Consider the following 115,673-nt stretch of genomic DNA (forward strand, 5'->3'; position numbering starts at 1 on the left):
TTGTATATAGGAAAACATATATTTACATGCGAGCAATAAACACGCTGGCCGTAAAATTGCGTTCATTAAATAAAACCCAGATATTACGGAAAATTCTAATTACAAAAATTCTCAGCCATAAAAACCTGACCAATCGATCTTTGAGAAAACTCAATCAAAACAAATCCCAATTATAAATCTTTGTTTGTTCATATTTTAGAAACATCAGATCTGATGTATCGACAATTTATGGCACATTTATTGCAAGTATTATTGCAAAAAAAATAAATCATTACCCGTCATAACCGCGCAGGAAAATTTTTGTTATGCCCGCCAATGGAAATCCTATTGACGAATGGCTTATTTGTCAGTTCAGCAAGTGCTTAAAGACAACAAAACATCCCGCCAAACAAAAACACAACAAAAATTGTTTTAAAATAATATACAAATGCTCGCTGTTGAGCTGCTTACTCGTCCATATGTAAAATTGGAAACGTGTGTGATAATTATAGGCATTCAAAGCTATATACATATAGTATGTATACATATGTATACCACGAGTAGGTATGGTGGTATAAGAGTAGGCTAAAATGAATGATGCCGACGTGTGTGGCATTATTGATGTGTATAGCGCGCCTAGTGGTTCCAAAATGCAGAGAAAGGCGAAGATATGAGAGTGTTGGTTATTACTGGATTTGGAGACCTTATTAGGTTTTACCAACATTTATCGATGAATTACTCCTTTACATTATGGCATTTGTATAAAATTTGGATTTATGAAGGTAGTTCTCCATTTTGTTAAGAATTGCAGTGTAGAGATAGAATCCACAATATTTCGTTGTGCATGCATACAATAAGGAAAAAGTACAGCCGAAATACTGCAGGCTAAATACAATTTAGAATGCATACATCCTTATAATTCATTAAGCGACTTCAGCGGCTTTGAAATATTTTTTGACTTATTTAAGCGCCGGTAAAGTTGATTGAAATTCCCAGACATATTTTTCATAAAGATGCAAATTTTGTGATGAATATCAGCAAGTAACAAAGACTACTATGTCAAATTCCTTACTACAAAGCAGCCGTGAATATCGATTGAAATATTATCTAGCAAGTGCAACATCCTGACAAATCTAATAAAAGTGTATTATGTGTCATCAGGGAATATAAAAATATTTTCCCATGCAAATGGAATTGAATTCAAAAACATCAACAAAGAATAGAAAGGGCACACTTAAATCAAATTTGTGAAACGCTCGCGCTCTTCCTCCACCTTCATATCACAGCAGACAGTGCTGCCATCTGTTTTACATTGCCATTCTGTGTTGTTATTGTTGTGCCATGCTGTGCACATGGCGTGGAAAAGCGCCGTATTGAAAGCTTTTCGTATTGCTGTATCGCTTGCATTGCAAACAAAATCAGCTGTGCGGAGAGCTTTACAAATGCGCAGTTCAACATACATACATATGTACATATATAAGCAAACGTTTTACTTTGTAGTTTGCATGAGCGAGAGTGTGTGTGTGTAATGTGAGTTTCAATGTAGAAATCATGTGTACGTGAGCGCCATAATGATGCAGCAGCAAACAATAACGACAACAAAGCCCAGCTGTGTGTTGTAAAATTACTGAGAGCTTCGAAATTTGTGCGCTCTCCGTCACTCTCACTCTCTTGCCTACCCTTTTCGTTTTCGCTTATTGCGCACCTCCTAATAGAAGAACCCGAAGGGTAAAATATTAATATTAGATTTGTGCAAAAGTATGTAACAGGCAAATGGCATGTACATGCATATGTGCATATTCGTGATCAGCATGAGGAGACCAACGATCCAGCAAGATGCGACCATCCGCGACGATCGCCAAATTTGATATGAAGACTCTAATATTCCGCCAGTACAAACACCATTCCAAAGCTAGCTGTAACAAACATTTTTGGTATACATACATATGTACATATTTTTGTAATAATGAATAAAATACTTTATCATTTTTAATTATTTTATTTTTATTGCTTAAATTTCATCCGAATCCGAAATGCAACAACAGCGAGAGTTTGCTTTGCGTACAGAGTATTTCACTGTCGTGAACAGTTACAAATATTTGACAAGCAATTTAAATAAAGATACTAAAATGATTAAAAAAAAAGTCCCACTTGCTCAATAAAAACCCCTACTAGGGTTTTTCAGTTCGTGCCCGCCCGTCGCCATGGGTTACACTTAGCGAGTACCTACTGTGCCATGACCGATGACTTCATAACTGGTTTTCCCTACGAAACTGCGCAAGCTAACGGTGGCGTATTCAGCTACCTGTACATTAAATTTAAATGCTGGGCGCCTTTCCTTTTTTATTTTCTACGCAGGTATTTCAGGTTTATTTATGTATTTCAAATGTTATGCTAGGGTCGGTGCCAAGTGGCAAGGTCATTGCAGCTTGTTGCTGTAACACACATACAACTTTTGTACAATATTTTATTATACGTCTAATATTCTATTTTAAAATGTGCCAGAAACCTCAAAAAACGAAAGCAACATGTATGCTTCTCACAGTTTTAGCTTTAACATTTCGTAATGATTACACTTATTTTTGGCTGCAAGGTCGCTTAATGGTGGCAAGTGCCGTTAACATTACAACCAGCGCCCGAATACTGAGAAATTCAGCTTTATCTGAGCATTATATGAATGTGTTTACTAAGTGAAAAAATAAAACAAACAATTAGATTCATTATTAAGCCAAATTTGGCATTGGGTTTTAAAAAAAATAAATATGTAAAAATGTTGAATTTTTCAGCAGATAACAACCACAAAACTATTATTTTATGTTCAAATATTAAGCAATCTATGTGCGAAACGTCAGCTAAGTAGCCTAAAAAATCAGTAGAAAGAACAAAATTGACTTAGTCTGGCCTTTTCTAAATTTTCAGATAAGTTCTTATCTGATTGCACTTAGTGCAAAATAAATGTCAATAGTCATAAACACATTAGATCAGATGAGAACTTATCGATAAGTGTAGTGCGCGTTACAAAAAAAAAAAAACAGCAAACAGAAAAATAAAATAAAACAAAGCGCCCAATTTCAGCAAAAGATTGCATCCGCTCCTGTGCGCATGACGGCGACCTACACTTAAAAGCACGCGCGCACATACACAGACACACACCGAGAGACACACGACACAGAGGCAGACAGCTAAAGCACCAGCCAGCGGACAACCAAACAGGCCAGAATCGGAATATACACACACTGCGAGTTCTCAGTGTTTAGTTGAGCGTTTGGTTACGTTGCGAGCGGACGAAACGTGTGGCACGGAGTTCAACAATCAACAACAACCACCAGCACCACCAACAACAGCACCATCGCGGGCAGCTGGAAAATAAAGAAACGAAGCAGCACAACAAAAACGCTAAACAATAATAACAAAGCAGAAAAGTGTGCGCACTGCTGACCAGTGCAAGAAAAGCTAAGCTTTTGGCCTGGCTTTTGTTTTTGTTCCGACGAGTTCGCAAACGCCATTGACGTCCGAATTATTACCACACTCCACTCTATCGACACACAAGCGACGCATTTGTGTTTTGTTTTTTATTTCATTTCTTTGTTCGAGCAGACACCACAATGATGATTTGATTTCAACTGAACAGCAATAAAATATCGGCAGCGAGAAAAAAGTTAATTTAGTGCGCAATTACAACAGCAACAATAATAACAACGACGGAAACGAGTTAGAGGCAGTTTTTGAACGCGACTTCAACTAAATGCAACTGCGCAAAACAACGAACAAATAGAAGCAACGACAACAAAGGTAGAGAACTACAAAATTGCATCACTCTGCTGTAAAATTTACATAGCTACCGTGCAAGCAACAACAAGCACTTGAAAAGTTTAGCTATAGTTGTTGGAAAATAGCGAAAACTATGTAAAAATTTCCAAGCAAACAACACACAAAAATCAATACGCATAGTGTGAGGGAAGGGAAATCGAGAGAGAGAGAGAGAGAAGTGAAGGCTGCTGCAGCAACAACAGACTTGCAACAACAACTGCAACGGCAACTGGCAAAGCTTCAGAACAACAACACAAAGTGGCCCTGTTAGAAGCTTAAGGCGAGCAGCGTCAGCGTCAACGTCAACGTCAACGCAGAGGAGGCAGCAGCGAAGTACAAAGCAAAACAAGGCGCAGGAAAAACAATTAAGAATTACCAATTAAACTAATTCCGGGACAAGATGCCCTCATTGCTGGAGGCGCTGGAGCGCAAATATTTTGCGGAATGCGAATTCGAGAATGCCAACGAACCGGAGCTGCACAAACGTGATGATTTGCCCAACGATTTTACGGTGACAAAATGTGGGGGTCGGATGGAGTTTTCCATTTTCATACCGCGTCTCTCCCCGCTCACAAGCGTTCCGGAGCTGCTGGTGCTAAATGACTGCGACATTGACTGTGCCGGCGATTTCGATAGCATTCGCGAGAAGTGCCAACGCGTGCGTGAGCTGGACTTGGCGCAAAACAAGCTCAAGGATTGGCAGGAAGTCTTTCACATGCTGCGACACATGCCGCGCATCGAGTTTCTCAACTTGAGCAAGAACCAGCTGATGAGTCCGCTGAGCACACTGCACGAGGCGCCGACGGTGAATCTCAAGAATCTGGTGTTAAATGGAACGTATCTGGACTGGATGTGCATCGATGTGCTGCTCCAGAACTTGCCAGTGTTGCAGGAACTGCATTTAAGTCTCAACAACTACAGAGCGGTGCTCATCGATACCGCTCAAGAAGTGGAGCTACAACAGCAAAAACAAGCAGACAATGAATCCGCCACCGCCAGCCACAGCGACTGCCAGATCATACACGATGGTGACACGGAAGTAGAGGAAGATAGTGTCAGTGGCTGTGGGGAATGTCAGGCGGCCCGTAAATACACAAAAGCACATCCCACGCTCAAAACGCTGCACTTCACCGGCAATCCCATCGAGCAATGGCAGGAAATCTGTCGCCTGGGCCGCCTCTTTCCCGCCTTGGAGAGCCTAGTATTGGCGGACTGTCCTATCAAGTCGCTGAAGGATGAAGCGGAACCTTCCACAATGTCCAACGACTCGTCAACCGCGTCCACGGAGTCGCACAAATATTTCCCCAGCTTAAAGCTGCTCAACCTCAGTTCGGCGAAGATGAACAGTTGGGCAGACATCGACGAGCTGGCCAAGTACAGTCAGCTGCAGAATCTGCGCGTCAAGCATTGGCCACTCTGGGAGAGTCTCGAGTGCACGGAGCACGAGCGTCGACAGCTGCTAATTGCCCGTCTTCCCAATGTAGCCATGCTCAATGGTGGCGGTCTGATCAGCAGCGATGAGCGCATCGATGCGGAACGGGCCTTCATCCGCTACTATATGGACAAGCCAGAGAACGAGAGACCAGCGCGTTACGCCGAATTGCTGGCAGTGCACGGCAGACTCGATCCGCTGGTCAACGTTAATCTGAAGCCGGACAAACGTGTCAAGGTCGTCTTCACCTATAACGATGTCAGCGAGAGTCGCTTCGTGGACATTTATCTGACAGTTAACGATCTGAAGGCAAAGCTTGAAAAGCTGATCAATTTGCCGCCTAATAAGATGCGCTTATTTTATTTGGATCAGGACTACAAGGAGTTCGGACCCGAGGAGATGCGCTACCCCAATAAGCAGCTCTATAGTTATAATATACAATCTGGTGACGAGATCATTATTGATGCCAAGAAATAGGGGCTGGCGTTAGCCAGGAGCGGAGGGGCTGGTGCTGCTAATAACTTGTGATTTTGTATTATACAAATACAGATACGTATAATAAACATATACATACACATACACATACATGCTATGCAAAATCCTAATATTAAATATATACATATATTTTTATTATTTACTGTACATACACCTAAAAACAAAGCCAACAACAGAAAGCGTGCATTAAACATAAATTACACATAGTTTATGCAATACTTATATACAATATATTTTAATTACTGAATAACCTAAGCCGCAACACAGACTAAAATCCATGCAGTTTATTTAAATTAAATAAATTTTAATGAATAATTTACAAAAATTACGTTTGTTTTACTGGTGGAAAAATGGCAACAATTCATTAACGACGCACTAACTACCTATTTCGCAATTGTGATTTCGAAAGTAGACCATGTCGTCGTGTTCCAGCGATAAGATATGATATATTCGTAGTTCTATCAGCAAAGTGAGTCAACAAGAGTAAACTGTCTTCTCATTGAAAAGCTCAGAAGAAATATTTAAATGTTTTGGATGGTGCATTTTTCACTTCGTAGTATTTAAGTACAAATAGAATCACTTATCTATTAAAATCCATTTCTAAAAAAAACAATTATTTGTAGTGTTAATGTTTCAAAACGTGATTCCCTTTGCGAAGGAATAATGTTTTTTTTAGCTTCATGTTTAATTTAAATTTTAAAATGAAAATCCGGGGTTTCAATAGTTGGAGACATTGTTTTCGATTAGTTAGCCCCCCTAATCTATCGACATCACAAAAGCTTTTTTGAGATGATGCACAACGATGTAGAAACATAATTTTATATACACTATTAATTTTACCTTGTCCCCGAAGAATTATGCTGTTTTATGAAATCGTTCAGATTTTTTAGCACATACATAAAAAAAAATTATTTGTAGACCACTTGTTATATTCAGATAAGAAGCCCTAAAGCAATTTATTTGGGTGTCAAACATAAACGGCCGACCCTTAGGTCACATATCCATGCCACGGGCTCCCAGTGTAGACAAAAAAGGCCCGAATGAATTGTATGTTATTCAGCAAATACAGAGGTAAGGTACGAGGTATGGAATACCCTTTTACTCTTTGGATACAGGGTATAAATAAATTATTCCAAAATATAAATTTTGTATATAAACTAATTAACACAACATTTTAAAGTGAACCTACATTTGAATTAAACAATTTTTTTTTGACAATTCTATCACATATTTCTACGTGTTCCACATGTTCTACGGTTGTCTTCAAGACCAGTTAAATCTAAAGATAAACTAAACATATAATAAATTATACGAAAATATAAATTGACCTTTTAGACGCCTCAAAGCCTCGAATTTTTTTGCCATGATTATCAGCCATTTATTGACTATTTCACTATACTATATTTTGTGAAATATTTCTAATGACTTAAATAATTTATAATTGAAAATTTGTCATACACAGTATTCAGAAAACAAATGATGTCTTGATACGTTTACTTATTTGTATCAGTCGAAAAAGCTGTCAATATTTGGATTAAAATGAAAATTAACGTTGGGTCCAAATTCAGTAGAATTTATGGTTGGCCTAACAGCCAAAATATTAAATAAATCTGTATTAGCAAGACTATAGGAAAATTACACCTTCTGCACAGCAATGCAATTCATCTCCAGAAAGCATGCATATATTCAAAGGAATAAAAACAAATTTAAGTTATGCCGCTACTTACTCAATATAAATATAACATAACGAATATTGTTTACGTAAATTTCTCTCCATCTATGTATCTCACGACTACATATCCTGTTTCATTTTTGATTATTTGTACAAACTCGTTCATTTATTGTAATAGCTTCAGATCCTGGTATTCATAGCTATTCAAACCCTGTTAGCTGTAGGTTTTCATTTTAAGCTAGCATGAAATAAATAAATAATAAAATAAAAGCAAATAATCCTTTTAAACTCCAACTAAAGGCGAATTTAGCTGTTTACTTTTACATACATGTAAAGTGGCATCCTTGTGCCATTATCATCAGTTGGCACCCCCGATCAGGCGAAGGTGTAATTAAGAAGAAGTCGTGGGATAGTCGTTTTTCAACAGTCGTAAGCAGCAGTCGTGGCATTCAGTCGTCAGTAGTAAAGTTGTACAGCAGTCACTAAAGTTGGTCAGAAGTTGCAAAAGTCGGCGTCTAAACATATTTTTAAGTCTTATGTTATTATATAATACTATTCTTATTGTTTGTCAAATACTCGATATACTTTATTAAACGATTTATAAACCTAATAAATCTTACATGGGGGCTCAACCGTGTCGAGCAGCCGGACAAATATTCAGAACAGTTCAAAGTTTTTAAGTGAAGCATTCATAAAAAATGATTCTTACATAAGGGCTCAGCCGCATAAATTTTCATACGCAGTCAGTTGAAATAATACATCTAAAAGTTGCAGTGCTTAAAAATGATACGCTCAAGCAGAAAAAATAAAAATGGCGCACCAAGCAAGAAAAATCTGTTGCCGGTGGCGCGCATGGAAAATGGAAAGACATCACAAAGTGTAGACGATCTCGATCTAACGTTTGAAATGGTAGAGGAAAGCAGAGCAGTGGTAAATGATGAACAAAGTGTAAATCATACGTGCGAAAAAGAGATAAATATATACAAGTGCGAACAAGGCACAACGGCAGGAATAAAAGAAAAAGGTGCGAACGTCGAACTACATGATAATTGCGCAGTTGAAAATACCGAGAAAAGAATGTATTCTGAGGAGACACACACATGTATACAAAACCACGATTTGTCAATTTTAATTAAAATGCTGAGTGAAAAGAACGATTCTAACCCAAACAAGAACAGTGTGTCGGTGGAAAGCTTTGCAAAAGTAGTCCCTGATTTCGATGGCATAGCTATACCAGTTAAGCAGTGGGTAAATAATTTCGACGAAAACGCCGAGGCATACGAATTAAGTGAAAAACAAAAGTATGTGAATGCAAGAAATAAAATGGTTGGCACGGCCAAATTATTTGTGGAAACTATTACTGTATCAAATTATGAAATGTTATGTGCAGCCTTAATAGAAGAATTTGATAAACAGCTGAGCAGTGCCGAAGTACATAAAATGTTGCAAAAGCGGAAAAAGCGTGTGTCGGAAAATTTTCATGATTATGTGCTCCAGATGCGAAAAATAGCATCACTTGGACAAGTTGAAGATCAGTCGGTTATAAATTATATAGTTGATGGCTTAGACGTGCGTGACGATCTAAAATTTCCGTTGTACAGTGCGCCCACGTACAAAGAACTTCGAAGTCGGTATGAGCTTACTGAATTAGTGGCAAAGAGCAGTTCGTATAACAAACGTCGCGAAAACGTTGATAAAGTAGGAGACAAACAACAACAACAGCAGCATTGCTACAATTGCGGTTCAACAGAACATAAGCGGGCAGAATGTAAACGAGAAACAAAATGTTTTAAGTGTAACGGTGTCGGTCACATAGCGAAGCAGTGCGTGGCAAGCAAACAAAGCGTTAACATTGTATTAAAGGAAAATCGCGTTAAAGAAATAAAAATCGGGAAAGCAGTTGTATCGTGTTTGATTGACACTGGCGCGGATGTTTCACTTATGCGAAAACAAAAATATGAAAACATTTTCGGTGACCAAAAGTTGCAAAAGAATTTTACTAAACTGTTTGGCTTAGGCAATATTGCCACTGTCGTGTTGGGTGAATTTACAGAAACAGTTGAGGTCGATGGTTTTGTGACAAATCATACATTTCTTGTTGTACCAGATGCAAGTCTAAAAGTTGAAATAATTGTTGGCTATGACTTTTTACAGAAGTTTACTGTCACACTAAATTCCAATGGTTACACGTTCGTACAGGCGCAAACAAAAGCTGATGATGAGCAGTCTGAGTTGAATGTTTTTAACGTGGTAAGTCCAGCAAGCGAGATCGATTTAAATGTTGAATCCCAGTATGCCGAACCAGTCAAACAAATGATCGCCAATTACAAGCCGGTGGACAATGCAGTAGAATGCCCAATAAAAATGACCATCATACCGAATGTTCCAAGCATCGCTTTTCGCGAAAGTCCAAGCCGATTGTCTACAACAGAACGTGAATTTGTACGAAAACAGGTGGATGAATGGCTTCACTGTGGCATTATCAGAGAGTCGTCGTCAAACGTTGCAAGCAAGGTGGTGTTGGCCAAAAAGAAAGATAGGACCTACCGATTATGTGTGGACTATCGTAAGCTGAATACCCTCGTACTTAAGGATAGGTTCCCAGTACCAGTTGTCGAAGAAGTACTCGAGAAGATGCAAAATGCGAAATATTTTACTGTTATGGATTTGCGAAATGGCTTTTTTCATGTGCAGGTAGAGGAGCAAAGTCGAAAGTATACAGCGTTTGTTACCAAGGAAGGGTTGTATGAATTTAATAGGGCACCCTTTGGATTTTGCAACTCCCCAGCAGTGTTCGTACGATACGTTAATTACATATTTCAAACATTGATTAACAAAGGCATAATGGAGATGTATGTTGACGACATAGTTATTTTCGGAGATTCAGCTGGTCAATGTTTGGAAAATATGCGAATTGTACTGAAGCAGGCAGAAATGTATGGGCTTGATATAAAATGGGCCAAGTGTCAGTTCTTAAAGAAGAAAATAAATTTTCTGGGTCATGAAGTAGAAAACGGACGTGTTTGGCCAGGTCAAGAAAAGGTAAAAGCTGTGAAGAATTTTCCTCTTCCCAAAAACATACGGGGAGTACAGGCCTTTCTTGGACTAACGGGGTATTTTCGAAAGTTCGTTAAAGATTATGCATTACTAGCCAGACCGTTGACACAATTGTTGAGAAAAGAAGCCGAATTCAAAATTGAAGGGTTACATGTACAGGCGATAGAACAATTAAAGAATGCTTTGACGAATGAACCAGTATTGAAGATATTTATGCAGAATGCGGCAACACAGTTACATGTTGATGCGTCAAAAGATGGGTTTGGTGCTACTCTTCTCCAGCAGCATGATGGCAAGTGGCATCCTATTCTGTACTGGAGTAAAAAAACGACACCTCAAGAAGAAAAGTTGCATAGCTATTTTTTGGAAGTGAAAGCAGCATATTTAGCAACAAAAAAGCTACGACATTATTTAATGGGCATTGAATTTGTTCTCGTTACTGATTGCGCAGCGTTTAAGATGACATCAACGAAAAAAGAAATTCCCAGAGAAGTAGTGCAGTGGTTAATGTATCTGCAAGATTTTACGTATACCATAGAACATCGCGCTGGTATAAGGATGAAGCATGTCGACAGCCTCAGTCGATTCCCAGTCATGATCGTAAGCACAGAAGTTCAGGCACAATTTTTAAAGGCCCAACGCAAAGATGAAACCTTAGTTGCAGTTGCAGAAATTTTAAAACTGAAACCATACGCAAACTACAAGGTCAGAAATCAGCTGATTTATAAACAAGTAGATGGTATTGATTTGCTAGCCGTACCGAAATGCATGGAAAAAGAAGTTATCAGGAATGCTCATAACTTTGGTCATATGGGTGTGAAGAAAACCATGCATCACATTCAGCAGGACTATTTTATAGCACACTTAGAGAAAAAAGTTGTGGAATTTATCGCGAATTGCATTGAGTGTATAACACATAACAGAAAGCTGGGTAAACAAGATGATTTTTTGCATTGTATCGACAAAGAAGATCAGCCGCTGAGTACACTCCATGTAGATCATTTGGGATCATTGGACCTGACTGCAAAGAAGTACAAATACATATTCGCTGCTGTTGACGGGTTTTCAAAATACACATGGTTGTATCCAACAAAGTCTACCGATGCGCAAGAAGTTGTTAAACATATCAGCTCGTGGGTAGCTATCTTTGGGAATCCACGGCGTATTATCAGCGACAAAGGAGCAGCATTTATATCGAAGCAGTTTAAAGATTTTTGTGAGGAACACAAAATAGAGCACATCGAGACTACTACAGGGATCCCAAGAGGAAATGGGCAGATAGAGAGAGTCAACCGAGTTATTCTGTCTGTTTTGTCAAAAATGTCTGCAGCCGAGCCGTCAAAATGGTATAAATATACATCACAGGTGCAACGATCTATTAATACACATGTCCACTCATCTACGAAGTACACTCCGTTTGAAATTATGTTCGGCGTCAAAATGCGTAATGAATCTGATCTGGAAGTGGTGAAAATTCTTCAGGACGAGCTACTGGAAGGCTTGCAGGATGAACGCAACCAAATCAGAGCTGATGCCAGAGTACAGATTGAAAAAGCTCAAAGTTGCTACAAGAAGAATTTTGACAAAAAGCGACGTAAGCATAGTGGTTACCAATTAGCAGACTTAGTAGCCATTAAAGTAACACAGTTTGTAAATGGTAAAAAGCTGGCTCCGAAATATATCGGGCCATACGAGGTTACCAAAATAAAACGTAATGGAAGGTTCGACGTGAAGAAAGTTGCAGAGTTCCAGGGTCCGAATCAGACTTCAACTTGTACTGATTCTATGAAACTGTGGCGTTACATGGGTCAAGACGAAGACGATGAAGCTGGAGAATCATCTGAGACAGATGATGAGCAGGATGGCCGAGTGTAAAGTGGCATCCTTGTGCCATTATCATCAGTTGGCACCCCCGATCAGGCGAAGGTGTAATTAAGAAGAAGTCGTGGGATAGTCGTTTTTCAACAGTCGTAAGCAGCAGTCGTGGCATTCAGTCGTCAGTAGTAAAGTTGTACAGCAGTCACTAAAGTTGGTCAGAAGTTGCAAAAGTCGGCGTCTAAACATATTTTTAAGTCTTATGTTATTATATAATACTATTCTTATTGTTTGTCAAATACTCGATATACTTTATTAAACGATTTATAAACCTAATAAATCTTACATACATATATCTAATTTTTTGTAAATATTTTAAGTTTTCCGTTAGCGTTTTCTTCACACTAAAAACTTGTTGAAAGTCTATAATAAAAATTGCGGCAGTGGCAAACCTAAAAATGTACTACAATCTAAGACCTTCCCTATTCATATCTTTCGATTTCAATTTACGTTATGCTGTTGGAAAATTTTCCGATTAGGAATCACGCCCCACAATAAAGTCCCAATTTTCGAAACAAACCCTTGTTTACTCCACCCGCCCCGATCATCGCATAAAGAGTTCAGCTAATGACGTCTATAAGTCCCGAACCACGTTCTGTAAATGTCGGGCTCGTAGCGCTCGTGACAAAACTAAGGAGCTGACGTCGCCGCCCACGCTCGGACACGATCTGAGTAAGTGCGAAAATAACGGAGAATTGGCTAATAACCAAAACAGTTGATAATGTTGTTAAGCCAGTGCGCGAATTTTATGACTCGTCGTCAGTGGTGACGATGTGTACTAAAAGATCACAGCAAAATAAAATAAAATGAAATAAAATAAATTGTCTATGTAGGTAGGTAGACCATAAAAATGCAAGGTGTGTAGAAAAATTGTTTATGTAGTTAATTAATAAAATTTACACATAGGTTTTGAATGTCTCGCTAGAAGGTTTTAACCATACACCTCGCACAATTGCCAATTGAGTTGGGAATGGAGCGGCAAGCGTGCTAGACGCTTTTTTGGAAGTTAAAAGTGATTTTGAATTGGAATTGTGTAGCAAGTGACTTTCTCAAATTAGTTAAATAACTACGAATATTGTAAATGGGATAACATATAAGATGGATCCCGATAATGATATTTATGCATTTTACGATATAAGAGGGTACAAAGGGTATGCTCTATTACTTAAATTATTTAAATTCATTGTGTATTTTATTTTAATATAATATTGTATGTGATTTGTGTGCCCCAATTACAGGAAATGTAGTATCAATAGACAAAAATCGGAACGTATTCTGCTACCGCGAATGTCACTCCTAGGGAAGCCCCTGAACTACAATCGCGGCACACGCCGCGATGTCCGCTATAGGCGACTTCAGAGTCGCCTCTACAACTTCTTGGAGCGACCCCGCGGCCTGCATGCAATATTCTATCATGTGATGGTGTAAGTGTGATTGTCTCTTATGCCATTATCCTTTTTAGATCGATTACAAATCATCGCCTCGTCCATGTATTGCAGGTTCCTTATGGTGTTTACATGTCTCGCACTGAGCGTGTTCTCCACCATTAAGGAATACGAAGAGGATGCGGTGTACATATTGTTTAGAATGGAAATTTTAGTTGTGATTTGGTTTACCCTAGAATTCGCGGCACGACTATGGTCATCCGGATGCCGCTCTCGCTACCAGGGCTGCCTGGGGCGTATGAAGTTTGTAAAACGACCATTTTGTATTATAGGTAAGCATTTACGTAAATAAATAAGTACGGTTTTTGATATTGGCAATAATACCTGTCCACCATATTATGCCAATACCAACAATAGTGCAATTCATCGAATTTTGAGCAGACCTTACATAACAGGAAATACACATGCATTTTGCAGATATTGTCACAATTTTAGCATCAATTGTAGTATTAGGTATGGGCACATCTGGCCAGGTCTTTGCCACAAGCGCTCTGAGGGGCCTGCGCTTCTTTCAGATCCTGCGCATGGTCCGCATGGATCGGCGAGGTGGAACCTGGAAATTGCTCGGAAGTGTCGTATACGCACATAGACAGGTATGTACTTTTCTCATCGCTACACTATAAAAAAAACTATTTTTTTTTTACATTAGAACATCATAATTCCCATCATTGAACAGATTTACCGTTCTATATACAAGTATTATTGAACGCGGAACTATAATGTTCCTGTAGGAACCTTCTCAAAATTTAAAAAAAAACCCATTTAAGCCGCAAAAACTCCAGTTGTGGTCAACTTATTTAAATTCTGAAAGTTTATTTAAATTCGAAATTAAATTAAATTTAAATTAAGCTGAGACACTACTTGGTCTGCCGTCGTGGTGATAATCACTGAAACTTGAACTTGAGACACTTCAAATGTTATTAAATAATTTAATTAAAATTTGTATGTATTGTATTGTTAAGTTTTTGAAAAGCATGTACTACAAGTGTATGCGGTTTTAAGTTATAACTTGAAAGAGAGGAAGGTGTGAAGTGTCCTCATTTCTATAAATAGTCAATTCTTATATGTTCGTAATGGCACATTCCCAAAAAGAGCCATGAGTATACTTTAAAGTCTGAACGCCAAAAAAGCTATAGGCAAATGTGTTTGTTTAGGATCAGACTAACAAAATAAAACACACCGACATCTTCGTCTGTCCATCCCTCCGTCCGTGTAAACACCAGCAACTTTTGAACGATAAGGCACGTGGGAAGTTATTTACTTTTATTTTTTGAAAAGCATGTTTTTAGTTTTTAAGCTAGAATTAGTATCATATGTAGGTTTCTCAGTCGTCCACTAATAAGTCAATAGTTTGGAGCTAATAATGTTTCTAATTTCGACAGACAGTTTGCAATATTAAGTAGTTAAAGAATTTTAATTATTTAATTTAATTAATTTTAGAATTTTGTTTTTTATTGGCAATAAGGTGTGAAGTATGGCTCATATTATTTTGTTTTAAAGAATATTTCCAATTTTTTTTTGGAACTCTTCTCTTTGCACCACAGGAGCTCATAACAACAATGTACATAGGATTTTTAGGTCTCATATTTGCGTCATTCCTCGTTTACATGTGGGAGAAGGATGTGAACGATAAATTCAGCAACTTCGCCCAGGCACTGTGGTGGGGCGTGGTAAGTTGGGGGCAGAGTCAAGGCCTACTTGCAACCGCTTGACATTTCAATTATTCAATGCCGCCATTGCAGATTACTCTCTGTACCGTCGGCTATGGCGATATGGTGCCCATCACTTGGCAAGGGAAACTGATTGCATCGTGCTGCGCACTATTGGGCATTTCATTCTTTGCACTGCCAGCGGTAAGTGGAGCGCACACTTCCACATCCTGTCGCACAGACGCTTAACGTTTCCGCTCTCTGCACCTGGTATGCACCCCGACAAATATTTCAGGGCATTCTGGGCAGCGGTTTTGCTTTGAAGGTGCAGCAGCAGCAGCGTCAGAAGCACATGATTCGTCGACGCCAGCCGGCGGCAACGCTGATTCAGGCCGTTTGGCGTTGCTATGCCTCCGATGAGCATTCGGTGTCGATAGCCACATGGAAAATACATCAAGTAGCGCTGCCAAGTCCGCCAGCCTCGTAAGTACACAGAATTCTGCATTGACAGTAGAGTTGTGCGGTCCAGTTCCATTCGTGTGGACCACTTCTAGTTATCTAAGCTCGGATACCATTTCGAAACCGGTTCAATATTTCCATTCATATAGTTCAATTTCAAAAACAATTTTTTTCAAGTGAAATAAAAGTAGTAACATATACAGGCCTGTTCCAAATTGACGAACATATTTATGTAAAAAATGCAAACGCTCAAACTATATTCCCCCAAAAATTGTTCACTCTGTTAGATCAATTAATGGAACATTTGAAATCACATCAATAGGTCATTCTTAGATACGTTCTTAAATTAAATTTTGCGGACATCAAACGATATTGAAAAGGGTTTTTTCACACTTCCTCATTTAACCAAATTTTTGAAGTTGAAAATATTTGTTAATATTTGTTGATCTGCAATCAATAAATCAATTCATTGAGACTGAATTTTGTTCAAATTATAGAAATAATAAACCACTTCCCACATCCTATGTATGGAAATTTCAAGTCTTCTAACTCGAATTATGTAATATTTAACATATAACTGAAACGAATACGAACGTGCTGAATTGGTTTTAAAATAAGCAAATGCTTATCAAAGTTTGCTCACCTACTTATTTACAAGTATTGCCTACCACTTGTTAGTTGTTAGAATTGAATGTTGAACTGTGTGAACTAAAATGTTGAAAATGGAAAACCGGCCAACTAATTCGCGAATTGAATCGACACAGCTCTTGTGGACAGTACAGAGTTGTGAGAAATGTTGTACCATACTTATCTGATGTTGGCGACTTGCAAGTGCAATGCAATGCTGTATAATATGTAGATAAATAGTAATAAGTTACACGAATGCGTTATAATAAGGGGAACGGGCTGTAGATTCCATGAGCAGCGGCACTCGATGGGAAGCGCAGAGAGATGCTTCACAAACAAACAGACCTACAAACACCAAACACCAACACAAACAAATACACAAACTCACACTATAGAATCACCACAGTTAAATAATTTTATTTTTGTTGGACACACAAAGTGCATGGGTACTACATAAATAGAATACATAACAGTTAGTACCTACATAGACATATGATTGATATGGGCCCCCGCCCCCTCCTATTTGTCTACTTTTCAATTAACACACTTTAAGTTCCAGCTAAAGTTAATTTATTTATTAACATTTGATTTCATTTCTTTCATACATATTACATAAATGAAATACATTTAATTTTTGAACCATTTTCAGTTCAGAAAACTGGGAGCGATTATTAAAAAACATTACTGAATATAGGTAAACGTGAAAGAATATTCTTAATCGCAACGATTTTCAAGTCAGCATAATGCAATTATTCAGTCATTCAGCAGTCATTCATTTCTTATTAAATAGTACTATATATTGTTTTCGTTTTTCTGTTCGTTCTAATAATTCAACGGGGCTATGCATACATACATATGTATGTACATACATATTTATGTAAGCAGAGGTCCCCAACGCACACACTCGCCACCTACATACATAAATGCCTTTTACATACATACATATATATGTATAAATATATGTATATAATCGTATTTAAATTTCAGCTTGCGCACAAACACTCCTCGATGATATTTTTATTTGCTATATTTCCAAGATCACCAAAAACATTGACAAATCAGAACAACAAGCAAAATAAGTAAATCGTAAATAAATTGTGCTAAATTCTCTATCTTCTTTTTCGCTATGAAAACTTACCTCCAAATCATTAATAATGTACTATGACTAAACAAATTAATCAATTTGATTGAATTGATATTCCTTGTGCTGCGCGGCAATCAAAAATATTATGCATTCAATATGTTTTTAAATGTGCATTAACATGTGAGTTCAGATTGCTTTTATTCAATCCTCCTTATTTTCTTCTAACACTTCAAGTACTTTTTCTCTAATTTCGCACAATCCAACCCAAATGATCTATAATGGCTGGCCAAAAGCAAATGGCAAAGCTTTCAGCACACACACACACACACATGCGCACACTCACACTTATGCACTCACGCACACACACATTTTTATATAAATGATACTGCATGTGGGTTGCAACATCTGTAGTTAAAAAGTAATTGGTTATGTTATTGTTATGCCAAGCCCGCACTTGCCGCACTCACTATAAACAATTGATAGCTATGGGACGTCCATACTTACAAATACACACACACACACACACACACCAACACACCCATCCAACACACTATGCACTTGATACCAATTCAATTCGTATACGCTGTGAGCTCGTATTTCCCACCCACCGACCCACCTCTATTTTTGTCTCTCCCACCATTTACTGCTCGGCCCGATAATAATTGCTACAGTTGCCAGAGTAGAGAGTACAAATATTTGATTGCGCAAACATTTGGACCATATTCTATTCCGCAGGCGCGCCTCCTCCAGCTTTAAGCACAACACATCCTTCGTGGCACGTCTGCCGACAATAAGGCGCCACAAGAGCCAGACCATTCAGACGCCCGGCGATGGGTCGGTGGCCAAGCCCCCGGGCTCCTCGCGGGCCTCCACACGCTACGCCCGCCAAACCATTCGGGATATGAACGCATCGGCCGAGAACTTGGGTGAGTTGCAAGATAGAGACATATATGTACATACATACATATATATCCAAGAATATACATTACTATTCACATATTTATATATATATATACTCGTTTATATACCTATCTGTACTCGTACGTTTACAATTCTGTTGATGCTGACGAATATAAGCATTATAATGATGTTCAGCATTCTTTCAGTTGTGAAGTTACTTCTTTACTATTTCTGTTTGCACACCTCACGCCCACAGCCACACACACACACACTCACACACACACATATACACACGTACACACTCTAGCATACTCGTACTGTATGGAAAGTTCACAAAAGAATCGCAACATGCGTGGCAATAAAACACAAATGTAATTCTGTATAGTATGAAGTACACGTATATGGAGAAGACAACTTGTCTACTCTGCATCTCAATCTATGCATGCACACACACATTCACACACACACACACACACAGACGCCCACCCACACACACACATGTGTTTCTATATTCTAACCTTTTTTCTTGACTATGCAAATAAAAATATTGGTTTTTTGCTTCTGCGCTGCGTGTATCGTTCGAAATAAAACATCCAACACAACAATCGCAAAATGAACATTCCTCCTCCAAATGAAAACGAAATCAAAAACAATTCATGTCATCTGCACATGCATTCCATAAAAACGTTATATATAGTATGTATCTGTATATTTTATGTGGCAGGGCAGTACAACTTAAATGTAAACCAAGTTTCGAACAATTTAGTACTTTGTTACCTTTCTTTCGGAAGCCCTCGATTTGCATGCAAGTTTTTTATAACCCACTTGAATATTCATTTCTCCGATCTCATCCATTCAAATATTCTAAAATGGTTGCCTCCTTTGAAAACCTTGTAGAAACTTCTTCATTTAGTAGATTATACAAGTAGATTACTTCATAATTTCTGTCACTGACATAAACCCTCATTTTCCATCAACTGGGCGCAACCTAAAACACTTGTTCAAATGCAAAATGATGTCAACTTCTACACGGAGCTTGATATTATGGCATACATGGGAAAATGGATCAAGTTCAGATTCTTAATACTTTTGAGCATATGTATTCATAACTAGACAATTCCCTCAATCTGCCCCCCAAGCCACCCAGACAATGTTGCAAACATCTTACGACATAGCATTATTTAACTATTCTATTTTCAACATTTTTCTGGACTGCCTTATACATAATTATTAATAAAAACAACATAATGCTACAAGTTCCGCTTTCAAATTACATAATGCCTTTGGCTTTAAGAATAAAAAATGGGAAATTAAATTTAATCACATTGCTTCCAGGTCCTTAAAAGAATACTATGGTAGATTTTTTAAATTGTAGTATTTTGTTTAAAACTAAGCCAAAAAATTAATGTTGAAGAAATTAGAAGAATAAAATATCTGTCTGTCCGTCTGTATGAGCGCCCGGATCTCTGGAAGTATAAGAGCTGGAATAACCGAACTTGCTATTCAGATTTTCCTAAGCCCGCTGCACCAGCCTACTATACTCCTCTTTCGTAAGTCTCGTAGCTTTTGGAAAAAGAGTGTATTTTAGAGTTGAGCTCAGTGGATTTATTTTGTTTTCGATTAAAAAGCAATAATTGATATTTTGTGGTTGGTTTTTTTTTTTTTTTGTATTTCGGTACAATCTATAGTTTTGGATATTTTATCCATTGTGATGCTCGTAAAATATATTATTTAAACCCTTATTCATATGAACAAGATATGCACCTTAACGTGTCATTCATTCATTCTTACAATCCTTCGCTGCATTCGTTACACCTTGTTTCTGATCTATATTGTAGTTAAATTAGTGTTCGATTAACGTTAACCTTTAAAAGGTCTTTAAAGTTTACCAATATCCAAAGAAAACAAAATGTTGAATGAATGAATGAACTTAATACCGTAACCTAAATAGCTATGTAACACTTTTGTGATATCTTGGTGTGTTCTTTAATCCAATCAGTTATGTACGACCCATAGACTACCGAGTCTTATTTGATTATTGATTGGCACAAATGCAACAAACGACAACAAAAAACAAAAACAAAAAAAAAACAAAAGAAAAATATGAAAAATTTTACAAAACGAAACTTTAACATCTGGTCTGACATTTTCAGAGGTAGTACAAAATGGCAAATCCTTGAATCCAAGTTTTAGCGAAGATTCAGTTGCTGAAACAACTTGTTTAAAAAATATTAAAAATTCAGACGGTAAGTCTAAAAGGTCTCCTGCCCAGAATACATAACTTATACATACGTATATGCATACAAATAACTACATATATATTTACAAATTGATAATCCAAATTATTGAGTGTTGTGTAAATGTTGTGGTTGCATTTTAATTGGTTTACTTTAATGTTGTTGTTGTTGTTACCCTAATAACCTGAATTTGATTTGGTATGAATCAAATAGGAGAAAGCATATAGTTAAGGTTCTGCCAAGGGGATACTTTTAATATCGGGGGAACGGGGACAGTATCGACATAGCCAGCCACCCAAAGCCACCCAAACCACCAAGCGACTGAACTAATTTCTAACGTGGTCAATCTTGCACTTAGCGACCTCACAACCGCCGTCAATCAAACTGGGAAACTGCGTTGTGCACAGCAACAGCGCCGGTTCGTTGGCCAATTTTCCCAGGGAAATGGCCGAATCATCCGACAGTCAACATCACCAGCAGGAGCAGCAACAGCAACCGCCATCCAAGGCTGCCACACCTGGCCATGTAAGCTTGAAAACCCTCACCATACCCGTGGTGCTATGTGGCTTTTTGCAAGGTGACTTCTTTGGCTCGACCTTCTCGCTGCGTAATCCGCGAGTGGCAGACGCAAGCATCGATGTGGAGGCAGCAGCATCTGCCAGCACTGAGCTCGGGAATATAACCATCAGCGGTGGCAGCAACAACAAAAAGAGCGACAGTCCTGTAAGCAACCGCACAGGTCGCTTTTTTGCCGCCGCCTCGCACTTCCTCGAAACAGGATTCATGCATGGCGAAGGCCATGGACCGGGGGCCAATATGGGCAATGCGGCCGACACCAAAGCACACGGCGCATTTTTTGTGGCAAGTGCGTGCTAGTTGCTTACATATGACTGACATTTGAAGGTCAAAGTTTATCACACCCCTCCAGTGCTCGTCAACGTCCAGCTAGGGCACCTGGCTATATCACATTCTAGCGGACTGGTGCTAATTGAATTTGCTTGCATCCACAGCATGCACACAAAAGCCACACAAAACATTTCCACAAGAACACACATATACGCATGCACTCAGAGAAAACCGAGGTAATAACACACGACAGTTTTTTATTTTGCATTCCACACACTTGTCTCATTCGAAAATCCGAGCAGTTTCTGAATTCGCTCGAACCTAAATCAAAATTATTTCTATTTTTTAAAGATATTCTTTTTTTCCAAATTCGTAGTTTCTTTGTGTGTGGTTTCTCCACACTAATCAATCAATTTAAGAAGGCAACAAGAGATTTTAAAATTAGATAAAAATAGCTAAGTTCAAGAAGTTAATCAATCCAGGACAACTCCTAAAATGGTGTCAATATTCATCAAATTTGGTTTCGATGAAAACTTTTACGTTCCATTCTTAAATGTTTATCAAATTCGTACTCCTTTCATTAAACACTAAACATTTCCAATATATTGCGGCCACCAATCTAAATCGTTGTTGATTTATGAAAACTGAACAACATATAAAATTGTTCAAATATTTGCTTCCCAAGTTCAAATCTTTCAGCCCTAAATATGCTTGGACTTAGTTTTGCTGCTATTCAGATATTTTTCCCTGAAGAAGTAAGACATTTAGTTTCATCTGTAAAGAATACATTCCCTGACTTTGGAATCATTCAAAGTCTTCTATGATATCTTAACTTGAACAATTCAATGTTAATTTTTTTCGTCTATCAAATTTTCAATTCGTTCTTACATCGACAAAATATTTAAACGTAATTGCATCGTAAGATGTAATATTTTTTAAAACATTTAACAATAAATATTACGAATATCAGGGATAAAATAGTACAGCAATCCAATTTTGTTAATTTTGTTTTGTTAAGGATATATTTTCTTTATTTCCCATCAAACGTACGCCGATTTTCTCTGAGTGTAACCCTATTACGTTGTCGCTTGGCACTGCAATTGCAATGAAGCGTGACTGCCCCAAAAAAATATTGCAAGTGACCCCTCCAATTAAGAGCGGTGCTAGAAACTCGTGCGAGCTGTAGAGTGAGGAATTCGTGCATTGTGTAAATAGGTTTAGATACATATAAGTATAGTATATAGTACATATCTGCTTGTTACTCTTTCTAGTACTTTTATGACATTCCGTTTGACTTGCTAGATGATTGCGAATAAAAATACATATCAAATACGATGCTTGAGCTTGCCTAGGCCCCAGAGGCAACAACTACTTGTACACCTTCGCCTACCACAAACACAGACACGCCCACACCCACACCCACACCCACACACAGTCCACACCTACATAAACGCTTTATGAAATGCTTTCTATGCCTAATGACCTGTGCTGTGTATGAGTTGCCTTTTGACTATGTACTAACTAAATAAATACATGCTACTAGGATAAACATAAGAGCCAAACAATTACTAAACTATCTGTTCAACTGTATCTGTATGTATATATATATAGTATTTATGAATATTGTATGAACGTAACTATTGTGCCACAATAACCCCAATCAACGACCTAAGCAAGCAAAGCCAAGACCAACTAATACAAAAAGACAATACTTTCTCCTTCTAACAAAAATTACCCACAGATGAGGATGAAGAGCCCCGCTGCACGCAGCTGACCAATCGACATAAGACAGCCATTCGATTTATACGAAAGGTAAGACCGAATGTCACTACATAAATTAAAATATAATAAATGCAAAATATGTCACCACAAAATATGCCAAAACTGACACTAAATCTGACGCTAGCACTATTTTTGAAACATTCTCATCAAATTTAAAATATTTGGATAGGATAATAGAAATGCAGCTTAAGGTCTACAAAAAAAAACTTGTTTTTAAAATCTTGACATTACTCAGCAATTCCTTTCCAGTACTAGCACATCTGAAAGTGTAGAATATATTTCGTTCAAAAAAAAAAAATAAGCTGACGCTTTTGTCTGACTTTGATGAAAATATTAGAAACCACTAATATACCATTGACTGTGCAAAAAGGTTTTACACTTTAAAAATGTTCAATATGAAATAGTTGTATGTTCGATATTAATAAATTATTGCCATTCAAAAGCTCTTCAAACTTCAATCTCTTTATCATATCTTTATCAACAATCTCTTTTTAGCTAAAATATTTTGTGGCTCGACGCAAGTTCAAGGAGGCCCTGAAGCCCTACGATGTCAAGGATGTCATGGAGCAGTATGCGGCCGGCCATGTGGATTTACTAGGTCGCGTCAAGATGCTCCATTTGCGGTACGCATTAACAAATTCCTTTAATTTCGGTATCCAAATTCAACTCGTCCATTTACAGCTTGGACCAAATATTGGGAAAACAAGGCTCCAAGGCAAAGGATGTGTATGCATCGAAAATAAGCTTAGCCTCGCGTGTCGTAAAAGTGGAGCGTCAGGTAAAGCTGCAAATTGTATACATACTGTGGAAGTCTAGATTGGAGTTTGTTGTTTAATTTTAGGTGGCGGACATTGAGGAAAAACTTGATGTACTAATCAAAGCCTATATGGAGGATCGTGATAGATTTTTAGCGCTTCCACTACCAAGCAAGCCCAAAATACATTCCATTAGTCCTATACACAGTCACTCACACAATCAGGCCATGATTGATGTATGGAAACGGACAGCAACGCTAAGTGTGCATCCGGAACAGGTGACAATAACCCAGGCAACATCCACGGACAACGATGTCGCATTGACATCGACGCAGACAACAGCAACCACAACAGATGCGATAGCCACGCAAACCACTATGCCTTACACACAGCATAGTTCGACCAATACGAAGGTAATTGCTAAAAGCCATTGCCATGGCTTCACATAGACCCTTACCCTTACACAGCAACAAAGGAAATATCAATCGACCCCAACCTTCTTGTATTTAACTATTTTGTAAAAAGTAGAATTGTAATTTTGTCACTGTTTCAGTCTTCCGTGCTTAACTCATATCAGCTTGTGTCTGAGAAGCAGCAGCAGCACAACGATGTTTTTATGACTGAATTAGAGAATAGAACCAAGAAACGTGTTACTTTAAGGTACGCCTGCCTTTCATTTCTAAGCCCATGTAGCCATCTCTGATTACTTTTTTGCGCAGTCTACACAGATCCACTTCGGAGCCATACAGCAAACATGAGCAGCGCATAACCATCCCAGAAGTGGGAGCTCGCTCTTTGGACACAGGCGCTAAGCCCAAGCCGCCAGATAGCTCAAGTAAGCAGACGATTCAGAGATAAATATGACCATATAACATTAAGTATAATCCATATGAACAACACAGTTATACTGATTGATGAGTACGAAGACTTTGAAGAGGAAGATCTTAATTGTGAAGGGGAGATAGAGCCTTTTCCTTCGTGGGAAATCGATAGCGATGTTGGCGCTGATGTGGACGTCGATGCCGATATTGATGCAGATGCTGACTGTGATGAGTCCACTGAGGACACGGCGTTGTTGCAGTGTGCCACACGCACCGCCATTGTCATAACACCAATTAGCCCAGTAAGATACACATATATAGATACATGTATACATATATGTATATTCATTCAGTACTAACCATTCTTGCTTACAGGTAAGCTCAGCACATAATCTACAAAGTTTAAATGACCAAACAACAACGCTTAACAAATCAAATTTGCTTCCACCAGACTCTGGTTAGATATTCGCAACTTAATTAGCTTAATTATGAAATACATAATTGTTATGTATGCGTGTATGTATGGAAATCAAATATGTCACTATGCGACAGTTTTGTGTTCAAATTATGAGTAGCGACTACTTTAATAAATCATTGAATAATTATAGCATATGCCCTGCAACATTCTTCATCGTTTTACTTAAGAGATAACGCGAAATATTGAATTTAATGTTTAATGAAATAATGTTTTTTAAATCATCTTCAAAAGTTCAATCCGCGATGTTCAAGTAATGCCGTCAATAATTAAAGTGGCACATCTGTTTTAAAATACTCGTAGAACTATATACATTCATCTATGTATATAGTACATAAATAAATGGTACATTTTAGAGCTTTAAAAATTGTTAATTACCCTCAACACTGACCTTAAACTCCTTACCATCTGTGGAGTTGCTCTGACCCTCTATGCCTATAAACTCAATGCTTGTGTCGTCGATTTTAAAACAACGTCGCTTTGCCGGTTGCTCCTCATCTTGTTGTTCTTCTGCCTCTACCTCATCCTCACTAAAGATGATTTCGTCCGTCAGCAATATGGTGCTGTGATGAACCTTTCGCACATGAATATTCAATTGCTGCATGCTTGAAAACGACTTGGTGCAGCCCTTCTCGAAGTAGTCTCGACACACATGGCCAATGCCGTGCACACGTTGTATGTGCGCATTGAGACCCTGCCGGCGACCGAAGCATTTATTACATATTTCGCATTGAAACGAGAACTTCTTCAGATGCTGACCCTGCACATGCACATCCAATGAGGCTTTATTTCTTGTGGTGAAGTTACACAAATCACATCTGAAGGACTGGGTGTGCAGCTGTGAGAAAAGAAAATAAAAATGACATTAAAGAGGCATTATAGAAAACTTATAAATTTTAATTTACTAAATGCAACGAATTTATACTATATACTTTCTTCCATAAAATATTGCTTTAACTTTGAGCGTTAAAAAGGTAAGAAAATTCATACCTTTTCGTGTGCATCCCGTTCGCTCTTGTGATAGAAACCCTTTTCGCATTTGCCACAATTATAGCGCTTATTCTTTGAGTGAACGACGTTGAAATGGGTATCATAATTGCGACGATTCTTGACTACTTTATAGCAAACTGGACACTCAATCGACTGATGCCAATACTCAACATGCTTCTGGAGTGCCTCAGCGTCTTTGTAGGATGAACTGCACTGATCGCAAGTAACATTATCTAAATAAAAAATAGTATGTGGGAAGTTACTAAATCTGTTCATCTGCTGTTAGCCGTTTACTTACTATTGTTATGACTGCGCGCCACATGGACGGCCAAAGACATTTTGGTACGAAAATCCTTCTTGCAGAATTGGCACGTTAAATTCAATTTAGTGCTTTTTGATTCGGCAGTCTCAGCTGGAGAATTGGAAGCCGGGGAATCGTGTCTACCACCGAAGTGCGTGCGCCGCTTGTGTGTGTACAAGGAGTTCCAATTTATATACGAAACGAGACAGTCCTGCACAACAATCATATATAAGCGGCATGTTCAAGTACATACTCTAGTATTAATGTTTCACCTTATAGTTGCACATGTAGTAAAGAGAAATATCTAGTTTTCGATGTGCCACGTCGTTGGCGGATGCCTGTGCCAGACGCAAATGATGACGGTAGAGTTTAATGTCTGAGAACTCCTTATAGCAGGGCTGGCACCAGTAAAGACCATCCTTATGGATGCCCGTGTCGCGATGATTTTTCAATTCTCCCTTCGTTCTAAAATACGACATGCAATACTCGCACACAAAGGCGCTGCGAAGCATCACCGAAAGCACTTCAGCCCCATAGCAGCGACCGCCATCCTCGTTTTCAGAGTGGGCCTGCGGAAAGACAGCAAAAGATATTTCGAATACTACGGAATAAAGTGGCTACGTTTACTTACCAGCATCTTCTCTTGATTTTCACTCAGCAAACCACATTTGCTGCATACATGAAGCAGCCGCTCAATAATCAAATGCGTCTTCACGTGCAGATTAAGTGACACCTCAGAGGCGAACTCTTTTGGGCACAAGTCACATGTGACAAGCTCGCCATGTGAGGTTCGCTGCAAATAAAAAAAAAAAAAAAAAACGACTGCATAAGGTTTCATTTGGAAAAGGGTTTAGAAGCAATTACCATGTGACCGGTGAGACGACCGCGCGTATCAAAGCAGAGGGAGCATTCGGAGCACGGGAATGTGCCCACATTGGCGTGCGCACTCCTATGTTCGTCAAAGTTGGTCTGATCGCAGAACGTGCGATCGCATAAGTCGCAGAACAGCGTACCCTCCGGCTCGTGGGCATAGTGTAAATGACGAAAGAGCTCCTCCAGATTGTAATCGACACTGTTGCATATAAAGCAGGCTCTGGGTCTGTGCTTCTCCATGTGAAATTGCTTGTGGAACGAGTATCTGAAAAGATCTGTCATTAGATAAGATTTTCAATCTAAACGGAAAAGGAACTCACCGCTTCCATGACGGAAACTCCTGGTTACATAATTTGCAGTACAAACGTAAGCCACGTCGCTTTTTAAAGATGTGAGCGCACGAGTGCTTATTGTAGGTAATAAAATTCGAAAAAGTCATTTTGCACTCCGGACAACTGCCATAAATCTGAAGGCTGTAAAAATAATAATTGTGGTATATACCAATGCTGTGCTCAATGGCTACCAACATACTCATGAAGGGGTGCGTGCCGCAACACTAGATGCTTGGCCAAACGCCTATGTCCCTTTAGGGAGTCTTCACAGTCGCTAATTGGACATTGGTAGATATCCGGTTTCTTTTTGTGCTGCTTCTGCATGTGCGCCAACAGACGATCAAAAGTGCTAAACTTAAGTCGACAGTGACGACACTCTGTGGACCAATCAAAGAACAAATTTTCGAACTCGGTCTTGACTACCGTCTCCAAATACTCGTACAAGTCGCCAACATTATCAGCTGAAAAGGAAGCTCCAGTTATTACTTTATGAGTTGTGCGCGGTTCCATTACTTACATTTCTTTATAGGCACCAGGTCCATCGGATCCAGTTTATCGTCATCGGCTGTATCATTACCCGATTGCGAAGCGTTTATAAACTCCTCATCATCGTCCAACAGTTCCATGGATTGCATCGCCAACTTGTCCATCTCGTTATACGAAATTTCAGCGCCCAGCACAATTTTGGATTCGTCTATGGTCTGCGACGTTTCCGAATCCGACGTGATTTCAGTTGCAACATCATCAGCGGGTCTCAGCTCCTCATCGGACAAAATGTTCTGCATTAGAGCATTGATCTCCTCCTGCTCCGAAGTTTTCTTTTTCTTTCCAACTATTTTCACTACTGGCTTGATTTTGTTCGCTACTGGCATAAACTCTCCTGATGCGGGCTTAATTTCAGCTGCGCCAACTGGATTGCTTTTCTGTGTTGCGGACACAGACTGTTTGTTGGCCGACCGTAAAGTGCGACCAGCCGCTGACACCGATGGGGCTTCCACATGGACCACTGGCCTGCTCGAACTGGCAGCTTTAGGTTTGGGCAGAATCGCAATCTTCGCCTTCGGCTTCCCTGGCTCTTGTGGCTTTGGCACAATCGTAAGCTTCTTCTTTTGTGATTCTCCTGAACTATTCTTTTCACCTTCATTTCGTTCCTTTTCGAGTTCAGCAATATCAAAAAATTTAATCAGAGTGTTAACGCAAACCTCGCATAGGAATTGGGATGCATTTGTTTTCTGCTTCACTTCAAACTGGAAATGATTAAAGAGTAATGTCGACAAGCCGATTTCAATGCCCACTTCATCAAATATGTCCTGGTATCGGAATTTCGGATTACTGGTTCTGCAGTACAAACAATTAGGCTTTGGCGACGCCGACATTTTGCTTTTGGGTTGTGTCACAATTCAAGCCAAGCTGGAGCTGACAGATACGAAGATCTCAAGTTATGAGGTGAGCGAAAAGCTAAATTTCGTTTTAATTTTGCTTTCAAAAGAAGAATTTATATCTGCTTGCTTTTGTTGGGAATGCAAGTGTCACGATTTTCACTAAAATGCTGTACAGAGACGGAACCGGAATCGAACCGCTCTGAACTAGTAAGGGAGTTGCCACCCCACGGCGGACTGACATAAAGCTACCAGCTATGTGTAAATAGGCGCGCTCACAGATGTCAATTCAAATGGCAACATTGAAATATGTATTGCATTTTATTTATTTTTAAGTATTTTGTAAAAAAAAAAAATATTAATGCTATAAAAAACAATTTAAAAGTGCATTTCTTTTGAAAAAAATTACAGTTTTACGAATACCAATTATTTCCACTGCTAAAATTCATATAATTTAAACGTTCAGTAATATTAAGGTTGCTGGCTTGACCTAGCTGTTGACCTTTTTTAGAAGAGCAAAGTAACTATATGAGGAGTTTACAATCTGAAAAATTAAAAGTTAAGACCATTATTATTATAAGTAATTGATATGGATCTTCATCACCCTTACAGACGTAAAAGCAGCCAAACTAAAGCTATATGTAGGATTTATGGTGCGCACATGCAAAGGTGAATCGAAACGCATCATCATCAGGAGGCAGAGTTTACGATTAGATTGGTTCCACGACTGCCAGTTGGACTTATAAATGGCGTGTTTTAATCGAGCGCTCTCCAAAGTTACTTCGTTGGCTGCATAACAAATCATGAATATTTGCTGCAGCATCACCATTTGATATATGCAGGTCTTGATCATATTGGCCGTGCCATCCGATTTGGTTGACATGTCGTAGAAATTGCAAATCAATACCAAGACTGAGCAAAAAATCTGCACTGAACCGGCAGGTTTAACGAACCCTTCCACCAATTCCTTCAGCTCTAATATGCGCTCGAAATAAATAGCGCAGGATCGCAACTGTTGAGCAATGACTCGATTGCTCATCGGGACACCCCATCCCAGTTTCTCCAAACGCGTAGCCAGCATCTTCAATTGTGCCTGAACATACAACAATAGGGCGACGGATATCGAATCGTAGGATATGTTGATGTAACAGCTCAGCGTAACGGCCACGTACTGAAATAAATACATGGCCAAATAGCACTGAGGGATGCTTACGTCACAAGGCTCATACATGGACAACGGCAACTCCGCGCGGTCCACGACCATTTGGGTCAAGAGCACAAAGTGTACAGCCACCAGAGAAAGTGCTCCATAGCCAACACTAATTGTACGTACTGTTCGCTCCACCAAGTAAAAAGATTCCATTTCCGCCTTGGACGCAGGTTGAAAAGCTTCCTCGTGCATCATTCTCACAAGACGCGCATGTTTGTCATTATTTACCCTGACGGTAAGGAACTTCGCCAGACAGCTCAGCTCGGTCGCGAATATAAAGAATATCTTTATAATCTCATGCAGTGCCCCAATATTGCCCAGAAAGCGTATTGAAAAAAACGTTAACAGCAGACAGAGTCCCGCTAACATGACCCAAAACCGTATCCTGTAAAGGCGACGCTCCTGGGGCGTAACCAAATCAGGTAATCGCCAAATGGCCAAGAACTTAAAATACCTGACCTGGTACTTGTAAAAACGCTCCGTTGCTTCCTGATGCAATGATCGCTCCATATCTAAAATTTGTTGTGTTTGAATATGGGCTCTTTTATATCAATTGATTCATGGGGTCCGTACGGGTGCCCGTAATGAGGCTAATTATGAAAATTGTGCACCTTATGCAGTGCGAAAAATAGCGCCTCACTTACCGAACTGAACAATGCCACATCGATGAATCGGTTTGCATTCATTGTCCTAATCCGTATTGGATTCTCCAGACGCAACATAAATAACAGCAAAAGCTTTCGATTCGACTTATTCCAACCTACTCAGTTGGATTTGTAAAGTTCGTGTTTCAGCTCCGCACTGCGTTGCGAAATCTCGCCGGCGTAGTAGCACAGTATAAAGATTTGCATAAGCATACAACACTGATAGGTAAAGAACTTAACAAACACCACATAGTCATCAGAAAGCTACAATGTATGTGTGTATTTATGAAGAAGAATGGAGTGAAAACAAAATAATTCAAATGAGAAGTAATGCAAAAAACATATATGTATGGCACTTACGTAAAGACATAAGCTTATATAGGGATAGAGTTGATGCACCAGGAAAAACAACACAACTGAATTCTAGCTCTTATACTCTCTAAGATCCTTGCGTTCGTGCATACAGACGGATGGACCGACATGGATATCGAGTCGTCTTATCATAACGACCACGAATCTATATGTTCTGTGTGTGCATAAATATGTGTATATATATACAAGTATATGCGCTAAGCTATAGAAATATCGTAATTAAAATCATTCAAAAATAATTATGCTTGCCCCTTCTGTTAAAAAAAGCAGTTTAAGGAGATGAACAAACTTAACGCTGCTCTTTGTGGGCGTAGTATTGGAGTGAAATTTGTTCGCTAGTAACCTTTCATAGAATTGAATGAAATTTGAAACTAAAGTAGGTAATTGTATATAAATGACATGGTTGGTTTATGTAGTTTTCAAAATATGGACAGTATTGACGAAATTTTATAAAGAGTGTAGAGGGGTAAAAATAAAAAAAATAAAACAAACTCGTGTTGCCTGGATATAAGTAGAGTGTACATACAAGTTTGGTAAATATATGCTCAACCGCGTCCGAAATCCAGGCGTTCATCCAGGAAGACGGACAGGCGGCCAGACGGACTTGGCTCTATCGACTCGTCTCGTTTATTTGATTAAAAATGTTTATACTTTACAACTATAGGTTGAAGATGTTTCATCTTGCCTGTAAAATACTTTGCACAAGCCCAACATATCCTTTTTAACCTACGGGTGCAATCTATAAAATGCACTCACTCTAGACATCTAAGGTATAGGAATCTGACGTGTTTTTTAATATTATGATAAATTCTAAATAATATATCGAATTCGAAGTATTTCGTTACTTTGGCGATAAGAACAAGTACTGAGCAAAATATTTGCGCAGATATGGGTTTGTAGAGTAGGCGCTCCACATTGGCAGCCAGCTCAACAATCCTCATGTAATAGAGTATGCAACTGATGAGTTCCTGCTGTACCAATTGATCCTGTTTTTGATCTCCAAGTTGCAGTTCTTTCAGCTCCTCCTGATGACGTCCAATGCTGTTCAAGCGCAAAGCCAACATGTCCAACTGGCATTTGACAAAAATGAAGAGCGAAGAGCAGAGCGAGAAAACAGCCGAGCGACAAGGCCACACACTGATAGCAATACAGAGGTCCTGAGGACTATAGGTGGCCAGGGGCAGCTGGGTGTTATCGATCAAATACTGGGTCAGGAGCAGGGCATTCAGCGCTGTAAAATATATGCCAGCATAGTAGTTGCGCATCTTTCGACTGAACCCACGGGCCTCCGCAAAGAAGGTTTGTTCATGGATGTTCATGGGCAGAAAATGTCTCGAGTGAAAGCTCTGAAAGAGTCCCAGCATCTCTTTATTGTTAAACTTATTGACCAAAACTTTGAAGGTATAGGCAATACTAGTGGCCAGCACGACAAAGACACTAATCATCTCATCCAACTAGTTGATATTTATGACTAACTTAAGCAGCAAGCTCAGATTAAATCCCATAATCCAAAAACCGAAAATGTGCCAGAAATTAATGGGATCAAGGCGTTTCCGCTGCGGCCACACTGAGTAAAATCTGAGGATCTTATGTTGTCCCTCGTAGAAAACATTCACGGAATGGTCCAAGTCCAACGTTGCCTGCATGTTCCAAAGCAAAGTGGAAACTGTTTAAGGTTATAGTAAATCTTTACGCTTTTAAATTCTGTTTCCATTGTATAATCAATTAAAAGCTCGTTAGGACTTGCTTGCAACCACTGGCCAAATTGCTATATATACTAAGTATATACACGTACAAATCTTTCAATAACAGAAAACTAGTTTTACGATACGTACGATAACTATGTTTCATTAAAGCAATATATACTTATGTATGTATATTCTCTATAATCAGTACAATAAAAAGTATTGTTGAGTATACTAATTCTAAAATAAATCAATAAAAACAAAATCTTCCTTAAACGAAATCTAAATTAAAAATAAATTACTATACCAAGCACTTCATTTGTTTACAGATTCAGTCTTTGATCTTCTAGAAGCAGGAATAGGTTTTTGTAGCAGTGTATCCAAGTTTAAGCAACTTAGGCTTGTTACATAAATATTCTAAATAATTCAAGCAGCAATTATGGCGGATAATTTATTGCGTATTTGAAATCAACGTCGATAATACGAGTAATTACTGAAAAATTAATGCAAATGCTAAAAATGTGGCATGTAATGGTATTAGAATCCAAAGTTCTTGGGATCACAGAAAGGTGAAACCATCCTGGGGTGTATTTAACAAGGTCATGTGGCAGCGAAATAAAGGAGCAGCTGGCCGTTCCCGTTCAAAGACATTGTTGTAGGTAAGGAAAGCATTCGGCAGCTTTAAGACCTGGCCTACTGCAACTTCCAGCTTCACTATTGGATAGAAAGCAATTTTGGTCGGTGGCTTTGACCTACCTTTCGCTTGTGGCTAAGGTGTCCGAAATAGGTCTCTGGGACACACATATTTTTGTTATAAGCCACTATATTGCAATATTTTTTGAATTTATTTTTCTACCAATATTTGTAAACATCTTCTCTGTTGCTTATAGCAAAAATTCCCCTATAAGTACCGTTAATTTTTAACGCTATGACTAACAATAGCCTGCAGCATCATCAGGTAGAAATAAATAGCTGAGACAAATAACAAAAAATAGTTATTCTAAAATAAAAAGAAAAAATATGAGCTAATTCACAGTATTAAGCTGCCTTCCATCGGCATAAATCTTTTTTGACAGAACCCCCCAAAAGTAATCCGTTGGATTTAGATCTGCGCTTTTTGAAAAATCCGATGAGGTTCGATGAATAGAAATTGAGAAATAAAAGAAAACATCAGCTCGTCCCAAAGTCGTCGTGGACTTAATCTAACGATTGGCACACATAAATAATTTCACACCATGAGTACACCTCCACCAAAATTTGTTGCCTTTCGGGCTTCCTTAGGTCATCTAAAGTTTTAATAATAGAATTGCTTACAATCTGGGCCATCCACTTATACTGCCAATATTTCCATGACTATTTGCGGACATATGTGTACCCTTTACATAAGTTTGAATCCCAAAAAAGAGAAAATTCGTGCACAAAGTTTCATTTATATTTATGCAAATTTTTTAAAAATATATATTGAATTATTCTACATATAAGTTAAGTCGGGGCACCCGACAATTTGAAAGTGCATTTTATTTAACGAATACCAATTATGTCTTTCCATGATCCATATAATTTAAACGTTGATTAATATCATTAGTTCTGGCTTAATCTAGCTGTTGACCTTTTTGAGAAGTGCAAAGTAACTATATGATGAGTTCACAATCTGAAAAATGAAAATAACAACATAATTTTAAAAATGTAGAGGAATTTACCCCATCAAAATAGACAACTAAAACGAATATTTGCTTCAGCATGGTATACATATATATAGTATATACGTACTAAGTATATATACAGATCTGAACTGTATTGACCGTCTTAAAAGAATCGGCTGATATGTACAGCAGACAACATGACCTTCACTTACCGAACTGAACAATGCCACATCGATGAATCGGTTTGCATTCATTGTCCTAATCCGTATTGGATTCTCCAGACGCAACATAAACAACAGCATTAGCTTTCGATTGGACTTGTTCCAGCCCACCCAGTTGGACTTGTAAAGCTCGTGTTTCAACTCCAAACTGCGCTGCGAAATCTCGCCGGCATAGTAGCACAGTATAAAGATTTGCAAAAGCATGCAGCACTGATAGGTTAAGAACTTAGCAAACACCAAATAGTTATCAGAGAGCTAAAAGCAAATAGAATTGTTTATAAAAATAAAATCAAAATGCGATCACTACATAAATGAACTATTTTTTATGAAACAAACTATTATCTTTAGTTTGCAGATCATCGTGTTTTTTCAAATGGTCCCAAAGTCCTGAGTTGGAAGTATTTTGTTCTAATAAGGTACTAACCAAAGACAAGGCATAGAAGTTGGCGATAAGAACAAGTACTGAGCAAAATATTTGCGCAGATATGGGTTTGTAGAGTAGGCGCTCCATTTTGGCAGCCAGCTCAACAATCCTCATGTAATAGAGTATGCAACTGATGAGTTCCTGCTGTACCAATTGATCCTGTTTTTGATCTCCCCGTTGCAGTTCTTTCAGCTCCTCCTGATGACGTCCAATGCTGTTCAAGCGCAGAGCCAACATGTCCAACTGGCATTTGACAAAAATGAAGAGCGAAGAGCAGAGGGAATCGAAGGATATGTTGACAAAGCAACTGAGCGACAAGGCCACACACTGATAGCAATACATGGCATAGTATCCGGATCTCTTGCTCACATCCAGAGGACTATAGGTGGCCAGGGGCAGCTGGGTGTTATCGATCAAATACTGGGTCAGGAGCAGGGCATTCAGCGCTGTAAAAGATATGCCAGCATAGTAGTTGCGCATCTTTCGACTGAACCCACGGGCCTCCGAAAAGAAGGTTTGTTCATGGATGTTCATGGGCAGAAAGTGTCTCGAGTGACAGCTCCCAAAGAGTTCCAGCATCTCTTTATTGTTCAACTTGATGGCCAACACCTTGAAGGTGTAGGCAATACAAGTGGCCAGCACGACAAAGACACGAATCATCTCATCCAACTGGTTGATATTTATGACTAACTTAAGCAGCAAGCTCAGATTAAATCCCATAATCCAAAAACCGAAAATGTGCCAGAAATTAATGCGATGAAGAATGCGAGCAAGGCGTTTCCGCTGCGGCCACACTGAGTAAAAGCCAAGTGTCTTACGTTGTCCTTCGAAGAAAGCATCCACGGAGTGGCCAAAATCCGAAGATGGCTGCATTTTCCAAGCAAAGTAGCAACTGTTTGTGGCTAGAGGCAATCTTCACGCTTTTAAATCCTGTCCATACATTGTATAACCAATTAAAAGCTCGTTAGGACTTTTATTGCTCTTAGATTACAGGCCAATTAGGGGTTTCTTATTTTAAAAATTCAAATACAAATAAACAAGCACTAACTATCACTGACCCTGAAAAATCAATTCCAAACTGAATAATAATAGAAGCCCATAGAATATTCACTTATGAAATAAAGGGAGTCATGAGTTTTCTCTCGGAGTATTCGTGCTTTAGCTTAAACTATTTTAGGCTTTTGAACGGCACCACAAATTAATTAAATAAGTATAATTCAATATACTAATAAAATCAAGCATCTATTATGACTGAAAATTTATAGTGTTGTTTAATCAATATTAATGCAAATGCTGAAAATCGGACAAGTATTGGTATTATAATCCGAAGCTCTCGGGATCACAGCAAAAGGTGAATCCATCCTGGGGTGTATTTGGCAATCTCGTGGGACATTCTACGCAACTGCAAAATGAAGGAGCAGCTGGCCGTTCCCGTTCAAAGATGTTGTTGTAGGTCAGGAAGGCATGGATAGGTTTCCCATTGGCAGCTTTAACTACTTTGTAGGTCCACTCAGGCACTGGAATTTTGTTGCCAGCTAAACAGGCATTGCACGCCTCGTTTGCTTCGTTCGTCAGCTGAAGAACATTTATGCCACCGGTCCTTATACGAAAGCAACTTGTGTTCGGAATCTGACTGCGCACCCAACGCTCTATTTTCTCCCAATTCCCATCGTTAATGCTCTTGAACTGCAGCACAACGTTGAGATAACGAAAGGTGCTGGCCATTTGGTCGAGAAATAGGAAGTCGGCCGACGCGACCAGATGCCCTCGGTTTATAACCAGCGCACGGGCGGGTATATAGGACTGGCTATTGCCAAAAATGCAGTTAAATGATTCATAAATATTGTGCTTCGCATAGGAAGCTGCTTCAGCGGGCGTGAAGAGACCATCAGTCTGAAAATCCGTAAAGGGACGTTTTGCAACTATAGTAAATAAATAAGACGTTTTGGAATGCGTAAACAAATTGGTATTTGATATTTTCACTCACAGAAGGACTTATAGTAGACATCGCTTTCCGAATACAACACGCGCCCATTCTTGGCATCGAAGCAGGAGCGATAAAGTTCCAGCATCCTGTTGCCAATGACATAACCAACGGCGTACATTGACGCCTTGCAGGAATTGTCGCTGATTTGCTTCACAACAGGATTCATGGGATTGCTGCAGCTCAGAGGCAGTGGCAATGAGAACTGATCATTATTCTGGCAAGTAGACTCCAATACATCGGTCTCCGAACAGAATGCAAAAAGAGTAACCCCTCGGGGCACAAACTCAGAACGCTGCAGTTGATAGACGCCAGTTGAGTCGGAATAAATAAATATTCGGTTGGAGCCCTCCACCATGTGGCGATAAAATTGACAATCGCCATGCAGACCATGCACTTCAGATGGATATAAATTATATGTACAGAAGCTTGGAATCGCGCTCAGCTTACCCAACAAAAGTAGTACCAACCAAGCCACCAAGAGCAAACGGTTCATTGTGCCCCAAATACATACGAGTATGCTTTGATGCTTATACCATTCGGGATTCTGAACAATATGTGACTTAAAACTTATCAGCAAATTGACGTTTGCACAGAGAACAACTAAGAAAAAAATTACAGGAAAGTGGCCATCCCAGTGACCAGGGCTGTCACCAGCTCGATTTAAATGGGGGAAGAAAAACCACACCACACCATATACAAACATTTTTTGACAGTCCACTCTTGATAACAATTTATTGGTTTTATCACATATATATGTTCATGTGTGTATGTGTGTATGTATATAAAACAATATATGGTTGGTTGTTAGCGAAACCCTCAGACATTTGTTGGTCAATGTCTATTGTGTGGTACTGTACTTTTTTTTAGTTTTTCATTCTACTTCAAACGACTTTTCATAATAAATCTGTGTGCCTATAATAATGTGCGAATACAAAATAAGTTGATATTTGTTGTTTGAGATAAAATTATTTGAATAAAACTTAAAATAAATCAAATATGATTGAAAAACGAAACAGAACATAAATGCGTTTGGGGGGGAGCCCCGATCTGATCAGTGGAAAAGTAAATGAGAAGCAAATAAAAAGTGTTACATATAAAAACTGAAAACAAAACTACTATGTTGTTATTCATTAAATGTTTAATTGTGGATTAAAGCTGCTCATCAAGTTGTTGTTGCTTGCGTAAAACTGCTCCGCGAAATCTCATACAAATTGAAACGTATATAGAAATTGTATGCTTTGTCGAATAGGATATGTGTTAGCAAGTAAATCTCTCAGCTTGGCGTAAAAATAGTTTGTTATTCATGAAATTGCACAATATTTATAAAATGTGTACTTATTTTCAAATATTAATTTCTTTTTTATGCTGTGCGTCATTGATAATAGTAATCGATGCGAGAAAATGAACTATTTTTGCTCCGAAACTGTGCAGCAATATTTAAAAAAATTGATGTTCCTTTTTCAATTATTTTCCTGCTTATTTATCAATTTCAGAATTACTTTCCCGCCTTGTGCGTCCATCGCATACAAGCTGCTATCCCTAACCTCATTGTTGAGTACCTCATCGGTGATGGTTACATGAACGCCGCCTGGACCAGATAAGTAGACACAACACTTGTTCACTTCGCTGAAGATGTTGGAACCGCTTCCCGAATATTTTGAATGCATGCCCCAATTGTTGAACACCGTTGATCCATTCTCCAGCACGCCGCCATTGCTGACGGTCTTTGACATAAACTCGTAGAATCCGGGAAGTTTGTACAGTTTCTGTTGGAGCTCCTTTGCCGTGTTCGACAGCAAATAGATGGCATTGTAGCTACAACCATCCAGACTCACGTAAAGGGTCAGACGGGGTGCAATCGTTCTGTGTGGGGGAAATCGGTTTTTATTATTAATTTGAAATTGTGCCAAAACAAGTTCAAAGATGTTTTTACTCACTTAGCGCGCAAAATATTAAACATGCGTATGCCGTCGGCAAGACCGCAAATTTGTACCAGGTCCTCCTTGGACATGCTAATTATAGCCGATAAAGAGAACAGCATCGGGGAGTCGAAAAAGAGAAAGAGCATGATGTTCATATTTATTTATTTAATACACCTAAGTATGTAAGTTTTTTATATAAACTGCACCCCACATCCCTCTCAATAATTAAACTGAACGCATGTACGGCATTTTAAGATTGCCCAAAAAGACAGACCACTACAGTATGTAACAGTCAGCCGCCTCCTTTACACCAATGAAGGGAAAGAATTTTTAGATTTGGACGCCTTAGTTGAACGACTTTGTGCTAATAATAGAATCTACAGTTTTAATAATGCATGTAGATGTGCATTTCGATGGGACAAGTCTGCATGCAAAGTCTGGTGTCCCTATTTGTCATGGCTGAAAAGATATCGATGTTCATACAGACGAACACACGGATGGCCATGGTATAAGTAGCTCTTCTGTCTGCTCTTCACAGGACACAAAAATGTTATCAAAATTCAAATTTTTAATGATTTTTTTTCTTTCGTAGAATCTAGAACTTTAAAGAGAAGAGATGTAACACTTACCGCAAAATATCGGCACCAGAGAACTGCGAAAATGTTGTAAGATAGGCAGTCAAACGATTCTGGGTCAGCCATTGTGTCACTTGAGCGGGTGTTGAGTCCGGCATTATGTTTACATTCTGTCAATATAAAAATAATAAAGTCGTGTATTCAATTTAATACACGAGGTGCCAACACAAAGGCACATACATAATCATCAATATCCGCCGGCACATGTTGTGGCGACACCATGTTGGTCGCATCCATTAGTTTCAAAGTTGGCGAATTAGTTGATGTCACCGAATTAATTGCTATCGGGCTGCTGCTATTCGCTGGAGATGCGCTGGCAAAGGGCAACATGCCATCATATTTCGGTATATGCACTGGCGAATTAGGCCAGATTTTCATACTGCAAGAAGAGAAACGACGAAGAAAGGAATATGTAATTGTTAGTTATAAGTCAAGCTAATTTTCACTTCATGAAGCCGTACAAATTCTATGCAGCAGTTTACTGAGATATCTGTTGCGACAACGACAAGCGTGATCCTTCAGATACAAGCGCATGTTCACAAATGCAAAATGAAACTGTCTCTAGATGACGGTGGAAGCCAAGCGAGCAAGAAGCAAAAAGAAAAACAAACAACAACTAAGTCTGTATGCGTGTGCCTGTCTGTCCGTCCGTCCCTCCATCTGTCTGTCGATGAGCAGGTTAAACAACGGGCCCGCTCCCAGTTGGCTCTGTTGGAGGCTGATCAACAATAACATCGCGTCTCACATATGTATATACATATACTATATACATATATTCAGATACATACAAATATATATATCCATATATATGTATGTATGCTTGAACTCGTATATGTAGCGACAAGTGTATGTGTTAGGGCACCTGTGTTTATATTTGCTAATAATATTGAGATACGCTTAATTGCTGCCTTTTTGTTTATATCGAATAGTTGTACCACCAGTTTTTACTTTTTCTGCAATAGCAAGCACTTTGCTTGATCCGGTTCAGTTGAACTATAGTATTATATATGTAGATCGCGTTATCCCCTTTACAATTGTTTTTCTTTTCAATTACCCTCACCAAAGACTGTTAAATGCTTAACTGCTTAAATATAAACTTTAACCAATCACTTAAACAACGATAATAAATTAAATACCGGAATCAAAGAAATATAAATAATCGGAAAACTTATATTAGGCTTTATAAACAGATCATTAGCAAAAAATAGGAGTGCGCATTACTTGGGACCGAAAAATATGAGTTGTCGTTCCCTTTGAATGGTATTTATTACAAGACTAATAGATTTATTTATTGCACAAAAATCCCCGATCCGTCTGTAATGAATATGTAAATGTGTATTTCATTAATCGAATAAATGTAGGCGTTTCATAAGTTGTTGTGTCTGGGAAACCGGTTACAATAAAAATACCATCGCTATTTGTTTAGAAATCGAGCCTGTAGCATATAATGTTATGCACGGATGAGTGTATACTTGTATAAAAATCTGGAATAACTTTGTGAACACACATGTATAAGGGTCGGCCGGATAATCTGTAAATACTTGGGCGCTCTTCTGGTGTAGTGAAAGCTCTTGCTATACTTCAAAGAGAACTATCTGATCAATCAGATACGCACATATACGAGTATGCGTATGTAGTTTCTGCTCACTAGAGAGCGAGCTATAATAACCTGTTTTCTTCTCCAACATCCACAATGTGGTCACTCAGTGGCGGTCGATTGTGTCGCTCATGTTTTGAAACTAATATTACATTTTTTTTTATTTTTTTAAATTTTAAATTTGTGCAGAAGTGGAAAATGCGAGCGAAAAGCTTTAACGGAAAAATGTCTATTAGTACATATGAATTTGATTGAACTTGCGTTATAGTTTTGTCAGCTATTGATGACGCATGTGATATATAGTATAGGATGTATCTAAATATCTACGAAAATAGATATAAATTTTGTTCTTGTTGTTATACAAGATCTTCGTAGCAATAAAGAACATCTCTAAATCGTGGCATCTAAAACTAGACAACAGCGCAATTTTTGTAGAGAAATGAATCCATATTTCAAAATATGCTTTTAAGTAATAAGTAATGCCAACAGTTATTACTGCCTATAAATCGTAAGTCCGTGCTGTAACTCACACGGAACATTCACACAGTCTTAGAGTCTCGCTGAAAAAATCTTTTAAAAACGTGCTGAGTAAATTTTGAAATGCGCAATTTATCTGAGTCGATGTGATATACACGTGCACCTAATGGGATTGCTTGGTCATAAAGACGTTATATAAATAAATACATACATACATAAGTGTGGATGTATTTTGGATATTGCTGTGATTTGAGGCTTATCAACAAAATAATTGCATTTAATTAGGCATCCAAATGCAGCTGACGTAAGATGCACGTATAACGACATTCGCAATCAATTGTTAGTTACAAAATAAATATACTTGTACATAAATAAACTCACTACTCGGGACTGTATGAGCCAGTGGCAGTTGGCGCTATCAAATCCAACGATATATCATTCATAATTGTGCACTCGTAGCTGGGCTGAAATTTCTCTTGTTCGGATTGTGGACGCTTTTGAATTTTTTCTCGATCTTGTTTGTGCTTACGATCTGCGCCTTTGAGTTTAAAAACCTGTAAAGATGCAAGAAGATATTCACATAAATATCCATAGTTTAAAATGAAGGACGCGTTCACACTTAAAGGCTACAGATGCAATAAGTCATAATTAAAATGGGCTCCTGAAAAAAATTATCTACATCAAAAAATCTTAATCTAACCAATAAAAACTTGTAGAAATAGAAACAAGTATTTACATAATTATTTAGAGTGAACAAGCATTAAAGCAAAGACTACTAATAAACATAATTCAAAAAAATAAATAAATAAATAAATAACATGTAATCATCACATTTATAATAAAAATAAATAATTACCCTCTTAATTTAAATTGTTTTCTATTTTAATTATAAATTCTTAAATACTCATAATTGGTATCTTTTAGTCTAAGAGGCGTCAAAACTTCTAAGCACAGGTTTATTTTCTTTATGTATGGCAGAATTTGAAGAGCACTAATTATAGATTATATTAAGGAATCGGTAATTATGTGAAGATGGATATTTAAGTCTTGAATGTGAAGTCTTAAAAATACACCATAAAACCAATTTCTAAAATTGTGGACTTTGTCAGCAGAGATGGCATACGGAGTGTCCACTGTTTGCAAATGGCAAACTAGTTCTAGTTGCACTTGTCGTTTACACTTACCTTAATCTGGCAGGCAGCTGCATGTACGGCCAGTTTGCCGTTGAGTGCGCCCAGGGTTGTCGAAGTATTCGAACTGGCTGTAGAACTGTTGGCATTATCGTTCGGGGTGCCGCTCGGTGATGGGACCAAAGCGTTGTTAATGCCACTGCCGCTGCTGTTGCCGCTGGTTATGTTACTAGTATTGTTAGTATTTTCTATATAAGTTTCAATTTGTAGTCGAAATGGTACACCCTTTTCTCCACCGTGCTTCTTTGGTGTAAATTCGGTTGAAATGCAGTTGACCTTGATATAGACACCGACCTCCTTCAATGGATCCCAAAATATTTCGACAGTGTTCAGCGAGTTTGAGTTAAGGGGCTGCGAAACGTGGCACAACCCGTACGAGAGCGGAACATCCACCTCAATGATGCGTTCGCCAGGTCGGGATGCTTGCCATTGTTGCATCTGTTCGCGCTCCATAAACTGCAGCCGACGCTCGTGGAAACATATCTTGATGACACTCTGCGAAAGGATGGTAAACTGGTCAACGCTCCTGTCCTATTTGCATGGCAACCATGTGCTTGGTTTTAAAGATACTTTAGTTGAGAATTGATTCTGCTCATTCTGTTCCTCAAGCTGTTTTGCCTACGCCGAATTAAGTTTAATTGGGGCATATTAAAATCAATTAACATAGCACTCATACAAATGCATGTACATATGTTATAGAAGCAGCAATCGTTATATGCTGCTGGCTATGCCGCCGACGCCAAATTGTTTGGCGACAGCGCGACAAATAACGACAGCATGCAATCATGCCGAACAAATACTGTTACAGTCTTAATAAATAAAAAAAAAAAAACAGCAAGAACTACATACAGCAATAACGACAACTCAGTCAATTTAAACAACATTTTTGCAAATTAGTTTGAACTCAACGGAAGCCAAATGCTCCAAGCCCTCAAACGCACGAGTCAGCAAACAACAATGAGATCCTCAATTCGCCAGAGAAAAGAGGCAGAAAGAGGGAGAATATAAATCTTGAAGCAGACATTTATGATTGCATGTAGACTCGCAAATCAAACATTTCGCGACATTTCACTCACCTTCAAAATCTTATCGCGATAGAAAGATAGATCGCCGATCTTCTTCAATTTTATCTCATAGCTTTGACCCTGATTCAAATAGGTCAAAGTCTCCTCATTATTCTTCGTAGCAATGGATGTTGCCGCAGCCAAAATATATTGAAACCTGAAAAATTAAACCGAAATAATATATACTACATACATGTATATAAATAATATATTCATAAAAAGATATATAAGCTGGTATCATATATAAGCTTTAGACATTCGAACAAAAAAGTTATACGATTCTTAAAACGATTGTTTCTACGTAAGCTAGATATGATCAAATATTTTAGCAGCCATCCTACACAGATATATATATATATATATATATATATATATATATATATATATATATATATATATATATATATATATATATATATATATATATATAAACATATATACATAAGAGTGATTAGAACATACGGACTATTGAAAAGAGCGTTATATCTGTATCGATCCGTTAATAGACCGCATGAAATTTCTTATATATTAATTACCAATAATATAGGATAATATATATATAATATATATCTATTTGTATAACAAGTATTCCTGTCAATTCTGAAATCGTACTCACTTATGGTCTTCGGAGTGCACTGCTGTGCTGCCTGCCGAACTGGGCTCTATTTTGGCCGCCTCGACAACATTCAGCTGTATTGGACCGGCGTGTGCTGTAGGATTAATAAAATGTTACAAAATTTACATCATCAATTTTCCAAAACCATTCTATTCATCGAAATCGAAACAGAGATTATCATCTGATAAATAAAAAAAAATAATAGACTATTCATATCTATAGCGTAGGTCAACCAAATAAATGAATTAATCACCTAATGGTTTTTGATGTCATTATTTCGCGTTTCATTCTACCTAAAATCACAGCTTTGCACACCCCCTCACTTACCCGCCTGATTGTAGGCCGCGCTACCAACGAGATTTCCGCTCGAGTTATCGCCAGACGGTGCATTGCCATTTCCATTGGCATTAGCATTGGTGTTCAATTCAAAATCCGGAGCGGCGGGCGAACCTTGTGGGGAGCCACAGCCGCAGGTGAGGCCAGTGTTCAACTCATGCTTGTTTTTGTTGCCACTGCCACCAGCGATCGTAGACGCGTCCAAGTCTTGCGAAGAGTGCTGCGGGGAGTTATTCGAATCGCTGCCGAGTGGTGATTTTTCGAGTTTGTTGCCGCTGATCAGGGGAATCTTTGTGTGGGGCTTCAGGTGATCGATTTGCGGCTCCTGCTTTAGTGCCGTCAGGCTCGGGGAGAAGGATAGAAAATTGTCACTGCATTCGCATGCAGATCGGCAAAGTTAGTTATAACGCCTAGTCATCACATGGAATCGGCACTCACTTGTTCAAATACGAGTTGCTATTGAAATCGGCATTTAAATCAAATCCTATATCATCGCTCCAACTGCTGCGACCTGAAAGTAAATCATTGTCCACAATTAGACCAAAACGAATGTCGCATTTAACCTTATCGGTGTTCCAAGATAGACATATGTATACATATCTTTGACGTCAAATAGTGCCGCCAAGTGACGCCAATACCAATCTATCAGCGATTGATCTATAAATTTCAAATACTTAAATGTACAAATATTCTACTTTAAAAATAATGTACTCTGGCAATAAACTATTGTGTAGCAGTTTTGATTTGTGAAGGATTTTAGGAAAGTTTGCATCTATCGTATTGCGCTGAGAAGCTGACAATCGACAAAAAAGGGTTCCCCAAGCAACTTTTGCACTATCTAAGGATATATATGTAGAGTTTGCGATAAACATAAAGTTTCGTGTCCATAACTGGTATGTTGATCGCTTGGGTACTGTCACGCCTCCTTCTAACTCTCTGATCAGACATGCAAATTGTTTGCACTCTAATTTGTCGAATTTCACAAGTATGTGATAAGTGCCACATTTATTAATTAAAACCAATAAGAATTATATACTAAAATATAGTTTCCTTCTACTAAAAACATCTCTATAATTTGCTATAAAATGTCTAGTGGTAAAATACCTCAAATTTGTATGCATATTGTTCGTAAGTCTGACCGTATATTCCAATCATTTTTACACGGAAATTTTATTTTATTTTGTAGACACTTAATTGTTGTAGCAATTTACTTTAATTTGTTGCTTTGCAAATGCAAAGCCGAAACGCGCTTAAACACAATTGGGAATAAAAATCAATGGGAAGCCATGGAATTTGAGGGTGAGTCTATATCCAACAGCAACTAACTAGTATATGTACATACGTATAGTATGTAAGCACGTTTTGCCAAAATAGAACAAAAACAATGCTCGAGAACGTCAGAAAATATTACATAATATGAGAAAATTAAAAGACATAAAAGCTTTAGTAGTTAGTGTACCAAATCGTTGTTTTTGGAGGCTCCAAAGAGTGTTCATGAAGTCCATGAGGTGTTTTTCACCAGCAGAAGATAATAATAATTTATAAGCTGCTACTTCCCGGACAGACTGTACGCTTTTTGGGAACTAGTTTTATGAAACACTGCACTACCCCATTGCCACTAATTTTAATGTATATACTACAATATGTACTATATGTAACATGTGTCCAAGTATCATTAGCCTGGGTACGAAAAAACCGCAATTAGGTTTTTTTTAAATTAAATTTCCACTCGTGAAGTGACAAACGCAGATTTCAATTGTTGGTTGTAGCTGGAAATCAGCTACTAGAACGAAAACACAAACTATTTTGTCTTATCTGCACCCATTTGTCGTGTTGATTTTGTATGCCGTGATAAGCTAGTCCGAGCCACCCAAGAGAAGGTAAATAGGAACGACTAAAAAGGGGGGAATAAGCATTCAGTTTTGGCCGAGAACGTGCAAATTTTGCAGATAAGTATGAAAGTATGAATGTGCCTAGATTATCGGCTATTTCTATTGCTATAGTCGAGTGTAATTAGAGCTATTGAAGTTTGGGTTTGCGTGATCTCAGTGCAAATCAAAATCATATCGATAATATCTAAACGAAGCGTTTAAACTTTAAAGCCATTGTCACAACAAAATGGTCATGAATGGAAAGCTATATGAATGCTTTTCTGGATGACAGCTGTCGCTTAAATATTAAAGAAAAGCTCATATTCATTAATGATTCTAATATTAGATTGTTTAGAGACAGGGGCATGTCTGAACGGAAAAACACCGAGTATATTAGAACTATAAGACTATCTCTCACACAAATTCTATTGAAGTGCAGTTTGTTCTACTCATCAAGTGAATTGTTAATTAGCACAACCACGCCTTACACATATGTGCTAAATTAATTAAAAAAGGTCATTTGTTGCTTAAAATATAGTCGTGAAATAGAAATAAAAATGAAATATTTAACGAATTTTATGGAGCCATCACAAAAAGATATTAACACACTGTTGAAAGTCCAAATATGTATTCTCTTCAGATTCATTTCTCTACTCATTCTGCATCGATCAGCTCAAAAACTAAAGCCAAACGGGAAAAATAGGTGTAGAACATCGATTTCTACAAAAATAAGTAGCTACTGACGTATCTTTTGTCGTCATTTTAATTTTAACTAAATGTTCATGTTTAAATAAAAATATTTAAAAATATTTTTGTATTTGGAAACACAGTTGGATGGATTGATAAGTAGAATGCTTGAGTATTCACGCAAATCGCTCAATATCGTACTACTATATTATACAGCGGGTATATGCCAATAGACTACTGGGTAGCCCATTGTCAAATGTGCCTAACAATTCCCTATTCCCTTTTATAATTATCAGTTTTTTTTTTTTAAGACCAGAAACGTGCGCGACTCGAACGTACAAACATACATATTTGAACAGAGAAAACCTGTTTTTATTTTTGTTAATTTGTTAAAATAACGAGTGTTAAGGTGTCTTGAGACTTCCAAGTGAAGTAGAACGAATGAACATTGTCTGTCCCGTTGATTGAAGAATTCCAAGACACAACAACAATATGTCTCTGAAAACAACTTGAAACTAAAAGCATAACGCGTCGCGGTTTTCTGTCTGGATGAGTGATGATTATTGCGCATGTACTGCTGCGAACAAGCCCAGATTATGTAATCAATATCAATAAACCAAAAAAGAAACCTTAAGTGCTTGTAAACTGATTATAAGGCTAACATACGCCCAGTCTGCTGCCTTTAAACATTAACGGTTTCATTAATTAAGCATTTAATAATGAGCCGACCTTAAAACGTTTTCGAAAAAGTTTCATAAATACAATGTCCCCAGCTATCGTAATAAAATTCACAACAAAATTGATAATTGTGGCTGTTGTGCTCGAAAGATAAGAAATTCCTTTAATTGGCACAAAGCACTTCCATATTTTATGTGCCCCGCATTCGTGATGGCGGACTTGAAAATGAGCAAAACGTCATTCATTTCATATCCACTTGTTTGTATTATTTAAATTCGTGATCAATTTGGCTGATATATCTTTCTTCTTGGTTACGAATTCCTCATTTTTGCGATCTTTTCAATGAAGGGATTTTAAAACGTTATCAGAACGAATGGTTGAATACAATACATTTATCTACTTGTATTATCTTTTATATTTGTCACTAATTTTATCTGAAAAACAAAAATTACCCTACCTGAGTGTTTTTCCCGCTTATGTTTATCTTTCTCCTGATGTGCCACTTTGTTGGGTAACGGTATTTCGTCGTTTTGCGATGTCGGTGAGTTTTCACTTTGACCAATATCTAACGAGTCCCAATCCATTCGTCTCTTGCGTGATCCACTGTTTGAATAAATCGTTTGTACGTCGATAATTTGTGGTCCTGGAGATTCCTTCGATTGTACGTCTATATGGGAATTGAAAATAAAAATCAATATACATTGGCTGTAGTGATATGCAGACGCATGAAGGCTACTTTTTGTTTGTGTAAATCTTTATGGTGAAATGTGCCCTTACCTGTCCAGGATTCCTCAGAGTTCGGTGGCGAGTCTACAAAGTTAATAACTTGCTCATAATCGGATCCAATATGCTGATGATGATAGCCACTGATAAAATGACGACTCTGGATCTGCAAAGGCATTATATTTAAGTTACTCCTAGGTTTTTGAAAAAATAAAGCACTTTCTTTTAAAACATCATGCCAACAACTTAGCCGAATGTACTCTTTAAAATATCCAATTACTATTAATACAAATATCAATAAAAGTATATGTTTAAATTTGAATTTATTTTGAACTGTAGTGGGATTCAATCGACATTTGAAGCAAGTGCCACATAATATGAGTATTCACATGTAATTTACATGTAATAATAATTCGATTTCTGTTTAAACCTTGTTTTTGATTGATTCAACAACGTCGAGTCTGCTTTTTAATTAAAATGTCTAGCCACTCGACGAGGCTGTGGCCGCACGGGATTATCACTTGAGTCAGCTAGAATGCTACTGGGGTCCTAAACCTTGCTGATAATGTTCTACCTATCTGTGCACAGTTCTTTATCGCCTATGAGAGTGTGCGTTTGCAGCTATATGGAAATGTGCTATTCGAACAAAATTGTCGGAACGAAATTCTGGAAACTCAGTCTCTTTTGATAATTATGTTATGTAGATAATCAGCTGTGTAGATATTTGGCGTGACATACTTGTATGAAATATGAAGAGTTTCTACAAATCCGATTGTTGGTTTTAAAAATCTTACAGTTGTATAATCGATAGTAAGTACACATGTGTATATATATATATATATACAACAACATGCTTGAACTTATTTGTTTACGCGATTATAAAACGAGTTCTATATATGTATATGTATGTATATTATATGTATGTATTTGATTTCATTGCGTTCTGAAAAGTTAAGTAACCACAAGTGCGCTTAAATGTGATGTGTGATGCCCTTTGTAAATTCAATACGTTTTTCTACTAACTAAAGAAAAACGAGGTACTTAGTAGCAACTAACTTTCCGCAACAATTGAAGCTCGATAGTTACTAGTAAGGCCCTGACGTAGACTTATTTACCTGTTCATTTGTTTTTTACTGTCTGGAAATACTTTAAATTTCATTTGCATGTAGTATGTGAGAAGGCAGATATCATAAGAAGTAATTGCAGATATAGGCGCATATTTACACACGAGCCAGTGCTATGGGATCAAATATCTAACTATAATTACACATACTTATTGAATAATGCTATTCACGTTCATTGCTCACATCGAAAACCACAGTTGTGTAAATAAATGAATCATTAAAAACATTTCACCGCTTGCTAACAACTTTTTCTTGCGTTTAGTGTAATAAGTTTATGATTAAACTTATTTGCCTGTCTGTCCCGCTCTCTATTTAGGGTTTAGTTTCCGTTACACATTAGCTCTGAAATATAGTATCCTTGTCGACGTGGCTAAATACTTTCTTAATTTCGCTTTTTAAAGGCACAACGGATTTTTTCGATTTGTGATTGCCGATTGATGATTAGCCTCTGGTGAACGGTCATAATTACTGAGTGGTAATAATATTGAATTTTTTAAATCATTTCTATCTAAATCAAACCCATAAGGGAAAGTGTATGCTTAGTTTCTTACCTGATTAATGTTATCACCGTTGGTCTGATGTGTTTGAATGTTGTTGTTGCTATTCTGATTATTGTGGATATTATTATTATTCTGATATTGGTTTTGACTTCGATTTAAATTTGTAGTGTATTCCATTTGGCCGATATCGTTGAAAATGTTTAAATCAAATTTCGTTAATGGCCGTGCCGAATCTTGCAGTAATTGTGTTTGTTCTTGCAAACTAACTTCTTGTTGTTGTTGCAACGAATATTGAGGATCAAAAATGCTTTGCAAATCCAAGAGACCGGAACTTTGCGATATAATCGAAAGCGCCATTCGTTACAATAAATTTAATGCACTTTATATTTGTCCGAGCACAGAAACGGAGCTTTTTCTTGAAATATTATAGTTATTGGATGGTCGTTCATTAACCACAATTACCGAATTATACACGTTATTAGAAACACGGTGTTTTAGGGCGCAACCACTGAGCTTTCGCGTGCTATTTTGGCAAGTCTTCGCAGTGTGGCCCCCACAAAAGGCGACTCGTTTTGGTTAGAATTTAATTTTTGTCGTACACCAAACAAAAATGCAACAAAATAAAGGTTGGAATAGAGTTGTTTGGGTTGGAATAGTATTTGTTTTAGTTTTTATATAGTTTAGGTCAACATTTTTGTTGAGGTTAGGTTGAGGGATAATGTTAAAAATGAGTAACACTAGTTCATTTTAGCACAGCATAACAGCATATATGTAAGTATATTTTGCACTTTACCAAGTTTTTCTAACAACCAAATAATATCTATGGCTTTGATTAAATCTTTAACTATTTAACAGTATTTGTGTGGAAAATTCGTTTTTGCGTTTTCGGTATAGTCAATTAAAAGAGTACAAAAAACGAATTATATAGCTTCTTGATCCCAGTGGTTTCACGCTGACGATGGCTTCGAAGTAAAGTGTTTTCGATTTTTAACAGCATTTTGTTCCTCAGATACATAAAGCTCGATTGATATTCATTTGACATGCGTTGCAGCCGTATTTCGGATTTCTCCATTTATTGCAAAGTTTGATAACTGTTTTCAGCAGAATTGGTTATACCGTTTCGGTTTATATATATATAAATATATATATTTTTTATTGTTTTTTATTTTTTGTTGGGGTTGGGCCACTGTCAGATTCCTGCTGGCATTCTAAACAGCATGTGCTGACTTTTGAGTTGATTGTAAAATTTCTGACACCGGCTGATGATGAGTTGCTTTTGTTTAGAGTTTATGAAGAAAGGCACTTGGTGATTTTTGATTGTTATTTTGTTAAAGCAATGTCAGATTTCAGACATTATTATAAGCAGCGCTTCTGTGGATTTATTAAGTCCGATTGAATTTCTTCACAAAATATTTTTGATGGAACAATTAGTTTTCTTCTCCTTTACGGACACGGTCAGATAACAGTGGATTTAAAACTTCAGATTTCGATGTCGATATTGTCGACATTGACATAATATTGGAAAATCTGGTACGTATTGTTATTTTTCACGGCAATATTTATGGCTTGCTATCCGCAGACAACTAGTCCCGAAGCGTTTCGAAATTAATCTGTTTGGCACTGAGTTGGTAAAGTCTCGGCGAACTGAACGTTTTGCCGTTTCGAGTTTAATCGCAGCTCATATACGATGTAGTATGTGTTCCGACATACATATATTCATGCATACTATACATATGTACACATGTATGTGTTTATAATAGCCGCCGACTCTGTTTATGGGGCTACGCTTTGTTGTTTGACTTCGTATTTGTGCAAAAATTGATAAAGGTCTAAAAGCGCTTCTCAGTGTATGGGTGTCTAGCGATATGTGCTGGAGCTGAACTGTCTGTATCTTAGTGTCGGGGTGTTATATATCACTGCAAGTTTCTTTGATTAACAAATTATTAGAGCCTTTCTGCACTTACACACGCACGCACAGTTTTAGATTTTTTAATTTTTATGAAACACAATCGTGTCTGCGACGTAACGAGTTTTTTTTATTTTAGGCTTTTTCAAAGCTCTTGTGCTAATTACACAAATTATTCAAATTCATTAAGCAAATTAACAATAAATTCAGTTTGTTTTAACTTTTCAATGTGGTCTGTTATTTGCACTATTTACGACTTCAATGCGTGTAATTTATTTATTCAAGTGTTTCATATATTTAACACAATCTTTGGGCGATTGGTTTGAAGAGAATTTAAAACACCACCAGGTGAGCCAATTCTTTAGATCGATTGATCAAAAAAAAATTTCTTATGTTTGTAATTTCCAAACTTCCGCTAAAGGAGCACTTTTAATCCGACGAAGCGAGGCTTCGAAAAGCCCAAATAGACGAGCATCTTGTGCGCAAGAACCTTGGTCGAGCGGCAACCAACACGGACACGAGGTTAAAATATCAATGAGTTGTGAGAATTTTTGCCGTTAGCGGGAAACTACAGATACAGTTTCGAAATTAACGAGCCACCGACGACAACGACAACAACAACGAGTAAATAATAATGGCAGCCGACAACGGCAACGACTACGAGTACTTTCGATTACGGAGGCGGTAACAGCGACGACGGGGAAATGTCCACTGAACGCTGAATACTGCTGGACTGCTGATTGTTGATCAACTTGATTGTTGTGGATGCTGCGCTGCGACGCTTCTGCTCTGCTCTGCGTTCGTATCTCTAATTGATTGTGCCAACAATAGGAGCTTGATGCTGGGTTCTGTTGTTGTTTTCGTTATGCATATAATATGTATGCGTGTGTGTATGTAAGTTCTGCTTGACTGCACTTGTTGCGTTATTGTTGTTGCTTTTCTCAACTACAGTCTCAGCTGTTTGTGTGCATGTTCTCTTATCTGTTTGTTTTTTTTTTACTTTATTTTGAATACCGTGCGTCTCTCACTTTACGCGTTGTTGTTATCAATGCGCTCTACGAGTATTTCACTTCAACACTAGTGTGTTCTCACTCCCACGCACGTGTTGCGCACTTGACTTTTACGTTTCACTGTGAATGTCGCACAACAATAACAAATTCTTTTTCTGCCAAGGGAAAATTTTCCTCAATTTTTGTGTCGCGTTATATTTGCAATTGAATTGAATTCAATTCAATTCAATAAATGTGTTTTGTTTTGTATATTTATATATGACAGGCGTTCGGCTGTAGAAACACTAATGCCCACGCTGTCGCCGCTTTGAAGATTTCAATTGCTATTTTTTAAATGTATTTTTTGTTACGCGCCTCGATGACGTACTTTTGGCACGCACGTAATTAAACGAAGGAAAAAAGTTAAAGACTCAAAATCCTCTACAACGATAGCCGCAAATGTCTTTCTTTTCTAGATTGGCGTGGCCGCTCATTAAACTTTTGAAATTTGATAAACAAAAGTGCCGACGTGTTGTTGATGATGTTGTTTTTTTTGCTAGGCTGATATGTTGACCGTTTAAATAGATTGTTGTTTAGGTTTTAAACACCCGCGAGAACCCACTTGTGTGTTTTAGTCGATGGAACCAAACGTACTGATTTGGGGAGCAAACGTCATATGGAAATATAACGCGACCATGCCAGCTGACGCTTGGACTCTCTCACCGTTTTATACTAAAGAGATGGCGCTCTTTACTTGTACAAACCAGCACATACACATACATACATACATACATACACATATCTATACATGTATGTAAGTAGTTGGGATGCAATAAAAAGATTAATATTATTATTAAATGCCACGATCTTTTGGGTAAATCTCTAAATACACTAATTTAATTGTTTATTTGGACAAAAAATATAGGCCAGCGACATATTTAGGTAAATCTGTTCAATAATCAATAATTTGAACAAAAACCGACAAACCGACCTACCAAAAATATACGAATTCCTAAAAAGAATGTTACTAAATTACAATAATAGTTAAGATCCCGCAACTGAACTTTAATTGTTTCAGATTTTATCTAACTGCTTTTTACTGATACATTATGGTAATACTGCAGTTTGAATTTTCTCAGTTCCTACTCACACTAACATGTGGTCAGAGATTTCCCCGGAGATAGTTATTATATACTTATTATAATTAGAAAGATAGAAGGATGAAAATTCTGTTTAGAATAGATAACTCATTATATTCCGAACAAAACACCCGAAAACAATTGTGCAAATCGAAATTCTTGTAGCTTGAAGTGCTTTTGAAAGTTACATTTTTTGAATCACACCTCAAACATAAAAATTTATGAAAATATGAAGTATAAGATATTTTATATGTATAGACGGGCAGACAGAGAAATAGATAAATACGTACTTTGTGGGCTCTATCACGCCTCCTGTGTGTTACATACTTGTATATTTTCACTAAACTAATATACTGTTTGCGTACTACAGGGTAATACAATAAACTATGGAATAGTTGTTGCTGTTGACTTCTAGTCGCAGCGCTTAAGAGCAATAATATTAATAATGACTAAATAAGAGTCTGCCGCTGCACCTGTGCGATGGTTGTGAGCGCAAGCGTGGGAGCATTGACGTTGTCGCCGCTGCTCAGAGCGGAACAACGAATTCTACATACTTATAAAAATATTAATACTTATAAACATACGCATATATACTATGTACAAGTATGTATGTAAGTCTATACTACATATGTATGTATCATAAAATACAATTTCTTTAGGCCAATTGCTGGGTGAACTGGGTTCTTTAGATTTGGTCAGTGTGGCAAAGAAGGAGCGACGCTTTTCACATCGACAAATGGCATCGGTGAAGGCTGTTTGGGACACGCTCCAAAGCGTAGAGGGTTTGAAACGCTGCCTCTATGAAAATTCATTCTTTGATTCCCTCATAAAAAATGTGTGCCAATTAATGTCGCCTGAAAATACATTTTACATACACACGTACATACTTAGTACATACATAAGTATATGCATGTGCATACATACACATATGTACATATATATATGTATATAAAACACACATTGAAGTGCCAAATTCTCTTTTTATGCATTCAAGAAATTTACATTATTTATAACCTGATTTCAATTTTTTAAACATTGTTCATTCATTAAATGCGGATTGAACATATCTTATTGCAAAAAAGAGTTATTTGAAAAAGTAGACAAAATATCGAGCAGATTATATTCTCAATTCACAAATTTTTTCTTAAGGTTAGTTTTGTAAGTCATGTGGAATGGTTTCAATTGAAACAAATGCTCGCGAATTAAATACATATTTCTCAATTGTTTGTAAATTGCCATCAATAATTGGCAAGGTTTAAAGTGAAATTAATTAATTGTATACAAGGAAAGTCAAAGACGCAATATATTCGCCATTGTTCGCATTGTTCGCCGTAAATGGTCCAAATAATTATTTTCAAAATAACAGAACTGTTTAACGCCTTAACTGTTAGTTGTTGTTTCTTTTAATGGTGACATCAACAGCTTCTGGGTCTCCAATTAGCGTATTAATTGTTGTTGTCGTCTAAATTCTCTTTTGTAGTTGCTAATTTTTTATTGTTAGCAAGTTCATTTTATATCCATTGATCCGTTTATTAGTTATCAAAAAACACAACCGTTCAAAAAATGCGTGCACGTGTTGATACGAGAGTGAATGAAATTTTAAAAAAGGTGTAAATTTTGAGGCTTATGCCGAAAACAAGTAAAGAGGCAGGTAGAGCTCATCGGAGCAATAGGCCAGTGAACAAATTCATACACGTGTGAATGCTATTCATGTTAATTATAAAACTGTGACGATGTTTACATAATATTGTAATGGGTCAAGACCTATTAGTATTAGCATTTTATACTGTATTTGGCAATATTTTTTATATTTAAATTCAAAAGCTGTACGCGCTCAAACGTCTTTCAACACTGCTGACGCTGCCAGACTGCTGTTTTTCCAAGCGATAACATATCGATAGCAATGATGTTTGCATTTATATTCCCAAACAAAACACAAACGCAGCAATTTGGATTGCAATAAATATAATGGACTTGTCGCCCATTAATCAGATAGAGGATCGAAAACCTATATTGACAGCTGACGGCCTTGCGCAAACATCAAATTCGCCTTTCGAGCCCACCACTGTCTCACAGGAGACGCAAACATCGAACGGCATAGGCGGCAGTCATTTGACAGTAGAACAGCTCGACATCGAAATATTGCCCATCATATACGACATAGTGCGCTGGTATGTGTGTACGTGGGTGTCTGTCCGGCAGTCTTAATTCTTCGGTTGGCAAATACATTATTTTTCGAGCAGTGACAATATATATTTGGCTTACATGCATACATGTTTTTCGTCAACTGATTTTGCGCAATATAAAATATTTTTTTCGACTACTTATATAACCATTTTTTTTAAACCACAGCATCGAAAAGGACCCGCTCGAGAACTCGGTAAAGCTACGTGAATCTCAGGACTGTAACCATAAGGTAGCCATTAAAGGTTCTTTTGTCATTTCGATATATTATATATGCCATTTAAAACTTTTATGCAGATCTTTGAGCTGCAGAAACGCTTGGAGTCGGCGCGGGAGCAGATCAAACAGCTCCCCGGCATTGACTACAACAAGGAGGAGCAACTGCAGCGTCTCGAGCTGCTGCGCAATCAACTGAAGCTAAAGCAGCAGCTTATACGGAAGTATAGGAATAAAGAGTTCTAACATCCAGCCACCCCGTCAACACCAACATGATCCTACGATTACTGATGCGCTATTTGGCCAATAACGAGCAGCTGATTCAGCGAATGGCAGATAGTTACCCAATGAGACGGGCCGCCCAGTTAGTCGTATCCTTGATGTATCGCACGAAAAGCATAGCGCGGGAACAGGGCGTGCACGAGATGACACCGGAGCGATTCAAGTAAGTAACTACATCATCGTTTTACGTAAAAATTTCAAAGACATTTTTTTCACTTTTACAGAGCTTTCATGAATCTATTTAAGAACAACGTGCGGCAGGAGATCGAGGGTTTGAAGAAAGAAATCAAAAACAAAAAGGGCAACTGAATGAACATTTTGTAAATAAATAGCTCACTAAATTTTAGTAAATTATGCACACTCCATAGAGTTTACATTATTTGATTAGCTTATCAATAAACACTTCAAAATTTTCGCATGTATTCACGCAAAGTTAATTTCTCTTTTGAAAATGATTTAAGATTTAATGGTCTATACTAACTTATTTGCTTAGCCAAAAGAATTCGCAGAAATGCTCTTTGCAAGCTATAATTCAAGGAATTATTGGAATATTTATAATCTGTCCGCTCACCGATCATCAAATTCTCTTTTCACTATTATTGGGATTTTTTAGTCTTCAAAAATACTATTATAAGAGATGTATTGAAATGCAACATTTCCACCTCCCAAGATCAGTTTTAGCGAAACAACAGTTTCTTTTTTTTAAATTAATAAGTTTCTTAAACGTGTTCTTTAATAAAGAATTTCCATACTTCAAAAATATGTAATAACGCAATAGCTTAGCATAAATAGAATTTTGTGTTTATGTCTATAAACTAGAAAAAAGAAAGCAAAAAAAAAAGCAACACAAAATTGGTAGTGCAGTTAAAACAATTGAAATTCGTTTTGGTATTTTTTCCATTAAATGTCATTTGTTTGTACAACTCATTAAGTATATGGGGGACGAAATACGAAACAGTTTATTATCAAACATTTTACACGAATTATCGGATCAATTATGGTTTCAAATTTTCCGGTTGATTTTGTCTGTTCGAAAGTTTTGTTGTAGCAAAATAGATGAGTTTACCGACCTTGGCCTATAACTAGAAAAATAAAACGAGCAATTTACAAACGTAGGACGCCCTTAGATCTTAGCTATGAAAATTTTAGATACATACATATGTATCTTTAGATATTTAGAAATTTTGAATGCAACTACTTTTATAGGAGGCCTGAAAATCGTGATTTATTCAGAATATTAGTAATGCAAGAAATGGTTTGAGCATTTAATTGAGAAGTCCAGATGAAGCTACTCAGAATTGGGATTGGTGATTTAGTGGACATACATCACGATTCCTATTCACGATTTACAGGCTACGTATAAATGTGGTTCAAGATATTGTTGATGCTGTGTTTTACACATTAGTTTTGCGGTTGTTGGACTGACGCAGCACTGACGATGGCATTGGCTTCGGGCGGAGTGGCAGCAGTCGCTCCATTGCTTGGTTGCTGGCTGCAGGAGGCAGAAGAGCTGGAAGCAGCATGTTGGGCCCGATTGTTGCGCTTGCGTTTGCCGCCGCGTCGACTGCCCTCACGCTTCTCTCCGTTCTGCTGCGCCGCGCCATCCTCGCCAGCATCACCCTTGTGGCTGCAGCCTTGACCACTTGCATTTCCTCGATGCTGATTGTTGCTACCATTGCTACCGCCGTTCTGGCCACGCGACTGCATCTTTGCTGGCTTGGGGCGATAGGGCGAGGCTGCCGCATTGGGCATTGGACGTAGTATGTTTCCCACCGCCTTAGTGCGTCCTTCGCGAAAGACGAGACGCTGGCCGGCACGTATATATTCTGGCTGCTTGATAAAGCGGAACTTAACGTGCGCTTTGTCACCTGTGCGCAGACAATCACGCGACATATGGATGATGGAGGCTGTCTGTCTGATGCTGCCGCAGTGCACCATGGCCTGGTAGCGGGCTGAGATCGTTGTGGGATGATGCAGCACTAGGATTTCGCCCTCAAACTCCCAGCAGGCTTGCGGTTTAAGATCCGGCGATACCATCACCATGCCTTTTCGCAAGTAGGTGCGCTTAACCTTTTTGAGCGCAAAGCTGGCGGTTTGGCCACAACGCACGCGTGCTACATTCATGCGTTTGCGATGAATGCTTTTCACTGTGATGGGTATGAAGGCGCCTATTGGGTCCGGGCCAAGCATAAGCGTATCGTTCAGCTTAATGGTGCCCTGCAGGCAGGTGCCTGAGACGACTGTTCCAACGCCAGGTACGGAATAGACATCGTCTATTTGAAATTCAGCCGGCAGGTTCTCGGAGCCGGCCATGCGTGTGCTCAGCAGATTAAGGAACATTTTCAAGAGCTCCAGATTATTGCCCGTCACATTCGACACCTGGAAGATGGGACAAAGGCGTTCCGACACAAAGTTCGTGGCGCTAAGCACGACATCGTCATAGGAACGCACAACGACGGGCACTTTTCGACACCCCTGGGATTTAAGCATTCTAAAAAGCAACCTCATGTTGTCCTGCAACACATTTGGCGGACACATATCAATTTTGGTGACGACTACAAAAACGGGCACAGCCAGAGCCAACGCAAGGCCTAAGTGCTCCTTGGTCATACCCACAATGCCTGCATTGGCGCCAATCTGTAATGGAGTTGAAGAAATAAGTGGACTAGCTCTAAGAGATTGGGATGAAGTCATACCATCAACATGCCGAAATCCGGTGCATGACCCGTCATGCCAAAAACTGTGGTTTTCAGGTAGCGCTCGTGACCAGCCAGGTCAATGAAAGTGATCACCTTGGAGGATTTTTCACAGATCTTGACCCAATCGAGATGACCGTGATCGGGCTTGTTCACCACATTGCCCACGCCATCGAAGCCCAGTATGTCGTTGCCCACTGAGCTGGTGCGTCCGCTTTCAATCTCGTGTTTGTGTCGGAACAGACGCTGCCGCGCATGGCCGCGTCCATTGTCCAACTCACCATGGGTCAGCACGCCTAGCAGCGTTGACTTGCCTGCGTCCACATTTCCCACCACAGCTACTCTACAATGCCGATAGATGAGAACATCTGAGGATATCAAATTGCTCCAATAACCTACCGTATTTCCATAAAATCGGTTGTTTCAATGTGCTTCCGTATGAGGAATTGTGCGGTGTTGCCCTTCTCGCCCTTACGCTCTCGCAGCTTAACCATGTCCGCGTTCACCAGATTGGCCAACTGTTCCAGCGTCTGAACCGAGGCAGCGAACTGCTCCACATCCAAACCATTGTCGCTGCCATCTGAAGCGGATCGTTATGATATCAAGCGACCATATATTTTGATTCACACTTACCCTCGCCCACTCCAATCTCATAGATTGTCTCACCGCAATTGTCTGCAATGCGGTCTACCAGTCTTTTCTTCAATAGCTCCATCTGTGCCTCTGTCGGCCGCACCAGCACGTCTTTGCTGCGTATGCTCGAGTAATCGACCATAAGGCCCTGCATTTGCGTCGGGAGTCCGTCTACATTAAATATATTGCTCCGTGCTCCCTTAATGCCCACCCCATGGCCCACGGTCTGACCAATACCTATTCCATTGCTGGTCGGAGGCATGACACTGACGGCCTTAACAGGCACACTCTGCATATTGTTCATTGTGTCAGCAGGCGTTCTAATTTTGTAGCTACTTGTTTAATGCACAACCTGTTATAGTATCCTTGGAATCATCGCCCTCCTTCGCTTCTGTCTGTTCTCTGTGGATCAAGAAGTGTACATGTATAAAATCACACTAAAATCAAAGTTCTTCTATTCTTAAAAATCGCAATCGAGATCTGAGCTGTATGTGCTTTGATTGCATTTCGCTTTTGTCATGGCAGGCCATTCGGAAACTCCCTGACTCTTCTCAATAGCTGCATGATGAAATAATTGCATGCTAAAAGTCATGTGGGACGTGGTATGAGAGACCGAGAGAGAGAGAGAATATACCGCGCATTAATTTCATAAGAAACCGAAATTTTGACCACCACATCGGGATTCATTGCACATATAGCGGAAGCTGAAGAGTTATATAGGCCGTTAATGCAGGCGATATTTTGTGCACTTAAAAACGATGTTGTAGATTTACTTCCGCAAATTTGTGCATTTCTGTCCACATGCTGATATGAGGGCTTCGCATATCTTATCACCGACTTGGCATAGGTTTTAAAAGCTTTATGTAACGTGTACAAGTTTATTGTTGACGTAAACAAAACGTAGCTAGCTTGCCAATTGTTTGTTTTTGTTTATATTTTATGGCAGTTCAACAAATTCACAGTTTATTTTTAGCGCGAAGCGAACAGCGAAAATGAGTGCAAAACAAAATTGCAAAATATCTTGCAAACAAAACAAATTTACATACGCATGTACATAATACAAGCATACATATATACATATTCTACGTTGCTGTTTTGCTATGCTGGCTATGCTACGCTGGTGCAATCACAGGTGTTGATGCTCATTAAATAACAAATTGCATCTCTAAACGTTAAACGTCGCATACACAGCGGCCCAGGAGATGGGGGAGTCCAATTAAAAGTGAAAGGGATGTTAATGTATTTGGCAAGACTCCTGTTGCAGCAGCGCGGATAAAAAGTTGTATTTCCGCGTTTTGAACTGTGTACAACATCTTCACTTACAGTTCATTAAACGGTCTGTTTAGTGGTCTTCAAGCACTTTGCAAATTGAATCTGTTTCGACGCGTTTACTAATGCAATTTTAGCAAGATATTGCCTCTTTTTGGTCTGTCCAAGCCACGTACATTTTAGGATTGTTGATATCTTATCGATACATCGATACACAATTCAAAAATCGTGGCAGTGTCTACATTATTGGATCAGTCGATAGCAATTAAGTAATCGAGTAGCCGCTAAAATTTGATTTTTAATATGGTTAAAAAAGTTCCATCACATTTCAGTAAATTTTTGTGAACACAAGTCTGTTCACACATATTGCACTAAGTTTAATGGAGATATTTTTCCGCTACGACAGCTGTTGATAAACCGCAACTTATAAGAAATTATAAGCTTTTGACACACACACAAGTATCACATTTCAATTAGTCATTGTAGGTACATATATGCATTTCAGTAAATAATCCAATTAAAATACATTGTTCATGCTTCAACATTTAGTTTCTTTAATCCTTTCATTTCTGGAAAAAAATAGAACTGCGATCGACACACTCAGGCCCAAAATTGAATATCGTCAACATGTTGTTGCCGCGTGCTCCACCTAACCCCCCACATAAAAAACCGTTGCTTATATCTCGAACAACACATAAATACATACTTATACAAATACGTATGTATGTATACAAAAAACAATTTGTTGCCAGCTGCGCGTCTACACAAGTGTGTGTGTGTGTGGGCCGGCGGCAAGGGGTTATGCAAGTCAAGTTAGAAATAAATCCGACTAGACAGTGTATTTTCACAGTTTATTTAATGTATGATAGTCTAAAAAATAGTTTACAAATTATGAAAAATGTTTTTAACAATTTTGGTACGAATTTTGTTTTTGCTTTGCTTATATCATCCAAATGTTGTTCTATGAGTTGCTGTTGTTGTTGCACAAATCAAAGTTCGATTACTCTGTTTACATTTGTTGTTGGATCAGCATAGTCTGGCCAAAGGAAGGAGAGGGTGTGGGTACAGTTGTTGTTGTTGGGAAAGCTAAAATAAACTGTTTTTCCAAAAAAAACTAAGAATTCTGGAAAGCAGGCATACATACATACGTAATGCTTATGCTAAAAATATAGCTAAAACTTCTCTACTCTCCCGCTGGCAATGACTTTCCTGGAGTGTTTCGTCGTTTCTTTGAAATTCATAAATGTTGTAAATAAACTTGTAACTTTTTAAATGTGTGTCGTCTGTCTGTGGGAGGCAAAATAAAAGTGCGGCATATGAATGTGTGTGTTTGTGTTTTGTGTAGTGGAAACGTGCTTTAATCGCTTTGGAAATACATTTTTAGTTGTACATATTTGTTTTTTTTTGCTTCGCTTATGCGCGCTTCGCACTATTTCTAATAGATTTTTGTTGAAGAGTTCCCTTATTAATATAATTATTATATTTTACGTGTTCTGTTCAGCTCACTTGGATGCCTTTATTTTGTGGTAATTGTAGTTTAATGACCCCCTCTTAGAACGAAAGGAGCACTACATCTCGATTATCAGCAATTGTCGTTGGGTGAACATGCCGGTTGATCGTTGAGCGGCTCCTTTCGGTTCTGTCTGTATGTTTTTTTATGTGTTATGTGTGTCACCCCCTTAGGCTGAGGCTGCAACCTCGCCAGCTTTCTTATCGGCGGTACTATCAGGCGCTACAGCGGCTGCAGCTACCTTGGCTCCAGCGATGGCCACTTCTTCAAAGTTCTCGACTAAATCGGGAACATCGTCGTCACCAGCGTCCAAGCCGGCGCCAGCAACACCACCGGCTGCAGCACTCTTGTTGGCAATCTCCGAAGCAATCTTTTTTAGCTGATTGATGTCCTGGGGTCCTAACTGTGTCAGAATGCCGGGGAGCATTTCTGAGATCGTCCTGTTCTCACCATGACCGGTAATGGCGAACGTGTTAGTCGGCAAAGAAGCTTGCGCCTTTGGATTGTTGAAGTGAATGACGGTGCCGTCATTTTTAATGATGTTCACTTCCTCAATGCCGGGAATGGTGTTTACCGACAGTTTTTTCAAAGATGACTGCAGCTTCTTGTCATCGGTAGCAGGGGTCGAGTGTACAATCTTCTTCTTGCGGCGAGGAGTGCCCTTGCCGCCAATGCGCACCTGCGCTTGTAACTTCTTAAGTTTCTCTGGATTCATCTGTAAAACACACGCGCGCACAAACACGCAATTACGCAATATTAATAAAGGCCGTTATGTTGCGCACGATGTAAAATAATGTAATTTACTTTGATTTTACTCTAATTTAGCAAAGAGTGGAGCCCGAAAAACACGTGCGCCCAGGTCGTAGTGAAATGTCAAAAAGAAATCGCCATGATAAAAATGGCAAGGCTGTATGTATATGTGAGTAGTACTTCTAAGCAACACTAAATTCAGTGCAGCACACCGATATGGTTAAAAATACCTCAAATACAGCTTTGTGACTTATTTAAATGAATGCTGCCTGCGGTTTCCCACAATTATAAAATAAATTCGTTTATTTTACTTACAATTAATGCTGTTTAAATGTCAAAAGTATGGTTGCTTTACAATCGATAGATAGCAGATGTCACTTTCTACAGGCACAGCTGTATTAGTGTCCATTAACACACGTTACGACCAGGGCTACTAAATTTCACCCGTTGTCCGTCAATTTGGGGTTAGTGAAATTCCATTAAACATATTTGATATTGCTGCATGAGTCAAGAATGTAGTATTTTAAGACGTTTTTTTTTAAATAATAACTGCCTCAAGCCCTTAAATAATATGTTTAATTTGCATCAAGGTGTCGTTACAAAATTATAATATATAGGTTGAAAATTGAAATTTTTTCGACAGTGTATTTAAAAACGTAAAATTAATTAGAAGGTGCGTTCATTTGGGATTTGCAAATCCTTGTACATTTTCACTCACTCTAGTACTAATTATTTATCGATATACCGATGACAATACATATTTAGTTTGTTCCTATGTGTTGTTACTTGGTGACAAAGTAACACATGTCGTTATAAAAATAACAGCTGATAAATATCAACCCTGCCTTCCAGCTGCGAATCACAGTACAAGGCAAAACATAGAGGTGTTAAGATAAGGACGCTTAAGATAAGATTAATATTATCGCGTATATACTATTAGAATTTAGTTAAGCGCATTGCCTGACAGTTATCCGTGCGCCCAGATTTGTGTAAATTTGCAATTTTAAGCAACCGTTATTGGCTTTTCATAAAATCAAACGCAGAGCGTTCACCGCAACAAGTGGAAACCCCATAAAATATTAAGGAATTCCAACAATTGCCTTTGTTGTCAACTACGTCAGAGAACGGCAATATCAATAGACCGGAGCGACATCAGAGTTGAGCACAAAACGTAATTGAGAGTGAGGTTATTTGATTTTACTGCAAAAGTTAAATTCGTTTTATTTTTGATTCATTACAGTGGATTCCATTGACGAATTTGCCATGGACTTTTGGAGCATATTCGTTTTCTTCCTACTGACATTCCTCATAATGAGCTGCTGTGGCTATTGCTGCACGAGCAAACGTCGCGGAACCGTTCTCTCAAGTAAGTATACAGACATACGCATGTGTATACCCATTACATATGTAAATATAATCAAACCCCACACTCTGCCCATGACTCATTCGAGACAGGCTGATAACAGCATCTCTATAATTTGCATAAGCAATTTAAATTGATAAATAATCACAAAACACGCATCCGGCTCTAGGCAAGGTCTTATTTACTTTTTCTCCAACTGAATTGCTAGGTGCTATTAGTTAATAACTGTTTATTGTACTCCGTTGATAATTGTTTGTCATCTGGTGTCAACGAATTGTTGTTCATTGCCCTTTCGATACGTTTGTTTAGATTTGTGGTACCATTGCACTTGATTTTGCGGTAACTGGTGCGGTCGACTTTCAATTAAATATTATTTTTATAGATATTTTATCAAACAGCCTGTGACTAATACTCATGTCGTAATTAACGCGTGTGTGTTTCTTATCATTGTCACATTGGATGACACTTGTCTGGTATTTTTTGGCTGCTCAACTCAATAAAGTAGATAACAAATTTAAATATGTGTATGTGCATGTTATAGATAAATCAAACTAGACTCTACAATTTTAACGTTATTCAGTCCAACTTTTCGATTCATCGTTAAATAACGTGAAATAAGGCCCGAGTTTAGGTGCTGACACGATCATTTCCTTACAAAATGTATTTATACGTTGACATATGGTGTCCTATACTAGTTGTCGTGGTTGCCTTTATTATTATATTTGCTATATTCTTGCGGCGCGCGCAACTGAGGCGCATGCATAGAGCTACAGTGGTTACCAATGGTGAGAAAAAAGTTGAATTAGATGCCGGAAATTTGAAAAATAAAATAAAAGAAAATCTAATCGCGTTTGTATATGTTCAAGTGTCACACATTGAGTATTTAAAAAACAATAAAAATTGACAAGAAATTAAAATAATTTGGCACAAATGACAGGTTTAGTTTTATCTACAAACAAACTGTGGTCGACCGCTTTGACGTCAAATATCAGCCTTTTGGAGCGTGCATGTGCCCGTCCTATTCGTACGATATGCTGAAAGAAAAACAATGTTGCATAGCCCGAAAAATATAAATTAAATGTGTATATATTTGTATACACATATTAATATTTGTTGTCCCTTAAGACAAAAGTATTTATCGGCTTTAAGTCAGAGATAGAGTGGCTTCTGTTTAATAGCTGACCCATCCACGGCTCATCAGATCCGAAATACGAGTACACACCCTCCTGGAAATTTATGTACGTTTATAAGTAAAATGATATTTCTGACGTCAATAGACGTTTTGTTATGGATCCACTCCAAGCAAGATTATCAGACTCGATACCAGTCTGCACATATTGTAGAATTCCCCTCGGGCCTCAAGCGAATAATTTCAACCTAAATAAATTACCATTGTTTTCACATTCATTGACGCAATAGTCCATTATAAATTATGCCACTTAATGTGGCAGATTTTGTACTTCTTTATTGGTATACATGCGTAGTAAATGTTTCGCCCTTGCAATTCCTATTAGTGTGTAGTAAGCTTGATCATATTGAGCGCTGATATCATATAAGTACGTACATATGTATACACATATAGCCGTTTTGCACACAAAAATGATACCAATATTCGTTGTACTGGCTTATCTTATCTCTTTATATTTGTGATTGTCTAAACACGCTTTTCCTAAAGCGTTTTTATTTGGTCTAAATACGTTCTTCAAACATTTCAAAAGCCCAAAACCTTCATGTGCGAGCCTTATTAAAAGTTGGGCATTCACAGAATGAGCTTCGCGTAGTACAAGTCTAAAAAATCTGCAAATTCCAAAGTGATTAAAAAACTTTAGTTTATAAATGTAACGCAGAGATTCTAATAGTTCTATAAATTATTTATTAAATAAATTTAACTTGAGAGCATTAAACAAAATGCCACACCAAGCCGGCGACAAGGACTTGACAATATCAACCATTATATTGTGTGTCATATTCGTAATTGTGCTTTGTGGAATACTTACCATCGTTATAAGAACCAAAATCAGGAAGCGCAAGGAGCAACACGATGGAGTGTTCGACCAGAGTTAGTATGGTTCCATCCCTCAAAAAAGACTCAACGATATCATGACCGTTCCACGAATTTAAGATTATGGTGAAATAGTAGCTAAATGAGTATTATATATCCAGACCTTTGAACCTTGTATTGTTATAAATAATTAAATATTGAAAAACTTCATTTTTTAATGCGGGTGCAGGGTATTTAAATGTGGAAAAGCATTGGATGCATATTGATGCAACTACCACGTTATTATCGTTCTAATACTACCAATGCAAAACTTTTTTCAATAAATATATATATATAAATATATAATATTGGTCCGCAAAACGGGAAAAATGTTCGCTTCCAGAACGGTCATAAATTTTAATGTGAACGTAAACAAGAGAGAACGCTACAGAGCAAGACCGACAGTGTAATAACCTGTACCCAGGTAAACTTCCGTCACTGAGTTATATGCGCCCATAGCAGCAGCAAAAAGAGGAAGAAGAAGGGCGAACTTGTTGCTGCAGTTTGGGGGGGTTGTACTGGCGAGAATTTGTTTTGCTAAGAACTTTATTTAGAATTGAGCGAATTGAATAAAATTTTGAACAACAGTAGACAATTAAATATAAAAAATATGTGTGCAAAGTTTGGTTTAGGTAGCATTTGAAATGTGGACGCTATTGACGAAATTCTGTAGCGGGGGAAGGGGGGGAAAATTAAAAAAAATAAAATAAACTCGTCCTTACTCGGACCTAGGAGAATCTGGATGCCAACTTCGGTTATTCTAGCTTATTTATAGTTTCTGAGATCCTCGCGTTCATCCAGACGGACGGACGGACATGTCTAGATCGATTTCTCTCGTCATGCTGATCAAGAATATATATACTTTATGGGGTCGGAGATGCTTCCTTCTGTATGTTACATACTTTGTACAAACCTAATATACCCTTTTTACCCTACGGGTACAGGGTATAAAAAGGGGAATATCTTATAAATCATTGATTTTTTTCCTAAAACCAATTTTCTTAGAACCTTTGATACCAATTTGTTCAGTTGCAATACCTACAAAATGTTTAGATAAAAACATTGCGCCATTAGTACCAATAATTCAGCCCTCTAGTTCACAAAAATGCATTGAAAGTTGGGGTAGTCCGAGAAATACCCGATCTAACAACGAATTCACAAAAATTGGGGATAAATTTTCTTATTTCTCTACATAGTCCCCTTTTACCTCGATACTCCTTTCCCAGCAATGTTCAATAGTTTCGGTCTCAGGTGTGAATTGACAGACCTTTGAATATGCATGATGATTATTATAATTATTATAGTTCTTCCAATTAAATATAATGGTGACTCAAGTCAGATGCTAGCTTTAATTTTTATACCCTGTACCCCAAGGGTATATTAGTTTTGTGCGAGTGTACATGTAACAGGAGGCGTGGCAGACCCTACAAAGTATATATATTCTTGATCAAGATGACAAGCCGAGTCGATATAGCCATGTCCGTCTGTCTGTCTGTATGAATGCAAGGATCTCTGAAAGTACAAGTATAAGAGCTAGAATAACCAAACTTGGTATCCAGATTCTCCTACGCACGAGAAAGGGAAAGTTTGTTAATTTTTCCCGATGCACCCCCCCACTTCCCCGCTATTCGCGATTTTCTATAACTCCCGTTATTCTTGGAATTTTAAACTAAAATTTGGTAGTCACATCCAGTTAAAGATTATATATTTATTATGATAGGTTGATTAGAAAGAAAGTTATAGCCTGTATTTGTTGCTGCTTTGGCATAATTAATTCTTCTTATTGTTTGAATATAGAATTTTGAATTTGAAAAATATATGTTCATCACTAAACTGAAATGTCTAGATATGAACTTTTCCATATAGTTTTGCCTGACTAAGAAAAAAAAATGTAGTTATGTTTTGATATCGTTTGTCACTTGCTTTCGGTTTGTAGCCCCGTTTTCTTCAGTTGTTAAGTTACCATTGTCGCGGTGCAATGTGTTGATAAAATTATCGGGAGTCCGACAGTGCTTTCAACTTATTGCTATGGACTTGTCATCTATATACGTACTGCTGGGTCTCTTTTGCCTAATGATGCTCCTAATTGTTTTGATTCACTGTCGGTTCTCGTTTATTGAACTGCGTAATAATATAATAGGTTGGTAGAAATGTGAGCGCATTTTAGATTTATACAAGTATTCAAATACTAGTTCCAAAATATTACTTTCGTTAATTGCCACAAAAAGTTATCAAAACCGCATACAAACAAATTCGTTTTAAAATAATTCAATTACTAATACATATTTTTATTAAAGTTAAAGGTATGTGTATGTGCGGAAAAAATAAAACTGAAGCTCGAATAAACAGATTTTAAAGAATTACAATTAGAATAACCGATTACAATTATATTCAAATAGAAGTAGATGAATATATAACAAACAAATAATATATGTTTATGTTACGGCCACAATTGTTTTAAAATATTTAAAAACGTGTGAGTCATAAAGAGTGAACACAATAATATAACCCTTCTAATCCATTTTAATAAACGATTGCATGAAGTATTTCGAAGTTATTCGTTAACTTACCTTTCAATTATTTACATCAATAAGTTTTAAGGTTGATAGGGCAGGGATCGCCATAAATATATATATATATATGCATATATATTATAGCATATACTTTATGTATAGTGCTCCATTTATTGGGATGTTTTTTTTCTGTGTTCCAATTTTAAAATTGTGAACTTAAACAACGAATAAATAAAAGTAACTCAAAATTGCCACAACACTCATAGATAAAAAGGTACTTCAATATGGAATTGTTGTTTTATTTCAACATTCAATAGTTGATAGCATATTCGAAAACACAAAAGTTGGCAGCAAGGGTGCTCGGTTTTCCTTTTCTTCTTCTTAGAAATAGGTGGCCAGCACAATAAGGTCTGTCCTTCGGTATACTATTTCTAGGAATGCCAAGAAAGCAAAATGCTTGGCAGCAGCTGTTTTTGATTTTGCATTTATATAGTATAGTTATTGATGTTGCTGTTGACTTTTTATCAGACAATCTGGCATGTCGTGGAATGAAATAACTTGCAGCTGTTTTCCTACCTTGGCGCCTTTTTCCTAAGCCCTGAGGCACTTGTTGCCAGTGTTGAGGCCATGGCCGGTGCTTCTTCATTTCATTTGTTGCATTTGCGCCTTTGTGTTCCAAGTGGACCCGTCAAAGTGCAACCCAATGGACTTACTCGCATTTGTACCACTAATTGCATTGATTTTAATTGCCAGTTTTGTTATTTTCACAATATTGCTAATGCGTTGGTGTTTTAAGCTGCAGGCATGTGTTAAGCTTTTTCGCAATACAAGTGAGTGAAAGAGTCGCCAAGAGTTATGATTTGGATACCTGTTTTCAAAATATGAACACAACTAAGTAAGCGGTGTACTTTTCTTCTTTTTTTTAAGCCTTCAAATAAAGGTACGATACGTTAATATCACCTAACACAGAAAAATTTAGTTGTTTACATTGGAAAGAAAAAGCTCAACACGTCATAATTGAATAATTGAATGGATTGGGAGAGGGTTTTTTTCGGTCAAAAACTCTCATCAAAGAGGGAGACCCAATTCTAATTATTAGCGGATGATTTCAGAAACAAGGTGAATCTCCAAGCCCGTTGAGGTAAATTTAGTCAGAACGACTAGCTTTGTCCCAACCCACAGCCACTTGTGGTTAGAGATTTCGCTACAGATGGTGAAACAGAAGCTTTGTTAAAGCAAATAAAATGAGAGGGGAGAATAGAGTTATGTTTATAATCGGAGAACAAACCCTGAAAATGATTTTGGAAAACGGTTTTGGGTTATTCCCTAGTCGGCCTGCAGGAAAGCATTCTGCTTAGTTGGTCAGATAATGAATTTTCTATATATCACGCAAGGAAAGGTACGACTGTCAATCTAAAAAAAAATAATGCGTTCGATCACGTTACTCATGAATAAACATATTTGGTGGCCAGAACCTCAAACTGTCCAAGATTTGCGTTTTGGTCCGAAGTGAACAGTTCGGGGCATATGTAAAAATTTGGGCTCCAACATACGCTCAGTTGGAGACTGAAATTTATATTTTCTAAGTAGTCTTACTCCAGAGTCAATCTAAGTCGCTTGATTTTTTCTCAACCGGCAAAGCTGACAAATTTATATCTCACGCTAGTTATAATACCAATGGAACAAAACCATTCAAAACCGTCGGTGATTTTTATGGGCTTAGTAAAAACTTTAAGCAGTATTTCGATCAGTGCCCAATAAACAGCTGATCAACAGCATTGAGTCACAATCAAGTTCACAACATTTTTAAGCACTCAAATATTTTAGGATTAATACGATAATATGAAAAAAGCCCAGACCACAACAACTATTCAGAATCGTTACACAGCAGAGCGGTAATAAAACAAATGTGAGAGAGCGAAACCAAAAACAAAATATTTATGTGCGCGATTCAATATAATAGTGCACCAGTACACATACACACACACACCACACACACACATACAACATAAATAAACAATAGGCAGTGCACAGAAGCCGGTACCGGCCATGAAGAAAAATTGTGGATTGAAGAAAACATGATATGAAAACAATACAAAATTGAATAAATTGTGGATAAACAACAAGTAGAGAAGCTAAAGTCGGGTGTCCCGACTTTGAAATACTCTGCACATATGTTTCGAATAATTATAGAAATTGAAAAAATTAAGAAAATAACAAAAAATTTCGGTATTCAAACTCATGGAAATTCAAAAAAAAAAAAAACACATTTTCTGCGTATTCGTATAAGGTATCTTGGACTAACATTTGATGTCCCTAAGTCTTATGGTCTCCGAGATATAGGTGTTTATACGAACGCTGTTACGGAAAAACCCCATTATCGGGGAAGTGGGGGAAAATCAAAAATTAAAACAAAATCGTATAGCGTACGGACGGACGGACAGACAGACAGACATAGATCGACTCGTCTTGTCATGCTGATCAAGAATATATATACTTTGTGGGGTCTGCCACGCCTTTTTCTGCGTGTTACATTTTTTACCTCCCGCAAGCGTACATTTCATGTACAGAGTATACAAATTCGCGTTCCCCACATGTCTAGAGATCTCTATCTTTTGCTTGACGTCATAACGCCAACATTCTCTCTTTGCATGACTCATACTCGTACAAATAAGTGAAGTGGCTTAATACTTATTTGAAAAACCAGCAAAGATTCTGCAGTGATTGTCAAGACTTTTGAGCATACAGACGCGTTATCGCAGCTATTATATTAAGTAAACACGTGAATTTTATAATTATATCACAATGTGGAACTCAGACGAGGAGTTCTTTCTTAATCACGATAAATACCCTCGATTGGATAACTTCGATAAACATTTTAAGGATTTCGACAAACATTTTGAGGATTTTGACGAACATTTTGAAGACTCCAAAAAAGAATATGAAATCGTTCGTCGCGCTGTAACAGTTTTTATTATTATCGTGGCGATCCTCATCATTTTATCTTGTATATATAACTGCTGCCGTCGTTGTAATCAATCCTCCACGAATTCTAATCAAAGTAAGCAAACAAAAACCCGTAACCGTAACTAAGCAGAACCATGAAGATGTCCGAAAAAATTGTGAAAAAGTGCAGTAAATTAATTTGAGTGATTTACTTTTACAAGAAAATTTGTGATGACATTAATTATTCGACAGTCAATCTTGTGACTTTGTTTCATTTTAGACTTTTGTCGCTGGCATCTTCCTTAGATAGTCTGAGCGATTTGCTAAGTTAAACAGCGGACTATCTACCTGAGATAATGATAAAAGGTCTCATGTCTCAACCATTTCGCAAAAGCTCCAAATCTGAGTTTACTTAACAATCCCCCTTACCCCACTTACTGCGATTGCAATATTTTATTTTTACGGGAACTGGATAATCGGGTTTATTAAAAAAAGGGGGAAGTTTCTCACAACGCAGCAAGTTTTAGGGACTACTTGACAGTTCTAAGCCAATATTTGCACTCATTACCTAAAAATGCAGAATTCAAATACGGAGCCATTTAATTTTGACGATAAATATTCTAAGCTATGAAGACGACTTCGACGATTTTGAATCTTGAAGACATTTAACGCGCATCAGCAATCATTCAACTCGCTCCATTAACAGCTTCTCCTGGCTTTGTATTTGGAATATTTGTTCTTGGTTTTATGGAAAATGTTGACAGTCTAACTTGGATTCTGATCAAAGTTTCGAAATAACCCATTCTATCCTATTCATTTCATTCTTTATTTGGGAGCTTTTTTTGCTCTTACGGCAGATCCGGGTAAAAAAAAATCACTTAAAAATTGTTTTTTTTTTCTTTTCTTTTTAAATTTTTTTGTAAAATGTTTATAAAATGTGACAGGCGAATATGAAAGTATTTTGGTTGCAAAATAATTAAACTTCCAGAATGAAATACACTGATTTTAATAAACGTATTAAAATGCTTATTAAGTTATAAGTTGGACAAAGTCGAGCACATCGGTAGAAAAATGCAAGTTGTTATATTGTGGCGTTTCTATTTTTTTTTTTTTTTTTTTTGATGAATCATACTATGTGGCTGTTTACGTACATACATATACATATACATATAAGCTGAACAGAGTTGCGTACTAATGGAATGGAATTAAATAAGCCTGTACTGCATTTGGTATTTCACTATTAGCATGTCTCTTAAACTCAATATACTCGTATGAACATTCATAAAATGAGATCCGGTTTATGGCATTTGATAAGTGCGCCTTTTGGTCGGGGAAAATACGTCTCTAAGCGCAACGCTTAATGAAATTCTTAGCATCGGGCCATACGCTTTTGGATTTGCCCAAGCATACTTGTATATTCATATATTTTAGATTTATCAACTTTCTTTGGGTTTCGTTGCTAAAGCAATAATCATTTGTGTTTGTGATATTCAGTGAGGTGGATGTTAGTTACAAAACTTTAACATCAATTTAAAACTTACAACTAATGAAAAACATACATGATCTTAGGATTGCATATGGCATTCTTATTATAATATTTGTGCTACTCAGATGTTTATGTATGAAGTGTCGGCATCGCAGGGATGAAGTAAATAATGAATGTTAGTATTAATGTATTAATGCTCGTATGATTAGTGTTATCAATTAAATATTCAGTTATGAATGCAATTTGTCAAATGTCGCTACCTAATTAATAACGACGAGCTGTGGTGCTTTCCAAAATTAAAACATGTATTCGACGTTCAGGCCATACTCGATTCGATTCACGTAGATAATGAACGCGTCAATATTTGAATTTACTTTCTGGGACCATATCGCTGTGAAGATGCATCTCAATTGGCAATTTATTGCCATTGAGGTTGTCAGCTTAGTATTTTTAATTGTGCTTGTGGTAGCTTATGCGAATACGGTTATAAAAAATGACCGCGGACTACCAATGATTATTGAAAGTCGAAATTTTTGAAAACTACTTGTATTTCTGTTATTTACTCTGTTAACACTTGAGAATTAATAATTTGTTGGCATCCGATATCAATATGCTATAAAAATACTCTGTCGGTCAGAGCTTAAAATGTTGTATCACTATTCAGTTTTGTAACTTATGGAATAGCAACTTCAAAAACAATGGATTACTTTAATTCCTGCACAACGAATAATAAATAAGTTAAATTCGTGTGCCACGACTTTGAAAAACTCTGTATTTATGTGCAATATTTGGAATTTTAAATAAAATAAAGAAATTGAGGAAAACAAACAAATAATCTGTACCTAGTATGTCTACAACTATTGAATTCATAAATTCCAAGAATTTCTATTGCAAAGCACTAGTAGCGGGGGAGTGTGGGAAAGGAGGAAAATTCTGAAATACAGTTGTTCTGTGGTGTCTCTAGCTCTTATAGTCTTTGAGATTTAGGTGTTTATATGGATAGACAGACAGAAAGGGCTAAATCAACTCGTCTTGCCATGTGATCAAGAATGTATATAATTTGTCATTTGTTATAATATTAATCATTTTCACCAAGAATTAGAAATCTTTCTAATTAGGAGCTCCAGATAATAACTTTCTTACTATGTTCTTCCACCCACCTTATCGCCTTTACCTATAAAGAGTACAGTTGGCTCTCTCGCTCTCTGGCACATACATTCATTGACGTTTTTGTGATAGGTATAGTTTTTATACCTTTTTATTATTCTTATCCGACCAATCCGACAGCGCACGTTTCTATGTCAGTTGGCGATTTGGTTTTGTTAAGCAAAGCTGCGAAAGTGATCGAATTGTAAAATCTTCAATCTTCAAAATGCCTGCAGGGTTTGGCCTTTTTCTAGCCATGACTATTTTTGGCTTCGTTTTTCTGTTCTTAATTTTCCTAAGTTGCTTGTGCCATGCAAAGAAACGGAGCCATGCGGCTAGTATTTCAAATGGTTAGTACGTGAGTAAAAAACAGAATGAAAAACAACAAGTGTTCGGTCCAGACATCATTTTCTGACTTTTTTTTTTTTTTGTATATATATATATATATATATATATATATATATATATATATATATATATATATATATATATATATATATATATATATATATATATATATATATATATATATATATATATATATATATATATATATATATATATATATATATATATATATAAAATATTGTTAAAATCGTGGTCGGCATTTAGCCTGCATTATAATTTATTCCTATCTAATGTTAAAAACAAATTTCTTTAATATACCTTCTGGGTTTGGTTTTTTTTTTGTTAATGCGTCAGTTAATAATCATAATTATAATCAAAAATACTGAGCGTAAATGTTAGGTTCAGATAATACAGATAATAAATTTCTGCCTACTGGCTCCTGCTTTATCTGATTTACCTGTTAATAGTACAGTTGGGAGCTGCTCCCAAACTTGTGGCCACACATACTTACATACATGCTTGTGTGCTAGTTACGGTACTTCACACTGCGAATGATTCATTCCCGTCTAATCAATCCGACAGCACGTTTTTTGTATTACTATATTAATGTTTATATTATTTTTGCCAGTCAGCGATTTGGTTTCATTACACACAGTTGCAAAAGTGATCGGCATTTAGCATACATAATAATTACTATACTTCTTATATTCAAATACCTATAACATGGCTCCTGGGTTTGGTGTTTTTGTAGCCATAACTGTTACCGGCTTCTTTTCAATGTTCTTAATTTTCTGCTGTTGTTTGTGGTTTGTAAAGAGACAAAGTCGTGCCGCTACTTTTTCAAATGGTTAGTGCGTGAGTAAATAAACAGAATTTAAAACAAAAACACAGAGTGTAGAGTAAGTGTAAGTTGGCTTTAAAGAAAAGCCAATGGAACAAACTCAAAGAAACATAATTATTGAAATTCTCCACTTAATTTTTCCGTTTCTGCAAATCGCTTGTGATGAGAATAAAAGACACCAATTAGTCGAAGCGGACAGAAAGTGTTGTCGATTATTAATGTAATGTGACAATTAATATAGCACATTACACATATTTTTGGTCAGACGTCATCGGTTCGGTGATATTTCTTATTATTTGTATGGTAAATCATCTGCAGAATATGCGTATTCTCAGTTGGTTTAGTAACATTCTGGTTGTGGCATCGTCTGTGCGTGAAATGGATAGCAACTTTACTCAGGACGCGTTTACAGAAACCAATGTGACATACGTGTATCCTCAGGAACATATTCACGGGTGGTCACCTCACCAAAATATTTATATTGTTGTGTTTAAAATATTGATTAAAGTCGCTCTAATTGTTAGTATTTGTCTTGGGATTATGAAGCGTCGTCAGCGTAAAGTTAAATCACTTGATGAGAAACGTAAGCTTAACATTTTGGAAAAACTTTAAATTAATTTGCAAGTTTAGAAGTGCAAAAAAAGTTGGCCAGAAAGGGTTAACTGATTAGTGTAGTGCCTATCTTAATGGTCATTCAGCTGATAATGGAATCTTTTTCGGTTACTATCGCTTAAGTGCACAATTGCTGCAATTTCACCATAGTTACTCATTTAGTCTCCTCTTGTGTGCCACGCTATGCACTTGATGGCAAGATTTAAGTATGGATGGTGAACTAATTTGGATACTCTTCCTAACACTTGCTGTATTTGGGGCAACATCAGTGGCTGTGTTTTTAACGCGTGGACGCAGGAAGGCCACAAAGTCCGATGGTAAAGCTAAAAACGGATTAAAATGACCTCAAACTTAAGGTTTACGCCGGAGTTACCTACACATCGGTTGCCTAAAATTACAAATCTTAAAATGTTGGCACCTATTTACTCGTACAAAGTGTTTATAAACCAATGTATATATAGATACAATACAAATATGCAAAAGTACATACATGTGTGCCAATGATTATTATCATTGCCATGTATTGGGTGACAACAATGCCTTCTTATCTTCCGACCGTGGATATTTATATACACATTGGCTATAAACACTTATCAGTACGCTTTTTCACTTGATTAGGCCTCGTTAAGTGCTGGCGATTTTGAAGTGTGTTCGCAGTTCATTTCGACAATCCAACGTAGATACATATTGAGACAGATGACGGGATTCATTATTGCGCTATCCATTGCCCTAACTATATTCGTAATAACTTCAATTGTTGTGTGCATTAAACGCAAACAGAAGGCCAGAAGAAATGTGGGCTATACCATCAGCGAAGGCAATGGTAAAGTCTGATAATTATTGGGCAAATATCTTTGTTTGTTTCTTTAATTGCCATGAGTCATACTCCATTATCTTGCAGTCTTGAGCATATCATTCATAAACTATGTGTTTTATAATTTTGCAGCACCCGTTGTGGTAACCTCAGCGACACACACTGCCCCCAGCGGCTATGTCACTCAGCTGCCGCCGCCAGGATATCAGGCCAATGTCTACGCAGCGCCATATCCAGTTCAAACAACGGGGTAAGTTCTTTAAAGTACATATAGTATGAACATTTCAGATGATTGAATTAAAGAATGCATTACGTTTTTCGATTGGTGTAGCCGAAAGCTTACTGAGTATACTAGAGAGGGAAAGAGATTAATCGTCACTTTAGGGTATTCAAGAGTTGGGCTGGTACGACTCATTCATTTCAAATCAAATGGATTTATTGCTAAACATTTTCTCATTCGAGTAATTAACGGATATTCTGATGAAAATGAGCAACTAATATCCGCTGTTAATAGCAATATTGATCTGATATCAGCCTTTTCCAACTTGGTTTTTGTGTTTTTATTGTTTTCTTGTTTTTTCAGAATAAATGATTTATTTTTTATTGTTTCCTAAGTCAATAATCTCCCCTTCCAAGAAATCGATCCATAAATTCAATTGTAAATCAATTATACGGGTATTTTTTTTTAAATTTATTTTCGGTAGCTTAGAACAGTTTTATATAGCAGTATATAGTAATTACATTTTCTCAATACTTGTAAATATTTTAAATAAACATTTATTTTTTTCCGTTCTGCAGCAATGTTACCGTGCAAATGCCAATGCCACAGTCTATGCCAGGCGCTCAGCCACCAATGGCAGGGTATGTTATTGAATATCATTTACTGATTTACGATGAATACTAAAATTGATAATCGGTCTTCCTTACAGAATGCAAACTCATGGCGTTGCCTATCCTATGCCACAGCCGGGAGCTGGAGTTGCTAACATGAATCCACCTCCTTATGACATGGCCGTGTCTGGCGGACCACAGGGGGGCTATGAGAAGCAGTCACCTTATAACCCCACTTACCCACACTAACTTCGAAGCAACGAGAAAATTATCTTCTAACTACAAATCACAAATAAAATAGAAGCAAATATTTTCTTAATTCGTCGTTTATAAAAGCTTTAGATCGTTTCGAGAAGCATAATTTCTATATGCATTACACTCCGCTAAAATTTGATGTTTGTAAATGTTTAAAATCATGCGCAATCTTGCGCGCTTAAGTAATTTTGCCTTAAAATATATTTCTTGAAATGTAAATATTCCATTGCTATCATTTGATAAAAGCACAACGCGCCATTGAAGTATCTACGTGATTTCATTTTTAAGCGATCATCATATGTGATGTATTCTAAGTTATATACTTTATTTATATTTTCATGTATAAAAAAAAAACGAAGCCAAAACAAAAACAATTTTTAAATAAAAATTTGTTGCCTTTACCACAACAAAAACTCTAATATTAAATCTATTTGTCTACTTATGTCCCAAAAGGTTATTAAGGTTAAGATTTCACTTTTGTTTATAGTAATAGAAACAACCATCATGAAATTTTGTATCTGGTACTGCTAAGTATTTCTAAATTTGAGTTGCACTTTGCCTGAAAATGTCATATCTTTCGACATCATGTATTGAATATGATGGAAACTCAAATTTTTTTAATAAAATATAGACTACTAGCCCCAATTGTATAGTCACATAGTTATTCATTGTTCAATACATAAGTACTTTTGTTGAAAAAGAAGAAAAAACCAGATAAATATCCGACTTAACAGAATTATATGAAAAGCTAATACTTACTCAAAGTTATAGCTTATATCGACAGGGAATATCTGGCTTTCAGCAGAAAATACGAAGATTCAAAGTCTTGAAAAGTTGATACTTGAAACAGATGTGTTCCTTATAAACCTCAAGAAAATAAAAAGGGTTGCTTTTTTCAACAACCCAGCGATAGCATATTAATTGCGATTTTAAGGTGTTCACCGAAACTGAGCTAAATTGTTATAATAGAGGGGGAACAGGCTTGATGGTAAGCCTAATAGGCGATCAGTTGACGAAACGCTGATTGGAAAAATGTTCGCTAGGACGCTGATAGTCTGTTCAATATTGATGAGCATTATGATGGTTAGAACGACTGATTACTGCCGCATCGGGCTGTGCTCTGGAAAGATTAAGCATATTGGCTGCATGAACTTTGGGGTAAGTAACAACGACGTAATTTTTCGATGATAAGTAATTTTCCAAGGCTTCGCCAGGACTTTGACGAGAGCTGCGGGGAGAGTCCAGTAATGCTGAAGTTTACCAGCCAAATGCGCGGCCAAGTGTTATCCACATTGAACACGTTTCGTAATGCCATCGCCCTGGGTCGTTTTAATTCGTATAAGCCCGCAGCATCAATGGCAACGTTACGCTGGAACGAAGAGCTGGCCGGGTTGGCAAAGTTTGCATTGCGCCGTTGCGAAAATTTGGAGGAGTATTGTGCCAATACGTACGACTTCAAGTATGTCTCGTACATTTACGGAAGCACCAACTGGTTGCACCATGAGAAACCCTTGCGTGGTTTACTGGAGTGGCTGCTAACTTATTGGATCAACGATTACAAGAATTGCTCCAGGAACCACATTAATGGAAATCTACCGCCCAAGGATAGGTGAGTACGTTTATTCTGCCCCGCACAACCAATGGTCCCATCCTTAACCCTTAACAGTCATTGCAAAGGCTATTTTACGCAACTTGTCCAGGATCAGGCGGCTCACGTGGGCTGTGCGCTCATGCGGCGAAAAGGACCTACGGGTCTCCTGCAGTATAGCTTACTTTGCCAGTTCTCACGCGGCAAGGTCGCCAACGAGCCGGTCTACCTGGAGAGCTCTAGAGCCGGATCCCATTGCTATGCGGGCGTACACTCCGTATACCATGGGCTGTGTGCTCCGGAAGAGCACATAAACGCTAACCTGCTGCATTCAGAGAAAAAAGAGAAGCGATTTTGATTTGACACGCCGCGCAGTGTTTCAGGGTGGACTTTTTTAAATTTTATAATTAACTTTTTTAACTTTTACGAATATTCTTAATGCAAATGCTGCCTTTTGAAGGCAATTTTTTTGATGCTGCCTAGGACAGAAATTAAATTAATACGCTACTTAATTACTTAACTAAGAAAAAGAAAAACCATACACATAAGTTGTAATAATATCACAAAATATTAAAAAAAAAGAATTAGAACATCGCGGTGGCTCTTTGGAGGGGCATTACAAATAATTAAAACACACACAACTTATTTGAAAATAATTGTTAGAGGGATAAAGTGTATTGTTCCTTGTTGAAGAACCCAACGATTAACAAAGCTGAGTGGGTTATTATTGTTGCATAAATAATTAAAGTAGTGTGAAGATCAAAGCTTAATCTCAATTCATGTGAAGCAACTACAATAAATGAGTAACAGACCAAGCTATCTAACTACCTTAAGTGAAAAATATATTCTTGTAAATACATTTCTTAATTCTACACAATAAATAATCTGTAATGTGTGGCGGTATGACGAATTGGAATCTACGACTGTTCCGTCTATTATCGTCTATTATTTTCGTGGCTAACAGTTCTAAATAGCTCACAACTCTGGGTTCTGAGAAAGCAAGATGTTGCGTTTACTTCTATTGACTTTCGTAGCGTTGCTGCTTCTTGATTGCACTGTGATAAAGGGGGCAAAGGTTGCTTGGCAACATGGCACCGCTGAACATAATAGCAAAACGGATCCTGACATCTTGTGCAAGCCCGAACTGTGCCCTGATGGATCGAAGCACGTTGGTTGCTTTCCAAAAAGGGTGAGTTGACGTGGCCTATTTTATTTTGTAGTATATCTCCTACTTGTATAATGTCGGCTTGCTAGATAATGCATCCGGATTGCAAAAAAAATAATGACACTTTGTCGCCTGTAAATGGAAGTCTGCGGGGCCGTATTTTGATAAGAGTCAATATGTTGCGCAATCTGGTGGCCAGCGGCCTGACCGCACTTTCGGCCGCTGCTCACATGCCTACCATGAGCTGGGACAGAGATTTGGCAACCATGGCAAGATTATGGCTCCGCCAATGCAATCGTGAAGCTAAGTTTTGTGCGAATTTGGATAAATATCATTATGTTGCCACTTCCGAGCTGGAGGGAGAGGTGAGAAGAGGAAGGCCTCTTGTTGATGTCTTAGATAAGATTGTGGCCAACTGGTTGGATGATGTTATGGGCTGTCGCATGGACAACGACCACCGAATTGTGCCCAGTAAGGAGGGGTAAGTCGATAAAAGCTCGTATGGAAAGCTCTCATTATCGGTTAAGTGTATTATCGTATTCGAGGGATGTGTAAGGGAAGTTCTAATAAGTAACTTCTTTGAAATTAGCATTAGTTTTTGCAGGAGCAGTAATTGGGGCCCAAAATTTTATACTGAAATCGAGTGTTGAATGCACCCCCCTGAGCTGAGTTAAAATAGTTTCTCAGCTAAAGTTCCTTTTATAGAACTTTGTAGCAATACGAATTGTTAGGTATAGGGTATAGAAAAAGGGGGCCGCTGAGGCAAACACGTATATAATACTATATGTTAAGTATTATGTTTCATCGGAATATCGTTATCACTTGTTGCACATTTTATTTGTCTCTTACAGAGCCTGCGTTGGTCACTATATACCATTGGTGCAGGACTATGGTAACCACATGGGTTGTGGAATGCGCGCGTACTCAAGTAGTGTGAATCGTACTCAAATTTTCACACTACTCTGCCTTTTCTCGCGCGCCAATGTCAACAACTTGCCGCCCTATGAGATTGGCGAAATTCCTGGCGAGAAATGCACCGCCGGCAAGAGTCAAGTGTACAAGAGCCTGTGCAATCTGGATGAGGTTGTGGACGCAAATTATGTGGAAGATCCAAACGAAGCAACTCCAGGCAGCAAATAGTCATGAGAAAGAAGAAAGAAAACATTTTGTGGATTGTAAAAATATTTGTGAAAACACATGGGGATTTTCGAAATTAATAGAGTCAAATTTGTTTGATCATAGGGTTGATATTTGTTCTGGGAGAAAGAGTATTGCAGCTTCAGGAAAATGATATTGGCTTTCCAGTTATTCTGATGGGGAATGGTGTAGTTGGTAATGGGCGTATCGAATCGTTGAGTTTGATAGCCACGCATGAGCATGAATTTAAATCGATTTCTGCCCGCTAATGCGCCAATGCCACGCCCTGCAACTCTATAAGTAGACTGCGCGTATGCAACAGAGCTGGCTAAATTGGCTGCGTTATCGTAACAGCACACAATGTTGCACACAATTCTGCAGCTCACTGTACTGCATCTGTGCGTCTGGCCGCACATCCTGGGCTTTGACTACTGCGATCCTGTGCTATGCCCCGGTCCTGAGAAGCACATTGCCTGCAATAATTTTGGCGTAAGCTTCCGAATTCGAGATCTATCGTTCACAACCTTAGGAATTTCTCGTTCGCTTTACAGGAGCTGGCCGAGAGTTGCAGTCCGGATGCGCATATAGTACGCATAACACCAGCGCGTCGGGACATGATTCTCAATGAGCTCAATGACTATCGCGATCGTATTGCCCGTGGCGATCTAATGGGCTTCAGTCCAGCCACACGCATGGCCACCTTGCAGTGGGATCAGGAGCTGGCGAGCTTTGCTGAACTGAACGTGAAGCGCTGTTCCTTGGTCAACGATCATTGTCGCAACAGTGAGCAGTTCCGAAATGTCGCTCAGGTGGTGGCCGAGGGTGGATGGCAGGGGGCGCCCAATCAGCAGGCGGGCTCACAACCAGTGGAATACCATTCCGAGGATGAGGTCATCAAGGCCACACTGGAGCAAATGTTTGCCGAGTATAAGGAGTGCAGCATGCGTGACATTATTGCCTATAGTCCACCAATCAACAGGTAGGACCAACTTCCCTCCCAACCTCCATCCCCCTCTAGTTTTCTTGACTGACTCTGAAGAATTTTGCATTTGCGCATCAGCAAGTGCATTGCGTATTTTACACAGCTGGTCCGCGACAGCACCACACATGTGGGTTGCGGAATTCTGCGTCAGACACGCAACACATCCACATCCGCTGCCGGGAACGCTGGCCAGTGGGTGCTCAGCACGCATCAGTATATGACCTGTAACTTTGTGCGCGGAAACGATGTCAATATGCCGGTTTATCAGAGCGGGGATCGGCCAGCAACCGAGTGCCGTACTGGTCGCAATCCGGCATTCATAAATCTGTGCTCCGTGAATGAAGTATACGATTCGGTGCCCGTTGTTGGCTTCTATTAAGTCTCTCTCTCGTCCTCTCCAACTAATTAAAAAATAAATAAATGAATACATGTCGAAAAATAGCGCAAGTGAATTAAATTTAAATTCGAGAATGTGTCTTGTGTATTGTTATTTTTCCCACGAAGGCTGCCTGTCGACACTTCTCAACCTTCCCCACTACTCCGAAATGTGTCCAACTATTCCCGCCACCATCCTCGTCGTCGACTGCCATTCAAAGTCAGACATGTCAGTGGCAAAAAATACTATAGTTGGCTGCACTCTCAGCATCAGCTTGACAACTTCAGCAGTTCAACAATTTTATCGCGAAAAATTCACACTCATGCACACACCTTGCATTTAATGTGTTTTTTCATACGATGTGAGGAAAAACGCATCGCACCATTTCCTCATATGTCGGCCAAAGAGCCGCAAATGACGCGCAACAATTGCAAAAACGTTTTTTAAATTAATTTAAATGCGTTTCTGCATTTCAAATATTCCAATCAAAAGCAAGCAAACAAAATCACATCTCCGCTTGCTAACATAATCCGATTTGGAATCCGATGCTGGAATCCGATTTCATTTAAGACTAACCAAAAGTTAACTGAAGTGACGTCAGGCGTAGGTTATTGATTCACATTTTAAAAAATTTTTAAATATTTAATTAATTAACTTTTTGGTGCCAAGTTTTTCAACACTAATACATTATTTTGTGCCAACCCAAAGATAATTTTTTCTTTTTACAAGTAGATGTATGCTGAAGAACGAAATAATTAAAACATGTTTATATTCAATTGAAAACATTGTTTGCGTGCACTCTACTTTTAAAACTACATAGCTGTATTCAAAGGGCAGAGTTTGAGATATCAAGAGTATGAGACGTTTTTGCAGACAACAGTTCAGGTGCAGTTTCCTTTTAAAATCAATCTAGCGTTCGTCATCAATCCAGGTACTTGAAGATTCCATTGATTTCCTTTCATAAATCCCTAGATTGTTGCATGGATTCAATAGCATTTAGAATAAGTGACATTAAGAGTGTTTGGTTTGTGCCCGACTGAGTAACTAAATAGTGTAAAAGGCGAGTAAGCAGTCCTGATGGCATGTACGAGCATTGAAGGCATCGCGGCGTATACGTAATTTGTGAAGTTAGGCGTAAACTCGCTTAAGTACTGTAAAGAATGAGTAGGTTGTATTGAGCAGCCTCTGAAATAGTTCCAACGTAATCGGCCGAATGTTGCCCAACATAATCTGCCAGTAGAAAAGCATATTCAGATTCTGCACACATACTTGTACAAGTACAAGTACGTATATGTGTACGTGTGTGTAGGTTAAATAAAAGTAAGTACTTGCCGATGCAGGTCTCTGTGCACGCAATATAATTAGTACCATATTTTTTTGTGCTGGCACATCAAAGGCGAACCAATCGGTTTTATAGGCAGCTGTAGCAATGGCCAAGTTCTGCATGAAATTCAAAATTCAATGGAAATTCAATTTGTACGAGAGTGGCACACTCACCTGCTCCCTCAGCTCGTTGGCATACCAATAGATCGCCAGTATTTGCGCCAGAATCATGTTGATATAGGCGCATACTATAACCATTTGTGCTGTTGAGTTCACCTATGAAAATGCACTATTAGTTCAATAGAGTCGATGCCACTTGCCCAACAACTCACAATCAGGAGCATGAATAGCAGAGCACACAGCAGGGCGCCAAAAGCCAAGAATTCCACCAGAAATATGTATGTGGTAAGGGCATTGATTGTGTGTATGTAGCTGTACGTAGCTCAAATTTAATTAGGATATGCTCCCCCATTTGCCGATTCTACAAGCATACTCACTCAATAATGCGCTGTTGATAGCAAATGCACTCAATTATCTCCTCCTTCAGTTTGTTTCGTGTGAGGGACCCTTTGCCCAGGCACTCCAATCGGTGCTGCAGAGCCTTGCACATGACAATGCCAAACATAATAAAGGCTACCATCAGACTGGTGTAGGGTATATACATGCAACAGCCCATGGGCGTAATGAGCATCTGAAAGACATACAACAGCTCATAGTAGGGGCTGCTGTATTCATCCAGGCCGGGAAGTTTGCTGCCAAAGGGCAAGACTGCAAACGATTGCACTAACAATTAACTTGTCGGAAATCTATAGTTGGCATATAATTAATACTACTAATTTAGCCAATCAGTATCGTTAAAGTTACTAAACAGTAATTGAAGGTAAAATTTAAATTAATTTTTCATATCAAAATGCGTACTAATCTATACGAGAGAATATTAGAAGTTGATTTAAATTGACTCAAATGATTTCTGGACATCTCTATTGCAATTTCCATAAAGTGCAAAAGGGTATACTGGTAAGTCTTAACGAAAAAGAAGACCTGACAGATACCTTATTATACTCGTAAGTACCTTCATACCTGTACTATATATTGTCAGCATGACAATAATTGGTTTAAATTGAAATAATGATTAAATCAATTCCAGACACAAGTACTTACACGTATATTTCAAAGATACTATTCGTTGTATAAATAAACCCTTATTTATTGTTACCTCTTACATCTTTAAAGCCCCAGAACAGTTTTAATGGGAATGATTTTTGCATTCAATCATGCGAAGTGGAGCGATCCAACAACAATGCTTACCCCGCTCACTGCCGCTCAAGGGATACAATCCGAATCCAATGCAGGTTAGGAGACCAAAAAAAAGATTGCCTCGCGCCATCAGTTGGCCGAGTCTATTTGCTTGGGTTAGCATGTCAGTTATATAACGATCATTCTGGCGCTGCAAATCAAAGTTAGTATGCCCTCGTGTGTATGTGAGGTCGGGCCTTACTCACGCGGAGCTCGTGATAGGAGCGTCTTAGGTTTTCAATCAGGTCCACATAGCTGTCGTGATCATGAATCAATAGATAGGCGCGCAGCACAGTATTGATCCAAAGAACTAGCATATAGGAGTTGCGTATAATGCCAGTTATGCCGTCATCGGTGCTCAGCATATAGTAGAGTTGTGTAAATACGTGGAAAATGCTGAGGGCCAAGCAAATGCTGTACTTGTAGCTGTTATCATACAGCAATCCCCAAAATCTCAAAATCCAGATGTTCATATAAATCAACTGGATGTCCTCGAACATATTGCTTTAAGAAGGCTATGCACAACGGATTGAAACTTTGCTACTGTTTGGGCCAGCTTGGGCGAAAGGGTCTTTTATATCGCTGCCCAAAACCAGACTGTGCTTCTTTTTTCTTTTTCCTTGATACGCGCCCATTGCACAAGCTCCCAGGCTCATTTGATCCAATTGCACAAAATTGCTGCCAATGATTTGGCATTTCTGGCAGCGTACAGGAATTAAATTGAATGCTTTTGCTATTGAAATATTTTTATGGATTTGCATTTATTTTTGGTCGACTGCACTTGAATTTTTTGTGCATGCAAATCAAGCCAAATTGATTTTTTCGTATTTCGTACGGGCTCACTATTTTTTATGTATGTACTAATATATTACAATTCAATAGCTTAGTTATGGGTGCTTCATCCAGTTCATCCATAAAGCTGACTGGCAACATTTAACGCTCTAAAATTTTGGTAGCTTGTAAGCCAGTTTGTTAGTGGGTTAGTTAGGAAAGGCCGATTATTGGTGATGTAATCGCAAGTAGAATTAGTTGTTGAAAAAATATCAGTAAATAAATACAAGAACAGACGGGAGTATGAATAGCTCAGATTCGGCTCAGGTTTGGGAGCTCTTTCACGCAAGCTTGACGCCAATTATAAAAGCATAAACTTTTCAAATAATAACATTCATTAATTCAAATAATGAATTAATGAATGTTGTACCCAGTATCCAAATCCTTCTGTCCTTCCGCCTGTTCGTCTGTATGGATTTTAGATATAATCAAATTTGGTATGAGGAAAGACAAGTTTGTACAGGGATATAATTGTTGGGGATGATCAACTCTTGTTTGTTTAAGTTTTCAGCAAGAATATTTTGTCAAGTGCTCATTGTCATGAACACATTTAGCAATACATACATTGTACTAGACAAGTAGGATAAATGTACATACATACATATATACATACATACATACAGATAAAGCGCGATAATGTTAATGCGCACCTATCGATTTGATAAGATAAAGCTTAATGAATAACTATAATAAATATATAATTGTGCTCAGAATATAACGTTAAATATATTATATACTCGTACACAGAAGAACGTTTTAAAATGTGGATAAGTTACACAATAAAATAGTTATTGAATCATGGATACATATGAAACAGAAATGAACGAAATATAAACTGACCCAACATACAAATTGTGCGAAATATGATTTCATTTGGATACAATTGTTTACAGATTTGTTTATTGCTGGCTATTTCACAATCCATTGGCCAATTTCAAAATTTTGCAGGCAAGCTATTTCTTTTTATAGCCTATACCCGAAGATTAAAAACGGGTATATTCGGTTTGAGCAAAGCATGTAACAGACAGAAGGAAATATCACCGACCCCATAAAGTATACCTATATATATATTATTAATCAGCATGACGGGAGAAATGTTTGTCTATCTGTTTGTCTGAATGAACGTCTAGATTTCGGAAACGGTTGAGCGCGCATTGACCATTGACATTATTGAGACTATTTTAGTCCTTCATTAACACGAGTATATTTTATTTTTTTGATTTCACCACCCCTTCCTCCGTTACAGAATTTCTAAAGCTATATAACCCAAACATTGCATACATGCGTAATAAGTTTATAATTCCTATGCTTTACATTTCAGCCAAATCGGTACATTTTAAGAAAAGTTATTAAAGTGTCCATTTTACTTCAGTACTACGCCCCCAAACTGCAGGATGAGGTTATCTCTTCGTACCTTTGCTCCTGCATATAACTTAGCGCCGGCAGTTTGTATGGGTACAGGGTATTTCAGTGTCGGGCTTGCTCGACTGTAGCGTTCTCTCTTGCTTATATTGGCTCTCTAAACACACTCGTACATACATACAAACATACGAGTATATGCACATGATACGTCGATTTGCAGCAGCGGAACTATAAACATGGTGAACATATACTCTTGTTTGTCAGTAGTGAGCGAACATATGAGTCGCGCAGGTCGGCGAAAACAAACGAAATGGCTTTTGTAATTATCGCGTTAGTTTTCGCAGCTATTGGGCTGCTTTACAAATGGCTAGTGTCGAAATATCAGACTTTTAGCGAGCGCGGTGTGCCCCATGAAACACCTACAGTGCTGCTGGGTAACATAAAGCTTAAAGCCCTGTTGGGTCTGGAGCCCTTGCTGCAGTCTATGATCGATCAGTATTTGAAGTTTAAGAGCTGCAAAGTGTATGGTGTTTACAATATGCGGGACCCGTTCTTTATACTGCGCGATGCTGAGCTGATCAAAAAAGTTGGCATCAAAGATTTTGACCATTTTGCGAATCATCGTTCAGTGCTCAGTGATTCGAAGGAGCCTTTGATATCGCGAAGTCTCATAGCATTGAAGGACCAGAAGTGGAGGGAGATGAGGAATACGCTGACGCCCTCGTTTACTGGCATCAAAATGCGGGCCATGTACGAGTTAATCAACGCCTGCAGCATTGAGGGGGTCAAATATATTGGCGGGGAGCTTGAACGAAGCCAGGAATTAAATACGGAAGGCATAGAACTGGAGATGAAGGATTACTTTACACGTTTTGCCAACGATGTCATAGCTTCGGCTGCCTTTGGCATCAAAGTGAACTCTTTTGTGCAAAAAGAAAATGAGTTCTATACTATTGGGCAATCGGTGACACAGTTCAAGGGCTTGGCGATGGTAAAGGCGATACTCTACGGCATTATTCCTCGAATTATGACGGTAATTTGCTAAATTATTTTATTATTAAAATTGTTAATTTAATGAATTTATTCAAAAAGGCACTGCGCATTAGGCTCTTCGATCAAAAGAAAATAAACTACTTTAATGGCTTGGTGTTCGATGCTATGAAATATCGCAAAGAACACAATATAATACGACCCGATATGATACATTTGTTGATGGAGGCCAAGCGGCAGTTTGAGGAGCAACAAAGATCCTCCCAAAACACCGGCAATGGGCATCAACACGCAGAGTTCAACGATGAGGACTTGTTGGCACAGTGTTTGCTCTTTTTCTTTGCTGGATTTGAAACCGTTTCCACTTGTCTTTGTTTCGCCACTTACGAGCTGTGCATGAATCCTGAAGTGCAGTCCAAGCTATATACCGAAATCTCAGCAGTGGAGCAGGAATTGCAAGGCAAGCCCTTGGACTACGACACGCTCACAAAGATGAAGTATATGGATATGGTCATATCGGAATCTCTGAGAAAATGGCCGCCAGCCATTGCCACTGATCGGTTGTGCAGTGCGGACATCGATTTGCGCGACGAGAATAATGAGTTGGTGGTCAAGTTGAAGAAGGATGATCTTCTTTTTGTGCCCATTCTGGCCATGCATCATGATCCTGAAAATTTCCCAGAGCCCGAGAGTTTCAAACCAGAACGCTTTTCAGATGAGCAAAAGCATGAGATCAAACCCTTCACGTATTTGCCTTTTGGCGTCGGTCCACGTAATTGCATCGGCAACCGGTTCGCCTTAATGGAGGTAAAGTCTATTATTTACCATTTGGTATTGAACTTCAATTTGGTGCCGGCGGCAAAAACTGTGCGGGATATGTTAAAGAATATAACTGGCTTGCGTTTTCAGCCCAAAGATAAATTTTGGCTTAAATATGTGCCGAGGGAAAGAACCTGAACCAAAAAATTAAAATTTTGATTAAATAATGCACGATACATTTAAAAAATAATTTATGCATATGATCAATGGAAAAACTTCAACAAATCCAACTCAGTTCCATTCTAAGGCGAAATAGTGCGTCATAATAATGAACGTGTGGTCGACTTTATATGGAAAATTTTTTTGTAGGCCTGCCTACGCCCTTGAAAATAGTTAAAACATATTTGAATCTAGTTATAAGTACTGTGTATACCATGTAAACTACAATAGTATACCCTTTTTATTAAAAAAAGTATAAACGAATTAAAATCATTTGTAAGTACTGTAATTCGTATGATCGGTCTACAGAAATATATTTAAAAAACAAGTTTGCAAAATATAATATTTTAAGTAAATATCAAGAGAATTATTGGTCGCAAAAAAATATAGAGATGGCATCAGCACAACAAACATAGACTTTGCTAAATTGTGAGTAAAATTTTAACACTCTACTATCTGTCATTAGTATAGATATGCATTTAAGAAAAGTCCATAACAAAAATTATATGGACATTTTTACAAATGTATTTACAATTATTGATGAACATTTTTTTAGAATGAAGCTATGGATTTGCTTTAATTCAACGAAAAATGGTTACTGTTTGATGTTTTAGTTTAAAAATGCTGTCAGCTAGTGTCATGAGCTGCGCAACGTATGAGCAGTATAAGTATAATAATTGATAAAAACAACTTTACGAATATGTATAGTATGTATGTATCATTAGGCTGATTAGACAACATATGTACACATCGACACACACAACCAGCCGGAATTTAAACAATAAAATTATCCGCTCAGCTGAGCAGCTCGGAGAGGCACAATTTATTTCTATAAACAATGATATAGAGCGTTGACTGCCTCAGTTCTATTTCGCTCGTTGAGCGACGCGTATTCAAAGTGAATGAATTCATGGCGGTGCTTATTGTATTGCTAGTGACAGTCCTGGTCGCTCTCTTAGCATTGCTCTACAAATGGTCGGTAGCCAAGTACGATACGTTTACCCAACGGGGTGTGCCGCATGCTTCTCCGTTGCCACTTCTGGGCAATGTGCCACCGAAAGGCGTAGTGGGCCGCCTGCCATTTTTGCAGTTCATGATTGAACAACATTTAAGATATACGGACCACAAAATCTATGGTGTCTATGCTATGCGGGATCCCCTGTTCTTTATAAAAGATGCGGCACTTATTAAAGCTATTGGGATTAGAGACTTTGATTACTTTGTGAACCATAAGGCAATACCCAATAACTTGCAAGAATCCATACTCTCCAAGAGTCTCATCTCACTGAAGGACCTCGAATGGCGTCAAGTTCGGCACACACTAACGCCCACATTCACAAGCAGCAAGATGCGTGTTATGTTCGAGCTAATCCATGCGTGCAGTGTGCAGGCCATCAATGGCATCGGTGAGAAATTGGAACGCAGCGCATCCTTACACAGCGATGGCATTGAGCTGGAAATGAAGGACGTGTTCACGCGTTTTGCTAACGATTGCATAGCAACTGTAGCCTTTGGACTGCAGGTGAACTCATTTAAACAGAGGAGCAATGAGTTTTATACGGTTGGACAGGCACTGACCCAATTCAGCGCCTGGAGTATGCTTAAAGCGGTACTCTATTCAATAATGCCGAGTGTTATGAAGGTAATATGTTCAGGCAAGAACCAACTTTTTACATCCATATATCAATATTCTAATCGAACGCAACGAGTTCATGTGGGCTGTTTTTCATCCAAAAGCTCTTTTGTGAGATGCTTACAAAATTTCATGAATGTGTATGTGTTTTTATTAGTCGTCTAATTTGAGTGAATGAATCATTTTATTCATGCGATCGCATGCTCAATTGTCCAATTAGGCTTTTGAATTTCCATAATTAAATGGCAACGAATTTTTGCAGCATGTGCGCTCTTTCCCAAAACTCACACCAAACAAAACCTCATGTGTGTGAGGGCGGGAGGGCAATTGTTTTGTCAATTCCGCTTGACGCTTGATGCTGTGGATGGGCGTATTGCTACTGGCAGCATTAAACCGGTTGGCCTAGTACGAGGAGTGTAAGTAGTATATGTATAATACTGTATACCAAACATATTAATTTGGTATGATGTTGCGTCTTTTACCGCCAGCAGCTGCCCCTATACAATATGTAGGTGTATTTATGTAGGTATGCATTCAAAAAAGTAAACATATACGTATGTAGGTATATAAGGTATATAAAGCTAACATACACACATATATACCCAGTACCCGAAAGTTACTTAGCTTTGGGTAATGTATATACAAGTAACAGACAGAAGAAAGCATCTCCAACCCTATGAAGCGTATATTTATTGTACTTTTATCCAGCATGACGACAAATCGATCTAGACAACAGCCAATCCTATAATGATCCAACTTGATATGTCGATTCACATTATTTCTAGGCAATACGCATATTTTCCCCTCCTTCCCCACGTTAGAGTTACACCAATACTGTTTGTTTACACATAAGCTTTTTTATGCTATCCGCTTAGCATCAAGACAATAAATATTTAATTTGTAAGTAGTACAATATACATATACAAGGTGTGTTCCAAAGTAAACAGGACTTTAAAAAAAAACAGAACAAATGTATTTTATTCAAAATAGTCTCCTTCTGCTTCAATATAGCTTTTTGCACGATCCAAAAGCATGTCGAACGAGTGTTTTAGCTCGTTGGCTGGTATGGCCGCCTGTATGCCAGTGCAAGCCTTTTGAATGGCCTCTACGTCTGCATAACGCTTTCCTTTCATGGGCAAATGCATTTTTCCGAAAAGGTAGAAGTCTCAAGGTGCAATATCAGGTGAATACGGCGAGTGGTTAATGGTTCAAATGTGATTTTTGGTCAAATAATCAGTCACAAGCGTCGATCGATGAGATGGATTCTGAGCAATTTTTGGTCGTCAGTCAATTTGTGCAAAACAAACCGTGCACACACCTTTCGTAAGTCCAAATGTTCGGTCAAAATGCGATAAATCGATGTTTTGGAGATGTTCAATTCCATTTCCATCAATATCAATGATGATTTCGGCTGATTTTTGATGAATTCACGCACAGTTTTGATGGAATTTTCGGTGATCACGAATTTTGATTGGCCCACATGTTGGTCGTCATTTATGTCCTCACGACCACTTTGAAAACGTTGAAACCACTCATACACTCTGCTACAGGATAGGCAATCATCGCCATAAACTTGTTCCATCAATTGAAACGTTTCGGTAAAAGTTTTACCAATTTTAAAACAAATTTTCATTTTCGCACCGATAACACAAACATACTGACACTTAAAACGCAATAACTTCACTTCCAATCGATGAAATGCCATGAAATTCTCACTGGACAATCGATAAAGATTCTAGAGCAGATTCTAATGCACCAGTCGACATATAGATAGCGCCACCAGGGGGCGCTAGATTCAAAAGACCTGTTTACTTTCGAATGCACCTTGTACATGTATTTTACCACAGATTTGCAAATGTAACAAGGTTTATTGTTGGTAGACGGCAAATAAGTTAGCTACTCCGTATCAAACACGTATCACGCAAAAAGAACTGAACTGAATCCATAGGGTTAGCAACAAAAACTGATTTAAATGTATGTATGTACATATTTATATGCCAATATTCTTTTCAACAAAGATGCACGAAGTGTAGGAACAATATAGAATACATCGCAGATAAACATTATTATTTCGAACACAGTTCCAATATTTGTATGTTAAGTATAATGCAATCGATAATTATGTAGTTTTTGGATGTATATTTTAGGCTGCATCAGGTACTGATATAAGTGTGATCTGTCAATCTGTAATAGAACAGGCTAAATTAAGGTATTGGCCAAACACATGCTGTAATTTTATCAGAGCTTTTGAAATTCGAAACTAGATTGGTTTTTAAGAGTAATTGGAAATTGCTCATTTATTTCAGCAAGTACAGGGCTTATTTGCCAATTGGGAATTTAGGAAGTTCATCTTTTATGCTGAATGCTGAAAACTGAATGATGTGCCACTGAAATTATTTCAGTGAATTCCTCCTGGATTTATTGTTTACATAAAGATACAATTGTTTTTTGTTTCACCTCAAATACATACAAATACGTATTAACGGCAACTTTTTCTTTAACAGAAATTGAACATTTCAGTTCTCAAAAAGGAACACGTTGATTACTTTAAGAGTCTGGTATTTGATGCCATCAGGCAACGGAAGCAGCAGAATTTCAAACGGCCCGACTTGATACAATTGTTAATGCAGGCTCAGGAGCAGATCACTAGAACAACAACCACTAATGCTGAAGAGAAGCCTGAGGGACTAACGGATGAGGATGTATTGGCGCAGTGTCTGTTCTTCTTCTTTGCGGGCTTTGAGACTATTTCCATTACATTATGTTTTGCAACCTACGAGCTGTGCATGAATCCTTTGGTGCAGTCAAAGTTGTTTGAAGAAATTTCAGATATGCAGAATCACCTAGAAGGGAAACCGTTGGATTATAATGATTTGAACAAAATGGACTATTTAGATATGGTCGTATCGGAAACTCTGCGTAAATGGCCAACCGCTATTGCCACAGATCGTGAATGTGCCAAGGATTATGATTTGCGAGATGAAAACGATGAGGTAGTGCTATCGTTGAGAAAAGGCGAGGTCGTGCAAATACCTATATTTGCATTACACCATGACCCCGAGAATTTTCCAGAGCCTCAAGAATTTAGACCGGAGCGTTTCTCGGATGAACACAACTCCGAGATCAAGCCGTATACATATTTGCCATTTGGTTTGGGCCCACGTAGTTGTATTGGTAAGTGTTTTTTAAATCTTCTTTGTCTTTACATTTTAATAAAAGTGTGAGAAATTGCAGGCAACAGATTGGCAGTAATGGAGCTCAAGCTTATGATCTATAACTTAGTATTGGATTATAATCTGTTACCGGCGACTAAGACGGTTACAAATATGCTCCAGAGCATTGTGGGCTTCCGTTTGCAGCCCAAGGAGCTCTTCTGGCTGAAATGTGTGCCACGGAAAACTAATTGAATCATAGTGGTAAAAACTATCGTCGAAGTTTCACACCAAGTCGCTCCTTAATTAATCAAGGCGTGCTAGTTTAATTAAAACTTATTTGTAGTTTGAAATGCTCGCTACAATTTTCATTAATCAAGTCAAAGTTCAAGTGGTTTTGCAGAGAGTGTGCTTTGTGCGCCTTAATTTATATTTTCTAAGGCAGCTGCAAATGTTTTAGTTAATTAAACGTCAATTATGTCAAATGCAGTCTTGTGGTCTTAAGTCGCCTTTGAAGTGGTCAACTAATAATACAGATATTGAAGGGGAACTTGCAGCGCAACAAAGTCCGACTGTATCCTTTTTTCAAACTAAAATAGATGAGAAGTGACATTTATGCATTCGAATCCATTAGTAGCTCTACTTAGACTTTTCGCACAAACACATACATAGCAGTAACGAATAAAGAATAAATATATACTTGTATTTATTTATATACATATATATATAATACCTATCAAAATGGCCGCAACATTTGCAACTGACTGCTGAGCAGTTTAATTTTTGGAAAAGTATTTTGCCAAACTTTTGACATTTTGTTATTTATGTGCTTTTAGGTATTTAGGCGAAAAGTTTGTGTTCTCCGTTTGTTTCTGGACAATAACTAAGCAGTTAATACGATATTGATTTATTTGCTGGCTGGCCTCTCCTTTTTGTTGTTTTTCTTGTTTGAGGCCAGCAGCTGTTACCAAATAGCTATGTAAGATAATAAATAATATGCCAAAATGGCAGAAGGAGGCTGTACAAAAATGTATGCTAAGCTGCCTCCGCCAACACAAAAAGAAACAAAATAATATAAACAAAAACCAAAAATAAAATAAAAGCAAAGTTGACTTTTGATTCTCATTGTGGATTATGCATAAATTTGCACTCAGCCAAGCAATTCGCAAGTCAAGTAAACTTTTTCTGGCGCCTTCTCCAAGTTCATGAATTCGCTGTTTGATTTATAAAGCAGCAGACGATTAAGCTTTGATCTTGCGTACATTCTTTGCATAACTTTTAAAAGATGCCAACTAAAAAATTTCGAATAGCAAAAGTGGTGCAGACAAAGTGCAGAATGCATAAAAAAATAAGAGCCAAAAGTTATTATCAAAAGGCTGCAAACTTTGCAGCTCAACTTGGACGGCATCTTTGACAAAAGGCGCCAAAAACTTCAATTTTTGCATTTTCTGCATTTTCTGGACCCACTCACCCAATAGACATGAGCAAGTTGATAATTATTTTTGCTTCGCTGACGGTCAGTCTCAGGCGTTAGTAAATACGAGAATGCAACAACAAAAACAACAAAAATTACTTAAAATTTTTACAAAATGTAACAGTTCCAAGGACTTTAAAGCAAGAACTTTGTAGATCTCACTTTTTCTCCGTGATGCTTTGTTTTCCTTGTAGTTCTTGCTGTAGATGTTGTTCTTCTTGCTTTTGTTGTTGTGGAATGTTGTTGTCATCATTCATATGAAGCGAGGCTTAAGTGCACACTTAAATACTTGCTCGACTGCGCTAGCTGCGCGTAATTTGTAACTGCGGCTGAGCCTGAGGCCTTTGCCAACCACTGGGCACACCAGTTGGTAGCTGTTGGTTGCTCGGACAAATCCCTTAGATACAAGCAGCTTGACCGCAAGTTGACCCATTTGCATAATTATTCATTGCACAGCATTATGAGCATAAATAAAATGGCTACCAAACACACATACACACACACACACACACACACACACACATATACATAGACATGCCTTCTGTCACACACTCGTACGCACATAATAAACAATAGTTGTTGTGCGTGTGTGTACATGTGCGTATGCGTATGATATGTGTGTGTGTGTGTGTGCTTGTTGCGGTTGAGCTGCGCTTTCCTTCTTATTTATTGTTTTGCATTTCAATGCTGTAACGTTTTTCTTTTCTTTGAAGATTCTTTCTTCGCTTGCATATGCTTTGTGGCAGCAGCATTGCGCTTTCGTTGCCACTCATGCGGTAACTGCAATTTAGCTATGCTGCACTATATACTGTTGAAAGATTTAACATGCAAATATTGAGTTTCAGTTAAAAGCGGGTTCAAAGGCACTCATCATTGAAAATCGAACACAAAAACAAATTCTTGTTAAAATGTGCGTATCACAATAAAGCGTACAATGGCTTTTACTTTACTTTTTGAGAAAATACACCAAAGGTTATCATTTTATTTGCTTTGAGAATACGAATCACAGATAACAAATCTATTTTTATTATAATTTACAATTAGTGTAAGATAGTTAGAAGAGCAACAATAATTATGGGGACCAGTAGATGCTGTCTAATTATATACGTAGGGTATATGTTAGAAAAAGCTAAAAATGTTTGTAGTTATATTTCTTACATTAAGTTCTACGAGTATGTCGGCTGAATAAAAACCCGTTGAATTCTGAATATTTCAAATCCAAACCTCAGCTTTTCAGCTAGAATAACAATTTTATTTGTATAGATTGGTTAGTTAGTTCATTGTAATAAATGATTTGCCATTAGACTATTAAAAAGAGTTCAGTATGAAGGCGTATGTATCTATATATAAATATATACAAAAGTTTTGTGTGTACAAACATAAAAGGTTTTTTAGTGTGTCGGAAAATGGAAATGCAGAGAAATGCGCAAGCTTAGATTTCAGTTGATGTATTAGTGAGCACAAAGCTAGAAAAGTTGAGTGAAAATTTCAATTGCCAAGTGACTTTCGTGGAAAATATAGTATTTCTGTGCTGTACAATTTTTAGCATAGAAGTGTGTGGTTTTGCAAATGTAAGGTTACAGTCTTTGACTTTAAGCTGCTTATAGTCAGTGTTGGCCAAATCACGTCAACAACAATTTATTATCAATTTATAGTAATGCAATGCAGCTGTTAAATATCGGCAGCAATCTTGTAAATGTAAGTATGGATTATTTCTATTCAATATTTTACAAAATTTAAGCCAGATTTGTGCAGCTTAAGTTCATAAGATACATGTTTATATTCGACATGTCTATATTTGGTAATAGGGAAAATGATATAAAACCATTACAGTGTTGGCTGCAAAAGCAATTCAAATGACAGCCAATTGCTGGCTTTGTGGTTTGGTAAATGTTAAGCAGCTTTTGACTTATTGTGTTACAATATACATATATCTACCAGCATTCAACCTGTTTCATTAAATAGTAAGTGCTATTTATTACAATTGCAATGCGCCTCATATCTAAATTATAAGCAAATACTTTTTGCTCTTATATGCTCTTAAATATTGTGCAAGTGCTCTTAACGCACGAGAATATTTCACGCTCTTTAGTTTATAATCAAATCTTTGTTGCGCTCTTATTCACAATTTAAGAGCATTGTGTGCATTTTTAGCACTCTTTATGTGTAATTATTTGAAGTAATGCGATTAATTTGTACATCAACAGATTCGTATAATTTGATTTGAAGTGACCGAATAAACTAATACCCTCTGATCGGCAGCCATTTGCAAAATATGAAGACCTTTTTCATTTACATAATTTATTCATTGTTTGCTCAAACCTTCTAAATAGCATGTGCATCGCTTCCACATTTTAACTTTTAAATGCATGAGTGAACTTTTAAATGAATATATTGTATTAAAGAAATGGCTGACATTAGAGCCACCGTCAAATATTTAAGTACAGAAAATAAATTCGATAAAAGGTGGCAACCAGTTGGCAAAAGTCAGTCCTTGTGCTTGACTTTTTATGAGATTCTTCCCCATTCACGAAAGCAATAGCAACTTCAACTTCGAGGATGCTTAGTGAGTTTTTCCCTATCCCCTTCCACCGTAGCCTGTCCCTTTTTATGCACACAACAAAAGCACTTAAAAAATCAAAATCGTAAAAAATAATGTTAATTTCAATATTGCCCAATTAAATGCATATAAACGTGTCATACGCTGCGTATGTGTGATGCAATAAATGTGCGCTTTGGTATTTGTTCATTTGGCTGCTTTTTAAAACATTTGATGCTCGTTTTAAATGGCACGATGCCATGAAATTTAAATAAAAATGTGCTTTTATGTAATATTTAGGCACATCGTCTGGCAGATGTTTCCAGTTTCCGTTTGCCGTCCCGTCGGCGATTCAAATGCTGACAAAGAAGTGCGCTTTAAAGTGGGCGGGCAAAGAGCTCGACCCACACAACCACATGCATATACACGCACAGTTGTCTACATATATGTAGGTAGGTATGTATCTACACACATGTACATATATAAATATACATATATATGTATATATTTTCAGACGTTTATAGCCGCATACGCAGACGCCAACACATGCTGAGTATGAAAACGAGCGGGAAATGTGACAGGATGTCATTTGGCTACGCATCCGAAACATAAACACGCTGCTGGCATCGAAGCAGCCGTCATCGTCATCCTCATCCTCGCTGTTTTTGTTGTCCTCCCTGTCCTTACGCGCCTTTTGTGCCTTTTGGAAATTATGCTGCTAAAAGGCGGCAAATGTGTGTATTAGTATACATACTCTTATGAATGGGTTTGGGTGTGCAGGCGTGCGTCACACGTATATATGTACATATGCACATATGTATGCATGCATGTATGTGTGTGTGTGTGCGTTCAAGTTTTCGGAAGACAAGCGCAACTAGAAAATTTGCATAAGTGTTTGTCGTCCGTTTCCTGGCACCATAAATGCTATTTTCGAGCACATATGTATTTACACACATATATGTAAGTATGTCTTGTATTGAGTATAAAGCCGTGAAAAATGGGTTGGCACCTGTTGCATTTAACGTGACTTAAATTATTGATGAGGCATGGCGGCACATTTTATTTGCCAAGTGACAAATAGTCACTAAACAAGTGACTACCTTTTCATAACGATTTACGTTTATCACACCAGAGAATTGGGTTACGAATTAGCATCTGACCAGAAAGGATGCATAATATCCATATAACGGCAAAAACTTTTTGTCAACATGTATTATATTCATAATTGAAATTATGTATTGGAGAATAGTATATCTAGAAATAGTTGGGTAAATAAAAATGATCTAAAACCTTATAATCGATTACATTGTAGCTAGAAAATTTAAGCCCTTGCTAATGGAACGGCTTATACAAAGAATGCTTTTAATACATATCCTTCAAATAAGGCTTAATATAGTTCCCTGATTAGGGGAAAGGCAGTAGAAGTAATCCAAACAGACAGATAAATAATTTCTAACCTATTTTAATATGCCTCTCATTTTATTCAAAATGCTTTTTATTTAATTCCTATATCTTCTTTCTACTTTTACAATATACTTTTAGGGTGGAGAGAGTTCTCCTAGTTGCCAAAAGTGGCGTTTGTTCGTTAAATTAAAACTCAATTTGTTTCACCACAGAAAATAGAATGTATTTGTGTCTTATGTAAATTGTAGTTGACTTTTTGCCAAAGCCACAATTCAAATATGCACATAAATTAACTTTATGCATGGTTATTCTTTATTGACACATAAAAATGCCTCATTTACCCATTAGTTCGAGTGAATTCAAATTAAATGAAAAGATTTAATATAAAAGCAAGGTCTTTAAAAACAAGCATATTGTGAACAATATCAATTTTGAAATATTTATTAACAGTCATGCACTACTCTATATTTTACGGATTAAGTACGAATGTGACAGTCTATTTCTAAATAAGCAATAATTTGTATTTATATTGCCATAATATTTTTCCATTAATGCTTACGTTTCTCTAATTGTTTTCAGCAGTAAAAACACGCAAAGCAATTTAATTAGTTTATTATTTGAATTTTCCGAATTCGTACGCAGCGTGTGGTGAACCGACATGAATTTGTAATTGATTTGCGGAATAATTGCAAATAAATGTAATATATATTTAGTTGAAATTAAAAATGCACACAACTAAACAGTTTAACTGCTTACATAAGGATTTAATTCAATGTGTAAATGTAAATAATTAAATGGCCGCTTTATTGCATGTTGTGCTCTTACACGTGATGCCCAATGTAGATGGGTTCTCCAAAACTGTAATGACAGTGCACTTAATGGCGAAAAAGCATACAATAAAATGATTTATTATATATGAGTATGGAAGAATACTCTGAAGCCTGCTTGTTCCGGGACTATTAAAAACAAAAACGATTATGTGTGCATTTAATTGCAATTCTTACTTAAGAATATGCCTAAGTAAGTATATGGAATATGCAGTTAAATGGGATACAGTGAAGACCAGAAACGAACGTTGATAGATGAATGTGGGCTGACTATAGGTATAATATATAGACAGCCCATGCCAAAGAATATTCTCTAATTTTTTTAGTAGGTAATATGTTTCATCCTTAAAGTTTTGTAAGCTGTTGATGTTGCTAAGCAACTATTATCAATATATATCAACATTTGAAGCGCTTATCTTATTCGTCAGCATACCTATTGGTTGTCTGTTATTTAATATTATTGATTTTCAAAATGTGTAAGCTTCATACCTTAAAACGACGGAGTTCTCACACAAACTACCGTATTCGTGAGTTTAAATGCAATCCCAACGCAAAAGACATCCAAACGCTGTCGGCAAGAAAGGTAGGAAAGTTTGTTGTCTAACGAAAGGTTGTTCCCAAAAGGGCCAACAGTTAAGACGACAGCCATTTTGTGTGCGGAAAATAAATTTAATAAGCCCATTGCGTCTCCAAGTTATGAAAAGTTTCGCAAGTGTTGTGCAATTTTATTATGGGCAAGCATGAGGCACAGGGAATAGGACAAGAGGGCACGGACAATGGGGCAGTTCTTTACTAGTCTGCCTGAAGCAAACACACAAAAAATTTGTAAGTGATTTTTACTGTAATTAACTTCGTGTTGCAACCACAAAAAATAGCCAAGAGCTGTTTAGCTGAGTGTCTCCTCTTGTACTTTATGGCCTTATCGCAGACTAATTTATGCCATTTTTATGGCTACCCTGCGCAGACCTATTAACAATGTGCAGTCAAATTTAATTTTAGCTACAAAAGTTGGACCAACTTAAACAACAACAACACCAATTACTGCAACAAAAACAACGTCTGAATTTATGTGACAGCATTTGAAATTTATTTGCTGCAACGCGTTTACATTGCCGCATCCAGTTTTGTATTGTTGTTTTGGATGGCGATGGCGGCGACTACGACTACGACGGCGATGGCGATTACGATTTGTGTCTGTTGCACAAAATAAAGTTCCATTGACCCATATAGTGAGTCAGACGTTGAGCAAATTCAAATACGCAGTGTAACCAATACGCAAACACACCAACACACAAACAAAGGCACACTCAAAGATACTGAGTTAGTGAGACAATGTTTTGAATATTTGAATTGGAGCTGTGCTTGTACTTGCGTGAGCAGAAAATTACAATCATGTTCGTGAAGAAGCTCATGTTTTTGCCGTCACAACAATTCGCCAAACCACAAAAATAATACACACAACTGCTAGAGCTGAGTATTCGAGCATTCATTATTTCTACATCCTATCTATGATGGTTAAAAGGTTATTTTTCAAATTCCAAATGCTAAATATGTGTACATATCAGGCAGAAGGACGCGTGGCATGTTGTAGATAAAGAAACCTGTAATCAGCATAACGAAGCGAATCGATGGAAAATTTTGCGTTTGTCCTTATGTCCAATTTATTACTAATCATATTTTTTGTATCATCTACCATTATTTTATATATCTTCCATTAGACGTTTCACATACATACGTTAATACATTTCCACAAATTGTAAAAAGTTGAGCTTTTTCGTCATGATGCAATCATTTTTATTATTTAATTTAAATTTGTTGTCACAAAAAAAAAAACCGTAATTACATAAATACAAATTTGTGCCGATGCTGTTTGACAAAGACATGTATTATTTATATTCAAAATACGGTTTCGAAGAAAATATTCAAGAGTGCCAATTTTGCCTAAAAGCATACTACACTTAAAGAATTATAAACAGACGCGTGACTGTGACGTCACTTTTTTCTTGTCACGGACACTGCTCTAGTCCGGGCAACAAAGGAAGCGGGAGAGTGCAGACGATTAGTGCGCCATTTGGTTGAAAGTTGGTGTGCGTCCCTGTTTAAACTTGTAGTTGCCACGCACACAGGAAGACACACATACGTACACACATACACTCATGTATAAGTACTGCATACATATATGCGACCAACTGCTGCTGTTGTTATTTACTGTTATTTGTTTAACTTGGTTCCTGTTTATTTTTCGGCTTATTTGTTGCCACTCCTGGCTGCCATTGTTGCGAGTATATGGCCATGCCGGCTGCTGTTGCTTGCTGTGGCTGTTCAGTTTATGCTGCAAGCCGCATTTGTTTGCTGCACGTCACAGAATGAAATATTAAAGTGCGCATAAGCTACATGCCTCACCACTGCACAGCAACTGCAAATACATCTTCAAAGTGAGCAACAACGGCAGAAGCCTCAACTATACAAATGGTGTCCAGCAACACACACACACACACATACATACTCTTTTTGGCATTTTGCAGTAATTGTGGTAATTGGAAAAATTTGCACAAACTGCACAGCTCTTCACAATTTCAGGAATTTACCAATGATGCCCTTTTCAATTGATTCTGCCTTGCTGTGGCTTCTGTGCCCTTCTACTTCTTTTTCCCAGGTACCACAATGAATTGACTTTGATTGCATGTACGACTATAGTATGTATGTACATAAATGTGTGTAGTATGTTTGCGTGAGTGCCGTGCGTACGATTGCATTAATTGCCATTAACATGATGATATTGCAAATTACCTTATACCTGTACTCAAAATGTTTTACCCCACATATTTGCATGAAAATAATTAAAATTAAAAGCGGTTTTGACGGACGCAATGTTTTATTATTCCCATCTCGAAGGCTTAGAGATTAAATTCCATTATTTATGTAAATTATGTATTGACGGGAATATGGAATGACGGTAATATTGTATGTTAATACACCACCGAATCAAGGTAATACAGATTGCCGAGATCACCAATATTGAAACAAGGAAATGAGAAAGCTCGCGGTACGTTGGGTGTGCAATCCCACTGCAAAAATCCATGCTTTCAACTGCTGCTGCACTCTCTCACTATCCAGACTTAGACCCTAAGTTCAAAATTGCGCTTGGGGGACAAAACTTTTCATAAATCAATCGTTAACAACCATATTGATTAGCAGAACGGCTATACTTTTTGGGGGTTAAAGAGATGGGACTGTCGTATGTGACTATGTATGCTGAAAAAAAAAAACTTTTGTATCATTGTCAGGCTAGAAACATTTTTGGACTGCTCTCCTATATGTTGATATGTTCCAATCCGTAACAGTTTTTAAAATGCGGAAAAAGTATAAATATAAGTCAGGTGCTAATATCATAAGCATATTGTTTGTATTATAAGATTAGTTGTCAACGCAAAATGTATGCTAAAACAATACTACAATCTGAAGTCTAACGTCTTGTTTAGCTATAGGTGCTTATCAATGGATTTAGTTGCTGATTGAAAATTGATACATTATGCGATAAATTTGTTCTGATCACACCAGATATTAAAACTGCTATATTATTATTAGAAAGCAAAACGTAAATCCAAATACATGAAACGAACATAAATAGTTCTAGTTCTAGTGCGGGATATGTTGAAAAATGGCTTATTTATACTTTAAAGCATTGTATCTCTGAGGCATTAAAATGCATTTACAATTGTACATATGAAAGAGTTGCAGGAGTTTTCTTTTTCTTTTGTTTTATCATGTGCTAATAAATTGATGTTCAGTGTACTTGTTAAGTCTCAATTTAAAATTGTTCGTGTCTGGTTAGTTGGCAAGAAAAGCAAAAATGCCCCACTCATGGTGATCTACTAATTAGGGAACAGACTAAATAGTTAATTTGAGAGCTTGTAAACTTTTAACTTGAATTTAATTAACACAAATAAACACATGGCGAGCATGTTTAAAGGCACAGCTTGCCATTGCTCGTCGTTTGCATTGAGTGCTGTTGAAATTTGGTATGCAAATTAAAATAGTTTTGTAAATTTGCTAAAAGCAGCATTGATGCATGTTAAAGGCATAGTTTCGGAGAGAACGGGAAGCCGGAGAAGCTTGTAATCCGTCCCAGACGAGGAATGCATTTAAAATGCAAGGCAAATATTTTACACTGAGGCTCTGTGAGATTATTTGTGTGACTGTGTGCGTGCGACACAAAGGAATTTTCTGTTATTAATTGTGAACACTTTAAATTATTTAAGTGTTTTTATTAATTAAACGCATGTTAAGTAAACTAAATGGCAGTCAAATATAAGTGTTTACATTTAAATTTAATAAACTAAATTATAATTACATATATGAGCATGATGGTAGGGCTTCACTTCAAAATGACCTCAAAATAAGTATTTGAAATGTTGTTAAAGTGCACATATACATAATACATATATTTTATAGCTTTCAGCGAGAACTGGAACGTTTACTTGTATATAGTACGGATGCCCCATTTGATGTGTACAAAATGATCAGCTACCCTAGGAAATTCTGTACACAAAAGGTTGACTGACAGCAAATTGAAGTCAACCGCGCTCCCCTATCCGACTGAAAATTTTGTTTAATTGAAGTATGAAATCTTTACAGTTGACTGCACAAATCTAACGACGCTGGCTTTTACTTCGTCGCACTCAAATTTTGCTCTTCATAGCAGCATGAAAAATGTTAACAATAAGAACGCTTGACTTCGATTTTGATAGTTTGGCCCGATTGGCGCTACGCCACAATGAGCAATGACTGCACTGTAATTGGAAATTGAAAATGTGTCGCTATATTTTAGCCGATAGATAAGAGTATGTACTATAGTATATTCTTTGTCGTAGCAAGGAAATCGAATAAATACTTATGTACTCGTGAATCAGATGCGAATTAAATAATATAAATAAGGAGCGCTTAGGCAGCTTAGTTTTATTTGTTTGCAATCGGCGGCTCTCAGTCAATAAGTAGTTTATTTCCGGGCTTGCCAAGGACATAATTGAAATGCCAACGTTCTGAATTGTGGAGTGTGCAGCATACTAAGAAGAAATGCAGCATCTATTTGAAAAGGCACCACATAGATAAATGTTTTTCATTTTATTACAATTACAGTAGTTGTCTGATATTATTTTACCATCCTTATCTTGAATTTAATTCGATGTGGAGTGGAGGGACGCTTCTAAAGGGCATCCAAGGAATTAATATTTGAGTATGATTACACAATAAGGACACCCTTACAAGCTGAATATATCATATCACCCTCATGACACCTACTACCAGATATAGCAGGGCGATTTTTAAATTCTCGGAATGCCAAGTGGCACATTGAAAACTGCAGAATCATCACAGACTACTGGAGATCACTTAAGGAAACTCTTTTTTAGCTACATAGCTAAGCAGGCTATTAAAAAAGCATTGTTCATAAAATAAATGGTAAAATGTAGTAAGCTTTATCATAAACATACTTAAGAATTGTAGATTTTGTGAATAGATGGATTAGTTCGTTTTTTGTAACTAATGATATTCATATTAGAGGCAATAGCTTTTAAAATAAATTAAAATTTTTTGTTAAACGTTGCTCAATGCTTAAAATGCTAATTTAATATTAACAAATAGACTTGCAGAATAATTATACCACGTAGTGTGGATTGCATTGTCGCTGCTGTCATCGCCATTACTGCTGTTGGCACATTTGTGAGTGCTTGCTGCAGCTGCTGGTGCAGCTTTTGTTGTTGCTCTTGGCTTTTTGTATCGCTTGCATTGCGCGTCAAGAAGAAAAACCAATTTGCAGAAGCCGTGCTGGTTGGCAGGCTGGCAGGAAGGGCGGAAGAGTAAAACGAGCAGCAAAAAATAAGGATTGATCGATTTGTTGGTATTTGCCAAGCATTCGAAGTTTGTCAGCGAGGACAACTTCAGTGCCTGCCAGACAACAGACATTCTTTGGCTGGTGCATCAATTATTGCTGCTGTTGACTGAACTTTAGTTGAGTTAATAATGCCCGGTGCGTTCCATTTCTTCTTCTGATTTTTTTTGCTTTGTTCAGTCGGGTATTTCAGTCAATAAGCGCTCTAATGGCATGCAAATAAGCGGCAAGCGCTTCAACGCGGCTGATGGGGCGTATGCGCAATATAAGTTTTAACGTTGATGCACAGTCCTTGCGGCAAGCTGGGCAGAGTAGTTCGCTTTGGTCTTGGTCGGCGTATGGAGAAGTGACAGCAAACAAATGGCCGCGACATTTGGCGCTGAGATTTCGAGCAAATATAAAGCAGCCAACAGATAGTGCTCATAAAGTTAAAAGACAAATGTGCAGATGTCCGTTGATAGCACTTGATTAACGCATCGCGATGGGTGTTTCTGAGTGTGAGTGTGTTTGAGTGCGAGTTTGTGCATGCAAATGAGGCTGCGAAAGGTGTCGTTGACTTGACAACGCTAATGAAGGCAATGCGACCACAGCCAGCAAAGAAACCACATACTCGTACAATCACGAAAGCAAATAAGCAAATAAACAAACAATACCCTCGTCCCCTCTCCCTTCCAAACACACACAATCACAGAGAGCCATGCAGAAAGGCAGGCAGTCAGCACAGACATTTCACTTTAGTTATCCTGATTTTGGGGAACAAGCCTGGTGTGAGGAGAGTCTGTCACTCGGCTTGACGTTATCGCTGTTTAGCTTAATTAAAACGCTTGTCGCTACACCCACCGCTGAAATGGCACCCATCGCTGAGGTTTGTTTGATGAATGGGCCCATAGATTCATATGCCGCATTAGTCTTAAATGCTGCTGGCGAATTACCATGGAAGCCGCCCATTGTATTAAGCTGTCATTATCATACACGACAATTTATTTTAATTAGCTGTATTTCGCAGTGCCTAAATAGGCTTAAATAGTTGCATTCAAAATAAATGGGACAGACGTATTCACACATATGCTAGCATGACAATTTCATTTTCGTTTGTCCAACGCCAAACCAAAATTCTTTGCAATCTCATGGCATTTTATACAATCCTGAAATTTTACAATTTCTATTGTTAACTTTTGCACAAAATCATCGCAGCTTGTGTATTCATTCGTACCCAACTGACACTCATTCATAATGTACAGACCACCCAGGCATTCGTTTATTTCGTTTGGCCTGCTTTGGCTTTTGTAATGTGGTTTTCAGGCCAAATCGGGGCGACAGCAGTGCCAGAGTCTTGCCTGTGTCTATGTCTATGTCTCTGTCTGCTTGCCTCACAAAAACGTAAAGTATCATTAATAAAAATAATGCCACAAGAAGAATAGACCATGGCATACATACACAAACATACATGCACAAATACATATAAACACAAAAAGCAGAAGCCACAGACGCAGCCTTCGACTTAGCGGAGACATCAGCAGTGGCAGAGGCAGTGGCAGCGGCGGTGGCAGGGGCAGGGGCAGTGGCAGAGGCAGCAACAACATAACGACTCTAATTGAATTTCTTATGGTCCATTAACTGTCATGCCAGAAATCCACAACGAGAGCGTCGGCAGAATCGGAACAGTGGTAGAGACAGCGACAGAGACAGAGGAAGTTCCAGCGAAGGGAGGCTGTAATTCCGGATAAGGTACAATACATACACTGAGGACAATTAAAAGATCTGAAGTGAAGCATCTACACAAATTTCTATATTCAAAAGGTATTATATATGGCTAAACACAAGGTGAGTTTTTTCTCCAGCTCTCAGAACAAGGATTTTTTTTTCTTCAGTCGCTCCATATAGCTGCACAAATATAATTAAATCAATGTATTAGTTGCTCTTTTTAATATTTTTAAATTAATGTAAATGGAAAATGTTTAAGCTTTTCAAAATTACGACTCTTTTAACTGTTTTATCTCGTTTTAGATGGAAAACTGCACAAAAAATCCCTCAAATATGTTAAAATAAGCTCGTTATTGTTATAGTCAAGCACAGGACATGTTTCTTTAAACATTTTTCAGTAAATAATTTATTGCAGCAATTACGAAGTACAAGCAATGGCACTTATTTTTGAACTATCCTTATTATGTTTGCAAGTAAGTTTGTTTCTCAGAGTGTAAAATCTCACACACAGTATCAGAGACGTCTGAATGAGTAAGCAACAAAAACGTAAACGTGACAGTTTTTAACAATATTTAAGATGTCAGCATGATATATCGTTTAATTTATGTATTGTATGCATGTATATCGCCACCATGTAGCACTCCCAAATGTCTTCGAGATGACAGCTTAAGGAAATTTAATAAAAAACGTTTTTTGTAGGTGAGCATTTTTGAATTCATTGGCGTTGATGGGCAGCACAAAGTGAATATTTGTGTAAAGCGATTTAGCCGTTTGCTCGAAATGTAATTAGTTTAAGTTAATGGCTGGTTCAGCTTTTCATAGACGATGGCTTTCATAACCATGTGAAATACACGAAAGTTTTAAAAGTTTAAAAGTTTATGTATAAATCAGGCATTAATCGTACGAGTATAGTCAAATAATGCGACATTAAAGTCTGACATATAAATGTTACTAACTATTGAAATAAATGGCGGTAGTCTGCCATTAGCATACTTTCGTTTGAAATGTTCAGAATTTTCTACCTCGGCTGCTCGTATTTACAATATCAAAAGGAGTGGGTGTGGGAGGTTTCTTTGCTGTTTCAATGTGCTTTGCAGTGCATAGCCAAAGCGGCTTCCTGTTTGCCAGTCTGTGCATCCTCTGCAGCCGACATTTTGCCAGGACGACGCAACGTTTTGTTGTTGCTGATTTATAAAAATATTTGCAGCATTGCGTTGAAAATGCACTTTAATGTAATTTATTTTTTTATTATTCCTTCCTTCTATATTTTATTTCCACACAGTATTTGGGTACAAATTATATGCCACGTTGACGTTGAATGAGCGCAAATTTTGTGCAGAAATAATTCTGAAATTCTGCTTAGCCATTAATGCGTGCCAAATGCTTCAGCGTGCATAAGCAATTATGAGAAATTTTAAATTCAAGTTGCGGCCAAATTATAAATTTAACTGCCAAAACTTTGAATATTTCGTTCTATTGCAATACTTTATATTTAGTATTTTTCACCTGTTTTCACAATTCCAAATATATACTATATATATTTAAACACTGAATCGAATGAGTCAGCTATAAATATGCTTGTTTATATTCAATAAATCATTGCATACTTTTAAGACTTTCTGTCCTTTGGACCTTTGTTACCTGTATGGGCCATTTTCATTGATTTTCATGCAAGTTAAATTGGAAAATGTGCGCTGAAAGCATTCTTTATTGTTACCGAATAATGATTAATTAGGCTGCCGTGTTTCAGCACATCTTTTTTGTAGGTTCGGTGTGCAATTCTTAGATTCATAGCGGGTCTGTTGAATTTCAATTGTTTGTTTTGACCATCTTTTTTATTGCCGCACAGCCATTTAAGTCTTAAGCAACCATGTAAAGTGCATGCGGATGCTTTCTATACTACAAGTAGTTAGTTGGGCGCCCACTAGTTGCGCCTAACTTTATGCTAGACACGTGCACGTACACATTTTATTTTCAATTCGCACTGCTCGTTGTTTTTGCTTTTGCTTTTCCTGTTGCTGTTGCTGCTTCTGTTGTTATTATTGTTGTTGTTATTGTATCTTGGCGTTCATTTGCTTGGCCCCTGACTGTCTTGGAATGACTCGCGGGCAATGTCAATGGCAACATTCAGAGCTGGCACCCTGGGGCGCAGTTCATAATAATTGCTTACTTGGCATTGAACATGAACATGAACCTTCATCAATTTGGGATTATGGGGGCAGCAAAGAGCAGCGTTTGTTAAAATTGTCACGTTGGCATTGTGGGCGAAAACGATGGCATTGGCGCTGAACCTGTAGTTGGCGATGGCTAAGGCGACATCAATGTCTTGCGCATAATACTTGTATATATATTAAGGTATAAGGTGCGCTTATACCGAGTGCGTCAGTCCGGCAGTTAGTCAGTCAGTGGGTTAGTTAAGCAGCCTTGACATGGCTTGCGATGCTCAGGCGTTTATGTGCTTCCAATAAAGTCGAGCGCAACTTCTCGGACAGTTTAAAATTGTGCGCAAACTACGTGAGCCAGCGAAAAGAGCTCGCCCATGGCGTGATTGTATACCCTTCCAAAGGGTATACAAGCTTTAGTTTAATGTGTGTCACACATTCCAAGCATTGCAAGCATATAAAACATATAGAATAGTTCTGAAGACTCTTATTTTATTTGTCGATTTGACCAATAACAATTTTTATTTCGGAAGAAACTTTTTCATTCTTTTATATACTCAATTCAATTAACTGTGTTTTTATGCTAAAAACAAACTTTTTACATTTACTTGTATATACGTGTATATTTGACTAGATTTGATAGAGTTACACAATTAGGCTGGCTTGGCGGGAGCATTCCTTTTGAGCTGTTCGTCAGCTGAGCACTTTATAGCGCAGATTTTAATTAATTTGATTAAAATGTTAATATTATTTAAAATAGTTTACCAATTTTATAAAACCATCAAGTCTTCAATAGAGAACCATCAAGCCACTCTGTTTAAAAACTAAAGCGGTCTTAAATATTATTTTATTTTAATGTATTCGAGTGTATTCAAAATGCGGTGAGCCAAGGGAGCTGTTGTTCTTAATTTTTTTTTTCTTATTTAAGAAAAGTTGGCTCAGCTCGTGAATAAATTCTTTGCTCACGTGCCAACTGAAATGACAAGCTAATTAGCTTGAACATCGCCAGCACCTAGAAGACTTTATTTTACAAGTATTCGGGCATGTTTTATGTGCTTTAATAAGTAATGATTTTTCTAGTCCGATCAAGTAGCTGGATTTCATGTGAAAGGCATACTTTTGATGTTTTGCCAATCTCTAGGAGCACTTGAAAGAGCATAATAACTGAATTGGGGGCAATCAAGCATAGGTTTCGTTAAAAGCATGCGCACTTAATTAATTCCAATTACGAGTACATCGCAGCAATGTTGCCAGCTACTTGCCACAGAAGTTTAACGAGGCGTTGCTGCTTCGACTGTGTTGATTTCTACTATACTTGTATACGAAAATTATATGAGTGCGAGTGCATAATTATTTTTTTAGTACGGGAACCAGTGTTCACAATTTATGCATGCACAGAAATTAACTGATGCGTATGTGAAGTGTGTGGGTGGTGTATGTATGTCTGCCTGGTTTAGTGGCAATGTTTTAGATATTAAAATTCCTTACTGAAAACAATTTAAACGATTCTATAGCATACTTTGCGGCGTCGACATGTGCATACTGCAAGCTACACATATTTGCATGTTACATACACATGCAGTGTCATGAGAGTTGCCGCTGCCTTTGCCTTCGCTATTGCCTGCCATGTTGATGTTACTCTTTTATTATTCTTATTTTCCTTTTTCTTTCTTCCTCTTGCTTTTAGTACGTATGTATATAGCCGATTCTCTAGAGCGCTGTCTACATTTCTTTATACACAAACAAATAACTGTGGTAAGATATGTATTGCTTTTCTTTGGCTTGCTGCCCTGACTGACTTATTTTGTTGCTATTCGAGGAGTATTTGTTGGCTTTCACAAGTGCAATAAACTTCCATGACTTTGATTGACAGCTTTGGGGTTTGGGCTTCTTGGCAGTGGCACAAACAACATGCCAACATTTTCCCTCTCTCATTCTCATTCAATTTAAATTTATTATACCCACATAAAAATAGGTGCACTGTAACTGATCATGCTCGAATTTGAATTGATTTCATGTGAATAAAAACAAAGAAATAATTTGCAAAACTATGATAACAGAGCATGCACTCATGTGTTTTCTGAAACTTTGTAAAATTCAACTGATGTTTTTAAATAGATATGTGTTTATTTTTTTATGTAAAATGTTCAGTCAACTGGCCATCTCTTAATTGATACACTTTGCAGCACATTTTATATTTTTCACAGTAAACATTTACTTTATATTTTTACGCCTCCCTGTGAACCAAGCATCCTGAATATGAACAATTATTGCTTTGTTGAAAGACCTACTGCTGTTCACTGAAATTATTCAAACTTAAAATTGAATTTAATGTTGTGTCAGACTGTGTGTTTGTTCTATGCAAAATATATTCCAAATACTCATATCTTGGGGCTGAAATTGAGACATCGTTGTCCTGTGTGACATGTTAATTGCGTGCAAATGCATCTGCAACCTATGTTGAGGTTTGACTTTGAAACACCGCATAATTATTCTGCATACACATTGTACGTAGACGTATGCGAATGTAAGTACACACATACATATACTATATGCATATACATAGTCCGAGTGGGCACCATCAGTGGTTGGGGTTGATGTTGAGTGTCTACAGTTTGTGGCATTTTAAAATGAAAATGTACGTTATTTTGTGTGAATTGTGCAGAATTTGATTGGATTTCCAAATGTGACATTGTGGTGCACTTCAGTGTGGCTACAATTTGCTGGCTTGGCTTTGTCGTAATGAAATGTCAAAGTAGCCAAGCACAAAATTTGTCACATGAAAATTTATAGACTGTAGTTGATGTGGAAAAGGCACCGATAATGGCAATAATAATGCAGCACCTACAATTTGTACAAGTTGTACATATCGGTAAACTCAGCCAACTTTGCTTCGTTTCAGAGTTCTAAAGAACGATTCATTGACTTCAGTTAAAATACTGCGTTTGCAATTCAATCATAATTTACTCGAAATCAATTTAAAGAAAGCGAAATTGAGAAAATGACCTGAGGCTTATGTTTGCAAAGCCAAAAATGTTCCATCCTCTTCATAAGCGGATTTATTCGTCATTCCTTCTGATTTTCAACACATCAATCTACAATTGTTGGCATCATTGGAAAACCTAAAAACACTAGCAATTGTGGGCTCTCCAAATAATTTAATCAAAAGTTGCGCAAAGTTCTCAACTTGGTCAAGCGTTTTGCCATTT

The 115,673-nt window shown here is 37.7% G+C and overlaps 18 protein-coding genes across 30 annotated transcripts; 8 read left to right on the forward strand and 10 right to left on the reverse strand.

Moving 5' to 3' along the window:
• The first annotated feature begins 2,991 nt into the window (after positions 1-2,991).
• LOC115631224 (tubulin-specific chaperone cofactor E-like protein) lies at positions 2,992-5,837 on the forward strand. Its single transcript, XM_030527935.1, has one exon. The coding sequence runs from the start codon at positions 4,190-4,192 to the stop codon at positions 5,696-5,698; it is 1,509 nt and encodes a 502-aa protein (XP_030383795.1). The 5' UTR covers positions 2,992-4,189; the 3' UTR covers positions 5,699-5,837.
• A 7,354-nt stretch (positions 5,838-13,191) lies between these two features.
• LOC115631191 (potassium voltage-gated channel subfamily KQT member 1) lies at positions 13,192-25,530 on the forward strand. 4 transcript variants are annotated; one of them, XM_030527885.1, is made up of 19 exons: positions 13,192-13,471; positions 13,559-13,744; positions 13,820-14,037; positions 14,183-14,358; positions 15,310-15,435; positions 15,508-15,618; positions 15,710-15,897; positions 17,150-17,194; positions 18,320-18,510; positions 20,638-20,730; positions 21,080-21,586; positions 23,309-23,379; positions 23,845-23,972; positions 24,031-24,127; positions 24,191-24,517; positions 24,658-24,764; positions 24,824-24,939; positions 25,007-25,227; positions 25,301-25,530. In XM_030527885.1, the coding sequence occupies exons 1-19, from the start codon at positions 13,419-13,421 to the stop codon at positions 25,385-25,387; spliced, it is 3,048 nt and encodes a 1,015-aa protein (XP_030383745.1). In that variant the 5' UTR covers positions 13,192-13,418; the 3' UTR covers positions 25,388-25,530. The 4 variants fall into 4 exon arrangements, with proteins under 4 accessions (XP_030383745.1, XP_030383763.1, XP_030383753.1 ...); XM_030527903.1 differs by lacking the exons at positions 20,638-20,730; positions 21,080-21,586 and having other exon boundaries at positions 13,419-13,471; positions 25,301-25,524; XM_030527893.1 differs by lacking the exons at positions 17,150-17,194; positions 21,080-21,586 and having other exon boundaries at positions 13,419-13,471; positions 25,301-25,524.
• Positions 25,248-29,351, reverse strand: LOC115631215 (zinc finger protein 845). Its single transcript, XM_030527923.1, has 9 exons — positions 28,414-29,351; positions 28,096-28,357; positions 27,885-28,037; positions 27,556-27,829; positions 27,323-27,484; positions 26,964-27,260; positions 26,689-26,902; positions 26,391-26,623; positions 25,248-26,238 (listed from the first exon to the last, which is right to left on the reverse strand). The coding sequence occupies exons 1-9, from the start codon at positions 29,270-29,272 to the stop codon at positions 25,771-25,773; spliced, it is 2,922 nt and encodes a 973-aa protein (XP_030383783.1). The 5' UTR covers positions 29,273-29,351; the 3' UTR covers positions 25,248-25,770.
• A 414-nt stretch (positions 29,352-29,765) lies between these two features.
• LOC115634691 (odorant receptor 46a-like) lies at positions 29,766-30,995 on the reverse strand. The gene is made up of 2 exons (XM_030532567.1): positions 29,886-30,995; positions 29,766-29,819 (listed from the first exon to the last, which is right to left on the reverse strand). The coding sequence occupies exons 1-2, from the start codon at positions 30,993-30,995 to the stop codon at positions 29,766-29,768; spliced, it is 1,164 nt and encodes a 387-aa protein (XP_030388427.1).
• A 2-nt stretch (positions 30,996-30,997) lies between these two features.
• LOC115634692 (odorant receptor 46a-like) lies at positions 30,998-33,147 on the reverse strand. The gene is given in 3 exon segments (XM_030532568.1): positions 30,998-31,075; positions 31,130-31,393; positions 32,347-33,147. Coding segments are annotated over 3 exon segments (1,143 nt in total).
• Positions 33,148-34,783: 1,636 nt separating this feature from the next.
• On the reverse strand, positions 34,784-36,347 carry LOC115634694 (odorant receptor 46a). Its single transcript, XM_030532569.1, has 3 exons — positions 35,475-36,347; positions 35,042-35,305; positions 34,784-34,837 (listed from the first exon to the last, which is right to left on the reverse strand). The coding sequence occupies exons 1-3, from the start codon at positions 36,345-36,347 to the stop codon at positions 34,784-34,786; spliced, it is 1,191 nt and encodes a 396-aa protein (XP_030388429.1).
• Positions 36,348-36,697: 350 nt separating this feature from the next.
• LOC115634697 lies at positions 36,698-37,954 on the reverse strand. The gene is made up of 2 exons (XM_030532575.1): positions 37,462-37,954; positions 36,698-37,396 (listed from the first exon to the last, which is right to left on the reverse strand). Exons 1-2 carry the CDS (start codon positions 37,952-37,954, stop codon positions 36,792-36,794), a joined length of 1,098 nt encoding a protein of 365 aa, XP_030388435.1. The 3' UTR covers positions 36,698-36,791.
• Positions 37,955-38,163: 209 nt separating this feature from the next.
• LOC115634604 (upstream-binding protein 1) lies at positions 38,164-51,263 on the reverse strand. Its single transcript, XM_030532457.1, has 13 exons — positions 50,933-51,263; positions 49,312-49,423; positions 48,992-49,201; positions 45,737-45,809; positions 45,290-45,669; positions 44,963-45,056; positions 44,359-44,503; positions 43,277-43,777; positions 42,474-42,646; positions 40,199-40,397; positions 40,013-40,128; positions 39,399-39,473; positions 38,164-39,324 (listed from the first exon to the last, which is right to left on the reverse strand). The coding sequence occupies exons 1-13, from the start codon at positions 51,236-51,238 to the stop codon at positions 38,922-38,924; spliced, it is 2,787 nt and encodes a 928-aa protein (XP_030388317.1). The 5' UTR covers positions 51,239-51,263; the 3' UTR covers positions 38,164-38,921.
• Positions 51,264-51,759: 496 nt separating this feature from the next.
• Positions 51,760-54,370, reverse strand: LOC115634615. The gene has a single exon (XM_030532467.1). The coding sequence runs from the start codon at positions 51,951-51,953 to the stop codon at positions 51,780-51,782; it is 174 nt and encodes a 57-aa protein (XP_030388327.1). The 5' UTR covers positions 51,954-54,370; the 3' UTR covers positions 51,760-51,779.
• A 2,487-nt stretch (positions 54,371-56,857) lies between these two features.
• LOC115633073 (mediator of RNA polymerase II transcription subunit 9) lies at positions 56,858-57,595 on the forward strand. The gene is made up of 3 exons (XM_030530449.1): positions 56,858-57,086; positions 57,268-57,331; positions 57,397-57,595. The coding sequence occupies exons 1-3, from the start codon at positions 56,884-56,886 to the stop codon at positions 57,559-57,561; spliced, it is 432 nt and encodes a 143-aa protein (XP_030386309.1). The 5' UTR covers positions 56,858-56,883; the 3' UTR covers positions 57,562-57,595.
• Positions 57,557-58,029, forward strand: LOC115633082 (protein NCBP2AS2 homolog). The gene is made up of 2 exons (XM_030530461.1): positions 57,557-57,760; positions 57,822-58,029. The coding sequence occupies exons 1-2, from the start codon at positions 57,588-57,590 to the stop codon at positions 57,904-57,906; spliced, it is 258 nt and encodes an 85-aa protein (XP_030386321.1). The 5' UTR covers positions 57,557-57,587; the 3' UTR covers positions 57,907-58,029.
• A 427-nt stretch (positions 58,030-58,456) lies between these two features.
• LOC115622156 (GTP-binding protein 1) lies at positions 58,457-62,380 on the reverse strand. Its single transcript, XM_030516028.1, has 5 exons — positions 62,250-62,380; positions 60,927-61,328; positions 60,693-60,873; positions 60,294-60,636; positions 58,457-60,234 (listed from the first exon to the last, which is right to left on the reverse strand). The coding sequence occupies exons 2-5, from the start codon at positions 61,228-61,230 to the stop codon at positions 58,999-59,001; spliced, it is 2,064 nt and encodes a 687-aa protein (XP_030371888.1). The 5' UTR covers positions 61,231-61,328; positions 62,250-62,380; the 3' UTR covers positions 58,457-58,998.
• Positions 62,381-63,516: 1,136 nt separating this feature from the next.
• Positions 63,517-64,787, reverse strand: LOC115621588 (transcription factor BTF3 homolog 4). Of its 2 annotated transcripts, none has more exons than XM_030515289.1 (2): positions 64,771-64,787; positions 63,517-64,420 (listed from the first exon to the last, which is right to left on the reverse strand). In XM_030515289.1, the coding sequence occupies exon 2, from the start codon at positions 64,418-64,420 to the stop codon at positions 63,875-63,877; it is 546 nt and encodes a 181-aa protein (XP_030371149.1). In that variant the 5' UTR covers positions 64,771-64,787; the 3' UTR covers positions 63,517-63,874. The 2 variants fall into 2 exon arrangements, with proteins under 2 accessions (XP_030371149.1, XP_030371142.1); XM_030515282.1 differs by lacking the exon at positions 64,771-64,787 and adding an exon at positions 64,510-64,634.
• Positions 64,788-65,363: 576 nt separating this feature from the next.
• On the forward strand, positions 65,364-79,914 carry LOC115628810 (protein shisa-5). Of its 8 annotated transcripts, XM_030525063.1 has the most exons (5): positions 65,364-65,626; positions 65,696-65,821; positions 78,698-78,815; positions 79,364-79,426; positions 79,495-79,914. In XM_030525063.1, exons 2-5 carry the CDS (start codon positions 65,719-65,721, stop codon positions 79,643-79,645), a joined length of 435 nt encoding a protein of 144 aa, XP_030380923.1. In that variant the 5' UTR covers positions 65,364-65,626; positions 65,696-65,718; the 3' UTR covers positions 79,646-79,914. The 8 variants fall into 8 exon arrangements, with proteins under 8 accessions (XP_030380923.1, XP_030380955.1, XP_030380896.1 ...); XM_030525095.1 differs by lacking the exons at positions 65,364-65,626; positions 65,696-65,821 and adding an exon at positions 67,712-67,877; XM_030525036.1 differs by lacking the exons at positions 65,364-65,626; positions 65,696-65,821 and adding an exon at positions 73,159-73,433.
• A 769-nt stretch (positions 79,915-80,683) lies between these two features.
• Positions 80,684-82,120, forward strand: LOC115634057 (allergen Tab y 5.0101). Its single transcript, XM_030531600.1, has 3 exons — positions 80,684-80,809; positions 80,866-81,260; positions 81,318-82,120. The coding sequence occupies exons 1-3, from the start codon at positions 80,684-80,686 to the stop codon at positions 81,595-81,597; spliced, it is 801 nt and encodes a 266-aa protein (XP_030387460.1). The 3' UTR covers positions 81,598-82,120.
• Positions 82,121-82,235: 115 nt separating this feature from the next.
• On the forward strand, positions 82,236-92,069 carry LOC115634698. The gene is made up of 10 exons (XM_030532576.1): positions 82,236-82,428; positions 82,494-82,885; positions 83,256-83,543; positions 83,843-83,852; positions 83,923-84,030; positions 84,093-84,520; positions 84,581-84,866; positions 86,770-86,876; positions 89,979-90,744; positions 90,804-92,069. The coding sequence occupies exons 1-10, from the start codon at positions 82,243-82,245 to the stop codon at positions 91,656-91,658; spliced, it is 3,426 nt and encodes a 1,141-aa protein (XP_030388436.1). The 5' UTR covers positions 82,236-82,242; the 3' UTR covers positions 91,659-92,069.
• Positions 86,028-88,018, reverse strand: LOC115625742 (odorant receptor 49b). The gene is made up of 7 exons (XM_030520899.1): positions 87,725-88,018; positions 87,531-87,669; positions 86,720-86,990; positions 86,555-86,654; positions 86,397-86,498; positions 86,232-86,339; positions 86,028-86,129 (listed from the first exon to the last, which is right to left on the reverse strand). The coding sequence occupies exons 1-7, from the start codon at positions 88,016-88,018 to the stop codon at positions 86,028-86,030; spliced, it is 1,116 nt and encodes a 371-aa protein (XP_030376759.1).
• Positions 92,070-92,589: 520 nt separating the features above from the next.
• On the forward strand, positions 92,590-97,431 carry LOC115634639 (probable cytochrome P450 9h1). 2 transcript variants are annotated; one of them, XM_030532494.1, is made up of 3 exons: positions 92,590-93,321; positions 95,817-96,486; positions 96,547-97,431. In XM_030532494.1, exons 1-3 carry the CDS (start codon positions 92,590-92,592, stop codon positions 96,717-96,719), a joined length of 1,575 nt encoding a protein of 524 aa, XP_030388354.1. In that variant the 3' UTR covers positions 96,720-97,431. The 2 variants fall into 2 exon arrangements, with proteins under 2 accessions (XP_030388354.1, XP_030388355.1); XM_030532495.1 differs by lacking the exon at positions 92,590-93,321 and adding an exon at positions 93,604-93,728.
• Positions 97,432-115,673: the final 18,242 nt, after the last annotated feature.

This window comes from Scaptodrosophila lebanonensis, unplaced genomic scaffold (assembly GCF_003285725.1).
Source record: "Scaptodrosophila lebanonensis strain 11010-0011.00,11010-0021.00 unplaced genomic scaffold, SlebRS2 tig00000001-arrow-pilon, whole genome shotgun sequence".
Classification (NCBI taxonomy): domain Eukaryota; kingdom Metazoa; phylum Arthropoda; class Insecta; order Diptera; family Drosophilidae; genus Scaptodrosophila; species Scaptodrosophila lebanonensis.

Excerpts from the sequence above, each read along its gene's own strand:
- LOC115634698 (XM_030532576.1), top strand. The coding sequence starts at position 82,243 with ATGTTGCGTTTACTTCTATTGACTTTCGTAGCGTTGCTGCTTCTTGAT. Across the intron at positions 82,886-83,255 it reads ATTGTGCCCAGTAAGGAGGG|AGCCTGCGTTGGTCACTATA; the intron begins GTAAGTCGATAA and ends TGTCTCTTACAG. Across the intron at positions 84,031-84,092 it reads TTGCCTGCAATAATTTTGGC|GAGCTGGCCGAGAGTTGCAG; the intron begins GTAAGCTTCCGA and ends TTCGCTTTACAG.
- LOC115625742 (XM_030520899.1), bottom strand. The coding sequence starts at position 88,018 with ATGTTCGAGGACATCCAGTTGATTTATATGAACATCTGGATTTTGAGA. Across the intron at positions 86,499-86,554 it reads TGCTATTCATGCTCCTGATT|GTGAACTCAACAGCACAAAT; the intron begins GTGAGTTGTTGG and ends GCATTTTCATAG. Across the intron at positions 86,130-86,231 it reads GTGCACAGAGACCTGCATCG|ATTATGTTGGGCAACATTCG; the intron begins GCAAGTACTTAC and ends TTCTACTGGCAG.
- LOC115634057 (XM_030531600.1), top strand. The coding sequence starts at position 80,684 with ATGTTCGCTAGGACGCTGATAGTCTGTTCAATATTGATGAGCATTATG. Across the intron at positions 80,810-80,865 it reads TTGGCTGCATGAACTTTGGG|GACTTTGACGAGAGCTGCGG; the intron begins GTAAGTAACAAC and ends AGGCTTCGCCAG. Across the intron at positions 81,261-81,317 it reads AATCTACCGCCCAAGGATAG|TCATTGCAAAGGCTATTTTA; the intron begins GTGAGTACGTTT and ends AACCCTTAACAG.
- LOC115622156 (XM_030516028.1), bottom strand. The coding sequence starts at position 61,230 with ATGAACAATATGCAGAGTGTGCCTGTTAAGGCCGTCAGTGTCATGCCT. Across the intron at positions 60,874-60,926 it reads TGAGATTGGAGTGGGCGAGG|ATGGCAGCGACAATGGTTTG; the intron begins GTAAGTGTGAAT and ends GATCCGCTTCAG. Across the intron at positions 60,637-60,692 it reads ACCGATTTTATGGAAATACG|AGTAGCTGTGGTGGGAAATG; the intron begins GTAGGTTATTGG and ends TCGGCATTGTAG.
- LOC115634639 (XM_030532494.1), top strand. The coding sequence starts at position 92,590 with ATGGCGGTGCTTATTGTATTGCTAGTGACAGTCCTGGTCGCTCTCTTA. Across the intron at positions 93,322-95,816 it reads TAATGCCGAGTGTTATGAAG|AAATTGAACATTTCAGTTCT; the intron begins GTAATATGTTCA and ends TTTCTTTAACAG. Across the intron at positions 96,487-96,546 it reads GGGCCCACGTAGTTGTATTG|GCAACAGATTGGCAGTAATG; the intron begins GTAAGTGTTTTT and ends GAGAAATTGCAG.
- LOC115631215 (XM_030527923.1), bottom strand. The coding sequence starts at position 29,272 with ATGTCGGCGTCGCCAAAGCCTAATTGTTTGTACTGCAGAACCAGTAAT. Across the intron at positions 27,830-27,884 it reads GAGTTTCCGTCATGGAAGCG|ATACTCGTTCCACAAGCAAT; the intron begins GTGAGTTCCTTT and ends AGATCTTTTCAG. Across the intron at positions 26,624-26,688 it reads GGCGCGCAGTCATAACAATA|ATAATGTTACTTGCGATCAG; the intron begins GTAAGTAAACGG and ends TTTTTTATTTAG.
- LOC115634697 (XM_030532575.1), bottom strand. The coding sequence starts at position 37,954 with ATGAACCGTTTGCTCTTGGTGGCTTGGTTGGTACTACTTTTGTTGGGT. Across the intron at positions 37,397-37,461 it reads TGTCTACTATAAGTCCTTCT|TTGCAAAACGTCCCTTTACG; the intron begins GTGAGTGAAAAT and ends TATTTACTATAG.
- LOC115633082 (XM_030530461.1), top strand. The coding sequence starts at position 57,588 with ATGATCCTACGATTACTGATGCGCTATTTGGCCAATAACGAGCAGCTG. Across the intron at positions 57,761-57,821 it reads ATGACACCGGAGCGATTCAA|AGCTTTCATGAATCTATTTA; the intron begins GTAAGTAACTAC and ends TCACTTTTACAG.
- LOC115631191 (XM_030527885.1), top strand. The coding sequence starts at position 13,419 with ATGGATCCCGATAATGATATTTATGCATTTTACGATATAAGAGGGTAC. Across the intron at positions 23,973-24,030 it reads GTCAAGATGCTCCATTTGCG|CTTGGACCAAATATTGGGAA; the intron begins GTACGCATTAAC and ends GTCCATTTACAG. Across the intron at positions 24,518-24,657 it reads ATAGTTCGACCAATACGAAG|TCTTCCGTGCTTAACTCATA; the intron begins GTAATTGCTAAA and ends TCACTGTTTCAG.
- LOC115634694 (XM_030532569.1), bottom strand. The coding sequence starts at position 36,347 with ATGCAGCCATCTTCGGATTTTGGCCACTCCGTGGATGCTTTCTTCGAA. Across the intron at positions 35,306-35,474 it reads ACTTCTATGCCTTGTCTTTG|CTCTCTGATAACTATTTGGT; the intron begins GTTAGTACCTTA and ends ATTTGCTTTTAG. Across the intron at positions 34,838-35,041 it reads ATGTGGCATTGTTCAGTTCG|ATTGTGAACTCATCATATAG; the intron begins GTAAGTGAAGGT and ends TTCATTTTTCAG.
- LOC115628810 (XM_030525036.1), top strand. The coding sequence starts at position 73,178 with ATGTGGAACTCAGACGAGGAGTTCTTTCTTAATCACGATAAATACCCT. Across the intron at positions 73,434-78,697 it reads CTCCACGAATTCTAATCAAA|CACCCGTTGTGGTAACCTCA; the intron begins GTAAGCAAACAA and ends ATAATTTTGCAG. Across the intron at positions 79,427-79,494 it reads GCTCAGCCACCAATGGCAGG|AATGCAAACTCATGGCGTTG; the intron begins GTATGTTATTGA and ends TCTTCCTTACAG.
- LOC115621588 (XM_030515289.1), bottom strand. The coding sequence starts at position 64,420 with ATGAATCCAGAGAAACTTAAGAAGTTACAAGCGCAGGTGCGCATTGGC.
- LOC115631224 (XM_030527935.1), top strand. The coding sequence starts at position 4,190 with ATGCCCTCATTGCTGGAGGCGCTGGAGCGCAAATATTTTGCGGAATGC.
- LOC115634691 (XM_030532567.1), bottom strand. The coding sequence starts at position 30,995 with ATGGAGCGATCATTGCATCAGGAAGCAACGGAGCGTTTTTACAAGTAC. Across the intron at positions 29,820-29,885 it reads GTTTGGCTGCTTTTACGTCT|ATTGTAAACTCCTCATATAG; the intron begins GTAAGGGTGATG and ends TTAATTTTTCAG.
- LOC115634615 (XM_030532467.1), bottom strand. The coding sequence starts at position 51,953 with ATGGAGAAATCCGAAATACGGCTGCAACGCATGTCAAATGAATATCAA.
- LOC115633073 (XM_030530449.1), top strand. The coding sequence starts at position 56,884 with ATGGACTTGTCGCCCATTAATCAGATAGAGGATCGAAAACCTATATTG. Across the intron at positions 57,087-57,267 it reads ATATACGACATAGTGCGCTG|CATCGAAAAGGACCCGCTCG; the intron begins GTATGTGTGTAC and ends TTTAAACCACAG. Across the intron at positions 57,332-57,396 it reads CTCAGGACTGTAACCATAAG|ATCTTTGAGCTGCAGAAACG; the intron begins GTAGCCATTAAA and ends ACTTTTATGCAG.
- LOC115634604 (XM_030532457.1), bottom strand. The coding sequence starts at position 51,238 with ATGGCGCTTTCGATTATATCGCAAAGTTCCGGTCTCTTGGATTTGCAA. Across the intron at positions 45,810-48,991 it reads TAAGCGGGAAAAACACTCAG|GTCGCAGCAGTTGGAGCGAT; the intron begins GTAGGGTAATTT and ends ATTTACTTTCAG. Across the intron at positions 40,398-42,473 it reads GGCTCATACAGTCCCGAGTA|TATGAAAATCTGGCCTAATT; the intron begins GTGAGTTTATTT and ends CTCTTCTTGCAG.